Source organism: Anomaloglossus baeobatrachus, chromosome 1, assembly GCF_048569485.1.
Source record: "Anomaloglossus baeobatrachus isolate aAnoBae1 chromosome 1, aAnoBae1.hap1, whole genome shotgun sequence".
NCBI lineage: Eukaryota > Metazoa > Chordata > Amphibia > Anura > Aromobatidae > Anomaloglossus > Anomaloglossus baeobatrachus.
Window position 1 is genome coordinate 37863496 of NC_134353.1, and position 144179 is coordinate 38007674.

Below are 144179 nucleotides of genomic sequence, written 5' to 3' on the forward strand. Positions count from 1 at the left end.
TAACTTTCTGCACATCAAGTTCCTCAGGAATATCTGGGAGATCAAAACTTTCGATTGCTTGGAGGAGACATGAAAAAAATGGGCTTTAGGGTAGGTGCAGATGGATTTTCAGGAACAACAGCCACATCTGTAATATTTGGTCACTTCACATGAGCCTTAAGAGTTGCCTCTTATCTCACGGCGTCTGCTGGTCTTCTTTTGATTAGCTGGCTTGGCACAGTTATATTGTATAAGGCCAGATAATCAAAAGAAGAGCTGTGGATGCCGTCAAGAAAGAAGCGATTCTTTTTATATATATTCTTTATTTAGGATATTTCTTAATGATGCAGAAATAAGATAACATGAAGTCAACAATCATAAACATGTGTTTTACAGAAAAATGTTGGGGTGGGAGGGGGAACAATGAAGGGAATTTAGGAAAGGTCCAATCACGGGGGATGGAGGGGGAGAAGGAAAATAGAGGAAGGGAGAAGGAGAGGTTCCTGTCCGTTGTTATGTCCTGGTGGTGGATACTCTGGGCCATGCATCGGACTCCTCCAGTGAGGCAACCCGGAGCTAACCCCTGTACAGGGACTGTCCGATCACCCCACCAGAGGGCCTAGATGCATGGTAGCCAGAGCACTAATGGTACAGGAACTGAGTCCTTCAAGAGACTGGGAAGAAGATGTCTCTGGGACCATGCAGCTCCTGGAGGTAGTCCAGATGACGAGGCTCAGGTTCAGGTGCCGGGTAGAGACGTCAGGCGGGATCCAGGTCCAGCTGAACTAGAGGGCAGAGCTCAGCGGGTAAAGCCGAGGATCGGAGACGGGTTCAGGCTGAAGAAGATGGTGGGGTCACAGCCAACAGTCACCGAAAGACTTCCTGGGCGAACCATGGTCAGGACTGGGTTAGAGTGGCAGGACGGGCTCTGCGAAAGACACAGGGTTAATAGGAGACAAGGCAAGAGGGGACCTGAACACCTAGCTTAGGGAAACACATTGAACAGGCACCGCCCACATGGAAGGAAAGTCCTAATATACCCTGTACTTGAATTTGGTAATATCCTGTTTCTGGAACTCTGGCCCTTTAAGAGGAGGTCAATGACCACGTGCGCACCGTAATGCTCATGCGCGAATCCCGAGTGCCGGAGACCAGAGCAGGAAGTGGTGCAGAGGATGCAGGAGAGCCCGACAGTGTGTCCTGGGTCACAAGGGAACGTCGGGAGCGGGGGACAGGAAGCATGGAGAACGCAGAGGGGGAAGAGTGAGCTGTGTGGCCGTGGGCAGGAGGACTGGGGACCGGAGAGGTGAGTGAGGGACGGCGTCGGGACCCGGGGAACGTGACACCCGTCTGTTTGAACTTGTGTCTTGGTGCAGTTGTTTGCATTTTTGAGTATGTAAAAGGATTATTGAAACTTAAATGTCCATGAACAGTATGATATTTACGTATATGTACCTATTTGTTTTTGAAACCAAGTTGAGATCGTTGAGTATGTAGAGGTGTCAAGTGATACTTGTTGACTTTTGATATCGGTCCCAGTTTTCCCAAAATTCTAGGATTTTTGGCATTTTTTTTGGAATGATGTAGTCGGGATTTCTCATGTATACTTATGAGATTCATTTCATTAAACCATTCCGTTATGTTTGGTGCATCCTCATCTTTGCAATGTCTGGCTATAAGGAGTTTTGCTGCGTTTATAAGTTGAGGTATAATCGATAGTTCATTTAAATGTTTTTTTTGTGTGTATCAAGATTGATAATAATGAAATTTGGGCTGAAATTGAGTTTGGTGTTGAGAGCGTTTTCTATATGCTGTTGAAAGCCTGCTTTACACGTTGCAATTTCGCATACGATATCGTATGCGATTTGCAACACCCCCATCGTATGTGTGGCATGTTCAATTTGTTGAACGTGCCACACAAACGATTCACCCCCGTCACACGTACTTACCCGTCCATATGACCTCGATGTGGGCGGCGAACGTCCACTTCCTGGAGTGGGAGGGACGTTCGGCGTCACAGCGACGTCACGCGGCAGCCGGCCAATAGAAGCGGAGGGGCGGAGATGAGCGGGACGTAAACATCCCGCCCACCTCCTTCCTTCCGCATTGTCGGCGGGAGCCGTGGACGGAGGTAAGCTGTCGTTCAATGTTCCCGGGGTGTCACACACTGCGATGTGTGCTGCCTCGGGAACATTGCACAACCACACGTTCAATCTTTGAGGAATGAACGACGTGCATGCGATGAACGGATTTTCGTTCAATCGCAATTGCACAGAGGTTTTACACGCTACAATTATACTTACGATGCCGGATGTGCGTCACTTACGACGTGACCCCGCCGACACATCGTAAGATTTATTGTAGCATGTAAAGCGGCCTTAATAGATGTCCAGAATTGTACAATTTTTGGACATTGGTACCAGATGTGTAGAGGAGTACCAATCGCTTGGTTACATCTCTAGCATTGTGGTGAGAGAGATTTATCGATTTTATGTAAAATATCTGGGGTTTTGTACCAACGTGAGATTATTTTGTAGTTGAGTTCTTGGTACCTAAATGATATTGAGAGATTGTGAGCATTATTAAAAATTATTTGGATATCACAGGGGTTGAGTGTAGTATTTAGTTCGGTTTCCCATTTATTGATGTAGGATGGTTTTTCTGTATTGTTATATAAGTACTTGTATATTTTTTATATTAATCCGCTCTTCCCATGAGCACTTAGTAGAAATTCATGTTGGGGGGTCGGAGTCGAAGCTGAAATATCCAGAATATGATGTGAGGCTATGTCGTGTATGATTAACAGGTCTTTGACGCTTAAATCTATTGGATTGAAAACGAGTTTTAGTTCCTTTGCGTTTTAATGGTTTATGATTCTGGATTTTATCTCCTAGTGTTATATCGCTAAGATTTTTCAGTGACCTGATTTTGTTCTTTAGTGATCTGAATTTGTGAGGGATTAAGTATAAGATGGGGGTTGCTTTGCAGATGTTAGGTAGTAGGTCTAATTTTTTGTTGAATTTATGCCAAAGCCTGAGAGTTACTTTTGTAAAAGGGTTCAGCATATTTTTATATTTAAATTTGTTGAGAGGTGTCGGCCAAAGAAAATGGGGTAAACTCCAGAAAGAAGCGATTCTAAAGCGGGCTTTACACGCTACGAGATCGCTACAGCGATCTCGTTGGGGGTCACGGATTTTGTGACGCTCATCCGGCCGCTGTAGCAATCTCGTTGTGTGTGACTCCTAGGAGCGATTTTGGATCATTGCAAAAACGTCCAAAATCGCTCCTCTCCCAATTATCGCTGCTGTCGCTTGGGCGAAGTTGATCCTCGTCCCTGTGGCAGCACACATCGCTACGTGTGACGCTGCAGGAACGAGGAACCTCACCTTACCTGCCACACGCCAGCAATGAGGAAGGAAGAAGGTGGGCAGGATGTTCGTCCCGCTCATCTCCGCCCCTCCGCTTTGATTGGGCGGCCGCTTAGTGATGTCGCTGTGACGCCGAGCGAACCGCCTTCTTAGAAAGGAGGCGGTTCGCCGGTCACAGCGACGTCGCCGAGCAGGTAAGTACGTGTGACGCTGCCGTAGCGATAATGTTCGCTATAGCAGCGATCTTCACATATCGGCATAACGATAGGGGCGGGTTCTATCACGCTCGCCATCACTCGCATCGACTATCGATCTCGTAGCATGTAAAGCCACCCTTAGGGCTCCTGCCAGCAGCCATAGATTACTGCAGTGGCAAATCAAATTACACTAACTCTAGAGGCCTTCTTCCATGTCTCCTCCAAGTGATCTTATGGAAATGTTGCTTGAAAGTATCACTTTAAAAAATAATCAGTATTGCAGTACTTCTCACCCAGGGGGCATTGTCTAAAGGTTGTCAAATGTGCATATAGCAAAACTAATAGAGGGCAACATTTAAATTAGTAGAGATGGTGTTATTGACAAAAGCCAAAAGGAGCCTGAAAAATATGTTTTGTGGAAGTCGCAGGTCAATGTATGTGGGAAAGAAGACAGCATTGGTGTAATTTTTAGCATATGGGTCACGGGTAACTTGTGGACACAGGGCAACCTATGCTGGCCCTAAGACTGGGACCCCTGCGCTCACCCTCACCCCGGAGGTATCCTTAATGGTAGGGAGGCCCGGGTCCCTAACCTGGCCCTGTCTTCTGTCGGACCCTGACCTAGTACTCCCGCATCCCAAACCCAGGGTTGGGCAGGACACAAAGTAATAGTCCTCCCACAAGACAAAGACAAGGGGATAAAACTGAAACTCACACCGCAAATATTCACAGAGGGGAAACAAGAAGACACCAGGGAAATAAAAGGGGAGGGAGAAAATCACACCAATGAACTTTCATACAGCGTAGACAAAAAAAAAAATGGCTGGTCACCAAACGGAGGATCACCATGAACACCGCGATGTCACAATTGCAAGCAGGAACTATCTTTGGCGGTGTCCTACTACACTCCACAGCCTTAAATAGAAGGCGACCAGCTGTGGAAGGAAACCATCAACCTTCCTTTCAGCACACTGCTCCAAAACTGATTAACTCCTACACAGCCGGGAACAGTAAAACAACAAAAACGACGCCCAGCCAAGCTGTGCACTTAAGCGAGACCAAGTTGCCATGTGAACAGAGTCCCACGCCGTAGAAGTAATCCGCGTGTGGGGATACAGACAGCGCATGACAAAATGTCTCTGCAGGTGAAAAATCAAAAAATTCCCTCCAAGTTTTCAAAGTTTTCACCAAAAGTAATGAGTGGAATCAAAAATAAAGGACAGAAGAAAGAGGATCTGAAACAACATAATTATTGGGTAATATATTTCACAGTAGGTTGTATTATAATAAGGGCAATATGAACCCACAGCCTGACGGCCCCTTTTATAATCTTCTGCTCAGCGTAACAAGGCGTAGTGTCCGGCATGGCTTCCTGCAGCTCCACTGCCTGCCATATATACTTGTAATTATAGAAGACATATAACAATGGATAATGGATGTAAGGTTGAAAGGAGGAGAGTGCATAATGAATTGGGGGTACAGGAGAACCCAAGTTGTGAATTGGGGATTGGGTATAGAATTGAGAATGGGAGCCAAGCAAAGTAAGTTATTAATTAAGGTAGGACTGTGAGTAATTAATTTATATTTTCAGTATGTGAAGTTGCTAATTACGTTGGTAAGCATTATTAATTTAGCTATGAGCACATGAATTTATATTCTAATAATGTGCTCATATTTGCATGCATGGATACAGCAGGGGAATTCATTTTTTTCAGAGGTTCAGTAAAAGGGTTAAAGCAGTATAAAAGCAGGGTAAAAGGTAAACTAAAGGTAAGCTAAAGGTAAAAGGGTCAAAAAGGGTAAAAGGTAAGGTAATGGTAAAAGGTTAAATCACAGTAAAAGGTAAGGTAAAGGTAAAAGTAAGAGGGTAAAGCGTATAAAAGCAGGGTAAAAGGTAAAGTAAAGGTAAAAGCAGGGTAAAAGTAAAAAGCTAAAAGCAGGGTTAAAGGTAAGGTAAAAGGGTAAGAGCAGTATAAAAACAGGGTAAACTCAGGGTAAAAGGTAAAGTAAAGGTAAAAGGGCAAAAGCAATATAAAAGCAGGGTAAAAGGTAAGGTAAAGGTAAAAGGGTAAAAGCAGTATAAAAGCAAGGTAAAAGGTAAGGTAAAGGCTAAAAACAAGGTAAAAGGTAAAGATTTGTTTAGGAATCTGCAGAATCGAGGCATGCCTGGAAGAAGTCACCTTGAAGGTCTGGAGCAGGTGAAGGAGAAACAAAAGGAAGGAACTCAGATGAGACATCTCTGGGAATTGCTATTGTAAAGTAAGTCAATTTCTATAGCTAGAGCAATGCATAAGGAAAAATGATTCTTGCCCTAATGTATATTTTAGCACTTGCCTAGTAATATGACATTTCCTTTTTCCTATAGGTGAAAAATAATGGGAAGGCAGAGGAGTTTTTGCCAGCATTTGATTCTGTGTGAAATCAGCGCACATTACTAGTGATGTGTGGACCCGGACTGTAAATGTCCAGATCCGCGTGGTTTCAAATGTACCCGAGTGCCGGACTAAAAATTCTGGCTATTGATCTGGATTCGGCAACTCGGGAAATAAAAAATAAAATGGAAAAATAAAGAAAATAAGAGTTGCTGGCACGTTTGTAACTGCTCCCACGGCTGCTCATTCATTTACACTCACTCATTACCTTTGTTTTCCCCGCCCATTGGCATCCGTGATTGGTTGCTGTCAGTCTTTTTCTCAGATTACAAGGTTGTGCCTTCTGATTGAGCACTCCTGCTCTTCAGCTTCATGAAATATTAATTCTCCATTTGCAGGTTTCTATCCATCCATAAATTGCAGGTGTTGCGATCCCTCGGTGCAGAGCATGTTGCACAAAGGTGATGCTCTGCCACGCCTTCCTGAACTACAAAGCCAGCAGTGACATGTTTCCTTTGTGCAGAGCATGTTGCATTTGGAGATGCTCTGCTGTGCTTCTTTGAGCACTAGCTGACAGGTTGTTTGACAGCGCAGGATTCAGGCAGGTTTTGGGAGGTGTTCCACCTTCCTGGTAATTGCTTTGTTTGACACTGAGCATGCTCTCCCAGAACCGCGCCAGTCGTACTCTCTGGTTCTGCAGCTGTGCTCTTGGCTTGTGTTCTGATCTAGGTTTCTTGACCCCAGACTTCTCTCTGTCCTCTTGTAACGACTGAATGCCGGTCATTATTATTATTAAGATACCCTGGCACTATGGAAAACCCAGGGACACAAAGATGGTGAATAACAGTTTTTTTCTTTATAAAAAAAACCAGTTCTCTTACACTTTATGGGCCACAACAGCCCGGAATAAACAATAACAGTTTATACTACTTGGAGGACTTCAAGTGTCGGTCTGTAGGGATGAACTGGACTATATTTCTTCCCACTATACTGCTCCCTCCCTTATCTATTGATGGGGCTTACCTGGGTACACTACTACAGATAATGGCACGTGATCCCTCTAAGGAAATAATCTTATGCTGGTGTCACACGGTACGATATATCGGGCGATATGTCGTCGGGGTCACGTCGTTAGTGACGTACATCTGGCATTGTGTGACATATCGTACCGTGTGATACCTCCGAACGACTGTGAATGAGCAAAAATGCTCGTTGCTCGTTGACACGTCGTTCTTTTTCAAAATGTCGGTCCTCCTTCTGTGCTCCGATTGTTCATCGTTCCCGAGGCAGCACACATCGCTCCGTGTGACACCCCGGGAACGACGAACACAGCTTACCTGCGTCCCGTCGGCAATGCGGAAGGAAGAGGTTGGGTGGGATGTTACGTCCCGCTCATCTCCGCCCCTCCGCTTCTATTGGGCGACCGCTGTGGGACGTTGCTGTGACGCCGAACGTCCCTCCCCCTTCAGGAAGAGGCTTTTCACTGCCCACAGTGAGGTTGTGCAGGAGTTAAGTACGTGTGACGGCGGTTACCGACTTTGTGCGCCACGGGCAATGAATTGCCCGTGACGCACAAACGACAGGGGCAGGTGCGATCGCTCACGCAATCGCACAATAAATTGTCCCATGTGATGCCGGCATTACAACCACCTTCCCTTATGTTTACAATTCAATCAGGGTACCCAGCCACCTTCCCATATACAGCTAGAAACAAGTAAATATATGAACATGCACCTTTACACCTGTACCTCTACCTCTAGCTCAACATGTACCTCCATTCAATATTCTGTACTTCACTCCCCCAGACAGTGTGATGAAACAAAGGCAGAATAGTCTGCTATTATCAGCACAACACAGCTTAACCTCTAATAACTTCCGGATCAGAGCAAACGCCTCAGGAAAAACAAGCAAACACAGCTCCTTCTCAGTGAATAATCTGTTGAAGAATAATCTTCCTTCTTCTTTATCCTATATATCTGTCCCTGGCTGACTATTATACACCGATCGGTCTCAGGTCAATTGTTACTCACAGAGGTCTTTCACCCAAGATGGCGTCCGTCTCCCTCAGACTGCATCTAATTCACTCTTAGATGATTTTATCCAAACAGTTTCTGGAGAAAAATTCACTCAGATGAAATCCCCTCGTCAGGGGCAGTAGGAGCTCCAAGGAAAGAAAAAACGAGTAAGCAATCCACAAAAGGAAAAAAAAAAACAAAACAAAACAGGCAATCCTATGAACCCAAACACGGGGAAACAACAGCCGTCTTTCTCTTGCGCAGTTTGAGTGAAATTTTCAACTGTCTCTCTCAGACTACCAAGGAAACCTAATATAACCCCTTACTGTCTAGCAGTGTGCCTGCCCTCTAGTGACACCTAGTAGCCATTTAAGTTATGGCATAAATATGTATAATACATTAACAAACATGCAAATTTATCTTATGTACATTTTCCCCCTGTTACACCCTCCCTGTTCTTGTTGTTACCTTCTGACTTCTGATCTCAGACCATTACCTGACTATGTTTCTGTCTGCTTCCTGTATCTAATAGGTATTCTCCTGGAATTCTGACCCTCAGCCTGTGACTTGACTGCATTTCTGTTTATTCCCTGTGTCCTATCATGTACTCCTGTTTCCTGACCCTGGCTTGCCTGACTAGCCTTCTGTCTATACTATCCATACTATACTATCTGTAAGTAGTGACTAGCATTACAGTAGTTTTTTTTTTAACAAAAAGAGAGACATTAGTTTGATAGGTACCCAACAAAAATTGGGTCACCTTGACTTTGGCTGTTGGGCTCATAAAAAATCTGGCCAATTTTGTTTGCTAAGTATCTCAATTGCTACATGTTTTTCGTAGCAGTAATGCATGTCTATGTTCCCATATTCATTATTCCACATATCTTAGCCCAACAGAGTGCAACTGTCTTCTTTTTGTTACTATGTTTCATATTTAGTTCACAACTGTTCACATTAGAACGCTAAGATGTGCCATCAGGCTTTTTCTTAAATTAAAGGGTTATGCCTTTTGAGTGAGCACTCCCGCTCTTCAGCCTCAGGCCATTTTAATTCTCCATTTGCAAGTTCCTATCTGTCCATAAATTGTAGAGGTTTGTTTTACCCCAAACAGAGGCATTAGTTTGATAGGGACCCAACAAAAATGAGGTCGCCTTGCTGCTGGCTTTATGGCTCACATAAAATGTGGCCAATTTTGAGTGCTAGCGATCTAAATATCTAATATTTTTTTTCAAAGCAGTAATGCATGTCTGTAATTCCATATTTATTGTTTCACATAGCTTAGCATTGCAGTGTGCAACTGTCTCCTTTGTTGTGAATGTTAGTTATGTTTTGGCTGCTGGGAGGCTCCCTCTGGTGACCAGGAATGGTTTGGACTTGGACCAGGTGTGTTGTGCAGTGGGTGTTTCCTTTGCTAACTCTCTGCTTATTTAAGTCCTGGTCTAATTGCAGGCTGTGGCCGGATGTCAGTTGTTCTTTGTATCTCTAGCCTGCTTAATCCTGCTCTACACCACATCTTCCCCAGATAAGTGCTTGCTCTTTATTTATTGTCTGTTTCTTTTGTTTATCTGGGTGTGTCATTTGTTGTGGTTGGTTTCAGTTTATTTGCTTGCAGGGATTTTCCCCCTTAGTGGATTGTTGAGGAACTCCCTGCAGTTCTGTGTGGAGTATAGCTCCTTTGGGTCCATGTGTTTGTGGCTTGTTGACTTTGTTATGATTCTTGTTTTCTGTTCATTGGTATGACAAGGGCACCTGGTATAGGACGGAGTTCAGATTGTGCGATTTGAGGGCCTTTTTGTACTATCTGGAAGTTGGTATTTTGCAGGGTTTTAGCAGAGAGTTAGCAAAGGAAACACCCACTGCACAACACACCTGGTCCAAGTCCAAACCATTCCTGGCCACCAGAGGGAGCCTCCCAGCAGCCAAAACATAACTAACATTCACAACACTCATTGTTGTTATTGTGATTGGTTGCAGTCAGATGCACCCCTATCCTGTATGACAGTGTCTGACTGCAGACAATCACAGGCACGGTCTACGATTCTATTGTTGTAACACCTGCCTGGATAAACAGACTCAGGTAGGATGTAATGGACAGACGAGAGGGAAGCCCCTCACCAAGCAGGACCCCAGAACCCTGAAACCCTTTAACCCCTATACAGGGATTTGGAATTACACAGGGAACTGGAGATCTCTACCCGTGGAAGGCTGCAGTCCGATGAGAGTGGTCGTCAGGCAGGGTCAAACCATGAACAGCAGAACAGGGACAGAATCGGCAGGCAAAAGCGTAAACAGAAAACGTAGCAGTGGTCAGATCCGGGGCGGGCAGCGAGGTAAAAAACAGCAGGCAGAAGGGTAGTCAACAACAAACAAGTCAGCGCACAGGAATCACAAAACAAACAGCACATGAGCCAGAATCAGAACTGTCTCTGGTAGAGGCCAGCAGACAGGAGGGGGAATAAGAAGGGTGTGGTGTCTTCCCATTATCTGTAGCTGAATGATGGTACTTCAGCTGGGAGACACCCTCCACCTACAGTCAGCCAGCGGTACTGCAGATTCCAAGATAACCCAGCCCAGTGGATGATCGGAGCCTGCGCCCACTGGTGCTGCTGGCATCGACTCCTCTCCCATCACCAGCACCATCCACGGCAGGAACACTGCGTCGCCTGGCGATCGGAGCAGAAGTCGCTGGAGCAGACTCCGGCGGTGACGTAACAATTGTACAATAATAAATAAATAAATAAAATATTTGGCATAAGGCACCCCCATATTATAATACCCAGCACAGATAAAGCATACGGTTGCAGGCTGCAGCCCCCAGTCATGCACTTATCTTGGCTGTGTATCAAAATAGGAGGAACCACATGCGACTTTTTTCTAAAAAATATATAAATAAATAATTTTAAAAAAGAGCATGCAATCCCTCTCAATTTTGATAACCAGCATTGATATAGCCCGATATCTGGGAACTGATATCTCAGGCTGGGGAGACACATGCTTATTGGACTCCCCAGCCTAAAAATTGAGGCCTGTAGCTGCCCAGAATTGTCACATCATTTGACACCTGGCTCTTTCCGATTGATCTGGTGCATTGGCAAATCAGGGTAATAAGGGGTTAATTCCAGCTCACAGCTATCACTAAGCCCTAGATTAGTAATGGGACGCATTTATGAGACTCCCCCATTACTAATCGTAAGTGAAAAAAAGCCTTTATTTGAAATAACCCCCAAAACATTCCTGCAGACCCGCCAAAATCCCCATGAGGTCCCATGACGATTCCAGCTCTGCTACATGTCTGAAGTCACAGACCATGATCATGGAACATGGATCATGAAATTTAGGTCTTGTTGACTTATATGAAGTCTGGGGTCAAGTCTAGGTCCAGAACCAAACTTTTAACTAAAGTCCAGCTGAACGCAGTGAACTCGAACTTCCACGATTTCACTCATCCCTATCCCCAAGAAATGTGAAACATCATCTAGCTCATTGATAGCAGTTTTCCAGCCAAGAAAAATGCCAAACTGCAACTTGTGAGCACCATGATAGTTGGAAGAATACGAAATTAAGTCTGTCCATCCATTCAAAAGCAAAGAGATAGATGACCAGTCAACAAGTCTACCAGTTCTGGGGTGACAAACACGGCAGTGGAGGCAGCTCATATACCTCATAATAGTCAGATCACAGACGTCCTTGTAATGCATGTTACACACAATTGGAATGATGGCCTGAAAAAAGGTGAAGAAACCTTGACTTCAATATCATCATAAGATACGTCTGCTCGAGTTTGAAAAAAAAGTACGAAAAGTGGAAGACTAGAAACAAGTGATTTGGAGAAATGAGACGAAAGTCAATAGACTAGGCTCTCATGGGTGCAAAAGAGTCTGTTAAGAAACAAAGGAAAAAGGGGCCAACGGATCAAGAAATTGAAGGAACTGTCAATTTTGATGAAGGAAGACTGACGATATGGGGGTGTTTCATAGCCAAATGCGTTAAATACATGTCCAGGGTTTACGATGGTCTCAATGCTGAGTTATATGTGAGTATCTTACAAAATGAGCTATTTCGTACACTCGAGTACTATGGGTATGAAAAGGACAATATTATGTTCCAGCAGGACAGCAACCCGGAATATACCTCAGGCTTAGCAAATAAATGGTTCTATGACAATGAAGTAGAGTTTTTGGATTGACCCTCACAGTCCCCAGACCTCAACCCAATTGAACGCTTGTGGATAGTTGTAGAAAAAGCTGTATACATACCCAAATGAGCCAAAAAGTATATACCTACATTGGGAACATGTAGAAGGGATCTGGGATCTGGTTTTGGCTGAGATATGCTTGAATCTGAACAGAGCCAAGAAGGATTCAGGCAGTGTTGAAAATTAAAGGTGGATTTACAAATTACTAACAAAATAATTGAACTTAAAATTTTGATTTTTAGAAGCAAAACAGTAACAATGCATGACATGACAACAATCTGCATAATTAATAATACGCTAAATAGTTGCAAGTCAAATTTATGTATGAGATAGCCAAGATTGTTTATAAAATGAAGGTCGTCTCATGCTGAAATCTGTAGTGGATGGTGAGATATGGAGCCTGAAAGTTAGAAGCTCAAAACATTTTTACCCTTTTGCTCATCAGTGAAAATCTCTCGCTCTCATTCTGTTAAATCCAGAAACCCTCCTTTCTGTCTTTATAGGAAATTGCCTTCTTTGCCTATCCTTTAGCCCGACCCTGCTCTGAAGCATCAGCTAAAAGAAAAGTTTGTGTTCCTCGGTTAGTTTAGAAGTGTGATGATGAAATTAACAAAACCTTTACTCATCAACCTTGGAGTGACAAGGATGCCATAAGTCACAGAAAATCTACTCTTCTTTTAATGCAAAGACTATAAGCACATAAGGCCAGAAAGTAATTACCTTCACTTTATTGAAATAACTGAATCAGAAATAATTAACTTCTAACAAATGCTTTACTTTTTATTTAACCTCAACCTCAATTAAGCTGCCGCTCGGCATTTTCTTCCAAATAGGGGAACAAGGTTGTAACCCATTGAGCAACCCCTCGGGCTTAGCCTTGCGGTAATCAGAGAGAAATCCTATAGTATGGATCACAATAGCTGTACATGTTTTACCTATCAGAGAACAATCCACTAATGAAAAGAATAACACAAACTCATGGACCTTTAATAGGGGATAGAAAAATAGAAAATAGAACAAATATAAAAAATAAAAGCATATACAGAATTATATGTGTACATACATCTCCCAATAAAGTAGAAAAGTATTATTTTATGGATCACATACTGTAACGCAGTGGCTTACATTAACTAAAAAAAAATATATCCGTCATGACCGTTTTTTACAGTTGCTATTAGAGAAGAGCGGATAGATCTGCAAAGGATTGAACTTGAGTTAAATTTCATGAAATTCATGGTTTCACACGAATTCAAACATTTTGTGATTTGATTTGTGTTTTACACAAAGAATGGCACCATTTCCCACACAGCTGAAGCATCAGTAAGCAGGCTGACGTCATTTTTCATTGAAGAACAGGCTTTCCCATAATGCCCTGTAGTCGTGACTTCTAGCGGAGTATCACACCTTGTACAGTGGTGGTCAATTCCAAGGCAAACTTCCAAAAGAAGGACCTAAAGAAACAGAGGGCCATGAAACCAAAAGAGCCATAGCCATCTGCAGTCAAGAAGCAATAAAGATATAAAGCAAAAAAGAATTGTCTTGTGAGAAGAAACCAAAGGCATTAGTTGTGCCACCCAGAAAGTGAGGACTTTGGAAACAGTGCATCTGAAGTAAAGAGAGACTGTTCAATCCCAGGTGAAGATTTGCTGAATTGCATAATCTGAGAAATATGTGTATACGTGGACAGTGAAGAGTTTACCACCAAGATAGTGGTGTGTATGTGGACAGTGAAGAGTTTGGCACCAAGATAGTGTGTACAATGAACAGTGAAGAGTTTAGCACCAAGATAGTGTGTACATGAACAGTGAAGAGTTTACCACCAAGATAGTGTGTACATGAACAGTGAAGAGTTTACCACCAACATAGTGTGTACATGAACAGTGAAGAGTTTACCACCAATATAGTGTGTACAATGAACAGTGAAGAGTTTGCCACCAACATAGTGTGTACATGAACAGTGAAGAGTTTAGCACCAAGATAGTGTGTACATGAACGGTGAAGAGTTTAGCACCAAGATAGTGTGTACATGAACAGTGAAGAGTTTAGCACCAAGATAGTGTGTACATGAACAGTGAAGAGTTTGCCACCAAGATAGTGTGTACATGAACAGTGAAGAGTTTGCCACCAAGATAGCGTTTACATGAACAGTGAAGAGTTTAGCACCAAGATAGTGTGTACATGAACAGTGAAGAGTTTACCACCAAGATAGTGTGTACATGAACAGTGAAGAGTTTACCACCAAGATAGTGTGTACATGAACAGTGAAGAGTTTACCACCAAGATAGTGTGTACATGAACAGTGAAGAGTTTACCACCAAGATAGTGTGTACATGAACAGTGAAGAGTTTGCCACCAAGATAGCGTGTACATGAACAGTGAAGAGTTTAGCACCAAGATAGTGTGTACATGAACAGTGAAGAGTTTACCACCAAGATAGTGTGTACATGAACAGTGAAGAGTTTACCACCAAGATAGTGTGTACATGAACAGTGAAGAGTTTACCACCAAGATAGTGTGTACATGAACGGTGAAGGGTTTACCACCTAGATAGTGTGTACATGAACGGTGAAGGGTTTACCACCAAGATAGTGTGTACATGAACAGTGAAGAGTTTACCACCAAGATAGTGTGTACATGAACGGTGAAGAGTTTACCACCAAGATAGTGTGTACATGAACAGTGAAGAGTTTACCACCAAGATAGTGTGTACATGAACGGTGAAGAGTTTACCACCAAGATAGTGTGTACATGAACGGTGAAGAGTTTACCACCAAGATAGTGTGTACATGAACAGTGAAGAGTTTACCACCAAGATAGTGTGTACATGAACAGTGAAGAGTTTACCACCAAGATAGTGTGTACATGAACGGTGAAGAGTTTACCACCAAGATAGTGTGTACATGAACGGTGAAGAGTTTACCACCAAGATAGTGTGTACATGAACAGTGAAGAGTTTAGCACCAAGATAGTGTGTACATGAACGGTGAAGAGTTTGCCAGCAAGATCATGATAGCAATTAAGTGTGTGTGTGTGACCTTCCAAAGAAGTGTGTGTGAAGTCTCACTGCGAGCTCTGCAACCATTGTGGTGTGACAGAGTTACCAAGCAGTGGACAAATGAAGAATCGTGTCCTGTTATTGTTTGGCTAAGAAAAGTTATGAATTTTAATGGATAAATGCAAAGATTATAAATAAGTAAACAGTTTCTCTGAAGGGGTTATCCAGTTTATTTTGCCTATACTTTTTTATTTAACCATTGGGCTACATAGGGGCATGTAGATACCAACTACCTACCTGACCTGCTGTCACCCCCTCTCTACCGGCTCATGTGACCATTCCTGCTGGAATTTTGCTGCTTCCTGTGATGTCATGTTGACAGGGGCAGAACCTTGTTCCCGGGCATCACAGCCGACACCATGTTGCCGCCCTTCTGCCAAACAGGTACATAGAAACGCAGCCTCTGCCCCCTCTCATTCTCCCCAGCCCCACCCCACAATCCGTACTCTCCCCCACCCCCTGTGTGCTGCTATCAGTGCATGCACTGTCTTTTCCAGTGCGCTGTATGTGCCTGGGCCCTGGACGAGCAGGCTGACTCACATGCTGTTGGGGACTATGTCGGGGACATGGTCAGCACTGTTTGCCCGACAACGTTGCTAGCCCATTGTATGTATGAGGCCTGGGTAACTGTCTCCCCCTCCTCTGTGCACTGTTTTCCTGCACTATGTAATGAGCACAGTGTCCTGAGCTCCTGGATTTTGAATACTGCCAGTAGCAGAGACCAGAGACGTCACCTGACACCTCCGGTAAGCAGCACTGACCTACTGCATCGCTGGGACACTGCTCAGCTGTAAGGACACTGCGCTCATCACAGGGCAAAGAAGAGAGACCGCAGGGGAAGCAAAGAGTGCACGAGGGGGGACTGTATTATTTAACATTATATAATTCAAGGTGTGTGTGTGTGTGTGTGTGTGTGTGTGTATATATAGGAGTATGTGTATATATATATACACAATATATACACATACCGTATTTTTCGCTTTATAAGACGCACTTTTGTTCCCCCAAATTTTGGGGGAAAGTAGGGGGTGCGTCTTATAATCCGAATATACGGGAGGGGGGGTGTATATATATATCTATATATATATATATATATATATATATATATATATACAGAGTCCAGTGGAGGTGCGGGCAGCTCTGGAGCGGTGCTGGGGACTGCTTGGGGCTGGGAGCGGCAGCGTTTGATCTCCTGCTCCCGCTCATACAGTTAGGTCTAGAAATATTTGGACAGTGACACAATTTTCACGAGTTGGGCTCTGCATGCCACCACATTGGATTTGAAATGAAACCTCTACAACAGAATTCAAGTGCAGATTGTAACGTTTAATTTGAAGGTTTGAACAAAAATATCTGATAGAAATTGTAGGAATTGTACACATTTCTTTACAAACACTCCACATTTTAGGAGGTCAAAAGTAATTGGACAAATAAACCAAACCCAAACAAAATATTTTTATTTTCAATATTTTGTTGCGAATCCTTTGGAGGAAATCACTGCCTTAAGTCTGGAACCCATGGACATCACCAAACGCTGGGTTTCCTCCTTCTTAATGCTTTGCAAGGCCTTTAGAGCCACAGCCTTCAGGTCTTGCTTGTTTGTGGGTCTTTCCGTCTTAAGTCTGGATTTGAGCAAGTGAAATGCATGCTCAATTGGGTTAAGATCTGGTGATTGACTTGGCCATTGCAGAATGTTCCACTTTTTTGCACTCATGAACTCCTGGGTAGCTTTGGCTGTATGCTTGGGGTCATTGTCCATCTGTACTATGAAGCACCGTCCGATCAACTTTGCGGCATTTGGCTGAATCTGGGCTGAAAGTATATCCCGGTACACTTCAGAATTCATCCGGCTACTCTTGTCTGCTGTTATGTCATCAATAAACACAAGTGACCCAGTGCCATTGAAAGCCATGCATGCCCATGCCATCACGTTGCCTCCACCATGTTTTACAGAGGATGTGGTGTGCCTTGGATCATGTGCCGTTCCCTTTCTTCTCCAAACTTTTTTCTTCCCATCATTCTGGTACAGGTTGATCTTTGTCTCATCTGTCCATAGAATACTTTTCCAGAACTGAGCTGGCTTCATGAGGTGTTTTTCAGCAAATTTAACTCTGGCCTGTCTATTTTTGCAATTGATGGTTTGCATCTAGATGTGAACCCTTTGTATTTACTTTCATGGAGTCTTCTCTTTACTGTTGACTTAGAGACAGATACACCTACTTCACTGAGAGTGTTCTGGACTTCAGTTGATGTTGTGAACGGGTTCTTCTTCACCAAAGAAAGTATGCGGCGATCATCCACCACTGTTGTCATCCATGGACGCCCAGGCCTTTTTGAGTTCCCAAGCTCACCAGTCAATTCCTTTTTTCTCAGAATGTACCCGACTGTTGATTTTGCTACTCCAAGCATGTCTGCTATCTCTCTGATGGATTTTTTCTTTTTTTTCAGCCTCAGGATGTTCTGCTTCACCTCAATTGAGAGTTCCTTAGACCGCATGTTGTCTGGTCACAGCAACAGCTTCCAAATGCAAAACCACACACCTGTAATCAACCCCAGACCTTTTAACTACTTCATTGATTACAGGTTAACGAGGGAGACGCCTTCAGAGTTAATTGCAGCCCTTAGAGTCCCTTGTCCAATTACTTTTGGTCCCTTGAAAAAGAGGAGGCTATGCATTACAGAGCTATGATTCCTAAACCCTTTCTCCGATTTGGATGTGAAAACTCTCATATTGCAGCTGGGAGTGTGCACTTTCAGCCCATATTATATATTTAATTGTATTTCTGAACATGTTTTTGTAAACAGCTAAAATAACAAAACTTGTGTTACTGTCCAAATATTTCTGGACCTAACTGTATAATATGCACAGCCGCTGTCCATCAGAAGCGTGGTGCTGAAACTGCATCACGCTGATGGGCTGCGGGAGCTGTGCATATTTGCTTACCTTTGATTGCACAGGATCCCCCCTCCCCCTGTGTTAGATATGGCCTCCCGTGCTGCCCATAGTAAAATAATAAACTCTTTACTCACCTCCTCCAGCGTCTGCCCGGTCTCCCTCCTGCTGGCTGTGATTAGGCATGCAGAGATATCTCTCGATCACATGACCTCCACTAGAACTAGGAAGTAGGAAGTGCAGGAGACAGGAGGAGTTCAACCCCGAGGAGGGACACACGAGACAGGACTGTGCTGCAGAAGGTAAAGAGTTTATTATACTAAAAGCAGCAACATGGGGGCGATATGTAACAGAGGGTGATGTGTGCCTGCCACAGTGGCCCTGTCTGCCTGCCACAGTGGCCCTGTCTGCCTGCCACAATGGGCCTGTCTGCCTGCCACAGTGGCCGTGTCTGCCTGCCACAGTGGCCCTGTCTGCCTGCCACAGTGGCCCTGTCTGCCTGCCACAGTGGCCCTGTCTGCCTGCCACAGTGGCCCTGTCTGCCTGCCACAATGGGCCTGTCTGCCTGCCACAGTGGCCGTGTCTGCCTGCCACAGTGGCCCTGTCTGCCTGCCACAATGGGCCTGTCTGCCTGCCACAGTGGCCCTGTCTGCCTGCCACAGTGGCACTGTCTGCCTGCCACAGTGGCCCTGTCTGCCTGCCACAGTGGCCCTGTCTGCCTGCTACAGTGGCCCTGTCTGCCTGCCACAGTGGGCCTGTCTGCTTGCCACAGTGGCCCTGTCTGCCTGCCACAGTGGCCCTGTCTGCCTGCCACAGTGGCCCTGTCTGCCTGCCACAGTGGCCCTGTCTGCCTGCTACAGTGGCCCTGTCTGCCTGCCACAGTGGGCCTGTCTGCTTGCCACAGTGGCCCTGTCTGCCTGCCACAGTGGCCGTGTCTGCCTGCCACAGTGGCCCTGTCTGCCTGCCACAGTGGCCCTGTCTGCCTGCCACAGTGGCCCTGTCTGCCTGCCACAGTGGGCCTGTCTGCTTGCCACAGTGGCCCTGTCTGCCTGCCACAGTGGCCCTGTCTGACTGCCACAGTGGGCCTGTCTGCCTGCCACAGTGGCCCTGTCTGCCTGCCACAGTGGCCCTGTCTGACTGCCACAGTGGCCCTGTCTGCCTGCCATAGAGGATGTGTGCCAGCCATAGGGGAAATGTGGCATCACTGGGGGACGTGTTCAATATAAGGTGGCCATATCCAGATTAAGGGGGTTAATTTTAGGATGAGGGGGCTATGAGGGACATATACCCTATATTATTTGTTAGACGGACACTGGCATTATAAGACGGACCCCATTTATTAAAAAATTCTCTATTCCTTCACCAAATTTGGGGGTGCGTCTTATAATCAGGTGCGTCTTATAAAGTGAAAAATACGGTATATACACAATATACAGTAACACTGTATATATATATATATATATATATATATATATATATACAGTACAGACCAAGAGTTTGGACACACCTTCTCATTCAAAGAGTTTTCTTTATTTTCATGACTCTGAAAATTGTAGATTCACATTGAAGACATCAAAACTATGAATTAACACATGTGGAATGAAATGAATGAAAATATGTCTTATATTCTAGGTTCTTCAGAGTAGCCGCCTTTTGCTTTGATTACTGCTTTGCACACTCTTGGCATTCTCTTGATGAGCGTCAAGAGGTAGTCACCGGAAATGGTCTTCACTTCACAGGTGTGCCCTTTCAGGTTTAATAAGTGGGATTTCTTGCCTCACACCTGCAAGTAGGGATCTACAGTGTGTGTAAGTTCTACCGACTAAAAAGGGGTAAAGAGACCTGGAAGTGTACAGTTCTGGAGAATATGATGTCACTATATAAATAAAATTGTTATTAATAATATTATTATTACTACTACTAACTAGAGATGAGCGAACCGGTCGCGGTTCGGCTCGAGGGCGGCTCGCCGAACGGAGCTCCCGTTCGAGTTCGGTTCGTCGAACGTTCGACGAACCGAACTCGAACCAATAGGCTATAATGGGAGGCAATCACAAACACATAAAAATGCATTATAAATGTACACATACAGTAAATAAACATTGCCATAACACTTACCGGTCCCCGCGATCCCTCCTGCACTCTGTCTCCTGCCGCTATTCCATCCGATGATCGCTGAATCCTCCCGCTGACCGGCACTGCCAGCAGAGAAGCAGGACCTATCGTGACGTCAAAATAGCCATGTGACCAGTCACGTGGCTATTATCTCATTGGCTACAGACTGGTCACATGACTATGACGCGTCATGTAGGACCTGCGAGTGCATCTCTCCGGTACACGGTGCACATTTGTGTATCGCCGTGTACCGGCGATATGCTCTAGCACACGGTCGACTCCCCGTTCCGTTAGGGACCGGCTGACACAGCCGGTCATTAACGGAGATCACCGTTGCCATAGCAACGCAGTTAGCGGTGACGTCACCGCTAACCGCGGCTCCGGGAGCACCGTTGCTATGGTAACACGTCTGTCAGCGTTACCGCTGTTACCGCTAGCAGCACTGATCACTCACGGAGTGAAGGCTGCACGCTGCTTCCCGATTGTAGTGAGGATTGTAGTGAGGATGAGGTGCCCCAGCTAATCAAGTAATGGGCTGGGGCACCTCATCCTCACTACAATCCTCACTACAATCCTGAAGTGCAGTTTCTTCAAATTCATTTAAAGGCACTTGGAACGCTGAAATTGCTGCTTATAATTTAAGCCTCTATTAAAAACCTCTTATCAGCGCTGGTTTATTGGGGATTTATTGGGCTGACAGGGGGTAATAAAGATGGAGTCTCTAATGTGTCTGTGTATTTATTTCTATTAAAGTATTTTTTCTCTGTGTGGTGTCTTTTTTTTAACCCTTTATTGGAGATTCTTAATGGCCGGGTCAAACGTGCCTGACATTAAGAATCTCTGGCTTAATACTGGCTAGTAAAACAAAGCCAGTATTAACTCATGATTACCCAACAAGCCACCCGGCTCCAGGGCTGTTGGAAGAGTTGGATACAGCGCCAGATGATGGCGCTTCTATGAGAGCGCCATTTTCTGGGACGGCTGCGGACTGAAATTCGCAGCAGAGGCGCCCAGAAACCTCGGGCTAACCTGTGCTGCAGATTCCAATCCCCAGCTGCCTAGTTGTACCTGGCTGGACACAAAAATGGGGCGAAGCCCACGTCATTTGTTTTTTAATTATTTCATGAAATAAGTGAAATAATTAAAAAAAACGGGCTTCCCAATATTTTTGGTTCCCAGCCGGGTACAAATAGGCAACTGGGGGTTGGAGGCAGCCCGTGGCTGACTGCTGTACCTGGCTAGCATACAAAAATATGGCGAAGCCCACGTCATTTTTTTGGTGGGCAAAAAACTTCTGCATACAGTCCTGAATGGAGTATGCTGAGCCTTGTAGTTCTGCAGCTGCTGTCTGCTCTTCTCCATACAGACAGACAGCAGCTGCAGAACTACAAGGCTCAGCATACTCCATCCAGGACTGTATGCAGAAGTTTTTTGCCCCCTGAAAAAATTATGTGGGCTTCGCCATATTTTTGTATGCTGGCCAGGTACAGCAGGCAGGTACGGCTGCCCCCAACCCCCAGTTGCCTATTTGTACCCGGCTGGAAACCAAAAATAAAGGGAAGCCCTTTTTTATTATTTCATGAATTTCATGAAATAATTAGAAAACAAATGACGTAGGCTTCGCCCCATTTTTGTGTCCAGCCAGGTACAACTAGGCAGCTGGGGATTGGAATCCGCAGCACAGGTTGGCCTGAGCTTTCTGGGCCCCACTGCTGCGAATTGCAGTCTGCAGCCGCCTCAGAAAATGGCATTTTCATAGAAGCACCATCTTCTGGCGCTGTATCCAACTCTTCCAGCACCTGCCTGCTATACCTGGCTAGCATACAAAAATATGGCGAAGCTCACGTCCTTTTTTTGTAGTTTTTTGGCAAAAAAAATAAAAAATGCTTCCCTGGATTTTCCATTGCCAGTGAAGGTAACACCAAGCAGTGGGGGTTAGCAGCCAGTAGCTGCTTGGATTACCCTTAGCTAGCAATAAAAAAAATGCAGCGGGAGCCCATATATATTTTTTTTAATTATTTATTTAAATAACTAAAAACAAAATGGGCTTCCCTGTATTTTGATTGCTGGACATCACAGTGCTGTAAAAATAAATCTTTAAAAAAAATGACGTAGCGCTCCGCGGTATTTTTGATTCTCAGCGCAGATAAAGCAGACAGCTATGGGTTGCCACCCCCATCTGCCTGCCGTTACCTTGGTTGGCAATCAAAATACAGGGAAGCCCATTAATTTTTTCTATTTAAAAAATAGTTAAAAAAAAAAAAATGACGTTGGGTCCCCCCATTTTTGATAGCCAGCTAGGGTAAAGCAGATGGCTGTAGCCTGAAAACCACAGCTGGCAGCTTTACCGTGGTTGGGGATCCAATGTGGAGGTCCCCCCAGGCTCTTTTTTTATAATTATTTTATAAATATTAATAATTACACAAAAAAAAGTAGGGTCCCCCCCAAATTGGATCACCAGCCAAGGTAAAGCGGACAGCTGTGGTCTGGTATTCTCAGGGTGGGAAGGTCCATAGTTATTGGGCCTTCACAGTCTAAAAATAGCAGGCCGCAGGCACCCCAGACGTGGCGCATCCACTAGATGCGCCAATCCTGGCGCTTCACCCCAGCTCATCCCGTGCCCTGGTGCAGTGGCAAACGGGGTAATAAATCGGGTTGATACTAGCTGTAAAGTCACCTGAGATCAAGCCCAGCAGTTTGTGATGTCATGGCGTCTATTAGATACCCAACATCATAAACTGTCAGTACTAACAAAAAAAAAATCGACAAAAGAAATTTATTTGAAAAAACAGTCTCCAAAACATTTCCTCTTTCACCAATTTATTGTAAGAAAAAAAATAAAGGGGTCCCACGACAACTCTGGACCGTCTAGAATATGGGGGGGAGACACTCAGGGAACGTATCCCCCATTTTCTAGGAGTGCGGACCCTTCATGTGAGGAGTGTGGGTGCAATGAATCTGCACTCACTCTCCCCGGGTCCACAGCAGCAGGGTCCATGTCGTAATGGTTGCTACCAAAGCTGCAATGCCCTGCTCATGAGGTAAGGGCATGCCTAATCAGGAGAACTACTGTAGAGGAAGCTCTGCTCACTGGTATATAGGTGCTCAGAGGTAATAATAGATAAAATTAGTGAGTAACTTCGGCACTCTAAATCTCCCAGACTAAGTCAGTAAGTCACAACGGATAGTAATGCAAAATCACTCTTTATTGGTTTGTATTAAGAAATTTTTTTTTTTCATAAGCATATATGTTTTTGTCTAAAACAAGTTACAAATGACGTTTCGGCCTGAGCCTTCGTCAGATTGGACTTATCTGCATGTAATCCTGAAAAATGACAATAATCAGTATCACATAAGAGTGAGAGAACAATAGCATAAACTCGAACAATGTAGAGGTACAATTGGGATGCAGCAAAAAAATTGCAACACAGCAAGAAATGAAACACATGATACAAATGTCATAATACAGTACAAGGACAATATAGTAATGACAAATATGGGGTCAGAGTAGGCTTAGACAGCTCTGGTACGAAAGAGATGTCAATCATAAAGTAACATGTGCAGTAGGTGTAGAGCTACACTATGCATGGCAGAGCTAATGGGTAGACCGACCATAGAAAAAGAACGGAGAAAAAGTGGAGAAAAAGTGGAGAAAAAATGGAGAAAAAGTGGAGAACAAGTGGAGAAAAACTGGAGAAAAAGTGGAGAAAAAAGTGGAGAAAAAGTGGAGAAAAAATGGAGAAAAAGTGGAGAAAAAGTGGAGAAAAAGTGGAGAAAAAGTGGAGAACAAGTGGAGAAAAACTGGAGAAAAAGGGGAGAACAAAATGGAGAAAAAGTGGAGAAAAAGTGGAGAAAAAGTAGAGAAAAAATGTAGAAAAAGTGGAGAAAAAATGGAGAAGAAGTGGAGAAAAAATGGAGAAAAAGTGGAGAAAAAATGGAGAAAAAATGGAGAAGAAGTGGAGAAAAAGTGGAGAAAAAGTGGAGAAAAAGTGGAGAAAAAGTGGAGAAAAAGTGGAGAAAAAATGTAGAAAAAGTGGAGAAAAAATGGAGAAGAAGTGGAGAAAAAGTGGAGAAAAAGTGGAGAAAAAGTGGAGAAAAAGTGGAGAAAAAGCGGAGAAAAAGTGGAGAAAAAGTGGAGAAAAAATGGAGAAAAAGTGGAGAACAAGTGGAGAAAAACTGGAGAAAAAGTGGAGAAAAAGTGGAGAAAAAAAATGGAGAAAAAGTGGAGAAAAAGTGGAGAAAAAGTGGAGAAAAAATGGAGAAGAAGTGGAGAAGAAGTGGAGAAAAAGTGGAGAAAAAGTGGAGAAAAAGTGGAGAAAAAGTGGAGAAAAAGTGGAGAAGAAGTGGAGAAGTGTTTGTTCATGCCAGATGGGAGATAAATAATTTTTTACCGGCGCTGTCATTTACTGTAACGTGATCATCGGTGTACGGTGTATACCTGTGATCACGTGAGCGGGGACCGGAAAAACCGTCCTGAATCATGATCTCCAGGGTCTCAGCTAGCCCTGAAACCCCGGAGATTTTCTGACGCCGGGGGGCGTTATTCACTTATTTCTGCCTGCTGTTTATAAACGGCAGATCAGAATAAGGCTACATTCACACGACCGATCCATTTTTGCGGTCTGCAAAAAACAGTCCATTTTTTTTCACGGGTGCCTCCGTGTGACATCCGTTTTCGTTCCGTAGACGGTCCGTATGTCATCTGTTTGTCATCCGTGTGCCTTACGTTTTTTTTGTGTACTGCAAAAAAACTGAAGGAGGGTAAATGCATAAATTTACCCAGGATCCATAGCTTCATCCTACATGAGGAGGTCACATGTTTCCTCCAGTGCCATTTTCTACTGCTTTTCACAGCGTAGAGCACTCTGGTGATTTTCTTGTGCTTGTGCACTTCATATCAGTCTTTTCTGTCATTATAATGGCAGAAAGACACATAATGTCCCACTCTCCTGCATTTTGTAATTTTGCACCCTTTGGTGCCTTTCATGTGGCACTAAGGGGTGCTTAGCTTTGTATTTAGCCAAAAAATGAAAAAAAAAAAAAATGACGTAGGGTTCCCCCTAGTTTTGTAGCCAGCTAGGGTAAAGCAGACGGCTGCAGCCTGCAGACCACAGCTAGCAACCTCACCTTGGCTGGTAATCCAAAACTGAGGGCACCCCACGCTGTTATTTTAAATTAAATAAATAATTAAAAAAAAAAAACACGTAGAGGTCCTACCAAAATTGGATCACCAGCCAAGGTAAAGCAGACAGCTGGGGTCTGATATTCTCAGACTAGGGAGGTCCATGGTTATTGGACTCTCCCCAGCCTAAAAATAGCAGGCCGCAGCCGCCCCAGAAGTGGCGCATCCATTAGATGCGCCAATCCTGGTGCTTCACCCCAGCTCATCCCGCGCCCTGGTGCGGTGGCAAACGGGGTAATATATGGGGTTAATACCAGATGTGTAATGTCACCTGGCATCAAGCCCTGGGGTTGGTGAGGTCAGGCGTCTATCAGACACCCGACATCACCAACCCAGTCAGTAATAAAAAAAAATAGACGACAAACACATTTTTATTTGAAAAAACACTCCCCAAAACATTCCCTCTTTAACCAATTTATTAGAAAGAAAAACAAATCCAGGTCTGGTGTAATCCAAGGGGTTGCCATGACGATCCACACTGTCCCAGTCAATGAAGAGCAGAATGTTCCCCATTGGCTGGGAGAGCAGTGCAGTGACCTGAGCTAACATCAATGGGTCAGCCCAGGTCACTGCAGGGGATGACAAGTGCTGCTGTCAGCGAGGTACATTACCTGCGCTGATCTCCAGCACACTGACAGCACCTGTCACTGAGTTCAATGACCGCCGCCTTCACAGCCAAGCATCGCGAGAGGCCCGTGACATCACCGCTAGTCAGTCTCGGGTCGGAAGCGAGAGGTGATGTGACAAGCGGCGGCCATGGAGGACAGTGACAGCGCTGAGGTCGGGATGGCGGGACTTCATCACCGCAGGTAAGCCGAGCGGGGTGTGTGTGTGTGTGTGTGTGTGTGTGTGTATGTATGTGTACATGCCGCGGGCAGGAAGGGGCGGAGCGAGCTGAGCGGGGAAGTGTGGGCTTCCTGCACGTAGCTAGGATAAACATCGGGTTACTAACCAAAGCGCTTTGCTTGGATACCCGATGTTTATCTTGGTTACCAGCTTGTGGCAGGCTGCCAGCGATGGCTCCTGCACACTGTAGCTGTAAAAAGCCCTGCTTTTTGCTGCTAGAACCGTTCTCGAACGTATCTAGAACTATCGAGCTTTTGCAAAAAGCTCGAGTTCTAGTTCGATCTAGAACAGGCCCCAAAATCACTCGAGCCTAGAACTGGAGAACCTCGAACCGCGAACCGCGCTCAACTCTACTACTAACGCGACTGACACATTGGTCAGACTAGGTTAAACTATGGCGCAGCAAAGAAATATTACAAACTCTCCAGTCTTGAAATAAGAAGTTTCTGTTATTCCTGCCTAGAGACATATACAGTATTTCCTTAGTCCTCAGTTTGAAAGCTAGATCTTGAATTCTAGGGATGAGATGCCTGTAAACCTTATGTTTGTACCACGCAACTCCCAGTAAAAGCTTTATTCACATGGTGTCTCTATATTGTGCTTTATTTTTACTCAATTTTGATGAATTTTTCCAATAATTATATCTGAAACCACAAGACGCGTTAAAAAAACAACCTTAAATCTAAGTGTTTGCATTAATGTAATTTGGCATGTAATAACATTCGTCACCTTATAATTGGTGCTGTGCTTAACATCCATTAAACAATGTTTGAAAATGTTTCCCTTTCAAGCTTCCATTAACATTTACAGAGCATATCTCATGCTGAAACCTGTAAAAATAAATTACTCATTTCATATAAGTTATTCTGTATTATACTTTGGGTAGCATTGAAGATAATTGCTACTTGATTTGTTTTATTTTTATTTTTTTCCAGATCCGGAACAAAGAGCAAAATATATAATTAAGTGCAATAAAAAGTGGTGTCAGTCCCAGTAATGTCCATCCTAGTGATTAGTGATCGGCGAACCCCCTGATGTTCGGGATCGGAAGCCTCGCCCAAACATTTTGTACATTTCAAGTTCGGGTTCTGAGATAACGCAAACTTGCGTCCGAACGCCAAACTTGGATTTTACAGTTATGGGATGGGGCGGGGGCTGTAAAATAAAGAATATAGTTAATAATAAGCATTGTCATTATACTTACAGGTCCCGCAACCTGTCCTGCAGACTCTGTCTCCCGGCCGCTTCTACTTCCGGGTCCTATCATTGCTGTGCCCCTGAGTAACCACTATTGACTTACAGAACCTTCCATGACGTCATAGCCATGTGACCAGTCTGGTGTGAATGTTGTGCAGACATTGGGTTACAGACTGGTCACACGGCTATGACATCACAGAAGGTCTTGTAACTCATGAGGTAACAACATTTATACCAGACTGGTCACATGGCTATGACGTCATGGAAGGTCCTGTAGTTGTCAAGTTGTCTAATAGAGTCTTTGTTCAGGGCAAATCCAAAAGACGGGTCCAAATGAGCTATCTGCACAGATATAATAAATAACTCAGAAGCAATGACCACAGAAACTGTGTTCACCCTTTTGAGCCAGCATAGGTGTCTGGCTTGTGTATTAACCCCTTCACGACCGGCCGATTTTTCGCTTTCCGTTTTTTTTTTTCGCCATTCTTTTTCTGAGAGACGTAACTTTTTTATTTTTCAGTCAATATGGTCATGTGAGGGCTCATTTTTTGCGGAACGAGCTGTACTTTTAAATGAAACCATCAGTTTTCCCATATAGTGTACTAGAAAATGGCAAAAAAATTCCAAATGCTGAAAAATTGCAAAAAAAGTGCGATAGCACTATGGTTTTTGAGATATTTTATTCACTGTGTTCACTATATGGTAAAACTGATGTGTGGGTGTGATGCCTCAGGTCAGTGCGAGTTCGTAGACACCAAACATGTATAGGTTTACTTTTATATAAGGGGTTAAAAAAAAATCGGAAGTTTGTCCGAAAAAAGTGGCGCACGTTTTACGCCATATTCCGTGACCCGTAGCGTTCTCATTTTTCGGGATCTTAGGCTCAATGACGGCTTATTTTTTGCGTCTCGAGCTGACGTTTTTAACGGTACCATTTTTTGCGCAGATGCTACGTTTTGATCGCCTCTTATTGCATTTTGCGCAAAAGTTGTCGCGACAAAAAAACGTCGTTTTGGCGTTTGGAATTTTTTTGCCGCTACGCCGTTTACTGATCAGATTAATTGATTTTATATTTTGATAGATTGGGCGTTTCTGAACGCGGCGATACCAAATGTGTGTATATTTTTTATTTTTTTAACCCTTTAATTTTCAATGGGGCGAATGGGGGGTGATTTGAACTTTTAGGTTTTTTTGGTTTTTTTTTAATTTTTTAAAACTTATTTTTTAACTTTTTTTTTTTATTTTACTAGTCCCCCTAGGGGGCTATTGCGATCAGCATTCCGATCGCTCTGCAGTATCTGCTGATCACAGCTGCAAGGCTGTAAACAGCAGATACGCTCTCTTTCTCTTTTGCTGTGCCCCGGGCACAGCGAAAGTGAAACTAAGTCAGGTGTAGTACAGGAGTCATCACATGACCCTGTGCTACCATGACAACTATCGGGAGTCACGTGATCGCGTCACGTGACTTCCGGTTTCGGCGGTAAGCAAAAACTTTACCGCGATCGCGCTTATAATGGCGCTGTCATGTATTGACAGCGCCATATAAGGGGTTAATCGGCACGAGCAGATAACGATTCTGCTCGTGCCTAGCAGGCACACATCTCAGCTGTGAAAATCAGCTGAGATGTGTGCCGATCGCGGCATGCTGCCGCCGGAGGACCGCGGGCAGTAAGATTATGTCATTTAGGACGTAATTTTACGGCCCGCGGTCGTTAAGGGGTTAAAAAGACACGTGATATACAATACAACATTCGTCTTCGACCTTGGAGCAAGAACAGGGAGTGATCATCCCACATATTACAGCCCTTATTTAAACTTTGAGAAAACCATAATTATAAAATTCTCTCATTATTCTGGCCTAATTATCTAATTACCACATTCTTTCTTGTGTGATATCACTGATAAGACTTTCACTTAAGGCCCCGTCACACTAAGCAACATCGCTAGCAACATCGCTGGTAACGAACAACTTTTGTGACGTTGCTAGCGATGTCGCTGTGTGTGACATCCAGCAACAACCTGGCCCCTGCTGTGAGGTCGTTGGTTGTTGCTGAATGTCCTGGGCCATTTTTTAGTTGTTGCTGTCCTGCTGTGAAGCACAGATCGCTGTGTGTGACAGCGAGACAGCAACAACTAATGTGCAGTGAGCAGGAGCCGGCTTCTGCTGAGGCTGGTAACTAATGTAAACATCGGGTAACCAAGAAGCCCTGTCCTTGGTTACCCGATATTTACCTTTGATACCAGCCTCCTCCGCTCTCACTGCCTGTGCTGCCGGCTCCTGCTCTGTGCACATGTAGCTGCAGCACACATCAGGTAATTAACCCGATGTGTGCTGTAACTAGGAGAGCAAGGAGCCAGCACTAAGCAGTGTGCGCTGCTCCCTGCTCTGTGCACATTTAGCTGCAGCACACATCGGGTTAATTAACCTGATGTGTGCTGTAACTAGGAGACTGGGGGCTGGTCACTGGTTGCTGGTGAGCTCACCAGCAACTCGTGTAGCGACGCTCCAGCGATCCCTGCCAGGTCAGGTTGCTGGTGGGATCGCTGGAGCGTCGCAGTGTGACATCTCACCAGCAACCTCCTAGCAACTTACCAGCGATCCCTATCGTTGTTGGGATCGCTGGTAAGTTGCTTAGTGTGACTGGACCTTAAGGGCTTCACTGTTCAGTGTTTAAACATCTGTTCACTTGTCCTTGGTTAACCCTTTCTTAAACATACAGCTTAGAATCATATCATGGCGTCTGTGCGATTGTCATATAGACACACAGATAATTATGCAATGACAACTATATTTTGGTTATTTACAAACACAGATAATCTTATTACGTTTGAACAAACAACCTATAGCCCAGGCTACCTTCACATAGTCAGTGCTAATTACCTGGGGGCACAGCTTCAGCTATGCACTCGGGTGAAATCTCTGACATCTCTCAGCTAAGTCTGTGTGAGCAGACCTGTGTTTGTCTCCTCGCACAGATGTAGCAGAGCTGAAGATCCTCGCCCGCCTTTGGACTACGTCGGATGTTTTTTATTTTTTGAGTAATAAAGATGGAGTCCTAAATGTCTTCTGTTTTATTTCTAATAAAATATTTTTTCTCTGTGTTGTTTTATTTTACTGTTAAAATAACAGACAATCACAGAAGCTGTCACAGATTGGGCATCTGTGATTGGATGCTGGAGTAACCTAAAGCCAGCCCATAAATTCTAGCATCTAGAATGTATGGGCAGATTCCAGGTTACTCCAACAGCCAATCACAGACGCCCATTCTGCATGACAGCATCTGTGATTGTCTGTTGGGTCCTTCACACATATAGTAGTGTAAAAATAAATAAATAATAAAAAAAAAATATGTAGCGCTCCGCAGTATTTTTGATTCTCAGCGCAGAAAAAGCGGACGGCTACGGGCTGCCATCCCCATCTGCCTGGCTTTACCTTGGCTGTCAATCAAAATACGGAAAGTCCATTAATTGTTTTTTTTAAATTATTTAAAAAATAATTTAAAAAAAAAATGCGTGAGCTCCTGCTGTATTTTGATCGCCAGTCAGGTAAAACCAGGCAGCTGGGGGCTGGGATTCCTCGTAGCCCACAGCCGACCCTGGAAATGGTGCATTGTTTCTTAGCGCCATTTTCAGGCGCTTTACCCGGCTCATCCAGCGGCCCTGATGGTGGTGGCACGGTTGGTAATAAAGGGGTTAATACCAGCTTTGTATTATCAACTGGTACTAAGCCCAAAATGCTTGGTGTCACGCCAAATTAGACATAGCCACCATGAATTTCTAGTAAACAGTAAAAAAACACAACACATAGAAAAAAAAAAAATTATTAGAAATATTTAGTCTGACGTAGTCTATAATCTATACTCTATCTCCTTCATACATCTTTAACGTAGAAGGAATCTGTCAGTAAGGCTTTCACTAAGCAACCAGAGGTAGAGCAAGAGAGGATAAGGTGAAACATTTCCAACAATACTTATTTCATGGCCCCCCCAGGGCTGTGTTGCACCAAAATCCATCTCTAATTCATATGCAAATATAGCTTTGCAAATGCATTAGTGGACATATCTGAACCCTTGCGGTCCTCCTCTATAATACGCTTATTCCAGTCAATGCAGCTCCTGTTCTCTGATTGGCAGTGGAGAACAAATGTGGCATTGTGCAACAGAGCATATGTCTCCACTTTTAATCAAGGCGCAAGGGCAGGTATTAGCAAGGAGAAGCTTAGAGTAGACCAAAAGTGCACTGATTTGTCTGTTGGTGTTCTTCCAAAACAACTTTTACATAGTAATAAAAGATTAACTTTAGAGTGACGGAGCAGTGGAGGGCTACAAAATAGGTATCATTGCAGATATGTCACTATTCCCCTGGCCTGGTTTTACTGAAACATTCCCTTTTTGCCACCTCGTCAACATAATCTCCAGTCTATAATCTGTCTGTTCATACATTTATGACCTAATTTCTGAAAACAGCCCACATGTAATCTTAAGTCCACGACCTGTTTCTCCAAACTATCTGAAGAGGAAATTCCAGGCCAGTCAGCCTTACTTTTATACCAGGAAAGATTTTTGAATAAATTATTAAACAGCATGTATCAAAGTACTTTGATAACAATAGAGTAGTTAACAAGGACCAGCATGGGTTTGTGGCAAACAAGTCATGCCAGACTAATCTAATTTATTTCTGACTGACTGGGTTGATCAGGGAAATGTAGTAGATATGGAATAACTCAAATCCTGCAAAGTATCTCATTCTATCCTTATTAAAAAAAATAGTATGGAATTGAGAAGGCTCCAATTAGATTGATTCATAACTGGCTCAGTAATTGTACTCAAAAGAGTGGTAATAAATGATTACACAGCCAATTGGAAGAGTGTATCATGTGGCAACTTGGCCCCAGAGTTGTTCAACTTTTATCTTTCATGATCTAGATAAGGGAACTGTAGGTAAATTAATCAAATTTGCAGATGATGCAAAGCAAGGAAAGATAGCTAACAGGAGAGAAAACAGAGGAAGGATTCAGAAGTCTCTAGATAAGCTGGAACAATGGGCAGCGACTAATAGAATAGTATTTGACAGGAAGAAATGCAAAATTCTACATCTGAGGAAGAAAATCAAAAATAATCTTTACAGAATGGGAGGAACAGAACTAAGCAACAGCACATGTGAAATAGACTTGAGTATACTAATAGATCACAGACTACACAAGAGTCATTAGTGTGATGCAGCAGCAAAAAAGACAAACACAGTTCTATTAAGAGAAGCAAACAGTGTAGATCATGTGAAGTAATTATTCCCTTTCTCCTCAGACCTCATCTGGAATACTGTATCAAGGTCTGCACACCACACTTTAAAAAAAGACATTGAAACACTGGAGCAAGTTCAGAGAAGAGCTACCAGGATGGTGAGCGAACTGCAAATATGTCGTATGAGAAACGGTTAAAGGATCTGGGAATGTTTAGCTTGCAAAAAAGAAGGCTAAAAGGAGACTTAATACCTCTCTACAAATATCTAAAAGGATGTCATAGTGTAGAAGGATTATCCTTATTCTCTTTTGCACATGGAAACATAAGAAAGGAATGGAATGCAACAAAAAAGGAGGAGATCTATATTAGATATTGGAAAAAAACGTTTTGACCGTGAAGGTGATCAATTAGTGGATCAGGCGGCTGACATGAGAGGAGATGAGTTCTTCTTCAATGGAAATCTTCAAACAGAAGCAGGATAGACATCTGTCTGAGAAGGTTTAGTGAATCTTGCATTGAGCAGGGGGTTGGTCATGATGACTCCCTCCAACTCAAACATTCTTTGATTTCGCTATGGTTCTATGACCTTCGTCCCACCACAGCCTCCATTCCATGACCTCTGCTCTCCATACAACTCTTACCTAATCTTCTGAAACCTGCCCAAATATATTGTTCAGTCCACGATTGTCCCCACCAAAACGTCCCCATTGTAATCTCCAGGCCATGACTTGTGCTCTCCATACATCTCTGACCTAATCTCCTGAAACCTGACCTGTCCCCAATCCTTTGCATTTTCTTTACAATCACCTCTAAATTAAATTATTAATATTGTCCATCCAGTAATTTGTGTTCCTCAACCTATACTCTCCATTCACGTCTTACTTAGTCTCTCGATAATTCTCTTACTTTTTTACAGTTCAAAACTACTCCATCCATCTTTGGCCTAATCTCTTGTTCCAGATGTCACCACACATACTATACCAGCCTTATCATCTGTGTAGCTCTGCGTTCCTGAACTCCTTGCTCTCCCCAATTGCAGGGACCCGATGTCACTCACGGCCGCGGCCAGTTTTCTCTATGCTGCTCAGCGTCCCTGCGCTCCTCCACATGTGTGCCTCCTCCCTCCTCGAATCTGTGAAAGTCACAAGACATCTGGTAGTGTCTCACTGAAAGGGCCAGTGCGCCACTGCTAGGAAGAGCCTCTAAGCCTATTGGTTAGAGGTACTGGGTATTTAAGGCACACTGCCACTAGGGGAGGTGCCTGTTCAAAACTATCAGTTCCTAGTCAGTTGTACTCCATCTAGCTAGTTTTCAGGTCATCCGTCCTATCTTGTCTTGTTTATCCTGTCCTGTTCAGTCCTATTCCTGTCTGTACCTGGTCCCAGCCCATCCTGCCTGTTGGCACCTGGTTTCAGTCCTGTTCCTGCTTGTACCTGGTCACTGGCCATCCTGACTATTGGCATCTGGTTCTAGTCCTGTTCCTGCCTTTACTTAGTCCAAGCCTGTCCTGCCTATTGACACCTGGTCCCAGTCCTGTCCTTCCCATATCTGGCTACCACCCCGTCCTTCCCTGTTGGCACCTGTATCCAGTCCAGCCCCTGCCTGTACCTGCTACCAGTCCGTACTGCCTGGCTGGTGCTAGAGACTCTGCCTGTCTGTCCTGGCCATGCCATCTGCCTTGCTAGTGACTCTACCTTTCAGTCCTGGCCACGTCATCTGCTTTACTAGTGATATTGCCTGTCCGTCCTGCCCTGCTGGTGCTAGAGACTCCACCTGTCCGTCCTCCGTGTGCTGTCAGCCTTGAGCCACCCTGGTGGTCCCTGTCTGCACTTGAGACTCAGTCCTGTCTGCTTCTGTGTCTGCCCCTGTCCTGGGGGTCAGCTGCCACAGTCATGATCCTCTACCCCACCTTAGGGTAGGCCCGGGGTCTTCGTGTTGTCCAGTCGGTCCACTCTTGCTCACCGCAGTACCATCCCCGGCTGTGAACGTTGCAATCTGCTACATTACACACCAGCCTCCAAGCTTTCTCTTGTGCTTTCTATATATTCTGTAGCTCAATAACCCAACTGATCAAAATGTTATTTTATTTTACAAACTATCAAAGCATCTCATGTTTCCTGCCATCATCTAGTGTCTTATTCCTCCTTCTGTGTAGATTACAAACCTTTTGTGGTTAGTTTTCTTTCTTCCTTTCTACTAGTTTGTCAATCAGTCGTGTTCATTATTTTTTCCCACACTTATTTTATCTTGTGTTATATATTACGCTACAGTTATTTCGTTGTGCCCTGAAACTCCCTTTGCCCCTTCTTCACATCTACAAAGTCTGGGAATTCATGGCATACGAAAATATATACAATAATGATTGATAACTCCTGCATATGATCCTAACTAGATGATTCACACAATTTCGATATAACTATAGTAGATCTGGGAGAAGATTTGAGTTATCAGTCTCCAGACCTATGTGTAATGATAACGTTTCCTCTGATCTTATTCGTAGCATCAAGGTCACGACAAACAAGTCATTACAACCATACTGTGATTTCCCATCTGCAAACCATGTCTGTGAAGGAACGTATCAGCCTCTTAAGTCCTCCTGAACAGTGTTGATTTGTAAGGTTATCAGGGCAGAACGGCACCAAACACTGAATCTCGAATAACCAAGCGATGCCTTGTCAAGTAACGAAGAAGGAAGCCAAATAGTAAATCCCGCATTTCATGTGAACACCACAGAAATAATTGGTGGAATAGTTTTCCTTAGAGATGACCCCCATTTCCATATTTTAGAATTTCAATCCGAAGCTTAGAATACTAATGTATTCACTGTGGGAGAGGCCATACCTTGTGATGGCTCCAACGATACCTTCACTCTTACTGTAAAAGAGAATCAAAGAAAACAATGTGTATACAAGTGAATAAATAAATTATGTATATATATATATATATATATATATATATATATATATATATGATTTCAACCTAGTAAAAAAGAAAAAGAGTCTAATGTATATAGCATTCCCCGGTGGAGTGCTACTTGTTCCTCTTTTTACAGCGTGCATTCTTTAAGAAATGCAAATAGGGAAATATTACAGCGGCATCCCCCTCCTCCCCCTCCTCCCTGTCTGCTCCCTTCTGTTTTACCAGAAGGGGTCGGCAACCTTTCTTGTATAGCATGCCGATTTAAAGAAAATATCAAAGATGGAGTATTCAGTGTGCCATGAAATTTGAAAGTCATAGAACAGAAGCTGTTATGGGACTTGCGTATTGCAATATTGGGCCAGATGTCTACTTGTTGTGGGATTATGTTGGCTGTTCATTTTGAAGATTGTGTAGTTGCCGGTCTTTATATTTTTGGGGTCTTTGTCTCCTTTGATCTACATAATGTAATTTTTTTAATGGAATTTGACACCATTGAAAGATAATTATAATTGAAGGGTAGTTACTTAGTACAATATCACTCGGTGCCAGCCTTGGTGCCAGGCACAGTATTCCATCATGCATGTGACATGCCCGCACCGGAGCCTGGGGGTTACTCGTCACCGGGCCGCGGTTCTAGTCAAGTGGATGCCGCGGTGGCCAGGCCTGGTTCTGTGACCCCGGTGGTGTCGTTCAATAAAGATGATGGTTGTGTTGGTAATATTTACATGGGAGATTTCATGAAGCCACCTGTGGTATGCGGCAAGATAGGTGCCACCGCTGTTGTTCGGTTCTCCCTGGAGTCGGTGGTGATGCAGCAGAGTTGGAATCGCTCTCTACAGGTAGAGCTGAACCCCAGGGCTGTTGGGAGCAGTAGTCTGTAATGGCGGGGCACAGGACCGAAGGTGTAGGCAATAATCGGACGACACAAGATGCAGTCATTATCTTTACTCACAGTTCAGAGTTCCAAGTTAGCACGTCCAGACAAATGCTGCCTTTGGAGTGCCAGGTCCTGCTGTGATGGGCTCCAGTCAATCCCGGATAGTTCAGAGGCACAACTCTGTACACTATTCTGTGTCCCTTTCCTGGTCATCTTACTGTGCTGACCTCTCCCGCCTGTACCGCGCCTGCACATACAGAGCCCTGAGGCGGTGTCCGCGAGCCCTCTTGGGTGGCTTCAAGCTCTATCCCTTTCACCTTATGTGGTCACTTTTTCACTGGATGTGTGTAGATTTGGCATCGGCACTTGAAGTAACCTCAGCCTCAGGTTAGGTAGCTGAGTCCTAAAGTTCTCCACTAGTTGAGAGGCCGGTCCCCTACTGCGGCCAAGTCTCTCCACTCTGGTATGTTGTATGTGGAATGAGGCCATGAGAGTATGCTCACTCCCATGGGCTCTAGGACCCTTTCTGTCATGCGCCTGGGCCGAGCTGCAGCAGCACCAAACCACAGGTCTTCTCTCCTCCACAGGTCCTTCTGACTGGCCCACTTTCTACAGGCTGCTCCCACTAACTAGACTACACCCCCCCCCCAGCCTGGCCTTGGACTGTGCATTCCTATAGCGACAGCAAAGGTGCAACTTGCCCTTACCATTGTCTGATGGGTTGCTGCTGAGTGAGAGTGTCTGTGTTTTGTATATACCGGTTTCTGACCCCCCTCCTTACCTGGGAATGGGATACTACACCTCTGGCTGAGATGCAGTACCTCTGTGGCGACTGAAGCCTTAGGGGTGCCACACATGAGCATTGACACCTTTCCAGCCCAACTTAATCTACACTTCTTCAATACAATCCTTGGTAGTCAACTATTTACTCTTTTTTTGTATTAGCAACTTACCAGCCGGTTATTAAACACATCTAGTTATCCTACTGATAATAGCTGCCACCATGCTACATGTGTTCTGTCTTCTGCATTCAATCCATGTTTTTCATTGTTTGCTTTGCTATAGACTGATGTTTCCTTTACTGGGTTTTACTTTAGCTCCCTCTAGTGACCAAACGTTAGTAGCTCCAGCCTTGTGTTTCATTTCCCCTTTGCATTCTGGGTAGGAAGCCTCCATTTCCTGCTGACTCACAAACCAAAGACATTCTCCATTTTATCTCCTGTGTGATAGCATCGCTGGTAAGGAAATATATGTGTTTTGTTGCCATCTGCAACTCACCATGTTACATAGCTGCATGTATTATGTTAGTTTTAAGCTGCCTTTACGTATATTGTCAGGCTCTGCATATATGTTCCCTGTTATATTATACATGTACTGATTGTACATATCTTATTGCTCCAGTTTCACCTAACAAACATCTACAAATGTTCAATAAATACAGACTTCCTTCAAGCAATAGTCTCCTTATTGCTATAGTGGATAAAGGTTTAGCTGCCTGTCAATCTTCATACGCTCCAGGGCCCGTGAAGGGAGAACAGAACAACATGGTTTGACTATAGCTATGAAAAAAACCTTACCACCTCAACGACCTAACGGCTGGAAATGAAAACTTCAAATCATGTGGGTATTGGCCAACCATAGTCAGGACTGATTTTGTTTTTAAAAGCACCATCCCAGCGTTTCTTTTACCAGTACTGGAGTTATGCTCTAAATGTAAAGTCTCCTTCTCACTACCATAGACTTACCCTCCGGTAAGCGTTTTCAAGCTTTTTCGGTGCTACTTGGGTCCCACGGCATCATCTTCTGACTGTAACTTCTGACTGAAGCCAGAAATTATGTCACAAGCTCTCAATACAAGTGTATGAGAGCCAGAACGAGGCTCTCATGGACTTATATTGATCTGTGATCTCCAGCTCTCTACTTGAAATACTGGAACTGTGGGCAGGTCACAAATCTCCAAAGCATGGTGGTGATAGAAGATGAAGTCGCCAGCGGGTGAATATAAGATGGGGCAGTGAATATAAATTTAAAGCACCAATCAAGGGTTTCAATAAAAAATAAATGCTGCAGTAGAGCTTTCAAAATCAAAACTCTGCCCATCTGCACTTGATTTTTTTTGGACACTATAAAATGTTTCAGACAAAAATGAACCCAGTGCCAACTGTGATAATTATTGATGAACGAACCTGAAGATATTTGGATTCACCAAACCAACTCGAGAAAAAAAAAATAAAGATTGGCAATCAAACATGACTCTGAACTTAACCGCGAACAACGTACTCCATACAAGTCAAAGAGGACGAGATGTTTGTGGCTATAAAATGACTGTCAAATGGCCGTAGTAAGCGCCTAGGGGCTGTAGTGGAAGTTATATGGTAAAAGCTTTCACAGTATTTCCCGGAGAAGCATTGTGGAGTCCAACTGTCTTCCGGGCCCGCTAACTAAGATTCATGAATTTTCCCTGCTTCCCCGACCCATCTTCTGTGCCAGTGTCTGTGATTGGTTGCAGACTGCTATATACGCCCCATATTCTGGGTCCACATCTTTGATTGGTTGCAGTCAGTTTTCTGTATGGTAGTGTAAAAAGAAATAAAAAAAATTACATAGGCTTCAACCATATTTTGATAACCAGTGGCAGACTGCAGCCCCCACCTGTGAGCTTTACCATGGCTGAATATCAAAATAGAGGGTAACAAAAGAGGTTAAAAAAAAGATGAAGGGTCGGTCCCCCCATTTTTTATATCCAGCCACGGTAAAGCAGACAGGTGGGAACTGGTATTATCAGGATGGGATGCACCATGCATATCGGTCCCCCCAGTCTAAAAATATCAGCCATCAACTGCCCAGAATTGTTAGATCAACTAGCCGGGAGGAGCCACTTTAACGAGCTCATCCCATTTGCTCTGGTGCGGTTGCAATCGGGGTAATGTAAGGGGTTAATAACAGCTCTGATTTGTCAGCTGTCATCAAGCCCAAGATTAGTACTGGGAGGCAATTTTGAGACCCCCCCATTAGTAATCTTGTAAGTGAAAAGAAATAAAATACAAACAGTGAAAAAATTCTTTATTTGAAATAAAATACACTCACCCTATTTCACAGCTTTATTAACCCCCCAAAACCCTTGAAGATCCAACGCAATCCATCTGAAGTCCTACAACGATCCTCAGCTCTTCTACATCCAGAACCTGGAAAGAGGGGAAACACATCCGCTGTCTTCAGGCTCCAGAAATTACTGAAAGCAGTGGGGGAGCCTGGCTATGAGCAGTGACATCACTCCATTCACCAGAGGTCATAGCCAGGTTCCCACAGTTTGACCTCCAGTGACCTGACTGTCAGACTGCTATACATAGCTGTAAGCCACAATCCGACTTTGGCTTCAAAGTGAAAGTGAAAGTTCTGCCAGTCCGACAATCTGGTAGCACTTTCACATTCACTTTGAAACTGGACTGTCAGATTGTAGGTCATCTCCTGGCAGAAAACCAAATTTTTTTTTTTGCAAAGAGATGCAGATTTGGTGCTGAAATTTATACACCACCTTCCTGTAGCAAATATGCATCTCCTGCCAAAAAAATTGCATCAAAACTGCATCAATACCGCATTACGTTTAGATGCTTTTTTGACAGAACATTTGGTGCAGGAATTTAGTAAAAAAATTTCAGCACCAAATCTGAATCTCTTGGGAAAAGAACACACAAACATGGTTTTGACACCGTTTCGAAGCGTTTTTTTGCCAGGAAATGCAAATTTGGTGCAAAAATCTGGTACGGACATTTTAGCATAAAATTTGCATTTCCTAGCAAAAACTGTTTTTGTGCCCTTTATTGCTAAGAAATGCAGATTTGGTGCTGGAATTTAAACACCAAATTCCTGCCCCAAATCTGCATTTCCTAGCAAAATGTTGCATCAATATTGCATCAATAGCGCATCGTGTTTTGATGCCTTTTTTGCCGGAAGATGAAGATTTGGTGAAAGAAATTTGGTGTATAAATTTCAACACAGGTTACCTTGGGAAGCTCCAACTGTGACTGCACATAAACTCAGTCTCTACCTGGGGCCGCAGCGGGAGGTCATGTTCTGTGCCCTCGCACTGCGACCACAGGGTGTAAAAGAGCCGGGATTGTCATGGGACTTCATGTGGATTACGTTGTACTTAGATGTCTGTGGGGTAAATAAATTGCAGAAAGAGGGTGGGTTTTTTATGTATTTTATTTCAAATAAAAGATTTTTTGGTGTTTCTATTTATTTATTTTCACTTACAGGATTAGTAATGGGGGGGTCTCATAGACCCATACCAACTACTAATCTAGGGCTTAATGACAGCTGTGAGCTGTCATTAACCCCTTATATTACCCCGATTGCCACCACACCAGCTGGGTAAATTGCTGGGATTGTCATATCTAATGGATGTGACAATTCTGGGTAAGGTTTCCGGCTGCTATTTTTAGACTGGCTGAGGCGCAATAACCATGAGCCTCCACAGCCTAAGAATATCAGCCCCCAGCTGTCACCTTTTTCTTGGCTGGTTATTGGAGAGGACCGCATGCCATTTTTTAAATGATTTATTTAAATAATTAAAAAAAGCCAAATGGAGTCCCTCATATTTTGATACTGAACATAAACAAATAGCCATCTCACCGTAATCCAGGTCTGGAGTGTACCACGTAGTCCTCACGGAAATCCCAGGTAGTGAATAAGCACAATTCAAGACAAGAATTAAATCCAGCGGATCTCAAGCAGGCAGGAATGGGTTAAAAAATCCTTTTTATTCTTACTTTAAAAATTCATGACATATGGCATCCGACAGAAACAAGACATATGATCCAACGCGTTTCAACAGAAAAAATATCGCTAAGTGTTATCCATGAATAAGACTTAGCGATGTTTTTTTCTGACGAAACGCGTTGGATCATATGTCTTGTTTGTGTCGGATGCCATCTGTATTACTTACAACAAAGAAAGGGCTGCAGTTGTAAAGCGCCCAGGCTAAAAAATAGCACTCTAGCAGGATACAGCTAAGCCCCCACTAAAGTGGAAGCATCACAGGTGCAGGAGGAGCAAATCACACACACACTTCCAAAAAATGGAGGGGGCAATTGCTGGATGATAAAACTGCACTCTGATGGCTTGCGTAGAGTGCTGTTCACACATGCGGATGCACAGTCACAAACCCGCAGCCTATTAGGTGACACCCTTACTATTAGATCAGGCGGGCTGCCAAGCCGTACCCCACCTGTGTATCATGCAGGGAGAGGAACTCTTATATGCAACGCCTATCAGAAAGGGGCCTGGCTGTATCCTGTACAAAAATATGAGGTTTTAGTTGGTATTATGGCCAGAATATGGAAGCCTAAAACCCTCATCACGGGATCCTCATGCTTGTAGGTCCCTACACTAGGTATAAAAATAGCAACAAAAAGAGGAATAAATATCCTCCAAAAATTAAGCACCCTGGCCTGGGAGCTTTACAACTGCAGCTCTATCTTTGCTGTAAAGGCCCCGTTACACACAACGACGGATCCAACGATATATCACCGGGGTCACGGATTCCGTGACGTACATCCGGCATCATTAGCAACGTCATTGTGTGTGACACCAACGAGCGACCGTTAACGATGGAAAAAAAACTCACCAAATCATCCATCATTGACAAGTCGTTCATTTTCAAAAAATCGTTGATTGTTGAGGACGCAGGTTGTTCGTCGTTCACGAGGCAGCACACATCACTACATGTGACACCTTGGGAACGACAAATCACAGCTTACCTGCGGCTGCCGGCAATGAGGAAAGAAGGAGGTGGGCGGGATATTACAGCTGTTCATCTCCGCCCCTCCGCTGCTATTGGGCGGCCGTTTAGTGACACCGCTGTGACGCCACATGGACCACCCCCTTAGAAAGGAGGCGGTTCGCCGGCAACAGCGACGTCGCTAGGCAGGTAAGTACGTGTGACGGCAATCCTAACGATTTTGTGTGCCACGGGCAGCGATTTGCCGTGACGCACAAACGACTGAGGCGGGTGCTTTCACCAGCGATATCGCTATTGGTATCGCTGCGTGTAACACTCCCTTTAGCGATATTTTTTCTGTCGAAACGCGTTGGCTCATGTCTTGTTTCTGTCTGATGTCATCTATCATGAATTTTTAAAGTAAGAATAAAAATGATTTTTTAACCCATTCCTGCCTGCCTGAGATCCGCTGAATTTAATTCTTAGCTTTCATGAATAAACTCCGTCATTTGCTCCAAAACAATAACAAGCCACTTCATCCAGAAATGAACATCTTGTCATCAGAATCTCTCAGTAGTTGAGACTGCGTCTTTGGATCTGTATCTTCCACTTATTATTAATGCATACTACTGGGACTTTTATAAATGTAGGTCTCCTTCACTAAATTACAAAAAAAAAAGCTCATCTCTTTGCTAGACATATGCGGCAAGCCCCCATCTCTTGCAGCAAACCTCCACCGTTTGTGCGCGAAAACTCCTAAAAAACAACTTGACAAAAAGCTTTTAATCTCAGCATGGTGCAGAGTTTATGAAAAATTAACACTGGGAACATGGTTCTATTGCTTTGTGAATGTCAAGGGAATGTTATCTATCCTACTGCACAAAGCCACGCGCTCACGCCTTGTAATGTGCAATAACCGAACAGCTAATGCAAAATCATTTGCTTGTGGCATTTAATAAAATATGCAAATGTATGAAACTGTTTGAAATTGTCAAATGAAAAAGCCAGTCATGTTAGGAATTTTTATTCAATTTACTCCCACAAAACACTGTCTCCTTTTAATTAAGTAACATAATATGATGTTTCTTCCACTATGCATCATAGACTCATTTTGTTTTTAAAGAGTTTTGATGATTGCGCTGTGAACAGAGAGAGAGCGCATCCTAATGAGGCCAAAAACTACAAAATATTTCATTTTCAATTTTTACATTTTAGTTTTATTTTTCTTTTTATTTATTTATTTGCTATTTTGTTTTTATGTATTAATTTTTCTGGATAATTGAATTGAATTCTTCTTTGGGTGAATATTCATTAACCTTTTTCACAGTTCAAAATTTCACATTCTTGAACTTTGCGTTCTTTAATTGATTTCTTTTTTTTTTTTTAAAGTATTAACTAAACTTTTGATAAAATTATTTATTATCAATCACCACCGTGCGTAGCTGCCACCCCACCACCGTGCGGAGCTGCCGCCCAACCTACACCCCACCTACTGTCTCCTCCCCAAAATCCTATAGAATGTAAGCCCGCAAGGGCAGGGCCCTCTTCTCTCTGTACTAGTCTGTCTATTGTAACTGATATATGTATTCTGTAGGTAACCCCCTTCTCATGTACAGCACCATGGAATCAATGGTGCTCTATAAATAAATAATAATAATAATCAAATCTAGGTGGTTTTATAGTTCTTTAGGAGTACGCATGTGAGAATAGAAAATATTTTTCTATATGCTTTTTACTGTGAGAATACAAAGTATTTTTCTATATGCTTCTTATTGTGAGACTATATGCTTTTTATTATGAGACTATACATATATATGACACACCCAACTCCACGGCCGGGGGTACTCGGAACCGGGCTGGACTAGTCCGGGGATGTCATCAGTGGCGGGGTCCGGCTCCGTGACCCTGGCGGTGTCTTTTAATAAATAAAAGGGACGATGATGGTAGTTATACTAACAATAAAATAAAGTTTGTGACGCCACCTGTGGTTTTGTGGCTATGTGGGCCGCCGCTGTGCTGCGTGTTCCCCAAGGCAGGTGGTGAGGGTGCAGCTGAGGTAATCTTGCTCCCCACAGGTGGAGCGGGACTCCAGGGTGATCGTTGGAAATGTGAAGAGACTGTGAGGGCAGGTTGTGATGAAGGAGGAATGGAGACAAAACCGTGGCTTTGCAATAACAGTCTTTTACTAACTGTACCGGTTCTCCAGGTTGACCGCCAGCTTATTCCACCCATTCTATGTTGGGATCCCCAGTAATGTGCATCCGCTGATCCAGAGCAAGTCCAAAGCCAGTACCGCTTCTCCTTGTTTTCCTTTCCTGGTCGTCTCATCTGCGCTGACTCACTCCCGCCGGTCCTGTGCCTCCATACACAGTGCCCTGAGCCAGGGGTCGCAGATCTCTAAAGGGACTTCTGCCTGTTTGGCTCCCTGATCCTCTGTAACCCCCTTCCAGCTGATTTGTGTGCTGCTTGTGGCCCAAAGGTGTGTACAGCCACCCTGGCCTCCGGTGTTACTAGAAAGTCCTAAAGTTTTTTTCTAGCCTAGGGATCGGGACTCCGATTGCGACCAAATCCCTCCACTTTGGGATGATGCCCGTGGGACGAGACTATAGGGGAGTCTGACACCTCTCCCCCAAATCTTTGGGATTCTCTCCTCTGCGTCACCAAGGTCGAGCAAGACCCCCAGGATCCAGACTCCTAGTCGGTCTCCCCCTCGCTCCTGACTGACTGTCAGCTATCAACTGTCAACTTTTTAAACTTAGCTCCACCCATTTTACCTCAGCCACCTCACCCACTAAGCTCCACCCCCAGGCTGGTTTCTAGAGACAGTGCACGGGGCTTAAGTACCATAACCAGATTACTGGTTGCAAAGCATTAATGGGACCTGCCCCAGACCTGATCTAGTGTGTGAGGTAACAATTGGGTGTCTGCAGGTTTTTGGAATGTGAACCGGTAGGTGGCCTCATTTTTACCCAGGATGGGGCACCATATTTTACTATATGCTTTTCTATAACCAAACTCTCTTTTTTATATGAGTAAGAACGAGGAGCTGCTGCTGCTATTGCTGGTATCAGGAAAGCAAGTATGTGTATTCCAAGGTCAGCAGCTGAAGACTGATACAAAGGAACAGAATGCAGATGTGGATAACAAAGACTGGCTATTTGCGCAAGTCCAAATTTATGGCCTGAGGTGCTACATGCCAAAAACTCTGCAAGATATGGCGTTGGAGACACAGGAGGGGCTGGCGGAGAAGTCCCAAAAAAATGTATAAACGTGACAGGTTTTCTGCATATGCTTTAATATAGCCAATGGCATACATAGGAATTTTACTTAAAGATTAACCCATTCCTGCTCTATAAAAGGCTTGTGTAATAAAAATATAAAGCACTTTTGTCATGATTCGCCTCCGTATCCACATGGCTAGGGGGCGGAGCCTTCTCTCGGGCCTCACTTCCGGCCCCTGGATGCCTTAAAAGCTGACATTTCAGTGAACCAGCGCCGGCTATAAGCTTAGCTCTGCTTTGCCTGTGATTGCTGGTCCTGTGAGTGATATCCTGATCTGTCTGTTCCTGTGCCCCCGTGCCCTTGTCTGTGTTCTGTCCCCTGGTCGTCCCTTCTGTCCTGTGTCCCCCTCCTATTCCCCACTCGGTTGCTTCCTCCGGTACTGACCTTAGCCTGACTTTGACTTCGCTTCTGCTTGCTCCTCTTCTGCTTGCTCCTTGGTCCTGCTTCTGCCCGTACGGTGTTTGACCCAGCCTGTCTGACTATTCCTCACATACCCTGCAGTTCTGCCTTTCAGCTGTGTTGATTAGGCAGTGCATGAGAAAGCTGTGCATTTCCTTCCTGGTTCTCATTGCTCTGTGTAGTGTCGTCTGCTGCAGAGCTCTGGCTCCCCCTGGTGGCAGCATTACAACTTTGGTGTGCACCTCCTCATATTACTGAACGAGGAGCTCATGCTAACTACATTTTGTGTGGTCTAATTTCCTCCTTGCTAGCATTCAGTAATGTTTGATTTGAGATTTCAGCAGACATTTGCTGTTAAGAAGGAGATTTTCAAAACTATGGAATTTCTCCTTGACATGCACAGCTCCTACCTAAGCGCACACACAGAGTGGAGTATGGAACCAACAGACTTCTATGTGTGTGCTCCACTGTGCACTCCTGTTTCTCAACTGCAACTGGATAATGTGGATAATGTTGCATGTTTGCTCCTGTACACCTGAGTTTGCGCACTTCTTGGAAACTTTTTGAGTGATCAATATGGGTCTAAGGACCTGAACACCCTTTGCTTTGCTTGCAATTAAAAGTGATTTTTTTTTTATTAAATATGTTAAGGTTTGGTTACTCTTTAATTTCCTAACGTACCTCCATTTGTTAGGCAACTAATTAATTTTGTAAAGAAAAGTGGTTGACAACTCAGGAGAATACATTTTAACTGGACATACCAATTTTATTTATTTTCTCTTTAATCATATATTTTTTCCATTTCTTTCTGATACTGACAAACAAAACCCATTTTAGTTTTTAATGTATGCCCTCTCAACTGTAGTCGCATCCTTTGTCTATTGGTAAACTCACTGGACCAAAGACATTTTTTCATAAAAAGGCAAAAGCATATAGGACGAGAGCAGAAATCACTAATATTGGAGGCAGGGGACACATATTGTTAGTTTTCCTTCCTCTGACGGAAAGTTAAAGTCCAATCTAATAAAGAACATTAAAATAGTGGTAATGACAAGGTGACATGCCTTTGATGTAGGTTTTGGAAAGTACTAGTTCTACTGGTGGAGATCCAGTGAGCAAATTTGTTTTGGAAACAAGAAAACTGTTAACTCTAGTTAGCTGATACATTATCTGACACTCGAAACACAGATTTTTCCATCCTATTTTGAAACTTTTCCCAGGGAGCTTTGTTTATAACCTCGACAAAAAGAACCCTCATATGATACTATATAGATCACTCCTTGGTAGTGATGGACGGACTCGTAGATAACCAGGACCGGCAGATCTAACCGAAAAAATCCGGTTTTGGGCAGAAATTGATCTCAGACATCTGGCCGGACGCCGGTCCCTATATAAATTTATGGGGACTAGAATCCGGCTATTAAAAATGGTGGTAGAAGTGATAGGGGATAGGAGCAGGCGCGCTATATTTACTGAAGATCCGGCAAGGCAGTAACCGCTTATGCGGCTGCCCATTCACTGACAGGGCCCCTCATTAGGCTCATGCATATGCACTTCTTTCCCCGCCCATCGGCATCTGTGATTGGTTGCAGACAGACGCGTTCCTCCCTGAGTGTCAGCTTCCAATCACAGATGCTTCGTGCGTCTATTGTGGTATAAAATCTAATATATAAAGCTGAAGGTGTGTATGTGTCTGTGTGTGTATGTGTGTGTATATGTCCTGGATTGGCATCCACACCGTCGCAACTACAGCCACAACATTTTGCACACTCACACTTCTGGACCCCGAGAGCGTCATAGGCTATGTGTTGAGGGAAAATTTAAACCCCGCTCTTTACAGTTATTCACCAAAAAACCTGCCTCCATTAAAGCGAATGGAGCTAGGAGCCACAGTGCAGCCAGAACTTCAGAAGAATGCGCAACCACGCCCTTAAATGGAACGTTGGCGTGTCACAATGCAGCCAGGAAAAGAGACAGACACACAGGGAAAGAGGCAGACACAGACAGGGTAAGAAACAGACATAAACAGGGTAAGAGTCAGACACAGACAAAAAGACAGACTGACAGGGAAAGAGACAGACAGGGAAAGAGAGGGAAAGAGAAAGACAGGTTAAGAGACAGACACAGACAGGTAAAGAGACAGACACAGACAAATAGACGCAGGGAAAGAAACAGACAGAGAAAGAGAGGGAAAGAGACAGACAGGGAAAGTGACAGAGATAGATAGACAGACAAGGAAAGAGATAGATAGACAGACAGACAGACAGGGAAAGAGATTGAGACAGACGGAGAAAGGGACAGAGACAGACAGGGAAAGAGACAGACAGACAAAGATAGAGAGAGAGACAGAGAGATATATACAGAGAGGGAGACAGACAGAGAATAGGAGAGAAACAGAGAGACAGTTACAGTTACTATTCCGGGCGTTAATATATTCTATTTATACATTCTATCCCGGGAATGTTAATACATTCTATTTTGTTAACAGCAGTTATTAACCCGGGTGAAGTCGGGTAGTACAGCTAGTAAATAAATAAATGAAAAAATTGGCATAGAATCCCCCAATATTATGATACCAGCACAGATAAAGCATATGGCTACAGGCTGAAGCCCCCAACCGTGTGCTTATCTTGGCTGTGCATCAACATAAAAGGAACTGCATATTAAACAAATAATTAAAAAATGACTTGCGGTTCCGCCAATTTGGATGGCCAGCAATGATAAAGCCTGACAGCTGGGAGCTGGCATTCTCAGGCTGAGGAGACTTATGGTTATTGGGAGCCCCACAGCCTAAATATAGCAGCCTGCAGCTGCTCAGGATTGTTGCAACCATTAGATGCGACAATCCCAGCACTTTACCTGGCTCATCCCGATTGCACTGGTGTGATGGCAATCGGGATAATAAGGGGTTCACAGCTGCCGCTAAACTGTAGATTAGTTGTGGGGAAGATCTCTGAGATCCCCCTATTACTAATCTGTAAGTGAAAGTGAAATTAATAAACACAAACACTGAAAAAATCCTTTATTTGAAATAAAAGACAAAAAATCCCCATCTTTCACCACTTTATTAACCCCCAAACACTCCTGCAGTCTGACGTAATCCACACGAGGTCCCACAATGATTATAGCTCTCTATTACATTACTGAAGGCACAGCATGCGATCATGGAACATGATTGAATGCTGTGAGGTTCAGGTAGAGACTGAGCCGCGATGAGCGGTGACATCACTCAGTTTAGTTGCTGTCACAACAAGAGGTTCCCACGGTCCTCCACCTATGATTACAGATAACCTACCTGACCCAGGGTGACCTCAATGAGCCTGCATCTCGTGGCAGAAAACTGTGTTTTTTTAGTCAAGAAATGAAGATTTGGTGCTGAAATTTTTACACCATATTCCTGCACCTAATCTACAACTCCTGACAAAAAAAAAAATGCATGCAGTATGATGCGGGTGCGTTCCTTTTCTTTTGCTCGGAGGTGTAGATTAGTTACAGAAAATTTCAGCACCAACTTTGCTTCTCTTGGCAAAAAATACACAAAAACGGTTTTCATGTAGTTTGGGTGCAGTTTTCTGCCAGGACATGCAAATTTGGTGCTGAAATCTGGTGCATGTCAATGATGTTTATGAAGTGTGTCATGTTTCATTCACATTATGCAAGTCTTATCCATAAACTACATTCCTAACACCTAGTCGATGTCAATGTGAATGAACCACAGTAGTCAGTGTAAAAAAAACAGATGGAAAAGGGAAAAAGACTAAAGGGTGCTTTACACGAGACGATCGTGCGATGCGTTGTCGGGGTCACAGTTTTCATGGCGCACATCCGGCATCATTCACGACGTGGTCTCGTGTAACACCTCTGAGCGACACAGTATCGCTCACAAGTCATGAGTCATGTACTCGTCGCTCAGTTTCAAAATATTGTTTATTTAAAATGGCGCCGGTTGTTCATCGTTTCCGTGTCAGCACACATTGCTCCGTGTGACACCCCGGGAACGATGAATTCAGCGCACCTGCGTCCCGCGGCACCCGCCGGCTATGCGGAAGGAAGGTGGTGGGCGGGATGTTTACTTCCCACTCATCTCCGCCCCTCCATTTCTATTGGCCGGCCGCTGTGTGACGTTGCTGTGACACCGAACATCCCTCCCACTTCAGGAAGTGGACATTCGTCGGCCACAGCGAGGTCATCCGGAAGGTAAGTGACGGGAGTTAAACGAGTTTGTGTGCCACGGGTAGCAATTTGCCTGTGACGCAAAAACGACGGGGGCGAGTACGATCGCTCGTGCTATCGCACGATAGATCGACTCGTGTAAAGCAGGTATAAGCCGTGGTTGCAGTGGCAGGATGGGTAATATATAGAGCAGGATGAGTGTAATATTTATTTTTTTAAAAGCTTTCTGCCTCTCAGAAGAAAGATTCCAGCAGATTTTGGGAATTGATTCCCTCATCTCTACTAACAATATATCAACGTAACAATAAAAAAAATTTCCTACACTAGTCTTAATCAAAATGACAATGGAACAAGACGTTAACAATTAATTTAGTGGCGCCCACCTCAAAATCGATTTGGCACATCTTAGGCAGCCTAAATCTGTGAGATAAACTGTGGCCAAAACAAGCACAATGGGGTCTTAGGCTGGAAACACATCTATGCGAGTAAAATCGGTCCGAGTTAGCTGAAAAAAACTCGGCTGATTTTAGTTCACGTTAGGTCAGAGTGCAATGCAACTGCACTGCGATCCTGAGATTTTTCTCTTGATTCCAGTGCGTGTGCAATGCGTGTGTGATCCGTGTGTGATCCTTTTTTTCTCAGCAGCTGTCATCTGCCATTCAGCTCTGCTACATGGCCGCTGACAGTAGCCACAGACAGCCATGTAGCAGAGCTGAATGGCAGATAACAGCAGACACAGACAGAGCCGCACGATCAGAATGAACTTGGGTGAACTTCACCCGACTTCATTGTCATGCCGCGGCTCTGTCTGTGTCGCGTCCTGATTAGCGGTCACCCGTGAAGGACTCGGTCACCGGTGACCGCTAATCCCCTGAGTGACTGAATTGAGCAGCGCGATTAGCGCTGCCATCACTCAGGTTACCCGCGGCCAGCAGGATCCTCCCCCTATAACCGCAACTCACGAGTGACTTCATCGCTGTCACTCGGGTGACTTGCTGTCACTGTTGGAGGATCCAGCGGTGGCCACGAGTTACCTGACTGACATCAGCTGATCGCGCTTCTCACCTCAGTTGCTGCGTGGAGGTGACAGGAGCGGCGGTGTCTTCTGCAGCTCCTGTCACCTTCATGTAGCAGAGCTGGAAGCGACGCGGGACCTCCGTGGATTACGTTGGACAAGGATGGGTTTTTTGCGTACTTAATAAAGTGGTGAACGAGGGTCTTTGTTATTGTTTATTATTTCAAATAAAGGATTTTTTCACTGTGTGTGTTTATTAACTTTAATTTACAGGTTAATCATTGGGGGTGTCTCATAGATGCCTGCAATGATTAATCTAGGATTTAGTGGCAGCTATGGGCTGCCATTAACTCCTTATTACCCCAATTGCCAATGCACCAGGGCAAATCGGGAAGAGCCGGGTACAGTCCCAGAACTGTCCCAGAACTGTCGCATATAATGTATGCGGCAATTCTGGGCGGATGCTGACTGATATTGTTAGACTGGGGGGCTCCCAATAATGTGGAGCTCCCCATCCTGAGAATACCAGCCTTCAGCCATATGGCTTTATCTGGCTGGTATTAAAATTGGGGGGGACCGCACGCCGTTTTTTTAATTTATTTATTTTACTTCTCAGCATAGACACGCCCACCGGCTGCTGTGATTAGTTGCAGTGAGACAGCTGTCACTCAGCGTGGGGGTGTGTCTGACTGCAACCAATTATAGGTGCCGGTGGGCGGGTAAAGCAGGGAATACGAGATTGAATAATGAGCAGCCGGCTTTTTCAAACGAGAAACCGCCGGAGCAGTGTGAACACTGTGCAGCGCCGCGCTGGTGATCGGGGATCGGTGAGTATGAGACAGACCGACCGACAGAGAGAGAATAGAGACCGAGAGGGAGAGACCGACTGACAGAGAATAGTGATTGACAGACATTGTGAGACATCACTCGTTTCCAGTGTTTTAGGAAACAGAAACATGCGAGAAATGTATTTAGAAAATCGGATGTCACTAGGATGGTGTGAGTGCCGTCCCGTGACATCCGATTTTTTACACGCTCCCATAGACTTGCATTGGAGAGACTCGCAGTAGAAACTCGCAAAAAAGCAGCATGCTGCGATTTTTTTCTCAGTCCGATTTGGACTGAGAAAAAAAATTGCAAATGCGAGCTGAATCATTCACTAACATGTGTCCGATTCCAATGCGAGATTTTCTCGCATTGCTCTACTGCGAGAAACTCGCAAGTGAGAAGCAGCCCTTAGGGTCTTGTCCTTGTGCTTTAACTTTTGCTAATTACTGTCATAATTAAATCACAGATGATACATATGTTTGTGCTGTAGATGAATGAATCAAATTTACCTCAAATGTTACATAAAATTTAAAATTTGAAAGAATCTTAATTATTTGTTATTAGCTTAATGTGAAGTCGTTATTTCAGACACCATTTTTTTTTACATTTTAGAGACCTAAGAAAGGGTTGAAAAAGATTGGATACTAAAGGCCGCTTTACACGCTACGATTTATCTGACGATATATCGTCGGGTTCATGGTTTTCATGACGCACTTCCGTCGTTAGCAACGTTGTTGCGTGTGACACCTACGTGCGACTCTGAATGATCGCAAATAGGGTAAAAAAATCGTTGATCGTTGACACGTTGGTCAGTTTCAAAATATTGTTCATCGTTTGGAACGCAGCAGACATATTGCTACGTTTGACACCCTGCCAACGACGAACAACATCCACTCGACCGCCTTGGTCAAACAATATATCGCTGAACGATGCAGCGTCGTTTGTGAGATGTGTACGTGTGACCGCTACAAAACAACCTATGAGCGATCTCGGCAAATCGTAACAATGATCTGGGCGTGTCATATCGCTAACGAGATCGTTGTGTGTAAAGCAGCCTTTAAGCGGCCTTTACACGCGACAACATATCTAACGATGTGTCGGCGGGGTCACGTCGTAAGTGATGCACATCCGGCATCGTTAGTGGTGTTGTAGCGTGTGACAGCTACGTGCGACTGCGATTGAACGTAAAACCGTTCATCGCATACACGTCGTTCATTTCCTAAAAATTGCACATCGGGTAGTTCAATGTTCCCGAGGCAGCACACATCGCAGTGTGTGACACCCCGGGAACGATGAACAGATCTTACCTGCGTCCCGCCAGCAATGCGGAAGGAAGGAGGTGGGCGGGATGTTTATGTTCTGCTCATCTCTGCCCCTCTGCTTCTATTGGCTGGCTGCCGCGTGACGTCGGTGTGACGCCAAACGTCCCTCCCACTCCAGGAAGTGGATGTTCACTGCCCACAGCGAGGTCGTATGGAAGGGTAAGTACGTGTGACAGCTTTTAATCGATTGTGCGACACGGTCAACAAATTGAACGTGCCGCACATACGATAATGGCGTGTCACATCGCATACGATATCATATGCTTAATTGAAAGGTGTAAAGCAGGCTTTACTCTTCTCTCCTCGGCCTTCCCCATACCGTCTCCTTTGCCAACCATGCTCCAATTGGAAATTCTGTCTTCTGTCTCGATGCATGTTGTTATTATTTTCTGTCATCGACTCCGAGAAAAAAAATCAATCATTTGTACTGCCCCATAGAACAACATTGGAGTGACCATGATCAGATGACAAAAAATACATCTGCCTGCCAAGGCTCATGCTTAAATGTGTAATGTAACATACAGTTGTGCTTTTTTTAGAGAATATGAATGATAACACAAAACTTTTTCCCACTCATGGTTAGTGGTTGGGTGAAGCCATTCATTGTCAAACTACTGTGTTTTCTCTTTTTAAATCATAATGACAACCAAAACCATCCAAATGACCCTAATCACATACCCTGGTGATTTTGGCCTGATAACATGCACAGGAGTTGACACAAATGGCTTTCAATGGCTAATAAAGGTAACATCCTCACCTGTGACCTGTTTGCTTGTAATCAGTGTGTGTGCATAAAAGCTGAGTGAGTTTCTGGGATCCAGACAGACTCTTGCATCTTTCATCCAGCCACTGACATTTCTGGATTGTGAGTCATGGGGAAAGCAAAAGAATTGTCAATGGATCTACAGGAAAAGATAGTTGAACTGTATAAAACAGGAAAGGGATACAAAAAGATACCCAAGGAATTGATAATGCCAGTCAGCAGTGTTCAAACTGTGATTAACAAATGGAAAACCAAACCATGATCAGGTAGACCAACATTAATTTCGGCCACAACTACCAGGAAAATTGTTCAGGATTGCAAAGAAAAAAGCACCAATAACATCACCTGAAATACAGGACTCACTGAAAACTAGCGGTGTGGCTGTTTCAAGATGCACAAAAAGGAGGCACCTGAAGAAAAATGGGCTGCATGGTCGAGTCACTAGAAGTAAGCCATTACTGTGCAAATGTCACAAAGTATCTCACCTACAATATGCCAAACAGCACAGAGACAAGCCTCCAAACTTTGAGAACAAGGTAGTTTGGAGTGATGAGACCAAAATCTAATTTTTTGGCCACAACCATAAAAATTACATTTGGAGAGGTGTCAATAATGCCTATGATAAAAAAAACACCATTCCTACTGTAAAGCACGGAGGTGGATCGTTGATGATCTGGGAATGTGTGAGCTACAAAGGCACAGGAAATTTGGTCAAAGTTGAAGGAAAGATGAATGCAGCATGTTATCAGCAAAATACTGGAGGCAAATTTGTACTCTTCAGCTCAGAAGCTGCACATGGGACGTACCTGGACATTCCAAAATGACAACGATCCAAAACACAAGGCAAACTCAACCTGTAATTGCATACAGGAAAACAAAGTGAAGGTTCTGGAGTGGCCATCTCAGTCTCCTGACCTCAATATCATTGAGCCACTCTGGGGAGATCTCAAACATGCAGTTAATGCAAGAAAACCTGGGCATTTACAGGAACTGGAGGCTTTTTGCCGTAAAGAATGGGCGGCTTAACCATCTGAGAAAATAAAGATCCTCATCCACAGCTCCCACAAAAGACTTCAAGCTGTCATTGATGTTAGAGGGGGCAATACACGGTATTAAGAACTGGGGTGTGTGATCAGGGTAATTTGGATGTCTTTGGTTGTCATTATGAATTAAAAAGAGACAATTCAGTAGTTTGACAATAAATGGCTTCACCCAACTACTGCCCATGAGTGGAAAAAAAGATTATCATATTCTCTGAAAAAAGGCCAAGACAGGAAATAAGCTGGTGGGGTATGTAAACTTTAGAGCACAATTGTATATTAATCTTGTGCATTTCACCCGAAATTACTTACTGGTAGTTCAGGCACTGCCCCAGAGAACCGTTCTCCGCCACGATGGCCTCGAGACAATCCCGGATAGTCAGCGGTCACCGCCGGTGCCCGTGAAAGTCTTTCTAGTGGATTGTCCCCCGTTTGCTATCTGGAACCCGGGCCGAGCCTCCAGCTCCAAGCCATGGGTCCCAAGATGGAAGAGCAACACCCTACTCCTGCTATCCGTCTGAGGTGTTATCCCAAGCTGTGCCCAAGAAGGTCTGTCTTGGTGAGATGGTTGCGCCTACTTCTACCCCAAGTGGTGCCGCCCCCAGTGGTTGTCCTAGCGACTGGGGAAGTCCCATGCTTCGTGATGGCTCATTACCCTGTCTGCCCTAGTCCACCCCCCTGTGGGAAAGTACCTTATTGTTGTGTGTGGTTTTGTAAAGGCACTGGCAGTTAAACTCCTCCTTACCCAGGATGGATATTACCCCTTAAAGGAGGCGTACCCTGTGGCGCCTGAAGTCTCAGGGGTGCCACAGATCCATCTAAATGGAAGACCCCATCACAAGTCTCTGGAACAACGAGCAAAAAAAGAACAAAGAAAAAAATACGAGAATCAGCGGTGGGACAGGTTTGTGAAGGGCTAAGGAGAAGGTTGTGTTGGAGGAATGTTTGTAAGCCCATCACAGCTAATTAATTAATTCAAAGCACATGTATTTACCCCCTGAATTGAGTAAATCTGTCCAAATTCAATTTTGTCAGATTTGCTGAGAATAGTCCTGCCAGAAAATAGGAAAATACAACTAGTAGAAGGGTGACAAGAGTCCCCCACCCTCTTACTAGTCTGTGTTTTAGTCTGCAGGTAATCATAGGTTCTAGACTAGAAAAGAAAATAATCTGCTTCTTAAGGAGCAGAAAAACTGGAAATTTTTGTTCTCAGTCAGACAGAATGACACTTATTACACAGAAAATGCAATGAATCTTAACACGGAAAATAAGTACGCCTAAATAGCTGCGCTAGATTTAACTGTCAGCTTTTACAGCATGACTATTGCTATATTCATGCTATGTTATTATGTAGAATTGGAGATCTCCTGCTGGGTGATGGAAGTTCGGCACAAAATAAAATGCTCTATACATGTATTGCTCAGATGTTGTTTGTTTCTTCTACATCATCTCACTTACTAATGCAATGGATGGCCGGGGTAAGACATGGGGGTGACTTCTAGGATACTACTTGATTTGATCAAATTATTGAACTTATCTAATAGAGAGAAGATGATCCTGTTAAAAACTGGAGTTTGACTTTATCTATGAATATTATTCCACATGGTGTTAGGATGAAGTTTATTTCTTCTTTGTACAGTTATATACATGATAGGGCACAAAGATGTCCAGAATTTTTGAATTGTTGTTACTAGAATTTAAAGGTTGGACACTGAGCTTTTGGAAGTTAGGAATAATGGCGGTGGTGCAGTGACGACTCAGCATCTGGCCACTTGTGTGGGGGTGGACTGTTCTTAATTAGGCCAGACATATTGTGCTTTTGTTTGATAAACCAGGAAAAGTTAGCCATTGTTTCATGTCAGGCTGACTGGAGCAATATTGTCTGTTAAGTGTGGATTGCCTCAGCCCTTTTGACTACATCTATCAGAGGAAAATTATGCAGTTGGATTGAATTAGTGACCAATGAGAGAACAGATATCTCCCACCAATCCTGTAAGACACAATCCTCTGAAATGAGAACTGAGGGGTAACACTGGGCCTCCCCAGTCTGAGAATTCCAGCCCCCAGCTGTCGGGCTTTATCTTGGCTGGGCGTCAAAATAGGGGGGACCACATGCCATTCTTTAAATTTTTTATTTAAATCATTTAAAAGATGCCACTGTTAAGGTTCGGGGTTCTGTTGTGCCTCAAACCGGTCTAGTCCCGTCATTGATTACCACATTTGGTCTGTTAACTCTGCAGCGCCACCTGGCCATCGCTTGAGGCATCAGGTGGCTAGAGTTTGGTACCATCCTGAGCCTAAGTGCTCATGCAGCCACACTGAGCATGTGCGTGATATCATTGATGACAAGGCGGCCACTGATTGGTCATCAGTGACATCAGCGATGAAGTGTCAGCCGCTGATTGGTCATCATGACTTCAGAAATGACGTGGCAGCCCCTGTATGGCTGCAGCCAACGCCATTACCACATGCCATGTGGCCTGGGCCAGGGTGGCGGCTATAAAAGGTCTGTAGCTCCGCCCATTGGGGCACGAGCTTCATTCTACATGCTGACAGCAAAGGCTGCTTTCCCGGCTGTCAGAGTGAGTGGGTTCCAGCGCCATTTTAGTCTGGAGTGCCTGTGGCAGACTTGTGTATATGTGCCAGTGTGAATCTGATTTTAGGGCAGTCGCCGGTACCAGGTAATCGTATCTCGGTACAAGCTGTATCTCGGCACGGTGAGGGATTAGGGTCCTTATGCACTGACGTGCTCCTACGCACGTGACCAGTCTGCAGTGTCTATGGCAGACTTGTATGTGTGTATATGCCAGTCCTGGGTACCCAGTGACGCTAACTGGGTGGCCTTCACAGTCTGACGTGCCCCTGTACGCACGTGACCGGCTCAGTGGTTACGTTATAGGTTTCCCAGTGACGCTAACTGGGTAGCCTTCACGGTCTGAAGTGCCCCGTACACATGTGACCGGCTTAGTGGTTATGCTCCAGGTTTCCCAGTGATGCTAACTGGGTTACCTTTCGGTTTGTCATGTCCCTACACACTTGACCATTATCTGTTGCGTTTCCTTTGGTTTTGACGTGTCCCTACACACCTGACCATTACCTGTGCACCTGTGAGGTTAACAGGGACACTCTATACGTAGGAGTGTGCCCTTACAACACCTCCTTCATTTCCTTTGTGATCTCCTGAGTTGCTGTATTTCGTTCTCCTGTCCTTAGTGGCGCTAATACCTGCCCGGCGGACTTGGGGCGATGATTGATATCACATTATTTTATATTTAATCGTCCCCTACGTAACAGCCACATGCAATTCCTACAATTTTGATGCACAGCTGGGGGTTACAGCCTGTAGCTGTGGGCTTTATCTGTGCTGGTATCAATAGATGGGGGAGCCTACGCAAAATTTATTTATTCATTTATTTTATACATGATAGACCTGCAGAGAGGGCCTGTAATTCCAACCAATCACAGACGCTGTCTGGTGGCGGGTTCTGACTGCAGCCAATCAGAGATGCCAGTGGGCAGGAAAGATGAGGGATGATCGTTGGCTCTGGAAGTACAACCGCAAGAGCAGTTACAGCCACAGGACTCGGTATTTATGTGCTGCTTTATTTTCTTTCTTTTACTGTCCTTACACCATTTTACAGCACAAAAGTTTGGCCTCCCATCGAATTCAATGGGCTTGGTATGTTTGCCGAACAGTTCGGTGAAGACCGGGAGGCTCGGTAAAGATTGGTCGAACTTTGAAAGGTTCGCTCATCTCTAGTCTTGGTGGTGGATCCTTAAGCGGGCTTTACATGCTACAATATATCTTACGATGTGTTGGCGGGGTCATGTCGTAAGTGACGCACATCCGGCATCGTAAGTTATATTGTAGGGTGTGACAGCTACGTGTGATTGCGATTAAACGTTAAAACGTTCATCGCATGCACGTCGTTCAATTGCTAAAAATTGCACGTCCGGTTGTTCAATGTTCCCGAGGTAGCACACATCGCAGTGTGTGACACCCCGGGAACGATGAACAGATCTTACCTGCGTCCCGCAGCTCCTGCCGGCAATGCGGAAGGAAGGAGGTGGGCGGGATGTTTACGTCCCGCTCATCTCCGCCCCTCCGCTTCTATTGGCCGGCTGCCGCGTGACGTCGATGTGACGCCGAACGTCCCTCCCACTCCAGGAAGTGGACATTCGCCGCCCACATCGAGGTCGTATGGACGGGTAAGTATGTGTGACAGCAAATAATCGTTTGTGCGACACGTTTAACAAATTGAACGTGCCACACATATGATGGGGGCGTTGCAAATCGCATACGATATCGTATGCTTAATCGTAACGTGTAAAGCAGGCTTTAGCGTTGGCAATTTTACCAATTAAGATGTTGGTAAGTATGAATTAATGATATCCTCTAATTGATACCATGACAGCCATAAAGTATCTAATGACCGGCGCAATATTTCCTATAAAAGTGGCATTCCTATTTCACACCACAATTTGCCCAAAATTATGACCACAATGCTTCCATAACATGAACTGCCAATAAAACATGGTCACCTCTATCTGGCTATATTGTCAAACAAATACCACAAATCCATGCCTGACCACAAGGTTTAAAAAAGAACGTATTTCTGCCCAGATGGGACATGATAGGGTGAGTACGCTACGAGGCACAATCCAAAATGATGTTATAATATCTCTGATACAGTGTACTGCGGCTTTGCAATCCGGTATCTCAGAATGGGCTTGTCGTGTCACCGGCATTTCTAATATAACATTATATTGGATTATATAAAGTCTGACCCTTCTCTTCAGGATAAGCCATGGCCGGACATATTTCAAGATATCATCTCTCTATTAAAACATGAAAGTATACTCAGCCAAGTGTCCTTCCTTTCGGTGAAAATTAGGGCAATAGCTATTTTATGTTTAACCAGCGCACTAAACACAACATCGGTACAGGTCCTCAACAGGCTGACTGTTATCAATATGAAGCAGATCCGTCATCCACAGTCTCCAGCCTGCATCGTGCTGGGGCTTACCTTCTAATATAAACCCAGGGGATGATATTAAGCTTTAGCACACTACCATTCGAGGCTTGTCTCAACTTTGACCTTTGCATTCCCTATATATACTACTACTCTACGAATACAGAAGTCCTTATATTTTTTGGGAAGTGATTAGATCCGTTGGGGAATAAAGCCAAAAATGAAAAAGTGCAATAAATAAGGTATTAATAATAATAATAATAATAATAATAATAATAATAATAATAAATCATATCCACAAATACATATCACATACATCGGGGGAAATAAGTATTTGATTCCTTCCTGATTTTGCAAGTTTGCCCACTGATAAAAACATGAACTGTCTATAATGTTAAAAGTAAGTTAATTTTAACAGTGAGAGATAGAATATCCAAAATTATTATTATTATTATTATTTATTATAGCACCAACTATCCCATAGCGCTTTACATGTGAAAGGGGTATACACAATAGGGACAAATACAATAATCATAAACAATACAAGGCACAGACAGGTACAGGAGGATAAAGACCCTGCCTGTGAGGGCTCACAGTCTACAAGGGATAGGTTAGGATACAGTAGGTTAGGGCAAAATCCAGAAAATCACATTGTATAAATTATATAAATTTATTTGCATTTTGAAGAGACAAAAAAATATTTGATCCCTTTGGCAAACAAGACTTAATACTTGGTGGCAAAACCCTTGTTGGCAGCACAGCAGTCAGATGTTTTTTCCTAGTTGATGAGGTTTGCGTACAGCAGTCAGATGTTTTTCCTAGTTGATGATGAGGTTTGCGTACAGCAGTCAGATGCTTTTTGTAGTTGATGATGAGGTTTGCGCACAGCAGTCAGACGTTTTTTCCTAGTTGATGAGGTTTGCGTACAGCAGTCAGATGTTTTTCCTAGTTGATGATGAGGTTTGTGCACAGAAGTCAGACATTTTTCCTAGTTGATGATGAGGTTTACGTACAGCAGTCAGATGTTTTTTCCTAGTTGATGATGAGGTTTGCGTACAGCAATCAGACATTTTTTGTAGTTGATGATGAGGTTTGCACACAGCAGTCAGATGTTCTTTGTAGTTGATGATGAGGTTTGCACACAGCAGTCAGAAGTTCTTTGTAGTTGATGATGAGGTTTGCGCACAGCAGTCAGATGTTCTTTGTAGTTGATGATGAGGTTTGCGCACAGCAGTCAGATGTTCTTTGTAGTTGATGATGAGGTTTGTGCACAGCAGTAAGATGTTCTTTGTAGTTGATGATGAGGTTTGCGCACAGCAGTCAGATGTTCTTTGTAGTTGATGATGAGGTTTGCACACATCAGGAGGAATTTTGCTCCTCTCCTCTATGCAGATCATCTCTAAATCATTAAGATTTTGAGGCTCTCGCTTGGCAACGCAGAGTTTCAGCTCCTCCATACGTTTTCTATGGAATTAAGGTCTAGAGACTGGCTAGGCCACTCCATGACCTTAATATGCTTCTTTTTGAGCCACTCCTTTGTTGCCTTGGCTGTATGTTTTGGGTCATTGTCGTGCTGGATGACCCAGCCACAACCCTCAGTGATTCTTACTTTTGAGTAATCACATTTTTTTAGACTGTTCCCTAGAAAATAAGTTATTGCTAAGACCCCCAGAAATGAGCTGTAATTGCTTGTGGAACCTGAAAGAAAATGTTGAATTTTTCTACAGCTACACCACAAGCAAAATTAGGCATTGCACAGATTTCCTTCACAGCAATCAGTTGTCCATATATTTTGTAGGACAGATAATCCAGCATTTATTTGCTCTTTATATCGGCTGCTTCAAAGTGTCAAAGAGATGCAAATCTGACAAAGAAGACCCCTTTAAACCCTTCACCACCTGTGTTTTTTTTCCCATTTTTTTGTCTGTTTTTTCCTGCCTTCTTTCAAGAGCCATAACTTTTTTGTTTTTCTGGCAATATAGCTATAAGAGGACTTCTTTATTGATGATGTCACCATTCATTCTGCCCCAAATGTTACTGGAAAACAGGAAAAAATTCCAAGTGCAATGAAATTGCAAAAATAGAGCAATTTGACAATTGTTTTATGGGGTTTTATTTACTATGTTCCCTGTATGGTATAACTGACTTGGCAATATGATTCTCCACATCAGTACAAGTTTGTAGATACTGAATATATATAGTGTTTTTTTTCTATTTAAGAGGTGCAAAAAAGTTTAGAAATTTGTCAAAAAAGAATTACGTTTTTGTCGCCATTTTCCGAGACCTGTAAAGTTTTAATTTTTTCGGGATTTTGGGCTTAGTGACAGTTTATTTTTTTGCGCCCTGAGCTGATAATTTTATTTATACCATTTTGGGTAGATGAGATGATTTTATCGTCTCTTAAGGCCGCTTTACACGCTACAACATCGCTCAAGTGATCTCGTTGGGGTCGCGGAATTTGTGACGCACATCCGGCCACGTTAGCGATGTCGTTGTGTGTGACACCTATTAGCGATTTTGAATCGTTGCAAAAACGTTCAAAATCGCTAATCGGTGACATGACCCCCTAATCTCGACTATCGTTGCTGCTGCAGTAACGATGTAGTTCGTCCTTTCTGCGGCAGCACACATCTCTACGTGTGACACCGCAGGAACAGGGAACCTCTCCTTACCTGCGTCCCGCCCGCAATGAGGAAGGAAGGAGGTGGGCGGGATGTTCGTCCCGCTCATCTCCGCCCCTCCGCTTCTATTGGGCGGCCGCTTAGTGACGTCGCTGTGACGCTGAACGAACCGCCCCCTTAGAAAGGAGGCGGTTCGCCGGACACAGCGACGTCGCTAGGCAGGTAAGTAGTGTGACGGGTCTGAGCGATGATGTGCACCACGGGCAGCGATTTGCCCGTGTCGCACAACTGACGGGGGTGGGTACACACGCTAGCGATATCGGTAACGATATTGCAGCGTGTAAAGTGGCCTTTATTAAATTTTATTGCAATATTGTAGAGACCCAACAAGTACAGTATTTCTTTTAATATAAAACGCTCTTTTCCTCCCAAAAATTTTGGAGGAAAATGAGGGGTGCGTCTTATAATACGAAAGTAGCTTACCGGGGGGCTGGTGGAGAATGGTCACAGAAGGCAGAGGCAATGCTGCGGGCACTGCTCTGTGCTGCGGTCAGTGATGCAGGGCCATCCTGAATATGTTTGTGGTTTTGGGCTTTAAATAATGGCTATGGAGTTGGCGCGTGCACATATGAAATTCTAGGCTGAAGATCTCATCTGCGCACGCGCTGCTTCCAGCTTCTTGATGACCCAGCAGCGGAATTAAGCAATCTGTTCTGCTGTTCCGAGCATTGCTTCAGCACTGCTCCGTACAGCACAAATGCTGATCTCCTGTGAATGCCGCTCGGCCGGCATTCACAGTAACTTCACCATGGCAGTAATAAGGGTCATCAGCTGATCCCCGCTGTCATGAAAGACCATTGGCACCCCGTGATTACATTAAGAGGTCACCAATGGGTGCGGGAAATGATGGACTCCCAGTTGGTGCACTTTAATTCCCACTATCAGAGATTGACAGTGCAATTTAACTGGTTAACAATCTGGTTAACCTCTCCCCGCTGCTGCACTCTGGGCTGTGGGATGACGCACCTGTGCCCTGCTCTGCTACATTGACTTTGCTTCCGGCCACATGGCTAATTTGCATGCGATGCCCTAGAAGGGTTTCGCATGCAATTTAGCCGTGTGCCGGAGTTTCATAAAGTTAAGTAATTACCCCAGGCCTGGCCGGTCACCCATCTTCATCAGGCCCCATACACTAATCATGGTTGTAATGCTGTGACGTGAGCCCTTTAGGGAGGCACACAACTTTGGACGTACCAATATGTCCAGGGTTTTAAGGGTCATTCAATGGTAACTTACGTTACATTCATATGCCAAAAACTGAGTTAATAATGGCTACAGACTGTTCTTTGAAGGCAGCACAAAAATGAGTGAATGTATATTGTACATTGAACTATTCTCAATGGAGTTCAACACAGGTTGATTTTTAAACAATACAAATTAAATACAAAAAACTATGTTATTACTTGGTAACTTACGTTACACAAAAAGTAACGTAAGTTACCAAGTAATAACATTGTATTTTGTATTTCATTTGTATTGTTGAGAAATCAAACTGTGTTGAAATCCATTGAGAATAGTTCAATCTATAATATACATTCACTTATATTTGTGCTGCTGTAATGGGATCAACAATTCAGACTGCATCATTAATGTAGAAATGGATTTGAATATTGCTTCAGCAATTGCCCACAAGGGGGCAGTGTCAGACTGTGCAATCACAAACACAGAGGTGGGAAATCCCCTACTGCAGCTTGTGTGTAAAAACCAGGAAGAAAAAGTGCGGGAAGGTTGTTCAGCTCCAGAGCTCAGCCAGAGGAGAGCTGCGTGTGGTCTTCCTGAACAGAGGGCTCTTTTGCCACCGGAGTCTTGGAGAAATCACCCTGTGGAAGTGGTTCCTGCCATTACCGGTCTGCAGGACTTTGTTTTTACCAAGGATCTAACCGGACTGCAGAGCATCGCACCCTGAGTGCAAGTGCAGGGGCTGTGACCTCCCTTCTTCTGCTCGGCGTGCCCCGGGACTAAAAGACTGACTAGAATCCGTTACCAGCGGGGGAAGATCAAAGGAAAAGACCGAGGAGCTGCATCCCTTCAGCGCTGCACCGGGACCCATCATCGTGAGACTCCAGGCCTGCGACGTGGGAGCGGCATCTTCTTCCGGGATAGACTGGTACGTGATTGTAGGGAAAGTTAGGGAAAGTTGCCGCCATTTCTTTGTTGTTTTTTTTTCCTTTCTTCTTGCTGCGTACCCGGAAGGAGTGAAAATCCGGGGACTCCACTATACTCATGTGCGCAGATAGTTCGGTTGATTGTATTATAAATATGTTTCCTAGTAAAGAAATGTTACTACCGGTAAAATCTGAGTATGGGGATTTTGTTGGAATAGAGCATACACACACACCCGCGGCCCTACCACCGGCCGCTTCATGTGGCGTAGTCGGCAGGATGTGTGACCAACAAAATCAACATCAATTAACCCTTCTATATCAAGAGCATACATACACACCCGCGGCCCTACCACCGGCCGCTTCACTGCCTTCAAAGAACAGTCTGTAGCCATTATTAACTCAGTTTTTGGCTTGTGAATGTAACGTAAGTTACCATGGATTGATCCTTAAAGAGACCCTGTCAGCATGATGTTGTAGTGTAAACTAAAGACATGGCTGTAATGGTGGTGTAATACTGATTTATTTGGTACTTTTGGTAAAGAAATCCACTTAGTTGTTCTTGTTTAATTAGTATTTGAAACTTTCTACACAATAGATTTTGGTGTACAAGGGCCGGACTGTACACTGAGTCTTCTCCTCCCTGTCTGTGATTCCCTGGCCCCTCCACCTTCCTCTGGTTTGTGGATGACCTGTCTTCAAAGTTCAAAATCTCAGCCTTGACTTGTCATTCAAGGACAGAAGGCAGACGGAGGGGCAGAGGAATCACAGACAAGGTAGGGAAGACCCAGTGTACAGTCCAGCCCCTGTACACCAAAATCTAAATTGCAGAAAATTTCAAATGCTAATTAAATAAGAATAACTAAGTGTATTTCTTCACCAAATGTATCAAATGACTCAGTATTACAGCCCCATTACAGCTATGTCTTTACTTCACACTATGAAATGATGCTGACACGTTCTCTTTAACTCAGAATAATGTGAAAACCTATATGAACATATTATTCTCAACCAGACATCCTCTAAAGCTATGCCCGTATCTCTCTGCTGTACACAGCCGGGAACACGGGGAAAGATTTCCACACACTTTTATTATAATACAGTAATTTTGTCTTTTATGTGACATGGAAATTGAAAATGTTGAAAATGATCGAAGAGAACATGGCTTTCTTTTTACGTGAATCTGTAATAGATTTTGTATTTCATGTAAAAGTCAAATGGTTAAAAGAATATATATTTTACATATTTATCTTATCCGTCTTAAAAAAGACAAAAGACTTGTTGTGGGGATCTCATATGTAGCCTTAAACATAGTATTCAAATTACTCCAAGTTATAGCAATTCTCATGAAGACAACCCTTATCTATTCAGACGTCTCAGCGAAGATACCTCTATATAAGCCAGAATATCCTTCAAGCCACACATCCAAGCCCTCTTCATCTCATGCAGACTACAATTCAAAAATATCTCCCGGATCCGGGCTTTACTTAACCAAGAATCAGCAAAAACACTAGTGCATGCCCTCATCATCTCCCGCCTGGACTACTGCAACCTCCTGCTCTCTGGCCACCCTTCCAGCACTCTTGCACCCCTCCAATCTATCCTGAACTCTGCGGCCCGCTTAATCCACCTCTCCCCCCGCTATTCCCCAGTCTTGCCACTCTGTCAATCCCTTCACTGGTTTCCCATCGCCCAACGACTCCAGTTCAAAACATTAACCATGACATACAAAGCCACCCACAACCTGTCTCCCCCCTACATCTGTGACCTAGTCTCCCGGTACCTACCCGCACGCAACCTCAGATCCTCACAAGATCTCCTTCTCTACTCCTATCTTATCTCCTCTTCCCACAATCGCATACAAGATTTCTCCCGTGCCTCCCCCATACTCTGGAACGCTCTACCTCAGCATATCAGACTCTCCCCAACAGTGGAAAGCTTCAAGAGGAACCTCAAGACCATCTCTTTCAACAAGCCTACAACCTACAATAACCCTCAGTCTAGTACACCACTGCACAACCAGCTCTGTCCTCACCTATTGTACCCTCACCCATTCCCTGTAGACTGTGAGCCCTCGCGGGCAGGGTCCTCTCCTCCTGTAGACTGTGAGCCCTCACGGGCAGGGTCCTCTCTCCTCCTATACCAGTCTATTTTGTACTGTTAATGATTGTTGTACGTATACCCTCTTTCACTGTAAAGCACCATGGAATAAATGGAGCTATAATAATAAATAATAATAATAATAATAATAATAATGATAATATAGCTTGAACCAAGGACCGGCACTCAAAATCTTCTGGAATTTATGAGAACTTATTCCATATAAGCATACAGGCTTATATGTAATACATTCTCATAAATTGCAGAAGATTTGGCGTGCCAGACCTTTGTTCAGGTTGTATATTGTGCATGCCTTCCTCGGACACGTGCATCTTGGATTGTGTGTCGCCTGGAACCCTTGTTTCTATATGAGCCAGAGTATAAGTTGTCTATGTATTCCATGGACAGTCATATTCCCAGCCACCATGTAACTCCACATTTGCTCTGTAGTAGTTGCGTCGTTTTGAAAAATACATATGAAGTACCTGAGCATTTTTCAGGAAGATTTCCTTGAAAAATTGTCGCGTTTCCCATTGAATTCCATTATATTCGGGTACCAATACAGCATGTAACTGCTCCTTATGAGTACCGAGCACCTGAACATGGTAGTGCCCGCTCATCACTAGTTATGAGTACTGAGCACCTGAGCATGGTAGTGCCCGCTCATCACTACTTACGAGTACAGAGCACCCGAGCATGGTAGTGCCCGTGTGGCGCCCCTGAGGCTTCCGTCGCCACAGGTCATTGCACCCCATCAGCGGTGTGATGCCCCATTCTGGGTGAGGAAGGGAGTGAACACCGGTCCCCTGGTAAATCCACACTACACCCATTGCTAGGAACACAATGGGACCAGGGAAAGTGGCAGGCAACCCTCCCATGCTGCATGCTGAGAGGAGACATAAGACCCATCCCTGCTCCCATAGGGTGGTAGCTTAGCAACCGGGGGGTGGGGAGAGCCAGCCGAGTGTAGAGCAGAGAGGAAGGTCAGAGTTTCAGTTTACCTCAGAGAGTGAGAGAGTGAGGAGCCAGCATGTAGCTGTGAAAGAGAAAGGAGCTCTGTGAGCTCAGAGCGTCCGCACAGAGAAAGCAACAGAAGTCTGAGAGAGAGTGCGGAAAGAGGAAGAGGTCTGCAGGAGGCAGGCAAGGAGGAGAAGAGAAAGGAAAGAGAGCTCCAAGTCAGTCAGGAGCTGAAAGGAAAGAAAGATACGCCTCCTGGTGAAGATCCTGGGACTCAGAAGGTCCAGGTGACACCACGTAGAGAATAGAAGGAGTCGCAGGGCCACGGGTAGTCTGTAGAGCTGTCCAGGGCAGTTTAGAGCTACGGTGGCCTGTTCCACAAGAACACCGGTGGAGGGACCAAGCTGCAACAGGGGACGGTCCCTAGAGACTGGAGGAGTGCAAAGATCATCTCCAAACAGTAAAAACCGAGGCCCAGGGAATGTTGTAAACTCCCCGGGCCAGAACCCATAGCAGACCTTCCAGAAAAGGGGTAATCAGCCGACAGGTGACCCCCCAGCCTGGAGGCTGTAGTGGAGGCCAAGCCAGGTTTATCCTATCAAAGGCAAGGCTTAGGAAGACAGCAGAAGGAAGAGACACTTAAGAGAAGGGCACCGGGTTTTGCTCCAAGAATCACCCAGAAACGGCGGAGGTCCCTGACAGTGGTCCCAGCAGTCCAAGGGTTCCTGCCGGCCTTGACAAGAATTGTGAGTAAAGAACTTGAACTGCACCCTTGGAGTGGTCTCTGTTATTTTTGCTGCTTAGACTTCCACTACACCATAGACTCTCACGAGCACCAGCAGTGCCCCGGGCATTGCTCAACCTGTGGGGAGCAGTACCATCATTGCTGCCACATCATCACCCCGGAGGCCTTACATAGCAGCGGCGGCTTCATAGCCGAGTACCACAGGTGGCGTCACGAACACAAACTTTATTCATCAAGCCACATATTCTACTGACACCCACCAGGGCCACGGAGCCGGGCCCAGCCACCACTGACTACCACCGGACTAGTCCGGCCCAGCACCGGGTGTCCCATAGCCCTGGGGTGGGCGAGTCACCCGCTCATCATTAGTTATGAGTACTGAGCACCCGAGCATGGTAGTGCCCGCTCATCACTAGTTACGAGTACAGAGCACCTGAGCATGGTAGTGCCCGCTCATCACTAGTTACGAGTACTGAGCACCTGAGCATGGTAGTGCTCGCTCATCCCTAGTTACGAGTACTGAGCACCCGAGCATGGTAGTGCTCGCTCATCACTAGTTGCGAGTACTGAACACCCTAGCATGGTAGTGCCCGCTCATCACTAGTTACAAGTACTGAGCACCAGAGCATGGTAGTGCTCACTCATCACAAATTGCAAGTACTGAGCACCCGAGTATGGTAGTGCTCGTGTACCGCCCCTGTGCCAGCGGACGACCCGCTCGGATCCCGAGCCGCGGTGGCTCGAGGGGTCTCCGGACCGGGGGGGGGGGTCCGCGCGGACACTCGAATTAAAAGAAGAGGGGGAGTATGTACAGGGGATTAGAAAGTTTGTGACGCCACCCACGGTGTGTGGTAATGTAGGAGACCACCGCTGCTGTTGGGGAGCCCGGTGGCGATGGTGTAGCAGCAGGATGTTTAACTCCATCGTGGTTAGGGGTTTTGTGCCCCGAGGCCCGTTGGGTGTTGGTGATTGGGGTGCCGCTGGGTAGAGGAAAAGGGGCTTTTCAGTGTACTCACTCAGTCCAGGAATAATAACATCGACAGCTTGTAAACCAGAATTCTGAGCACCACTGCAGCCTGGAAGGAGCACGCTGGGATCCGTGCCCTTGGTGTTGCTGTTAGCCTGTGGCCTTTTCCATGACACCTTCTTACTAGTTGGACCCTCAAGCTTGATACTTTTTGGGTCCCGCTCACCCGTATGGCTAACGGAGTGAGCTTGCTCTCAGGGTTCACGCGTAGGATTTCTTTGGACTGTATTTGGGAAAGTCTTATTCCATCGGTGCGTTAGTACCCTGATTTTGGAGCGGGTTGAGGATGAATCTTGAAGTCTTTACCCCCGTCGGGTAAATTACCAAGATGCGTGACGCTACTTCCCGGCCTAGGGTCCACGTACCCCGTCGTGCCCTGGCCCCTGCCCGGTGATGGCTCAAGGCCGCCAGCTTCCCTCCTCAGCAGTCCGTGTCCTTGACGCGATCCCCTGCGACCGGGATTCCAGCTCCTACCAGGCCCAGACCAACGTCTGTTACCTAGTAAACTCCAGGAGCCCTGCTCCAGACCGGTGACCTCTCTCTCCCAGAGAGTCACTTTCCACCTCCTACTCCTTTCACTCCTGTTTCAGTTCTCTGTCACTTTCTCACTTTCCCCTACCAACCCCCCATGTAGGCGTCCCTATTCCCTTCAGGCCCCCCAATGGTGTGCCTTGTGGGTTTGGTGTAAAGTGTTCCTAGGATTTTGACTGGCTAACACCAAAGGACCAGGATCCGTAACCAAGGAGGAGTGGATACTGTGCAGAAAGGCAGATTGCACAATACCCTGTGACGTCCTGATAGGCCAGGGCGTCACACTCGCTCATCACTAGCTATGAGTAACAAACCCTAGTTACGAGGTGGAGTAATGACAGGGGAAAGTTTTCTTCACACACTCTAGCTCCTGAGATACCTGTAGACAGATGACTCCTTCCTGTTAATGGAAGTGGAGTAATGACAGGTGAAGGTTTTCTCGGCATACCCTGGCTCCTCAGATATCTTTGGATGAAGAACTCCTTCCTACTGGAGGAGTAATTACAGGGGAAGGTTTTCTTGGTAAACCCTTACTCCTTTGTTACCTGTATTTCGATGACCCTTTCCTATCAGTCTGGTGTAGGTCTTGTAATGGTGGGCACCTGATTTCTTGGCACACCCTAGCTTCTATGATACCTGTGGATGGAAGACCTCTTCTTTCTGGCTAGTGGAGTAATGGTGTGGTGAATGTTTCTTGGTTTACTCTTACTCCTTTGACCCCTGTGGAGATTCATGTGGATGGTAGAGCTTACCATTATAACCTACCGAGTTTATCCTTTCAAGATGGGCAGTGAGCCCCATAGGGGTGAATGGGCCCCATGACGATCGGGAGGGTTCAGGGTAGGAAAGGGTTAAGGTATATGGCTAGAGGGCTGTATATGGGGCTATTGGATTGGTGGGAGTAACGGCAAGGGGGATTGGGGGATAGACAGGAAGGGGTGAGGTGTTGCAGTGGGTATAAAGGGGGCTGTGCATAGGTCACTGCCGCTTTTGTACTACAACCAGTGTGTCCCACCCACCCGCCCTGCAATCTAATATATAAAGCTGAATGTGTGTGTGTGTGTGTGTATGTGTGTATGTCCAGGATTGGCATCTGCACCGTCGCAGCTACAGCCACAAAATTTTGCACACTCACACTTCTGGACCCGGAGAGCGTCATAGGCTATGTTTTGAGGGGAAATTTTAACCCCGCGCTTTACAGTTATTCGCCAAAAAACCTGCCTCTGTGACGCCCTGGGCAAGCCAGGGGTCACAGGTCATTACACCACCACACCCTACACCCCAGTTAGGCACATCAGCTAACCCAAAATCCTTGTTGCCTTCCTCCAGGAGCTGGTGTTCACACCAGGGGGTGGGCCTGGCGGTTGGCTCCGCCCACCAAGGAGTTCACAGCTCTGGAGCCGGGAAGTACCAGGCAGTTCAGTTTAGGAGGTGAAAGTGAAAGGAAGGAAGTGAAGTAGTAGTGGAGCTAAGGAGAAAAGCTGAAGTGACAGAAAAGTGAGAGTAGTAAAGCCTGAAGTTGGTCCGGGTGTGTGCCCCGGACTGTGACAGCAAGGTCAGCAGACGGCGGTGATTGTCCGCAGGGGTGACTGCTCGGAGGTCACTGGAAGGACCGCGAACGGGTGGTGACCCGGCGGTTTGGAGCAGTGTACAAGGAGCAGTCAGCACCAGGGCAGGGGCCTCTCGGATCCCGGCAAGGCTAGGAGTCGCCATAATTTGCCAAATCCGTCAGTGAAGGGGACGACCGTCTCCAAACAACCAAGTCCCGATTGAAGGCAACAGTCCAACCAGTAATGGAGAGACACCGCCACCGCCAGGGCACCAGTTTCTCAGGGCCAGCGCCTGCGGGCAAAGAGTAGGGCTCCTCCGGCCTATATCCAAGCCGGGGAGCGGGTTACCGGTGGGAACCCATTGCAACCACAACCATCATAGGTGCAGGACAAAGGGACCGTCACCGTCAACTACTGGGGAAAAGCAAGTGCAGCCGTCCGTGGGAACCGTCTTTCCAGCCGTGTGTTTTACCGAGAACTGTGTCATCGTCTCAGGCTGAGTGAGTACCACAGTGCCGCAAGGCACAGCGCTGCCCCCGCGTCCCTGCGCCCACCAGGCCCTGCATCTCCCATCTCATCCCTGGGCCCCGGGATCACCAACCCCTACCCACGGAGGGGCAACACAACAACTTGCTGCTCCACACCATCACTACCGGGATCCCCATACAGAGCAGCGGTGGTGTCAACAAATCACCACAACCGTGGGTGGCGTCACGGACAATAAACTATATCCCAAAACCCAATCCCCTTTCACTCACGGGCGAGGAGTGCCGCTCGAGAACCCCCGGGATCCGGCCCACCGCTCGAGCCACCACTGAGCAGCAGCAGCCGGACCCGAGCAGAGGGGTGAGCGCAGTGCTGACACCCTCCTCCCCGCCCGCGACACCTCCATTAAAGTGTATGGAGCTGGGAGCCACAGTGCAGCCAGAACTTCAGAAGAATGCGCAGCCATGCCCTTATATGGAATGTTGCCATGTCACAATGCAGCCAGGGAAAGAGACAGACACAGACAGGTTAAGAAACAGACATAGACAGGGTAAGAGACAGACACAAAGAGACAGACACAAACAAAGAGACAGACTGACAGGGAAAGAGACAGGGAAAGAAAGGGAAAGAGACAGATAGGGTAAGAGACAGACAAAGACAGGTAAAGAGACAGAGAAAGAGACAGACACAGGGAAAGAGACAGAGGGAAAGAGGGAAAGAGACAGACAGGGAAAGAGACAGACAGGGAAAGTGACAGAGATAGATAGACAGACAGGGATAGAGATAGATAGACATGGAGAAAGAGACAGAGACAGACAGGGAAAGAGACAGACAGACAAAGAGATAGAGAGAGAGAGAAAGAGAGACATAGAGATATATACAGAGGGGGAGACAGATAGAGAATGGGAGAGAAACAGAGAGACAGTTACTATTTTGTTAACAACAGTTATTAACCCGGGCGAAGCCGGGTAGTACAGCTAGTAATGTATATAAATAAAAAAAAACCAAAACATAACTTATACGGGGGTAGACGTATAATATAAAAGAAAAAAAAAAAAAGAGTTTTTGTTGTCACAGCAGGGTGATAGGTCCGTTCAGAGAGGTTGGGAGTACCGACATTCGGTTTGTTGGTATGAAACCACTCAGGGGGAGTGGCTTCGGTTTGGATGGGGACTTGTGGGTGGAGGTCCTGCAGGTTCTGGGGAGGGGTAATTAACGATGGAACGTTATTACCCCACACCTCGGGTCAGTTGGTCATGGCCGAGGTGGTCCTCTGGGCCGGTTGGAGGTTACGGCCGGGGAATAGGAATGATGGTTGGCCTCTCGGACTGATCTATCAGGTGTGGTTTGTGGAGAATAAGTATATATGTACAGGTTATGTGTTATCAATGGGTGGCATGTTGAGCCACGAGTTTAGGTACATATATACTGTTAAACAAAGCTGTGGCCATTCGTGCAATAAAGTCGTAGTCTGTGTCGTTATTGTAGGTATAGTGGTAAGGGGAAGGTTACATTGTAGACCTGCTTATCCTTATATATATGTCATGTCAGCTATTTCCCCGGTGGCAGAAAGATATTGACACAAGGGTTATATGGTCAAGAAGATTGGTTCCAGAACCATGATTTTGAGTTTTCCTCACATCCCTACTTTTTTTTTGCTGGGCCGGTGCCTAAATACCATCACAAATGTTTCAATTGATTCTATATCAACTGAACACGTATAACATTAATGGTTATTACAGGATATTATGGTTCTTTTCTTTGCTACGTAGAATGATTGACAATTTCTTTGACATTTAAATATAAAGCCATAGAGAGAACATAATCTAAGAAGGATTTCAGATAACACCACAGCCTTGAAAATCAATAAAATCCTAAACTGTGTATTTTATAAGTTCAGTATTAATGAAATGCCACCAAAAAATTACTTTTCATCTTACGACTGTAGAATACTTTTCAAACCCTGAAACTGAGAAGACGTAAATCCTGCGTGAAGGAAGGAGCGAGGACAATGCTGATGATAGCTACTGCTCTTGTCTCGAAGAACGTCTTTTCATCCACGGGCGTTGTTGCCCTAGACTCCTTTTTAAAATTAAGACGTAATGGCCGCTGTTGGCTTAGTGATCAATTAAGCATACCCAGGGATTAATCATACATGCCATGTCCCAGGGTGATTAAGAACTGATGATCTGGAGCCAGTTGTTGCTACGCTAAAGGCAATTCCTGCAGCTTTCTAATCACGGGAACGCCACATGGCCTGATTGCTTTCATGGCCGGTTTACCAGAGGTTCTTCTCAGAATTATGAATGGTTATTATACATTTTCTGGCTCAGATAGCCTCAGCTCATTCATATCTTTATGACACAGGATTACAATGGAACAACCATAAAACTGAGATATTGCATCTCCTGAGCACTAGGTAATAGACTGGTGTAATGGCTTGGAGTTCAAGGAGCTGTCTGCTTTTAACAAACCTCATATAAAATATACTATTAACCCCTTTCTAACATCCTCCATACATGTACAGTGGATGTTGGGTGCTGAGCTCACACCATTGCTGGGATATCCTGGAAGATGCCAGTTGAGCTCAGATCGCTGATGTTGAAGAGCATGTCCACTACTTGGACAAACCTCTACTCATTCCTACTCTTGCTCCATCCCGTAAAAATAAATAAGCCTATACTCAAATCTGGTGTGGTCATGGTTCTAGTGTTGTGCTCCTGAGAACCATGTGACATTGTCATGACATGCGGGCCCAGCGATCAATCAGTGCTAGCTTCTTTCACCCAGTCTTTGGACATTTGAGCAGGACGTCAGCCCAGCCCTCACACCCTGCTTACATGTCTTAAACTGGGGAGCTGATTGGTTACAATGTCACATGGGCCAACTTTAAGGCAACTTTAGACACCGCTGATACCGCTGGAACCACAGCCACACCGGACGTGAGTATAGACTTATTTATTTTTACGGGGGCGTACAAGGGGAATGAGTACAGGTTGTCCAAGTAGTGGACATCCTCATCCGATTGTCTACGTCTGGTGCTTGGTGTGGGAATATGGCATTATGGGCCCCCACTGGCCCCCCCTTCAAAGCTACAGCAGCATGGTAATGGTATTCAGCCAGGTATGTGGAAAATGGGCTGTTGCCATTGTGTCGCCCAGGGATAGGGGGTCACTTTTGTAGGTGTACGGTGGCGTGACCCGGTCTGTGATCCCAGGCACCACAACAAAAGGGTGATTATATACAGGGGAGATTTGGTAGTCTATGTTCCGTGACGCCACCCGTGGTGTGCAGTGAGGTAATGGAGCACCGCCGTTGCCGGTCACAGGATCCCGGGGATGGTAATGGACAGCAAGGTGGTGATTTTCCCTCCACGGGTAGGGTGTTGATGTCCCGGGACCCCGGTGTGATGGATTGGGGAGTAACGGGTGCAGTCCACGGCTTGGACCGGGTGGTGCAGGAGTACTCACAGTATAAGGCAATAACTGACACGAGTCCAAGAATTAACCAAGTGGCTGGTAACAGGTGCCCACGGCTGCTGTGAGGACGGGTCCCACACCTGTGTGTGTAATTTGGGTGTTTTTCTCCTGCCTGGTGTCTGTGTCTGCTCCGTACACAGGAAGCAGCTGGCCTATTCCTGAGGCCCTCACTGCCACTTCTCCTAGCCCCACACAGGGGCTGCTTCCAGACCTCTCTCCTCCTGCAGACTGACTGAAACTACACTCTGCTCTCTCCAAGCTCCTCTCTCCCCCTCCCGTTTTCCTGAGGAGGGGGCGAGTGGGGCCTGATTGGCTGGTGTGTATTGGTGTGGGAAACTCCCCAAGGGAGAGTGAGCTCTGCACCATAAAGATGTATGCAGACCTCTGTGACACCCTGGTTTTGCCAGGGCGGCACACCATGTTATACTTCTATGAATCCCAGAGGCTCATACCACATTGAATTTAGCTATATTCAGAAGAGTACAAGCAAAATTTCACTGTGGGACCCAAAAAAAGGAAAAAGAAAGGTTAAATAACATAAAAGGTTGAATCATTCTGTTTTCTCAATTAAAAAGAAAGAGATTAAAAAAAATTGGCATATTCAATATTGCAGTGGCAAAAATAATGGAAAGGCTATACATGCCAGATTATTTGTTGCACCCCCTCCCCCTCATGAAACAGAAATAAAAAAAAATAAATAAAAGAAATAAAGAAATAAAAACTACGCCCTCATTACAAAAAAACCCAATCAGCTCCATTAATGGAAGAGTAAAAAAGTTGGCACAACGAACGGGCAAAATAGCTAACAAAGTTTTTTCTTGAATATTTTAGAATAGTTTTCATCACTAAAATTAAGGGGTTATCTGTGACTTAGAGATTTTTTTCTCTATTGGGCTAAGAACTTGTAGGCAGATATTTGTTAACCTGCCATTTTTTCTCTTTAGAGACCTCTTATGGTCAAGCAGTGACTCTTGAGCTCTTCCAATATGCTCAGTCAATGGAGCGTCACAGCTGATTGACAGGTGGCTCTCCACATTGAGCCAGTGAAGAACTGGCGATCAATAAGAATGACACTGGCAGAGACATCCCAAAAAAAGAGCAGAGCAGATGAAAAACTGCTCAGTCAACATGGCATCTTAACAAGAGAAGAGTCACTGGCAGGAGTGGTCCATGACTGCTCTGAACCGGAACAGTTCATCGCAGGGAAGAATAGGTCAGTAGTTACCACCAACTAGTGATGAGCGGGCACTACCATGCTCGGGTGCTCAGTACTCGTAACTAGTGATGAGCGGGCACTACCATGCTCGGGTGCTCAGTACTCGTAACTAGTGATGAGCGGGCACTACCATGCTCGGATGCTCAGTACTCGTAACTAGTGATGATCGGGCACTACCATGCTTGGGTGCTCAGTACTCGTAACTAGTGATGAGCGAGCACTACCATGCTCAGGTGCTCAATACTCATAACTAGTGATGAGCGGGCACTACCATGCTCGGGTGCTCAATACTCGTAACTAGTGATGAGCGGGCACTACTGTGCTCGGGTGCTCAATACTCGTAACTAGTGATGAGCGGGCACTACCATGCTCGGGTGCTTGGTACTCATTAAGAGCAGTTGGATGCTCGGATGGGTGCAACACGAGCAAACAGGGCAAACACGGGCAAACAGGGCTCTCCCGACACCCAGCAAGACGGGGAGCGGACTACCGTTGCTTAGGCATAGGAGTCAAAACATTCACACAAAGAGGTGCAGGAGAAAGGCGGAAACCACCAACCTGTTCAGGGAGAAGCTGCAGCCGGCTGCGGGCCCCGTTCGTCATCCCGTTTGGTTTATCAGAGACTCCAGTGTATTGTGTCATAGTAAGTACACCAGTGCCTTCGGGCCACGCACCGTGCCGCACAGCATCAGCACCCAGCACGCACCCGTCCCCATGCCTCAGCACCTCCCTCGGGCCCGCGGGACAATCACTCCCCTACCCACGGAGGGGTCAACACCAAGCTGCGCAACACCGTCCCCGGGAGCCTAGTCAACGGCAGCGGTGGTGTCCATCCATTCACCACAACCCGTGGGTGGCATCACGAACTTACATCCCTTACAAACCACCGCGGCCCCAGCCGTGGAACTCCCTACCAAAGTCCCTGCGTGTAGCGCCAACCCCCTTGCAGAGCGACATGACCCCTGAGTCCGTGAGGAGCTCAAGCCACCCACCGTACGAGCACGGATCCGAGCGGCTCGGCGGCCGTAGCCGAGCCCGTGGGGCGGTACACATCGACTCTTCTGGCGTCACGAACAGGATAGAACAGTCCACTTACCTGTGGAAGTGCGGTTATCGTTAGCGGCGTCCCACTGAAGAATTGCAGAATCTGCCATTTTATCACTATCCAGTGGCGCAAAGTTTCCCGCCCAAGCCGTCTTCTCCAAGCAGAAAGGGCGCGAAAAGTGAAGACCCGCCCCCTGAGAGCAGAGTGGTGCAAAAAGCAAGCAGAGTGCCCGGAAAAGACCACGGGGGAATGGATGGAAAGATGTCGGCATTCCCGGACGGGAGCGGAGAGGCGCCCTCTGCTAGAGCGGCAGGACCCAGAAGGAGCAGAGGTGGAGTAGCCTTTGAGGACTGCGGCTCGGGCGAGCTTCCCGCAGGAACCGCTGCTTGGTTGGAGCGGGAGCTGGGTCGGTTCTGTATGAAGGTGAGGGCACAGAGTCTGCAGCAGCTACTCGATTGGAAGGTGGAGTTCCGCAGGATGGTTGCCGTGGTGTGGGCCCGTAAGCAGGGGGCCGCCGCAGCCGTGCAGCGCCGAGATCAAGCCATGCAGACCCCCATGTCGTCCCTCATCAGCTGGGAGCTGGAGCCCGCCAGTACCGTAACCAGCGCGCCCGAGGTAGCACGACTCCTGGTGGAAGAAGTACCAAGTACGCTATCCCCGCTGCCGTTCCCGGTAGCAGCCTACAGCCCCGGAACCTACTGCACCTGGATGGGGAGTCCGATTGATCATCAGACCGTCGGCCAGTACGGTCCCCTGCGGTGGTAGCCGCATCCCAAATCAATCCCTGAAGTTTACAGTTCATCGTTTTAAAGTTAATGTTTTAAAGGATCCGCTCCTGCAGTACCCGTGTTCCTTTGTTAAACATCCTAGGGGGACGCCATCCGGTACGCCAGGTAGAAGGAGCCGGACCCTGCCAGACTTGTTGAACGCCGCCAGAGTCGGAGCCTCGGTGGACGCTGTCATGATGTGTTTTGCCTTCTCACTGTATTTGCTGTAATACTATGTCTTGGGATGTAAGTGACCATACCTTCCCCCAGCCTGTATCATATTGCAATCAGGCTTCAGCAGAAGCTATTGTCATTGATTTGGTGTGGGTTGCATATATATATTGTTCTTCTCAGCATGGGACTTCTCCAATCTACAACTTGGTAAACAGAACAGAGCCAGCAGTCTAAAGTCCATTCATGCATCAAATGGCCAGGGGGAGGTGTGCCCACCTAAGGGGCTGATCCCAGGAGAGAAGAACATGTTAGAGCAGTTAGTTGGGAGCTGAGTTTTGAAGAGGAAGGGAGCGAGATCTGATTCTGCAGACAGATCTCGCCATCCAGTGGATTGTGTGGGATTTCTGGGACTCTGAAAAGGACTATTACGTCGTGATCTGGCACTTTGGATTATCGGGAGGTGCCCCCGAATCTGTTTTATTTGGACTTGTCGTGTGCTGTTCCTGTATTCCTGTTAGTAAACCTGTTGGATCATCCTCGGCCTGTTGTCTCTCCTTGCTCTGCTGTACACCCCGTCACAAACTGGTGGCAGCGGCGGGATCAGAGCAGAAGAAATGGAGGACAATGGCCAATCAACGTCTGAAATCAGAACCTCAGGATACAGGAACTGGACTGTGGTGAGCCTACAAACAAAGGCCCGTGAATTAGGTGTCGGCTACAAAGGACTCTCTAAGGAGCAACTAATTGAGGCATTGGAAAACGCTTGCCTGCAAGATGGCACCGAGGAACAATTTCCACAGCAAGGGGAGCAAAGACGGCAGCCGGAGGTAAATACCCAAAAAAGTCAATGGGTTGTGTGGTACAACTAGGAGATGGCCTTGCTGGGAGAGGAGACCACCATAGAATATAAGATGGAGGTCATGCGTGGAGCTAAAGAGAAGGAGCGCAGGATGGAGGAGATGGCATTGTTGGATAAGCAGCTCGCTGTGGAAGCCGCGAGAGGTTCCAGACAGACTGTAACCCCAGCACCCATCATGAGGGAACTTCCCAGGGTGTCCCGCAAAGACTTCAAGCAGTTTAATGAGGCTGCTGGTGACATTGAGGGCTTCTTCCAGGACTTTGAGCATCAGTGTCGATTAATGGAAGTCCCAGAAAGGGAGCGCGTCCGGCATCTGGTTGGGCTCTTAGAGGGTGGAGCTGCTGCAGCCTATAGAGCTATGGACCCTCGGTGGAACTGTGAGTATGCGGATATTAAACAGACTATTCTAGAACATTATGCTGTAACGCGAGACACTTACAGGACTCAGTTCCGTACTTTAGCATGTGATGAGGAAGTGTCCTTCAAGATGTATGCCCACAAACTCAAACATCTGTGGCATTGTTGGTTGGAGGCAGAGGAGGCCTTAACCTTGGAGACCGTCCTCCAGGTCCTCCTAAAAGAGCAGTTTTACTTCAAGTGCCCCGCTGAGATCCGGGAATGGGTGCGTGAAAGGAGACCAGCCATTGTGGAGGAAGCTGCAGCTCTAGCTGATGAGGCTCTCACCATCAAGCCTCAGTGGAAAAAACTACTACCCAGTGAAAAGAAAACCACCAAACCCCCAACGCTGGCGGCCCCTGGTCCTTCTGGCCCCAATGTTCACCATCACCCTAGACCGTCAACTCATGGGGACCTTCGTGTGACTGTGCCTCGCATTACTCATGCTCCACCTTTGGGGATACGACGTGGAGGAAGAATCCCAGAGCGCAGATGTTATGGGTGTGGACAGCCTGGGCACATGCAATTCCAATGTCCAGGAGTTCGGAGACAGAACAGCTACAGACCGCCTTTGCCTGTTCATTATCTACAGACACCTTCACCAGGAGAAGAGCTGGATTCTGTGCCTGATTACTTGCCAAGTGACTCAGATATCCTGGCTCCCCTACCCGGAGTCTATGGGGTGCGAGCTCCAGCCACCTGTTCTTCTGATCTTCAGGACAAACATCTACAGGAGGTCGTGCTGGATGGCCAAAAAGTTGTTGGCTTCCGTGACACTGGGGCTTTCCTCACCATAGCCGATCCCCGAGTAATTCAACCACAAGCAATTCAAAAGGGACCAGGAATTGCCATTGAACTGGCAGGAGGTACCCAGAGATATATTCCAAGAGCGAGTGTGACCCTGGATTATGGCTTTGGGGCAAAACATGTGTGGTCGGTGTGATGAGCGGCCTCCCTGCAGACGTTCTTCTAGGAAATGATGTGGGGAATCTTCATTGCCACTTTGTCGGTGCGGTAACCAGAAGTCAAGCCAAGAGAGCAGCCCATGTGGACGTGTACAACCCATCCATGGAAATGAGGCCACCAGAACTGCCATTACAGCCGGTGAGTAATTCTTCTTGTGGGGATAATATGAATGTGGATTATCGGGAGGTGCCCCCGAATCTGTTTTATTTGGACTTGTCGTGTGCTGTTCCTGTATTCCTGTTAGTAAACCTGTTGGATCATCCTCGGCCTGTTGGATCATCCTCGGCCTGTTGTCTCTCCTTGCTCTGCTGTACACCCCGTTAGAGGCGCCATCAGGGGTCGGAGCCCCTGATGGAGGACGGCAGGGAGTTAGAGGAGTGAGGACACTTCCCGTTGCAGGGCCCGGTTTACCATACCCGCACCACAGGCAGTGGAGATGGGGTCTTTTCTGGACAGTGCCACCGTGAGTAGATGTGGCATTGGGGACCGTGCTGCCCTGTCGTGGACAGGGGAAAGTTGCTGGAGGAGGCTGCGCTGGCAGCGGAGTTTTACCTAGGAAAATGAAGATACAAAGTTAAAGGCAGCGGAACCCGGCTGCCCAAAGTGGAACAGTCCCCATTGGGACCATACTGCCCGTCCCCGTTGGGACTTTGTTTTTGCCCCGTTTTCATAGAGACAAGGCCGGGAACTTGCAGGCCACCAAAAAACTATTGGGCTTGTAAATAACACCTCCCTTTTGACTGGCCTTCCCGGTTTCACAGCCTCCGGACAGGCAGACTGGAGGATGGGCCTGCGGGAAATAGATGCCCAGGGCCCGCCACCACTGCAACCGGTGGCCATCCTCCAGGTCAGGGGTCCCCTGGACATGGGGCCTCTGAAAGACGAGCAGATGTGAAACCCTGCACCCGTCCCGTTGGATAACGCCTGGGCCCATTCCTGGACTGGGGAAAAGGGGTGCTGCCCACTTCTTAGGGGCAGCATCAAGGTTCAGGTTGTTTGGGTGGGTGACTGAAGGACCCGGTCCCGTTTCCCGTATTAATAAAAAAATGTTACCGTTTGCAACGTTTAAGTATGTACCTCCCGTAGGGGAAGATTTTAAAAGCCAATGTTTGAAGTTTATACAACTGTTAGTATACTTGTATCGTGTTCCCATTTTTTATCTTTCAGAAACAAAATAAACCGGTGATGGACGGGCAGCCCGCGGACGGTCTGCATTAAACCAAGGGAAAATGTGACGCCCTGGACTAGTCAGGTCGTCCCAGGTAGTCCCAGGTAGTCCCATGCACACACACCCCCTCCCCTAAAAAGGTGACAGCAGCCAAACTTCAAAACCTTGTCACCACCCTCCAGGTATGATGTCCACACCAGGGGGGCGGAGCCAGGTGGTTGGCTCCGCCCACCGAGGAGTTCACAGGCCTGGAGGCGGGAAAAGACACAAGTTCTAGAGGAGACGAGTCTTGACAGTGAAGGAGAGAGGTCGAGTTCAAGGGCAGACCTGTGACCAGGCCTGCCAATAGACTACTCCGGTGTCTGGGTTGGAGCCCAGTCACCTCTGGCAAGGAGGCAGATGGTGGTGGCCGCCTGCAGGAGCTGGGATTACAGCCGTGGAACCGTAGGGACCGGATTCGGGCGGTGGCCCGCCGGTACCGAACCGGGGAACCGATTGGAAACCGGAGCACCAGGAGGGGTACTCAGACCCAGTATGAAGCCCCGAACCGACAGGGCCAAGTCAAATCAACTGATTGAGGACTGGACTTAAGGACCTTTCCCACACAAGACCCATGAGAAGACAACAGCCCAACCATACAGGGTAAAGCCACCGCCAAGGCATAGAGACCCAAAGGGCCAGCGTCTGTGGGCAAACAGGGCTCTCCCGACACCCAACAAGACGGGGAGCGGACTACCGTTGCTTAGGCATAGGAGTCAAAACATTCACACAAAGAGGTGCAGGAGAAAGGCGGAACCCACCAACCTGTTCAGGGAGAAGCTGCAGCCGGCTGCGGGCCCCGTTCATCATCCCGTTTGGTTTACCAGAGACTCCAGTGTATTGTGTCATAGTGAGTACACCAGTGCCTTTGGGCCATGCACCGTGCCGCACAGCATCAGCACCCAGCACGCACCCGTCCCCATGTCTCAGCACCTCCCTCGGGCCCCCGGGACAATCACTCCCCTACCCACGGAGGGGTCAACACCAAGCTGCGCAACACCGTCCCCGGGAGGCCTAGTCAATGGCAGCGGTGGTGTCCATCCATTCACCACAACCCGTGGGTGGCGTCACGAACTTACATCCCTTACAAACCACCATGGCCTCGGCCGTGGAACTCCCCACCGAAGTCCCTGCGTGTAGCGCCAACCCCATTGCTGAGAGAGTCCGTGAGGAGCTCGAGCCACCCACCATACGAGAACGGATCCGAGCGCCTCGGCGGCCGCAGCCGAGCCCGCGGGGCGGTACACCCGCTCATCACTAGTTACGAGCACTGAGCACCCGAGCATGGAAGTGCCCACTCATCACTAGTTACCAGTACAGAGCACCTGAGCATGGTAGTGCCCGCTCATCACTAGTTATGAGTACTGAACACTCGAGCATGGTAGTGCCCGCTCATCACTAGTTACCAGTACTGAGCACCCGAGCATGGTAGTGCTCGCTCATCACTAGTTACCAGTACTGAGCACCCGAGCATGGTAGTGCCCGCTCATCACTAGTTACCAGTACTGAGCACCCGAGCATGGTAGTGCCCGCTCATCACTAGTTACGAGTACTGAGCACCCGAGCATGGTAGTGCCCACTCATCACTAGTTACGAGTACAGAGCACCCGAGCATGGTAGTGCCCGCTCATCACTAGTTACCAGTACAGAGCACCCAAGCATGGTAGTGCCCGCTCATCACTAGTTACGAGTACTGAGCACCCGAGCATGGTAGTGCCCACTCATCACTAGTTACAAGTACAGAGCACCCGAGCATGGTAGTGCCCGCTCATCACTAGTTATGAGTACTGAACACTCGAGCATGTTAGTGCCCGCTCATCACTAGTTACGAGTACTGAGCACCCGAGCATGGTAGTGCCCACTCATCACTAGTTACGAGTACAGAGCACCCGAGCATGGTAGTGCCCGCTCATCACTAGTTATGAGTACTGAACACTCGAGCATGTTAGTGCCCGCTCATCACTAGTTACGAGTACTGAGCACCCGAGCATGGTAGTGCCCACTCATCACTAGTTACGAGTACAGAGCACCCGAGCATGGTAGTGCCCGCTCATCACTAGTTATGAGTACTGAACACTCGAGCATGTTAGTGCCCGCTCATCACTAGTTACGAGTACAGAGCACCTGAGCATGGTAGTGCTCGCTCATCACTAGTTACGAGTACTGAGCACCCGAGCATGGTAGTGCTCACTCATCACTAGTTACGAGTACTGAGCACCCGAGCATGGTAGTGCTCGCTCATCACTAGTTACCAGTACTGAGCACCGGAGCATGGTAGTGCCCACTCATCACTAGTTACCAGTACTGAGCACCCGAGCATGGTAGTGCCCGCTCATCACTAGTTACCAGTACTGAGCACCCGAGCATGGTAGTGCCCGCTCATCACTAGTTACCAGTACTGAGCACCTGAGCATGGTAGTGCCCGCTCATCACTAGTTACCAGTACTGAGCACCCGAGCATGGTAGTGCCCGCTCATTACTAGTTACGAGTACAGAGCACCTGAGCATGGTAGTGCTCGCTCATCACTAGTTACGAGTACTGAGCATGGTAGTGCCCGCTCATCACTAGTTACGAGTACTGAGCACCTGAGCATGGTAGTGCTCGCTCATCACTAGTTACGAGTACTGAGCATGGTAGTGCTCGCTCATCACTAGTTACGAGTACTGAGCATGGTAGTGCTCGCTCATCACTAGTTACCAGTACTGAGCACCCGAGCATGGTAGTGCCCGCTTATCACTAGTTACGAGTACTGGGCACCCGAGCATGGTAGTGCCCGCTCATCACTAGTTACCAGTACTGAGCACCCGAGCATGGTAGTGCCCGCTCATCACTAGTTACCAGTACTGAGCACCCGAGCATGGTAGTGTCCTTTTAACACAATCAATGACCTTAACCATCTACCTGATGGTAAGTTATTAACCACATGGGAAAAACAACCTTAAGTCCCAGATAACACCTCTAAAAACTGTACAAATTTGATGTTTCTGTAATTGCATTGATCTGAAGAACCCAATGCTAGGTCATTTTTATCCCTCAATGAGCACTGAAAAACGAAAGCCAAAAATAGTGGCAAAATTGCACCTTTTTTGAGATATTCCATGCAATTGCAATTCTGTTCTAATTTTTCCAATAAAATAAATAAGTTAATTGAAAACTCCAATGTGTCCCACAATCAAAAAAAGCATACGGCTATGTCGAGAGAAAGCTAAAGCGGTTATAGCTCTTAGAAGAAGTAAAAAGAAAAAAAAGAGTAAAAAACAAAAATCAGCCATTGTGGGAAGGACTAAAGGACCTAAATTATTTAGATATGTCTCATCTGTAAAAACAAACTAAAAAGGGGAGGAGTAGCATATCAAAGAATGGCCTAGACAGGGTGTTCATTCTTTTTGTCTGAGATATACGGTAATGCTTTTTTTATCCTGAGGTGTCACTGAAGAGACACTGGGCAAAAAATAGCGTTACCCCGCAGGTTCAGCAACTGATTGCCGCTGGTCGCACGAGTCCTGGCCACAAAATATTCTGTTGTCTGAGAATTGTCCAAAGTGAACAAGATGCTTGAAGCCAGTTTTCAGTGTTTATTGTTTTCAACAATGCCGCCATTCGATGCTGATTGTTGTCTTAAAGGGAACCCTTCATTTGATTATTGCTGCCCAAACCATGCCAAAACTAAAGCCTGCTTACATGATTGTAGCTAGGTGCAAACGTATCTAAAAAATTAAAATATCATCAAAAAGTTAATTTATTTCAGTAATTAAATACAAAAAGAGAAACACAAATATTATATAAAGTCATTACACACAGAGGGATCTATTCCTATATATTATATAGAGTCATTACACACAGAGGGATCTATTCCTATATACTATATAGAGTCATTACACACAGAGGAATCTATTCCTATATATTATATAGAGTCATTACACACAGAGGGATCTATTCCTATATATTATATAGAGTCATTACACACAGAGGGATCTACTCATATATATTATATAGAGACATTATACACAGAGGGATCTATTCCTGTATATTATATAGAGTCATTACACACAGAGTGATTTATTCCTATATATTATGTAGAGTCATTACACACAGAGGGATCTATTCATATATATTTTATAGAGGCATTAAACACAGAAGGATCTATTCATATATATTATATAGAGTCATAACACACAGACTGAGCTATCTCTATATATTATATAGAGTCATTACACACAGAGGAATCAATTCCTATATATTATATAGAGTCATTACACACAGAGGGAACTATTCCTAAATATTATATAGAGTAATTACACACAGACGGATCCCTTTCTATATTTTATGTAGAGTCATTACACACAGAGGGATCTATTCATATATATTTTATAGAGGCATTACACACAGAAGGATCTATTCCTATATGTTATATAGAGTCATAACACACAAACTGATCTAACTCTATATATTATATACAGTCATTACACACAGAAGGATCCATTCCTATATATTATGTAAAGTCATTACACACAGAGGGATCTATTCCTATATATTATATAGAGTCATTACACACAGTCAGATCCCTTTCTATATATTATATAGAGTCATTACACACAGAGGGATCTATTCCAATATATTATATAGAATGATTAGACAGTGATCTATTCCTATATATTATAAAGAGTCATTACACACAGAGAGATCTATTCCTATATATTATATAGAGTCAGTACACACAGAGAGATCTATTCTTATGTATTATATAGTCATTACACTACACACAGAGGATCTATTCCAATATATTATATAGAGTCATTACACACAGAGGGATCTATTCCTATATATTATATAGAGTCAGTACACACAAAGGGATCTATTTCTATATATTATATAGAGTCATTACACACAGAGGGATCTATTTCTTTATATTATATAGTCATTACACACAGAGGGATCTATTTCTATATATTATATAGAGTCATTACACACAGAGGGATCTGTACCGCCCCGCGCTCGACTGCAGCCGAACCGCTCGGATCAGGGCTCGTTGGTGGGTGGCTCGAGTGTCTCCGGACCCGGGGTCACTTTGCTCTGAAAGGGTGCTGGCGCTACTTAGGCTACTTTCACACATCCGGTTTGAGCCCTGCGGCTCAATCCGGCTGTGAAAACTATGCAACGGATGCGGCGAAAACACCGCATCCTTTGCATAAGTTTTTACATGCGGCCGGTCCGTTTTTTTCCGGTTGCGGCATGCTACTGAGCATGCGCAGTGGAAAAAACCGCATGCGACGACCGGATGCGTTTTTTTCCGCATCGCGCCGCATCCGGCCTCCATAGGGATGCATTGAAAAATGCACCGCAGCGGCCGGATGCGGCACGATGCGGTGTTTTTTGCCGGAGCAAAAAACGTTGCAGGGAACGTTCGATCCGGCCGCCGCATCGGCTAAATCTGCCGCATGCGGCAAAAACCGGACCGAACGCAAGCCCCTGCGGCACAATACGGCACTAATGTAAGTCTATGCAAAAAAAAAACGCAATCGGCGTTATAAAAGCCGGTTGCGGTTTTTCTGCAGAACGCCGTATTGTGCCGCAGAGCAAAAATCCGGATGTGTGAAAGCAGCCTTAGGGGGGTGGCAGGTTGGTGTACGGCCGGAGCCGTGTTTAAGTTCGTGACGCCACCCCCGGGCTGTGGTGAAGGTGGACACCACCGCTGCCGTTACTGGGCACCCGGGGCAGATGGTGATGCAGCAAGGTGTTACCCCCTCCGTGGGCAGGGGTGGTGGCCCCGGGACCCGTTGGGGAGAGCTGGGCGGTGAGCGGCCGGATGACACTGTTGTACTCACTCTTATTGAGACACACAATTCTCTGGTAAACAAAGTTGATGGCGGTCGGTGCCCGCAGCCGGCTGCATCTGGTCCCCCACCCGGTTCGGTGGTCTTTGCCTTTCTCCTGCACCGTTTAATGTATGTGTAGACTGCCTGCGCTTCAGCGATGAGAGTCCGCTCGCCGGTTGTGTGTATGTCGGGAGAGCCCGTTTTCCCGCAGACGCTGGCCCGTGGGATCTCTCTGCCTGTGCGGTGGCTTTCTATCCCCCTCGGTGGGCTGTTGTCTTCAGTTGGGACTTGGGTGGGAAAGGACCTATAGTCCAGACCGCAATCAGTCGATTAACTCAGTCCAGTGGATTCTGGATCTCGTTTTAGGGTCTGAGTACCTCCCTGTGTGCTCCGGTTTCCGAGTCAGCTCCCCGGGTTGGTACCGGCGGGCCACTACCCTTCCCCGGTCCACCACAGTTCCACCGAGCCGTCTTCCCGACTCCTGCAGGTTAGGCCACTGTATGCCTCCTGGCAAAAGGTGCCCGGGCACCAACCCCGGCACCTGTCAGTCTCCTTCACTCCTCACTCAACGACTGATCTGACTGAACTGACAACTAAACTTGTTTGTTTCCTGCCTCAGGCCCTCTGAACTCCTCGGTGGGCGTGGCCAACTGCCTGGCTCTGCCCCCTGGTGTGTTCATCAAGTACTGAGGGAGGTGACTAGGTTTTATGGTTTGGCTTGTGTTATCTTATTGGGGGGCAGGTGTAATGCGGGGGTTTACCTGTGACTACCTGGCTAGTGCAGGGCGTCACAGATCTATTCCTATATATTATATAGGGTCATTAGACACAAAGGGATCTATTCCTATATTTTATATAGAGTCATTACACACAGAGTGATCTATTCCTACATATTATATAGAGTCATTACACACAGAGGATTTATTCCTAAATATTATATAGTCATTACACACAGAGGGATCTATTCTTATATATTATATAGTCATTACACACAGAGGGATCTACTCATATATATTATATAGAGACATTATACACAGAGGGATCTATTCCTGTATATTATATAGAGTCATTACACACAGAGTGATCTATTCCTATATATTATATAGAGTCATTACACACAGAGTGATCTATTCCTATATATTATAAAAAGTCATTACACACAGACAGATCCCTTTCTATATATTATGTAGAGTCATTACACACAGAGGGATCTATTCATATATATTTTATAGAGGCATTACACACAGAAGGATCTATTCTTTTATATTATATAGAGTCATAACACACAGACTGATCTATCCCTATATATTATATAGAGTCATTACACACAGAGGAATCAATTCCTATATATTATATAGAGTCGTTACACACAGAAGGATCCATTCCTATATATTATGTAAAGTCATTACACAAAGAGGGATATATTCCTATATATTATATAGAGTGATTAGACAGAGTGATCTATTCCTATATATTATAAAGAGTCATTACACACAGAGGAATCTATTCCTATATATTATATAGTCATTACACACAGAGGGATCTATTCCTATATATTATATAGTCATTTCCCACAGAGGGATCTATTCCTATATATTATATAGAGTCATTATACACAGAGAGATTTATTCCTATATATTATATAGAGTCATTACACACGAAGGGATCTATTCCTATATATTATATAGAGTCATTACAAACAGAGGAATCAATTCCTATATATTATGTAAAGTCATTACACATAGAGGGATCTATTCCTATATATTATATAGAGTCATTACACACAGAGAGATCTATTCCTATATATTAAATAGTCATTACACACAGAGGAATCTATTCCTATATATTATATAGAGTCATTACACACAGAGGGATCTATTCCTATATATTATATAGAGCCATTACACACAAAGGGATCTATTCCTATATATTATATAGAGTCATTACACACAGAGGGATCTATTCCTATATATTATATAGAGTCATTACACACAGAGGGATCTATTCCTATATATTATATAGTCATTACACACAAAGGGATCTATTCCTATATTCCCGTCTGTGTGTAATGACTCTATATAATATATGTGTTTCCCTTTTTGTATTGAAGTACTGAAATAAATAAATAATAACTTTTTGATAATATTCTAATTTATTGAGATGCACTTGTATGTTTTTCCCGTAAATGCTTTGGCTTGTCCGAAAAAATATAGAGAGCCTTCCAGGTCCAATGTGTAGGATTCTCTTTGCCCCTCTTCAAATGATTGACGGGCAGGGGCGGAACTACCACAGTCGCAAAGGTCGCCATTGCGACTGGGCCCCGGGAGGTTAGGGGCCCACGGCCGCACGGCAGATCAGCAGCCAGCTCCTTTCTGTGAGAGGAGCTGCGCTGTTCTGCCGTAGACCGCATGGCACGGCGGTCGCTATATGACCCGGTTGCCGCCGCTGACAGCGGGCCCCTCTGACTGGTGTCAGCGGTGGCGTTACCGCGCTCCCGTCACCACGCACTGCTTTGATATTGCATAGAGCGGCCGGCGCCACTCTATGCATCATCAGTCTTCCCCCGTGCCTGAGCAGTGACGTCACTCCTGTGCAACTGCTGTGTGTGGTGAGAGCACAGATCGCAGAAGGACGCCGACCAGAGCCACGGGGGAACAAGGACATAAGTGAGGAGGAGCAGCAGTGAACAAGTAAGGTGAGGACAGAGCTGCGGTGGAAGAAGAGAGGTGAGTACTTGTTTGGTTTTTTTTTTATAAATCATTGAGTACATGGGGAGGCTGGCTGCAGGACACATGGAGTCCTTGGGGGGCCCTGGCTGCATGACACATGGAGGCCCTGGGGGGCTGGCTGCATGACACATGGAGGTCCGGTGGGGCTGGCTGCATGATGCATGGAGGCCCTGGGAGAGCTGGCTGCATGACACATGGAGGCCCTGGGGGGGCTGGCTGCAGGACACATAGAGGCCTGGAGGAGCTCTCTGCATGACACATGGAGGCCCTGGGGGGGGCTGGCTGTAGGACACATGGAGTCCTTGGGGTGGGCTGTCTGCAAGACACATGGAGTTCTTGGGGGGGCCTGCTGCGTGACACATGGAGGCCTGGAGGGGCTGACTGCATGACACATGGAGGCCCTGGGGGGCTGGCTGTATGACACATGAAGGCCCTAGGGGGGCTGGCTGCATGACACATAGAGGCCCTGGGGGGGCTGGCTGCATGACACATGGAGGCCCTGGCGGGGGCTGGCTGCATGGCACATGGAGGCCCTGGGGGTAGATGGCTGCATGATACATGGAGGCCCTGGGGGGGCTGGCTGCAGGACACGTGAAGGCCTGTAGGAGCTGGCTGCATGACACATGGAGGCCCTGTGGGGGGCTGGCTGCATGACACATGGAGGCCCTGGGGGGGCTGGCTGCATGACACATGGAGGCCCTAGGGGGGCTGGCTGCATGACACACAGAGGCCCTGGGGGGGCTGGCTGCATGACACATGGAGGCCCTGGGGGGGCTGCATGATACATGGAGGTCTTGGGGGGGCTGGCTGAATGATACATGGAGGCCTTGGGGGGGGCTGGCTGCATGATACACGAAGGCCCTGGGGGGCTGGCTGCATGACACATGGAGGCCTTGGGGGCCTGCATGACACATGGAGGCCTTGGGGGGGGAGCTGGCTGCATGACTCATGGAGGCCTTGGGGGGAGAGCTGGCTGCATGACTCATGGAGGCCTTTGGGGGGAGAGGCTGGCTGCATGACTCATGGAGGCCTGGGAAGGGGCTGGCTGCATGACACATGGAGACCCTTGGGGGCTTGCTGCATGATACATGGAGGTCTATGGGGCTGCATGATACATGGAGGTCTATGGGGCTGTATGATATATGGAGGTCTATGGGGCTGTATGATATATGGAGGTCTATGGGGCTGCATTATACATGGAGGTCTATGGGGCTGCATAATAAACATGAAGGACACCTTATACATGGACTATATGGATGCATTATACATGGAGGAGTATGGGGCTGCATAATACAATATGAAGGTTTATGGGGTTGCATTGTAATACATATAGGACTATGGGGGCTACATTATAATACATGGAGGACTATGAGGGTGCGTTATAAAACATGGAGGACTGTGGTGCAGTATAATATATGGAGAACTATGGGGTGACTATGGGAAATGGATTATAATACATGGAGGACTATGGATGTGCATTCTAATATATGAAGGGTTATGTGGGACCCTTTATACTATTTGGAAGGCTATGTGGGGGCCATTATAGTATTTAGAGAACTATATATGAGGGAGGACAAAGATACAAACAGGGGATGGGAATGTTTTGTGCTGAGGGAAAAAGGCTCTTTTCCCTCAGCACCCAGCTTTCCCATGCTCTGCTATACATCTCTCAGCACCCAGCTTCTCAATGCTTTGTTATGGGAAAGCTGGGTGCCGAGGGAATGATGTATAGCAGAGCATGGGGAAGCAGTGTGCCGAGGACAAGATGGATCTCAAAACATGGGAAAGCTGTGTGCTGATAGAGGGATTTCAGATCATGGGAAACCTGGGTGCTGAGGGTTAGAGCCAAGTGTCAGCATCATTATCCCGTACTCGAGTGTCAGTGTCATTATCCCGTACCCTAAGTTTCGGTGTACGTGGAGGGGGGCCCCGGTTCAAATTTTGCACCAGGGCCCATCAAACTCTAGTGAGAGACCTGTCAATCAGCTAAAGCTGTGCAGTTAGACGCTGGCCATCTAGCAGCAAAGGACAAGTCTCAACTCTTCCAATGGTGTTGACTCTTTAAGCCATTTCTTCTCACTGGAGAGTTTGTGTATAGAATATACTGTCAGGATGTGACTGCAGGTGTCACGCCAGGTTTTAGAGGACACTCGTCGAGCAGTGCAACACAGTGTGAACACCAGGGTAGCAATACAATAAGAGTGCCTGGTGCTAATGTGAAGCCCCACAGGTGTTGTATCGGTGCATACCTTCAGGGACTCCACGTAGCTGGTGCTGGTCACAGGTAGGGAATCTTCGGTTTTGATCGTGACGCCACTCTCAGTATTGCGGTCAGTGGGGACCGCCACTGCAGGTTAGGGGACGCCTGGGGCTGATGGTGGGTGCAGTCGGATGTAGTAGCCTCCTGAGAGTGAGGCAAGCCCCAGGGCCCGGTGTAGATGCGTAGTACTACAAGTCGCAGAATGACCACACAGGCAGAGTGTCTTTCAGGGTTTTTACTCACATCAGGTGGCAGGGTGAGTAACCCGGGCGTAGCTGGGATCAACCAGGTGAAACCAGGTATCCTTCAGGCTGACTTTATGAGGGTGACTACTGACTCGCCTTCCTTAGCCCTTGGTGGTTTGGGGTAACCCCGACTTTGAGTCCCTATGGGGGTCACCCAGGGAAGATGCTCCAAGCCTCTCTCCCCTTCTTGTTTTGCCGTGTGCTTGTTCCCCGGACCAGGCCACTCCAGCCTCTTGCCTCCTATGACCTATGGGCCCTAACTTGTGGTTACGTGGCTGCGGCTTTTGGTTGTTGTGGTGTGGGCTGTAAGAGCCCCACACCGGCAGGTTTAGCAGAAGAAAGTTGAATCTATCCCCGCTTCGGGATCTGCCGCCCGGTTGGGCCTGGTGCTCTCTAGCAGTCTCCTTACTTCCCACTCCGTGCACTCTCTAGCTGAAGCTGGCTTTCAGGCAGCACTCCTAGTTGACCGTTCTCCCCCGTCAATAGCCACTGCGCGGACGCTGTTAGACAGCATCATCCCCACAGGTCTGCTCCTCACTGAGCCCTATGGAGTTCTGCTCTAACTGACTCACTGCTCCTCCTCTCCTGTTCTTGCCTACGCCACCTAGCAACCAGACTCTCCACCACACCCCTTGAGAGGAGATGGAGGCTCTACCCCCTCCACTATTCCAGTGAAGGTGAAGGCTTGCCCCCTCCTGGGATCCCCAGGGGTCCTCTCAAAGGTACATGTGTGAGACCTGGTCACTATGCGCCTGTGTTCCACACCCCTGTCAGCCATCTGGATTACCTGCATTGTACTGTCCCCAGCATGGGTGCAGTACTCAGTGGTGCCTGACCAGGTCAGGGGCGCCACATTCCCCCTTAGTTATCACCAGCACGTCCTCGGGCTGCAAGACAACATTTTAAAATGCATAAAACATTAAAACATGTAAAACATTTAAAGATCACCAGTTATCATACATCACCACCCTCCACCCACAAGTCCGTTAACCCACCCAAAACCCTCTCAGGAGGCAGGTCACCGGTCCTGTTGGTAACCAGGTCTGGGCCATCCGTTTCCCCAGACCTTTCCCCCAATCTTCCTCTCCCGTTGGCCGCGGCTTCAGCCACTTCTGGCAGGACGTAGAGGCGGCTTTCATGGGCTGGTGGTTTTCAGGGTATACCTGGCCTGGTGGATCCGCGCCTTCAGCCTCTTCTGGCAGGATGCAGAGGCGGCCTCCACAGTTGGTGCTGACCAGGTACCCTCTTTGCGGTGGTGAGCCAAGGCCCCATAAACAGGCGTGCTCTCTGGTCGCAGGTGAGCCAAGGCCCTTTTCTACGGACGGGCCCCCCTGGTTGCAGACGAGCCAAGCCCCTAAACAGGCTGGCCCTGGTGGTGGTGCCACTGGTGTAACTATTTACACTGCGAGAGTTTGTGGCTATAGCAAGTTCATAGCCTTAAAGTTTATTTCTCACAATAGTTTTTGTGGGCACATGCTTAAACTTGAGAACGTTGCAAAACAAAACTGGTCAAAACAGTAACTTCTCTTCTTACTTTTCTTTTACTCTTTACTCCTCATTTTCACCAGGGCGTGGGCACGTAGGGCACTGGCACCTGTGACTTTCTTGCTCCTTGTCATCCTCTGAGGTAGTTTCATCTGTAGGCTCTTTGTCTTTTCTTTCTAGATCTTCATCTGTTTCCTTTTCTGCATCTGTTTCTTTATCTCTGTCTTTTCTTTCTTGTCTTTCTTGTCTTTCTTGTCTTTCTTGTCTGGGACATGGTGCTACATCAAGCGCATACAATCCTCTTTCGCCTTCATGCATGGTGAACTGTACTAAGTCCCCAACTCTCAAATTTCTGCCTGAATGTCCTCTGGGCAGGTGGGCTTGAACATCTCTTCGATTTACAAATATGCTCTCTTTTATTCCTTTTACTACAATGAAGCCGTATCCGCTTTTCAGGTTGAAGTCCTCTACTATTCCTCTGTAAAGGGGTCCTCTGGACTGGGCTTCAGACCTTCTTAGGCACCTTTTCTCCTCCAGGTCTCTGGCTGTGACCTCTCTCTGCTCTGGAGACTGTGGTGTTGGAGGATACTTTGCTCTGCTGCGCCGTGTCTTGCGGGCTGGGTTCATGCCTGTGGGCTCCCAGGTGAGGTCTTTGGGTTGATCTTCATCAGCAGATGGGGTTAGGTCTTCCTCATCCCAGCGAGAATAGGGCAGCATCTCTGGCTCTGGGTATGGGTCCACTGCTGGTGGCACTGGAGTCAGCTCCTCAGCTTCCTGGCCTCCTCTCCCCCTTAGTTCTTCTTGGCACTCCTTTGGTGGCAGTGCTGGGGATGGGCTTTCTTCAGCTGGCCCAGGCGGTGGACTCTCTGGCGCGGCTGCAGGGGTTGCCTTAGGGGTGTGCGGAGGGAGCATGTATCTGTCCACCATCTCCTGTGGGAACTTGGCCTCCAGGTCAGCCTTCAGCTGCCAGTATGCGGAGTCTTCACCTATCAGGGATTTCCTAGCAGGGACCTCTCTGGACTGGGGAGCGGTGTCTGCTCTGGCCTTGCAGGCCGGGGAAAATAGTGATGCAATCTCTTGGCGGGCCGCGCCTGGCATGGCGGCGGCCTGGTCTTGGCGGGCCGCGCCTGGCATGGCGGCGGCCTGGTCTTGGCGGGCCGCGCCTGGCATGGCGGCGACCTGGATCAGTGTCGCTGTTGCAGGGGGCTCTGTGCAGGCTGGGCTGGACGTCGCTGCTGCGATCGGAGCTTGGCGGGCCGCGCCTGGCGGGGCTGCGGCCTGGTTCAGCATCTCACTTGCGGCGCGGACGAGCGTCGCTGCTGCGGTGGGGTCTCGGCGGGCCGGGCCTAGCAGGGCGGCGGCCTGGGTCAGCGTCACACCTGCGGCGCGGATGAGGGTCGCGGTGGCAGCCGGTTCTTTGCGGGCCGGACTGGGCGTTGCTGCAGGGACCGGGTCTCGGTGGGCCGAGCAGGGCATCGCTGCGGCCGCTGGGGCTTGGAGGGCCGCACCTGGCGTGGCTGCGGCCTGCTTCAGCGTCGCCGCACCGGACGCCTCTTCGGGGACCGCGGACGTGGCAGCAGGGGTCGGGGCACTTGCGCTGGCCGGGGCATCACTCGACTCACCCATCTGCGGCAGCATCGGGGTCTGCGTCGTCGCCGTCCTGTCTGGCACTCGGCGCGCGGCTCTCCTTTCATAGGCCCGAACCGCCGCGGTCATCTCCAGCAGTTCCATTCGTTCTTCTCTGATCTGCTCCACGACCCGGGTCTCCAGTCGGTCGCAGAACTGGGCCAGCTCCCGATACCACCAGGCAGCGGAGCCCGGTTCTGGATTTCTGCGGTCAGACGCCATTTCTTCTGCGCCCTCTTCTGCACGACTCTCCAGCTGTGGACTCGCCGTTGCCTCTAATAGCAAGCTGTTCAGTTTCTGCTCTGCCTCTTTCAGCAGCTCCTCTCCCAGCAGCAGGCTTGTGGCTCCCTTTCTGTTCCGCCGTTTCTCGACGCTTCCACTCTCATAGCTGGCAAGGTCAGAACTCTGCAGGGGATCTCTGGGTAGCCACACCTCTTCGTGGGCGGTAACTTCTTCCAGCGCGGGCTGCTGTTGTTTTTCAGCGCGCTTTTCATGGTGGCAATATGGCGGCGCTTCCAATTTTTCAAGCGGACCGCCCAGGCACATGGTCACCTGTCTGAACAGGTCTAGTCCTTATCCTGTTCGTGACGCCAGATGTGAAGCCCCACAGGTGTTGTATCGGTGCATACCTTCAGGGACTCCACGTAGCTGGTGCTGGTCACAGGTAGGGAATCTTCGGTTTTGATCGTGACGCCACTCTCAGTATTGCGGTCAGTGGGGACCGCCACTGCAGGTTAGGGGACGCCTGGGGCTGATGGTGGGTGCAGTCGGATGTAGTAGCCTCCTGAGAGTGAGGCAAGCCCCAGGGCCCGGTGTAGATGCGTAGTACTACAAGTCGCAGAATGACCACACAGGCAGAGTGTCTTTCAGGGTTTTTACTCACATCAGGTGGCAGGGTGAGTAACCCGGGCGTAGCTGGGATCAACCAGGTGAAACCAGGTATCCTTCAGGCTGACTTTATGAGGGTGACTACTGACTCGCCTTCCTTAGCCCTTGGTGGTTTGGGGTAACCCCGACTTTGAGTCCCTATGGGGGTCACCCAGGGAAGATGCTCCAAGCCTCTCTCCCCTTCTTGTTTTGCCGTGTGCTTGTTCCCCGGACCAGGCCACTCCAGCCTCTTGCCTCCTATGACCTATGGGCCCTAACTTGTGGTTACGTGGCTGCGGCTTTTGGTTGTTGTGGTGTGGGCTGTAAGAGCCCCACACCGGCAGGTTTAGCAGAAGAAAGTTGAATCTATCCCCGCTTCGGGATCTGCCGCCCGGTTGGGCCTGGTGCTCTCTAGCAGTCTCCTTACTTCCCACTCCGTGCACTCTCTAGCTGAAGCTGGCTTTCAGGCAGCACTCCTAGTTGACCGTTCTCCCCCGTCAATAGCCACTGCGCGGACGCTGTTAGACAGCATCATCCCCACAGGTCTGCTCCTCACTGAGCCCTATGGAGTTCTGCTCTAACTGACTCACTGCTCCTCCTCTCCTGTTCTTGCCTACGCCACCTAGCAACCAGACTCTCCACCACACCCCTTGAGAGGAGATGGAGGCTCTACCCCCTCCACTATTCCAGTGAAGGTGAAGGCTTGCCCCCTCCTGGGATCCCCAGGGGTCCTCTCAAAGGTACATGTGTGAGACCTGGTCACTATGCGCCTGTGTTCCACACCCCTGTCAGCCATCTGGATTACCTGCATTGTACTGTCCCCAGCATGGGTGCAGTACTCAGTGGTGCCTGACCAGGTCAGGGGCGCCACACTAATGAGAGGGGGCAGGGTCACCTGCTAACACTCACCTGAGGCTGATCCCTGCACTCCATAACATCCCCAGACAGGTCCTCCCCCATGTGCCGTCACATGCTTAGGCTTCGGTAAAATGAAACAAGTGAAAGGTTCATGTCATGATTATTTCTAGTGGATCTGCTTTATTGCAGAGCCAATATGTTTTGAGTGTTGTATTTTCTGATTGGGAGGAGCCTATTTGGTAGTGCCTCATTCTGGGTGATCGCTCTGCCTTCTCTGGAAGCCTTTTTACTCGAAACGCAGCCAGCTATAGTTCCTGCCTCAGAGTATACATTTTAGCTCCCATAAGTGGTTCTGATCTTGTCCTACTGCCTTAGTTTCGTTCCCCATTCCCTCTTTTCCTCTGCTCTGACTGAACTCCCTCCTTCCCTGACCTTCGGCTTTCTGTTACTCCTCATGTCCTCTTGGCCTCTGACTCCGGCTCGCATCCTGACCTTGTCTTCGTTCCCCTTTGGTTATTGATGCTCCTTCCCGGCTACTGACCCTTGGCTCACACGTGACCTCGGCTTCTCTCGCTCCCTCTGTATTGACATTACCTCCTGGCTACTGACCCTTGGCTCACACATGACCTCGACTTCTCTCGCTCCTTCTGTATTGATGTTACCTCCTGGCTTCTGACTCGGTTTGATCGACTACTCTGCAGACCTCTCCCACTAGGCTACTTGCGGCCTCAAACAGTCATGCACCTCATTACACCTAGGTGCTTGACATGCTTCTTGCACACTTGTGCCCCCTAGTGGTTTAATGTCACAGTTCCTTTAATATAAAGCTCCATTTTTTTTAAAAATAATTCTTATATAAAAACCCTTTGGTTATTGACGTTACCTCCTGGCTACTTACCCTTGGCTCACACGTGACCTCGGCTTCTCTTGCTCCTTCTGTATTGACGTTACCTCCTGGCTACTGACCCTTGGCTCACACGTGACCTCGGCTTCTCTTGCTCCTTCTGTATTGATGTTACCTCCTGGCATCTGACTCGATTTGATTGACTCTGCAGACCTCTCCCACTAGGGTACTTGTGGCCTCTAACAGTCGTGCACCTCATTACATCTAGGTGCCTGACATGCTTCTTGCACACTTGCTACCCTTAGTGGTTTAATGTAACAGTTCATTTTAATATAAAGCTCAATTTTTTTAAAATAATTCTTACATAAAAGCCCTTTGGTTATTGATGTTCCTTCTCGACTACTGACCCTTGGCTCAAACGTGACTTCGGCTTCTCTCGCTCCTTCTGTATTGATGTTACCTCCTGGCTTCTGACTCGGTTTGATCGATCTCTCTGCAGACCTCTCCCACTAGGCTACTTGCAGCCTCTAGCAGTCGTGCACCTCATTACACCTAGGTGCCTGACATGCTTCTTGCACACTTGTGCCCCCTAGTGGTTTAATGTCACAGTTCCTTTTAATATAAAGCTCCATTTTTTTTTTTTTTAAATAATTGTTACATAAAAGCCCTTTGGTTACTGATGCTCCTTCTCGGCTACTGACCATTGGCTCACATGTGACCTCGGCTTCTCTCGCTCCTTCTGTATTGATGTTACCTCCTGGCATCTGACCCTTGGCTCACACGTGACCTTGGCTTCTCTCGCTCCTTCTGTATTGATGTTACCTCCTGGCATCTGACTCGATTTGATTGACTCTGCAGACCTCTCCCACTAGGGTACTTGTGGCCTCTAACAGTTGTGCACCTTACTGATGCTCCTTCTCGGCTACTGACCCTTGGTTCACATGTGACCTTGGCTTCTCTCGCTTCCTCTGTATTGACGTTACCTCCTGGCTACTGACCCTTGGCTCACACGTGACCTTGGCTTCTCTTGCTGCCTCTGTATTGACATTACCTCCTGGCTACTGACCCTTGGCTCACATGTGACCTTGGCTTCTCTCGCTTCCTCTGTATTGACATTACCTCCTGGCTACTGACCCTTGGCTCACACGTGACCTTGGCTTCTCTCGCTTCCTCTGTATTGACATTACCTCCTGGCTACTGACCCTTGGCTCACACGTGACCTTGGCTTCTCTCGCTTCCTCTGTATTGACATTACCTCCTGGCTACTGACCCTTGGCTCACACGTGACCTCGGCTTCTCTCGCTCCCTCTGTATTGACATTACCTCCTGGCTACTGACCCTTGGCTCACACGTGACCTTGGCTTCTCTCGCTCCCTCTGTATTGACATTACCTCCTGGCTTCTGACTCGGTTTGATCAACTACTCTGCAGACCTCTCCCACTAGGGTACTTGCGGCCTCAAACGGCCGTGCACCTCATTACACCTAGGTGCCTGACATGCTTCTTGCACACATGTGCCCCCTAGTGGTTTAAGGTCACAGTTCCATTTTTTTTTTTAAATAATTCTTACATAAAAGCCGTCTTTTTTTTCTGATGAAGAATCTTCTCTTTAGACAATCTTTTATGCTTTGGATAACCGCTAAAAAATTGTCGCCCATACTGGAAACCCTAGTGATCAACTGTAATCTGAAGTAATTGTTTAATTTCCCAACAGCACCTCTAGAGGGCAAACTAAGCATTACACAGCTCTTATTTAAAACAATGATATATCTTTGTGGTAGAGGACAAGAAAGGTCCTCCAGAGTGATTGACAGACACTTGGTAACAGACAACCCCTAGACTAAGGTATAAGATTACTAACATTCCGAATAGTCTATGAAAATAAATGTCCTAATCTGGACGGGACTTCTTCATTACCCCGTCAGATATTTGCCCATACTGCCACAACTGGTAATTTCATAGCATTTAAAGCTATTCAGTATTTTCTGACTATCCTGGGCCACGTGGAGAGGCTCATTACGGGGTAGGACATTTATACCTTCAAAAAATGGCAAATAAGAAGCAGTTTTCCTCCTCCTGGGAAAAGCTAATTTGCTTTGATTATTTGAGTAATTATGCTTTAATTACTTCACAAACTAACGACACAAAGTCAGCCTTACCGTGTGTGATCTGGAAACGATGAGTTATTTAATGCAGTTTTTCATGTTAGATTTATTTTATAAATTTTTAATGTTTTCTATTTTTCATTTTCCATATCAGTGTTACATTAATAATCTTGAAATCTTGCAACTTACTATAGAAGTATTTTCTGAGAACGCTCCGATCTGTTTTCAGTCATTGTACAGGAGGAGGAGGAGGTGAGCTGTGACATCACCTATTGTGAATAGTGGGTGCTACATTTTCTAGTGTATACAGAGGTGTTATCAGTCATTAAACAGGAGGGGGAGGAGGTGAGCTGTGACATCACCTATTGTGAATAGTGGGTGCTACATTTTCTAGTGTATATAGAGGTGTTAGTCATTAAACAGGAGGGGGAGGAGGTGAGCTGTGACATCACCTATTGTGAATAGTGGGTGCTACATTTTCTAGTGTATATAGAGGTGTTAGTCATTAAACAGGAGGGGGAGGAGGTGAGCTGTGACATCACCTATTGTGAATAGTGGGTGCTACATTTTCTAGTGTATATAGAGGTGTTATCAGTCATTAAACAGGAGGGGGAGGAGGTGAGCTGTGACATCACCTATTGTGAATAGTGGGTGCTACATTTTCTAGTGTATATAGAGGTGTTATCAGTCATTAAACAGGAGGGGGAGGAGGTGAGCTGTGACATCACCTATTGTGAATAGTGGGTGCTACATTTTCTAGTGTATATAGAGGTGTTATCAGTCATTAAACAGGAGGGGGAGGAGGTGAGCTGTGACATCACCTATTGTGAATAGTGGGTGCTACATTTTCTAGTGTATACAGAGGTGTTACCAGTCATTAAACAGGAGGGGGAGGAGGTGAGCTGTGACATCACCTATTGTGAATATTGGGTGCTACATTTTCTAGTGTATATAGAGGTGTTATCAGTCATTAAACAGGAGGGGGAGGAGGTGAGTTGTGACATCACCTATTGTGAATAGTGGGTGCTACATTTTCTAGTGTATATAGAGGTGTTATCAGTCATTAAACAGGAGGGGGAGGAGGTGAGCTGTGACATCACCTATTGTGAATAGTGGGTGCTACATTTTCTAGTGTATATAGAGGTGTTATCAGTCATTAAACAGGAAGGGGAGGAGGTGAGCTGTGACATCACCTATTGTGAATAGTGTGTGCTACATTTTCTAGTGTATATAGAGGTGTTATCAGTCATTAAACAGGAGGGGGAGGAGGTGAACTGTGACATCACCTATTGTGAATAGTGGGTGCTACATTTTCTAGTGTATACAGAGGTGTTATCAGTCATTAAACAGGAGGGGGAGGAGGTGAGCTGTGACATCATCTATTGTGAATAGTGGGTGCTACATTTTCTAGTGTATATAGAGGTGTTATCAGTCATTACACAGGAGGGGGAGGAGGTGAGCTGTGACATCACCTATTGTGAATAGTGGGTGCTACATTTTCTAGTGTATATAGAGGTGTTATCAGTCATTAAACAGGAGGGGGAGGAGGTGAGCTGTGACATCACCTATTGTGAATAGTGGGTGCTACATTTTCTAGTGTATATAGAGGTGTTATCAGTCATTAAACAGGAGGAGGAGGAGGTGAACTGTGACATCACCTATTGTGAATAGTGGGTGCTACATTTTCTAGTGTATACAGAGGTGTTATCAGTCATTAAACAGGAGGGGGAGGAGGTGAGCTGTGACATCACCTATTGTGAATAGTGGGTGCTACATTTTCTAGTGTATATAGAGGTGTTATCAGTCATTACACAGGAGGGGGAGGAGGTGAGCTGTGACATCACCTATTGTGAATAGTGGTTGCTACATTTTCTAGTGTATATAGAGGTGTTATCAGTCATTAAACAGGAGGGGGAGGAGGTGAACTGTGACATCACCTATTGTGAATAGTGGGTGCTACATTTTCTAGTGTATACAGAGGTGTTATCAGTCATTAAACAGGAGGGGGAGGAGGTGAGCTGTGACATCACCTATTGTGAATAGTGGGTGCTACATTTTCTAGTGTATATAGAGGTGTTATCAGTCATTACACAGGAGGGGGAGGAGGTGAGCTGTGACATCACCTATTGTGAATAGTGGGTGCTACATTTTCTAGTGTATATAGAGGTGTTATCAGTCATTAAACAGGAGGGGGAGGAGGTGAGCTGTGACATCACCTATTGTGAATAGTGGGTGCTACATTTTCTAGTGTATATAGAGGTGTTATCAGTCATTAAACAGGAGGAGGAGGAGGTGAACTGTGACATCACCTATTGTGAATAGTGGGTGCTACATTTTCTAGTGTATACAGAGGTGTTATCAGTCATTAAACAGGAGGGGGAGGAGGTGAGCTGTGACATCACCTATTGTGAATAGTGGGTGCTACATTTTCTAGTGTATATAGAGGTGTTATCAGTCATTACACAGGAGGGGGAGGAGGTGAGCTGTGACATCACCTATTGTGAATAGTGGTTGCTAAATTTTCTAGTGTATATAGAGGTGTTATCAGTCATTAAACAGGAGGGGGAGGAGGTGAGCTGTGACATCACCTATTGTGAATAGTGGGTGCTACATTTTCTAGTGTATATAGAGGTGTTATCAGTCATTACACAGGAGGGGGAGGAGGTGAGCTGTGACATCACCTATTGTGAATAGTGGGTGCTACATTTTCTAGTGTATATAGAGGTGTTATCAGTCATTAAACAGGAGGGGGAGGAGGTGAGCTGTGACATCACCTATTGTGAATAGTGGGTGCTACATTTTCTAGTGTATATAGAGGTGTTATCAGTCATTAAACAGGAGGGGGAGGAGGTGAGCTGTGACATCACCTATTGTGAATAGTGGGTGCTACATTTTCTAGTGTATATAGAGGTGTTATCAGTCATTAAACAGGAGGGGGAGGAGGTGAACTGTGACATCACCTATTGTGAATAGTGGGTGCTACATTTTCTAGTGTATACAGAGGTGTTATCAGTCATTAAACAGGAGGGGGAGGAGGTGAGCTGTGACATCACCTATTGTGAATAGTGAGTGCTACATTTTCTAGTGTATATAGAGGTGTTATCAGTCATTAAACAGGAGGGGGAGGAGGTGAACTGTGACATCACCTATTGTGAATAGTGGGTGCTACATTTTCTAGTGTATATAGAGGTGTTATCAGTCATTAAACAGGAGGGGGAGGAGGTGAGCTGTGACATCACCTATTGTGAATAGTGTGTGCTACATTTTCTAGTGTATATAGATGTGTTATCAGTCATTAAACAGGAGGGGGAGGAGGTGAACTGTGACATCACCTATTGTGAATAGTGGGTGCTACATTTTCTAGTGTATATAGAGGTGTTATCAGTCATTAAACAGGAGGGGGAGGAGGTGAGCTGTGACATCACCTATTGTGAATAGTGGGTGCTACATTTTCTAGTGTATATAGAGGTGTTATCAGTCATTAAACAGGAGGGGGAGGAGGTGAACTGTGACATCACCTATTGTGAATAGTGGGTGCTACATTTTCTAGTGTATATAGAGGTGTTATCAGTCATTAAACAGGAGGGGGAGGAGGTGAGCTGTGACATCACCTATTGTGAATAGTGGGTGCTACATTTTCTAGTGTATATAGAGATGTTATCAGTCATTAAACAGGAGGGGGAGGAGGTGAGCTGTGCTATCACCTATTGTGAATGGAGGATCCTGTGTTATCTACTGTATACAGAGGTGTTATCAGTCATTGTACAGGAGAGGAGGGGATGTGCTGTGATAGCACCTATAGGAGCCTGTGTTATTTACTGTATATAAAGGTGTTATCAGTCATTGTACAGGAGGAGGTGAGCTGTAATATCACCTATTGTGAAAGGTGGATGCTGTGTTATCTACTGTATATAAAGGGGTTATCAGTCATTGTACAGGAGGTGGAGAAGGTGAACTGTGACAACACCTATTGTGAATGGTGTATCCTAAGTTTTCTACTTTATGCAGAGGTGTTCTACTGTTTACAGAGCCGCTCGGATCCGGTCTCGTCGATTGGTGGCTCGAGCTCCTCCCGGACCCGGGGGTCACGTCGCTCTGAAGGGATGCTGGCGCTAATTGTGGGGTGGTGTTCGGTGGGGAGGTCCATGGCGGAGGCCGCGGTTGTTTGTTGGGGGTTAAATTCGTGACGCCACCCATGGGTTGTGGTGAATGGATGGACACCACCGCTGCCCTTGACTAGGCTCCCGGGGATGGTGTTGCGCAGCTTGGTGTTGACCCCTCCGTGGGTAGGGGGTGGTGGTCCCGGGGGCCCGAGAGTGTTGAGGAGGGGGGATGCGTGCTGGCTTGTTGGTGCGATGCGGTGCGCGGCCCGAGGGAACTGTTGTACTCACTATTACAGACACACTGGAGTCTCTGGTAAACCAAGCAAGATGGTGGACGGTGCCCGCAGCCGGCTGCGCTTCTCCACTTTTTCAGGTTGGTGGTTTCCACCTTTCTCCTGCACCTCACTTTTAGAAGAAAGGTGACTCCTATGCCTGAGCAACGGTAGTCCGCTCCCCGGCTTTGTGTGTGTTGGCAGAGCCCATTGGCCCGTGGGATCTCGATGCCTGGGCGGTGGCTTTCTATCCCTATGGTTGGGCTGTTGTCTTCAGTCAGGTCTTAGGTAGGAAAGGACCTAAAGTCTAGACCCCAATCAGTGAATTTGACTCAGTCCAGTGGCTTCTGGGCCTCGTACTGGGTCTTAGTACCCCTCCTGGTGCTCCGGTTTCCAATCGGTTCCCCAGTTCGGTACCGGCGGGCCACTACCCGGTCCCGGTCCCTTACGGTTCCACCGGCTGTAATCCCAGCTCCTGCAGGCAGTCACCACCGTCTGCCTCCTGGCCACAGGATATCCGGGCTCCAACCCAGATCCCTGACAGACATCTCCTCTGTGCTACTACTCTCCTCTACTCCTGTCACTGAACTCTCTGTTTTTCCCACCTTAGGCTCTCCGAACTCCTCGGTGGGTGTGGCCAACCACCTGGCTCCGCCCCCCCGGGTGTGAACGTCAAGTCCTGAGAGGGGTGACTCAGGGTTTTAAGGTGGGCTGCTGTTACCTTTTTAGGGGAAGGTGTTTGTGTAAGGGACTACCTGTGACTACCTGGCTAGTCCAGGGCGTCACATTTGCATGTACTCCTTATGTTTGTATGACTTTCCTCCCACACTCTAAAATCATACTGATAGGGGATTGTGAGCCCCAAGGAAGACAGCAATGATAATCACTGTAAAGCGCTGTGGAATATGATGGCGCAATATACAGTATGCAAAGCTAAGTACGGTAAATAAATAAGATAGAAAAAGATTGTTGATTTTACAACTCGTTTCTCGGTTTAATGCACCTCTTCCTCATGGAAACCCCAATAATGATACAGACGGAGTCAGTATTGTGGCTGAAATAAAACAATAATAATATTGATGGGTGAACAAAGGCTGTAAAAGTCCGGATCGCCGCGGGTTCAAAAGTACCAAAGCACCGACCATGGGCCCGGAGTTCTCAGGGAACTCCGAGTAATGGTCCGGGTCCGGCAACTTGGGTAATAAATAAAAAGAAAGAAAAGGGAACGCATGCACGCTATACTTACTGAGCCTCTCGCGCGGCTGTACACTGCTTCTGGATTGCTCATTACCCTCATGCATATGCACTGCTTCCTCCACCCACCGGCAGTCCAGGCATCTTTGATTAGTTGCTGTCAGACGGCGCCCCATCCTGTATCTGCCTGCTTTCAATCAGAGATGCTGTCTGTGTGTCTATGTTTGTGTAAAATTATATAAATAAAAAAACTTGGCATAGGGTCCTTCCATATTACGATACACAGCTCAGATAAAGCATACGGCTACAGGCAGCAGCCCCCAGCCAGGTGCTTATCTTGGCTGTGTATCAAAATAAGAGAGACCACATGCGGCTTTGTTAAAAAATAATTTAAATAAATAATTTTAAAAAAATTGACACGCTGTCCCCCTCAATTTTGATACCCAGCCATGATAAAACTGATAGCTGGGGCCCGGTATTCTCAGGTTGGGGAGACTCATGCTTATTGGGCCTCCCCAGCCTAAAAATAACAGCCTCCAGATGTCCAGGATTGTTGCATCCATTAGATGTGATAGGGCTGGCTCCAAGTTTTTCTGGGCCCCAGGCGAAAGAGTCTCAGTGGGCCCCATCCACACTTGATGTGACAATGATGGAACTTTACCCAGCTCATCCCTGTTGTCCTAGTGCGGTAGCAATTGGGGTAATAAGGGGTTAATCGCAGCTCACAGCCACCACTAATCCCTAGATTAGTAATTGGAGGCATCTATGAGATCCCTCTCATTACTAAACTGTAAGTGAAAAGAAATAAACTAAAACACCAAAAAAATCCTTTATTTGAGATAAAACACAAAACCCCACAACCCTCTTTCACCATTTTTATTAACCCACAAAACATCCAGTTCTGATGCAATCCACACAAGGCCCCACGTTGATTCCAGCTCTGCTACATTACTGGAGGCACAGCACGCAGGTAAAGAATGTGACCACCTGCTGTGGACTTTAGGCAGACACTGAGGTGCAGTGATGAGCGGTGATGTCACTCAGGTTATTTGAAGTGACAACTGGAAGCTTCCATGGTCCTCCACCTGTGACCACAGGTAAGCTGACGTCAGGTGACCTCATTGAACTGAGTGACCTCACCGCATTTTTGTTTCCAAGAGATACAGCTTTGGTGCTGAAATTTCTACACCATATTCCTGCACCCAATCTACACCTCCTCCTGACCAAAAAAAAAAATGCATCAAAGCACGATGGTTTTTTTTAACCCGGTTGGACCCGACGATCCCGGATATCTATAATAATATATCCTTTTCGACGCTCTCGTTTTGATTTTTTTCCATGGAAACTCCCTCCACACAACTTTCTACAAGTTCAAAGAGTGGATTCCTCTTCACACAGTGAAAGGCCAATCTTGGGGGGGAAAAATGCACTTTAATTTTTTATGCATTTTCTTTCTTTACCTTTTCTCTGTTCCTTTTATATCGAAACTTAAACTTCAACAACCATTTTAACTTTTAATATTTGATCTAATTTTGTTTGTATACTACTGTATCTGTATTTATGTTATTTGTTTTTTTCACTTTATATAAGTTGACAAAGAAACGCTGCTCACACCCACAATGACCATGCCAGTCTTTGAAAATCTGTATCCTTATTGTGGTTTCCTGAGGAAGAGGTCCTGGAAACACATTGGGATTATACAGTTGTGATCAAAAGTTTACATACCCTGGCAGATTTTTTGCTTTCTTGACCTTTTTTCAGAGAATATGAATGATAACACACAATCTTTTTTTTCTACTCCTGGTTAGTGGTTGGGTGAAGCCATTTATTCTCAAACTACTGTGTTTTCTCTTTTTAAATCATAATGACAACGAAAAAACATCCAAATGACCCTGATCAAAAGTTCACACACCCTGGTAAATTTGGCCTGATAACATTCACAGAAGTTGACACAAATGGCTTTCAATGGCTAATAAAGGTAAAATCCTCACCTGTGACCTGTTTGCTTGTAATCACTGTGTGTGCATAAAAGCTGAGTGAGTTTCTGGGATCCGGACAGACACTTCCATCTTTCATCCAGCCACTGATGTTTCTGGATTATGAGTCATGGGGAAAGCAAAAGAATTGTCAACGGATCTATGAGAAAAGATAGTTGAACTGTATAAAACAGGAAAGGGATACAAAAAAATATGCAAGGAATTGATAATGCCAGTCAGCAGTGTTCAACTTGTGATTAACAAATGGAAAATCGGGGGTGCTCTAAAAACCAAGCCACGATCAGGTCGACCAGCAAAAATTTCAGCCGCAACTGCCAGGAAAATTGTTCAGGATACAAAGAAAAACCCACAAATAACATCAGCTGAAATACAGGACTCACTGAAAAGATGCACAATAAAGAGGCACTTAAAGAAAAATAGGCTGCATGTTCGAAAAAGAAGTAATAAAAAATCTTTTTAAAAATAAATTAAAAATTGATTTAAATTCTAGGTTATTTTCTACTCACATATTCCTTTTTAAGTAGCATCCAAAAGGCTGCCATTATCCAAAATTCATAGAAACATCAGGGGAGGTATAAATTAAAACATATTCACTGTAACTAATAAAACATTATGAGACTCAATAAAATCGCTGATATTTCATTAACATTATCAGAAATGTCACAGTGTATCACAATCGGACGCTGACACCATGATTTACCACCCGAGAACTTACAAACTGACACCAGTGACCCGGAATGGTCCCATCAGTGATAAATCAGATCTGTTTTACTGGTACGAATAGGAACAGCATTATAATGGCTTCTGCTTGTGACGGGTGGTAATGAATAGCAGTGATTTTATTGTGTCCCATAATGTTTTATTAGATACAGGGAATAAACAGAAAATTCTAATTCATGTAGAACAGACGGTTACTTTTTATCTACTTCCCACAAAGCGATATACATGGATATTTTCAGTGAGATGTGGTTTCTGCACGTATTCTCTACTGAAAGCCCCTGTTGCCTCCACCTATATATTCCTTATACAATGTCATTAAGCCCTTGATGACCTACGACGTGACGGATCGTTCAAGGTTGTGTCTGTCCCTTTAATGCGGGCTTGTACACTGATATGATCAGCCGACATGTGCATCTAACAGGCAATCCACCAATGTCAGTTAACCAGTTTAATCCTGCTTTCAATGTAGGATAGCAGGGGTTAATGTGCACTATCGGGAAGTGGGTCATTCCCTGCCCGCATTTGCGGCCCCATGAGATGATCACGAGGTGTCGATAGGTTCATATTACAAACAGGGGTCAGCTAATGACCCCTGTTACTGTCATGACGTAGTGCATGTAAACGCTGGCTGAGTACCGGTATTCACAGGAGATCAGCATTTCTGCTGTACAGAGTGGTGCTAATGCTGATGCTGATGCTTTTGTTGATGTTGACACTGATGCTGATGCTTTTGCTGATGTTGACACTGATGCTGCTGCTGATGCTGACACTGATGCTGATGCTTTTGCTGATGTTGACACTGATGCTGATGCTGATGCTGACACTGATGCTGATGCTTTTGCTGATGTTGACACTGATGCTGATGCTGATGCTTTTGCTGATGTTGACACTGATGCTGCTGCTGATGCTGACACTGATGCTGATGCTTTTGCTGATGTTGACACTGATGCTGATGCTTTTGCTGAGGCTAATGCTGCTGCTGATACTGATGCTGATGCTTTTGCTGATGTTAATCATGATGCTGATACTGATGCTGCTGCTGATGCTTTTGCTGATGTTGACACTGATGCTGATGCTGCTGCTGATGCTTTTGCTGATGTTGACACTGATGCTGATGCTTTTGCTGATGTTGACACTGATGCTGATGCTTTTGCTGAGGCTAATGCTAATGCTGTTGCTGATACTGATGCTGATGTAGACTCTGATGCTAATTCTAATGCTGTTGCTTGTGCAGATGCTGATGTACTGCTTTATATAGCACAAGCAATCGCAATATGTCAGCTTCAAGTCCCCTAAAGAGACTAGAAAAAACAATAAAAAGTGTAAAAAAAGGTTGCCGTTGCTGATGCTTTTGCTGATGTTGTTGCTTATGTTGATGCTAATGCTGATGCTGATGATTTTGCTAGTGCTAATGCTGATGCTGCTGCTGATACTGATGCTGATGTTGACACTGATGCTGATGCTTTTGCTGATGTTGACACTGATGCTGATGCTACTGCTGATGTGTTTGCTGATGTTGACACTGATGCTTTTGCTGATGTTGATGCTGATGCTTTTGCTGATGTTGACACTGATGCTGATGCTTTTGCTGATGTTGACACTGATGCTGATGCTGCTGCTGATGCTTTTGCTGATGTTGACACTGATGCTGATGCTACTGCTGATGCTTTTGCTGATGTTGACACTGATGCTGCTGCTGATGCTGACACTGATGCTGACACTGATGCTGATGCTTTTGCTGATGTTGACACTGATGCTGATGCTTTTGCTGAGGCTAATGCTGCTGCTGATACTGATGCTGATGCTTTTGCTGATGTTAATCATGATGCTGATACTGATGCTGCTGCTGATGCTTTTGCTGATGTTGACACTGATGCTGATGCTGCTGCTGATGCTTTTTCTGATGTTGACACTGATGCTGATGCTTTTTCTGATGTTGACACTGATGCTGATGCTTTTGCTGATGTTGACACTGATGCTGATGCTTTTGCTGATGTTGACACTGATGCTGATGATTTTGCTGAGGCTGATGCTGCTGCTGATACTGATACTGATGCTGATGCTATTGCTGATGCTGATGTAGACGCTGATGCTAATTCTAATGCTGTTGCTTATGCAGATGCTGATGTACTGCTTTATATAGCACAAGTGATCGCAGTATGTCAGCTTCAAGTCACCTAAAGAGACTTGTAAAAACAATAAAAAGTGTAAAAAAATGTTTTAAATATTATGAAAAAGTAAAAAAAGACGCAAAATTTCAACTCACCCCCATTTGCCCCATTGAAAATGAAACAATTTAACAAAAACAACAACACGTATTTAGTATCGGCAGGTTCAGAAATGCCCGATCTATCAAAATACAGTATACAATAAATTAATCTAATTAGCAAAGGTTTGTAATGAGAGAAAAATGCCAGATTTCGTGCTTTTTTGGTTTTCACAACATTGCAATAAAATTCTATAACAGGTGATCAAAAAAATCGCTTCTACTCAGAAATGGTATAATTGAAAATGTCAGCTCAGGACGCAAAAAATAAGTCTGCATTGAGCCTTAGATTCCAAAAAGTAAGAACACTATGGGACTCGGAAAATGGCTACAAAAGGGCAATTCTTTTTTTGACAAATTTCAGAATTTATTTTCACCTTTTAAGTAAAAAAAAAAAACTATACATGTTCGGAATCTTTGAACTTGCACTGACCTGGAGAATAATAATGCCAGGTCAGTTTTATCATATAGCGACCATGGTATTAAAAAAAAATAAATTGTGGAATTGCACTTTTTTTTTGCAATTTTGCCGCAGTTGGAATTTTTTTCCCATTTTCTAGTTCAATATGTGGTAGAATGATTGGTGTCATTCAAAAGTAGAACTCTTTCCACAAAAATAAACCTTCATATGGCTATATTGATGGAATACTATAAAGGTTGTGGCTCATGGAAGACAGGGAAGAAAAAAAAGAAAATGAAAAAGGGAAAAATTGCCGGGTGGTGAAGCGAAAGGGATTTCCTGGAATAACTTTCTTTTTGTGTAATAAATAGAAATGACAGGGAAAAAGTATTGAACACGCTTTCTGAAATGTATTACTTTGTCCAAAAGCCTTTGTTGATGATGAAGCTTCCAGACGCCTCCTGTATGGAGACACTAGTCGCCTGCATTGCTCAGGTGGGATTTTGGCCCATTCTTCCACACAAACACTCTTCACATTCTGCAGGTCCCGCCTCCTTCTATGAATTCTTATGAGCTTCAGTTCCTTCTATACATTTTTTTGATGCGTTCAAGTTAGCTGATTGGCTAGGACATTCTAGCAGATTTATTTTCTTTCTCTGAAGCCAATTGAGAGTTTCCTTGGCCGTGTGTTTGAGATCTTTGTTTTGCTGAAATGTCCACCCTCGTTTCATCTTCATAATCCTGGTTGATGGCAACAGATTTTATCAGGAATGTCTCGGTACATTTGTCCATTCCTCCTTCCTTCAATCATATGAAGTTTGCCAGTGTCGTCTGCTGAAAAAAAGCCCCACACCATGATGTTCCCACCTCCACACTTCACTGGTGTTGATGTTTTTGGTGGTGAGTTGCCTTTTGACCTCCAAACATGGTGTGTATTATGGCCTCCAAAGAGTTCAATTTTGGCCTCACCTGACCAGACTATATTTTCCCAGTATTTCACAGGCCTGTCTAAATGTTTCTGAGTAAACTTTAACACCCTTGAACCTTCTTTTTCTTCAGAAGTGGAGTCTTGCATGGTGAGCGTGCATGCAGGCCATTACTTATTGTTGTCTTTGAAACAATTGTACCTGCTGATTCCAGATCTTGGCTCTTAGACAACTCTTCTGATAATTATTTTCCCTCCTTTGTCTGAAATATTGCAATAATCACCTGGTTATGGCCACTTTATGGGGAAATTATGTTCTTTCCACTTCCGGATTATGCCTTCAGCAGGGCTCACTGGAAGCTTCAGTAGTTTAGAAATTTTTCTGTAACAAACGCTATCAGTATATTTTGCAACAATAAGGTTGCAAAGATCTTTTGACAGCTCACTGGTAATAGGTTAAACAGCAAAAGATATTGAAATAAACCTTCAACAATAGTTCCAGGAGCATACTCAAGGGATGAGTTAACCTGTTGAAATGATGAAGAGTAATTCGAAGTCTAAGGGGTACTTTGCACGCTGCGACATCGCAAGCCGATGGTAACGATGCCGAGCGCGATAGTCCCCGCCCCCGTCGCAGCTGCGATATCTTGTGATCGCTGCCGTAGCGAACATTATCGCTACGGCAGCTTGACATGCACTCACCTGCCCTGTGACGTCGCTCTGGCCCGGCGACCTGCCTCCTTCCTAAGGGGGTGTGTCATGCGGCGTCACAGCGACGGCCAATAGAAGCGGAGGGACGGAGATGAGCGGGACGTAAACATCCCGCCCACCTCCGTCCTTCCGCATAGCCGGCGTGAGCTGCGGTAATGCAGATAAGCTGATGTTCTCGCTCCTGCGGCTTAACACACAGCGATGTGTGCTGCCGCAGGAACGAGGAACAACATTGTACCGTCTTTGCAGCGAAATTATGAAAATGTCAGACGCTACACCGATGATACGATTACGACGCTTTTGCACTCGTTAATCGTATCATAAACGATTTACACACTCCGATATCGACTGTGATGGCAGATGTGCGTCACTTTCGATTTGACCCCACCGACATCGCAGCTGCGATATCTTAGTGTGCAAAGTACCCCTTAGGAATCAACGAAAACCGAGGACTTGGATAAAAACAGATGGCTGTACAACACAGTTCTGGTTTGAGAATTCCAACACTATCGGTACTCCACTATAGATAGCGGTGGTGAACGAGGTGGGTAAATGGTGCAAAATCAGAGACGTCCCAGCACTCACAGAGGGTAAAATCTTTTATGTTTAAAAAATATTCTTTATTACATCACACTGATCAAACTGGGTATTTCAGCCCTTCCTGAGATATCCACAGCAGCTTGGGATGAGCTGGAACATTCAGTTGGGTCAGTGTCATGTAACTGTAGGAGGTGGCCGAGTCCCTGTAATGTCAAATGATGTTTATGTTTTATGTGCTATGTTTTATGATGTAAGGTAATGTGAATTAATATAGAAATCGAATGTAGCAGCTTGATAGGTTTTAACATTTGAATAACAGAGTGCAGAAGATTTTTATTATAGGAATATTGCCAACTAGTGGTCAGTTAAGTTACAATGGAAGGATAGTTTAGGCATGTGAGGGTTAAAAATGAGTTATAGGGAGGAGAATAGGAATGTAGAGTGGCTATATTAGGAAATAGGAAGAGAGAGGGTTTCGGACCAGAAAGAAGGAAGGACATGGGGCTAGGTGCGAGACCTTTTCCTAAACCCCAAGACCAACTCCGGCTCATCAAGGCGGGCTTTGTGAAGCTGCAGAGTCAAACATAAACAAGGAGCTGGCTTGAGGGAAGAAGGGACAACCCCGAAGTACCATAGACCAGGGTCAGGAGGACTGAGGGTATTCACGGAGAAAAGTGAAGTTGCCGCAACAGCCATTATGGGGATCTTGGAGAAAAGAGAGTACTCCAGTCAGCAAGGATAGGATGGCGAATACCCTGACTGTCAAGAAACTATTGAATACAAGAAAAGAAAGTTACATTGAGAAAGTCCTGGTGCTGTGTGATTCCTGCATGATATCTCCTGCGGATGAGGACAGGAAGATGGACACCAACTCAGAGAAGCAAGTGAGTGCTGTGGCGGCCAGAGGGTCCGGGGCTGCTGCTGCTCGGTGGCTCGAGCGGTGGGCCGGACCCGGGGACTCGAGCAGCCCTCCTCGCCCCTGAGTGAAAAGGGGTGTTGGGTGGTTTTTGGGGAGATAGTTCGTGATGCCACCCATGGGTCGTGGTGATAGTGAACACCTCCGCTGCTCATGACGGGATTCCCGGGAACGATGGCGGGGAGCAGCTAGGTGTTAGGTTCCCCCTCCGTGGGTAGGGGTTTGTGATCCCGGGGCCCGGTGGTGGTACGGGGAGGCAGGGTAGCTGGGGTGCAGGTTGGCTGAGGCAGCGCGGCGCGGTGCCGGATGGCACTGTTGTACTCACTCAGGCACAGATTCACAGAGTCTCTGGTAAACCAAACGGCTGGATGGACGGGTCCCGCAGCCGGCTGCAGTGTCTTTGCTCTCCCAGGACAGGTTGATGGTGGCTGTCTTTCCCTGCACCGCTGTGTATGTATTGACTCCGATGGTTTCCCACTGGTAGTCCGCTCCCCGGCGTGTATGTACCGAAGGAGCCCCTTTTGCCCGCAGGCACTGGCCTTTGGATCTCTAGCCTATGGCGGTGGCTTTTTATCCTAACTGTGTGGACTGTTGCCTTCTGTCAGGTCTTGGGTGTGAGGGAACCCCTGGTTTCTCGGTCACTATCGTATTTGACCGTTTTCGGCGGCTCCTAGCCTGGTGAGGGTCTGATGGCCCTGCCTTTGTGCTTGGTACAGATCTGCTCCCCGGCTCGGTACCAGCGGGCTACCACCCGTCCTCGGTCCTACGGTTCCGCTGACCTGCATCCACTCCTGCAGACAGCCACCACCGTCTGCTGACCTTGCTGTATGTGCCTGGGCTCCTACCCAGACACCAACAGTTTTTCTCCTGTCACTTTCAACTCCAAACTTCAACTGACTACTTTTCCCGCCTCCAGGCCTCTGAACTCCTCGGTGGGTGGGGCCAACCGCCTGGCTCCGCCCCACCTGGTGTGGACATCAGACCCTGGAGGAGGCAACAAGGATTGACTGTTGTTGCCTAACCAGGGGAGGGGGTGTGTGTGATGTTGTGTTTGTGACGACCTGGCTAGTCCAGGGTGTTACAGTGTCACACACTCCACACAGGTTTCCACACACCCAGGGTCCCCTCTGAAGAGTAGGGTGCCCTGCTTCATAATATAGATATAAAGTTATAAGTACTGGGACTTGTCTGAATTTGCAGAGTTTAGGTTTATGTTCACAAACAAGGACCATGGGCCTTATTACAGTCCAGAACTTACTTGATTTCATACTCCTTGTCTGGATCAGAGGCAGAAGAAGAAACTGTTTTGACTGTTGGAAAGAATTTGATGAGGTACAGAAGATGGCCCTTAGGGCTTGCTCACACGAGTGCTTCTGCACCTTTGGAATCCATGGTCTGAGCGTTCTATCAAGCTATCTTCGCTCTATTAAGAGTTTAGAATGTTTACAGAAGGTAGTGGGTTAAACGGCTGAAGTTATTGCACACAGACTTCAATAATAGTTCCAGAAACAAGTGATGGGTTAACCTGTTGGAATAATGAAGAGTTCACAGAAGACTGATGAACAACAGGAATTGAGGACTTGGATGGAAGTCAAAATCATCACACATGTCTGAAGGACACACATCTAGCTTAATGTTCAGATACAGGGGTGTGTCCAAATGGGCCCTCAAAGGCCTATGGAAATGATGTCATGGAGGCACACCAGGCTACATGTAAATCCCAACACGGAGCACAGCATAAAATAGCGGCCATAGGGAAAGAATATCACAATTAGTGGCTTCAACTATAAGATTATTAATTAAGTTTTTCCATCATGCGACAAAAGTCTACAGTTCATGGCAGCGTGCAGTGAACATATTATCCCGATTCCCCTATATTGCAGGATCGAGTGAGCGGTCATGTGCTGACTAGACATGATTGGGTTTTCTCAATGGAAGTGAATTGGGAGAAGCCAGGTAAGACTAGTTGGCACCTAAATTTAAGAAGCCTGTGGCCACCAGATTTTCAAAAAAACTGTAGAAGGTTGCATGCAGGCAGTCAACTATAGGAGGCAAGTTGGCATCCTAATGAATCTTCTCCAGTGGGTGGCAGGTGGCAGCGATGAAAATTACGAGAAAATAAATCAGACAGTCGCTCTAAACCATCTAAGGACAGTACAAAGACCAGGAGGCCACCCAACAATGGCTGACCGCTCAGAGTGTGCAGAAGAGTTGGTGATAACTGCAGAAAACCAGCCCAGCTGGTAAGAAGATCATTCTGCTCGTTCAAGGCTGAATAGGACACTGAAATAGGATACAGAGCTAGTGTAGCACCCACAGGGCAGGGGTTGACACACTCATCGCCGGGCCAGTGATGTCAGGTCTGGGATGTCAGGGGTGGCCATGCCCGGCTTTGTGGCCCCGAGGTGTACACCAAAAAGGGATGAGGATGGATGGGATAAAGGATATTGTGAGTAGTAGTTGTCTCCTGGTGTCACCTACAGTATGCGGCCAGGGATTAGCCACCGCTGCGGTTGCTGTCTTCTGGGGCGGGTGGTGTCACAGCTAGGATAGTTCAGCTTCCCGCAGGTGAGGCTAGGTCCAAGGGAGGATGATGGAGGTAGTAGTGGCCATTGGCGCTGAAGCGCGGGGCGATGCACCAGCAATGAAGTGGCGGACACAGTAGTCGTGGTTGCAGGTCTTTACTTACTGTCTGTGGGTTGCCCGGGAGGTGCCGGTCACAACCGTGATGGGCTCCAGCCAATTTTGGATAAGTTAGAGGTAACCACCAATGTTTGAAAGTGACCTTTCCCAAGGGATGCCCCTTCAGAAGTGAGGAACCCGGGCTGAGCCTCTCGATCCAAGCCTCGGGTATTGTGAAGAAAGAAGAAGAAAGTAGTGTCATGTAGCCAGAACTGTAGTCCCGACTTGACTGGAGATTGTGTCCAGGTTGCTCCTACTTCTACCCCAAGTGGTGCCCGCCCCCAGGTGGTTGTCCTAGTGATCGTGAAATCCCCATGCCTTGTAATGGCTACCCCCAGCCTACCCTAGTCCAGTCCCCAGTGAGAAGGCACCTAAGCTGTATGTAAGGTTAAATTTGGAACACCGGTGAGTAACCCCCTCCTTATCTGAAATGAATACTGCACCTTAAGTGAGGGGCAGTACCCTGTGGTGGCTGAAGCCGCAGGGGCGCCACACTAGTCAGGGAGGGGAGAAAATGTGACATCCTGGCCTATCAGGTCGTCACAAGGGTGCCGTGCAATCTGCCCTTCTGCATGGTACCTGCTCCTCCTTGGTTACGGGTCCTTTCAATTTGGTGTTGCTACCAACAGGTAAATTTAAATCCTGAGGACCACTCTGCACCACACTCACCAATCACCCATTGGGCAGCCTGAGGGGAAATAGGCCCACCCAGATGGGGGATGGAAGAGAGAGGGCAGAGATGTCAGAGTAGTAGAGTGGAGTAGAGTTCAGCAGGCAGCGGCGACAGTGCAGGTAACGCTGTGGAGCTGGACTCCCGTACCCGTGCCAGGTACCAGACATTGGCCTGGCCAGAAGGAGCTAGAACCCCGGTCACAGGGGGTAGTGACAGGGAGTACGGTGCTGCTACAGAGAGCGGGCCGGCTGCCTTGTGCTACAACCGGGCAGGGGCCAGGGCACAATGGGGTACGCGGACACTAGGCTGGGAAGTAGCTTCACACAGCCCAGTAATTCACCCGACGGGAATGGAGTCTTCAGGAACCTTTCCCCACCCGCTCCAGAATTGGGGTACTAGCACAACGAGGTTGGAAAGAAGTTCCCAAAACCGTCCATAAAATCCAAAGCGTGAACCCTGAGAGCAGGCTCACCTTGCTAGCCACGCAGGTGAGTGGGACCCGAGTAGTCTTAGGTGAAAGGGATCCACCAAGTTACACACAGTGCCAAGGGTCAAGACTTCAGACCAACCAGCAACACCAAACTGGCACGGACTCAGCGTGCTCAGCCAAGAAAAACAGAGCATCCAAGAGTTTGGTTTACCTTCTGTCAGCGTCAGTGACTTTGGACTGTGTGAGTACCCAATACACTCCGACGGGTTCCCCAATCCATCTGCCATCGGGCCCCGGGACACCAAGCCCCTACCCATGAAGTGGTTAAACATCCTGTTGCTTCAACATTGTCACCGGGCTCCCCAACTGCAGTGGTGGTCTGTTACATTACCACGCACCGTGGGTGGCGTCACGAATATTATCCAATTCACCACCCAAAACACAAACCCCCCCTTTTTATTTCTGAGGTGATCGCGTGACCCCGCCTCGGATCCGGAGGCCCCTCGAGCCACTGTGGATCCGGGTCCGAGCAGCCCGTCGGCTGTCGCGAGGTGCACACAAACATTTTGCTGTCCATAGTCAGACACCTCAAACTGCTGCCTGAGGTGAGATTCTCATTTCCCCTAATTACATAAGAGGCCATGATTCAACACCACAGACCTGAAAGGAAGGCCATAGCAGGAAGGTAAAGTAAAAGTATCATTTGGTGAGATAGCCTAATCCTGTAGTACCCAAGAATGTTTCAGGGCATCTGAGAATGGTCCCCAGGACCATGCTATGGCCCTGTAAATTTTTGAGCAGACCACCACCAGCAACAGTTGACCCACTTACAACAGAAAGGCTAGTAGCAGATGAAGACTGGTGGGTACCAACTGGATCAAGTGCTGAACCATTGGAAAGAAGAGGTTCCTGTTCCAACAGGTTTAAAATTAAAGACAATCCAACCAAGCACAGACACTCCTCCCAGCTACATCATTATGAGCATTCCAACTTTGGCAGATTGCCCCATTGACTTCAGGACTATGTCATCAACACACAGGTTTCCCGTAATGTTACCACCAGGGGGCGCAGGTACACAGGAGAAATGTAGAGTTCCTAGATGTAATGCTGTGTCTGCCCACTAGATGTCGCCAGTATCTAGATGGAGAGGTAGTAGAATGGTTGTACAGAGCCAGAGCCGGGAGGTCCTGTCAGTGCAAAGCATGAAGAGGAGCCGAAGTCATGTGGAAGCCTAAGGTCGGTAGCTGGGAGGTAATGTCAGATACAGATGGGGAGCAGAACCATAGTCAGAGAGCAAGCCAGGGTCAGAAGCTGAAGGGGACCGTCAGTACAAAAGGGGGGAAGTGTATGTGAGGGAACAAGACAAGTGGAGGGTCAGGAAGTCAGGGAACACAGACAAGACTACCAAAGTGGTGGACAGGGAGAGGAGTCAAGGTAGCAGGACGAGGATCAAAATGAACTTAGGGGTACCAGAAGCTCACAGTGTAGAGCAGTAACTATCACTGGTGAAGATCCGGTGGAAACAGCCCATAAATAAAGTAAGGTGATTACTGGAACGAGGCACCAAACAAGCCCCACCCACCGGTAAGGACACAGGGAATACAAACAACCAAGCAATAGACAAAACCCAATGGCTCTGCGAGGAACAGAGCCAAAGGTGAAACGTGACATTTCTGAGATGAGGAACCAAAATATGGAGGGGAGAAGGTGTAACACATGTATCCACTGTATTCACCACCACCAGTACTTTCCCGATTAAGTGAGCACGTGGTAGCTCCACTAGCACACAAGTGGGACCATTTCCACAAGACCTAGAGCCCCATCATTTGTGACTGCAAGTACTCAGACACTGATGCCTGCTTTACACGAGATGATCTATCGTGCGATAGATCGTCGGGGTCACAGTGTTTGTGACGCACATCCGGCATCGCTTGCGATGTCGGCCTGTGTGACACCTCCTAGTGATGTAGTATTGCTCACAAATCATGAGTCGTGTACTCGTCGCTAGGTTTCATAAAATTATTTATTAAATATGGCGTCGGTTGTTCATCATTCCAGTGGCAGCACACGTCGCTCCGTGTGACACCACGGGAACGATGAACATCACTTACTTGCGTCCCGTGGCTCCCACCGGCTATTTGGAAGGAAGGAGGTGGGCGGGATGTTTACGCCTCTATTGGCCGGCCGCTGTGTGACGTCGCTGTGACGCAGAACATTCCTCCCACTTAAGGAAGTGGATGTTCGCTGCCCTCAGCGACATCGCACGGGAGGTAAGTACGTGTGACAGGGGGTTCACGACTTTGTGCGCTACGGGCTACCAATTGCCCGTGACGCACAAATGACGTGGGCAGTTTCGATCGCTCGTGCAAACGCACGATAGATCGTAACGTGTAAAGCCCGCATGACTTATTGAGTTTTGTCATTGTGGGTCCTTTGCCCATGTTCAGAGTCCATCCAATTAAAAAGACCTTTAATTAATCTTTTATATTTTCCATATTGTTTGTGATTACTCTACACATCTAAGAGTAAATCTTTGTTAAAAACAGATGAGTTCCAGTGTCATTGTCACCGATCCCCCTACATCTTACAATCCCATCAGATTCAGGTTCTTTTTTGGCCCATAGATGATATTCTATGCATCTGTATCAGCAAAAAATAATTATTTCTATCCCCTTTTATTTTTTGCTACTATCGTTTTCCTCTACTTTTCTAAATGTTCTTTCTTAGCAGTGCATATCTAACCTTTGAAGACTTATTTGTTTTTTAGTCTACTTTTTTGTAGGAATTCTTTATTTCCCCAAGGAACTACTTCCGTTTAATGGACATTTTTGGGTCAGTAGGTTCTGCTGAGGCTTCTCTTTTCATTTAATTAAAGTACCTGTGGATAAAACATACACTCAACAAATGATAGTAGAGTCAATGGAATTTCTTTTTTTGTGTATTTTGTTATTTTTTTTTATCATATTGCTTAAAAAGACTTAAAAAGTCTTTGTGATGTTTTCACTGGTTATTTTCGCTTTATGTCGAGCGAAAACTTAGATCAAAATACATTATTTTTCTACTGTAAGGACTAATGAAAGTCAGTCTTAATTGCGTGTTCTACTGCCCTTTCTTCATGCAAAACCTAATTAATTCTAAACTTGCGAATAAAATAATAATAACAATTATTTTCAACGCTTAATGTAAAACATATATAAAAAATGCATAATTTTTGGTTTTCTTTTCCTATAACTTTATTGATATCCAAGGATCAGAATTAATTAGTCTTAGAGCATTGGAGGGAACATTTTCTAGTGAATATGCATCTTTATAATTAAGGAGGGTGTCCCCTTTCATAAAATCTTTGTTCTTGGCTGCAGTTTGTTATAAGATAACAAACCACTCTTGGTGCAGTAGACAATCAATGAGATCAGTGGCTCAGAAGGGTCATTCCACCTTCACAGACAAAGCCACTGTAATGCCCACACTGGTGTCCCCACATTGTCCTGCCTCGCTCGCCTGGTGGGGACGTCGGCACTCTCACCCATCTGACCCTTCTGCTCTGTTCTCGTCCCATGCTGCTGTCTCCCGGAGGCTGTGTACTCATCGCAGGCTTCCTGCTTCTGCCTTAGGGACTTGCACACGGTCACGTCCCCTTTCTTAAAGGGCCATCCTACCCTTGACCCGGAAGTGCCTCTCAGGTCAGCTGAGAGGCTGCAGCTATTTAAGTTACTTTCTCCCTTGAGAAAGTACCTGGGCAATGAGCCATATATGTTGCTAGTTCTCAGGTCCCCTAGCACCTTGCTGCTGTCTCTGCCGCTGCTGTATTGTGCTAGTTTTCGCTGATGATATATGTTGTGTTTCAGAGCACTGCTGCTGATATCTCTAATCTGCCGTTGCTGCTACAAGCTGCCACCTCCTTGATAACCACGATACCAGCAGCCGCAAAATATCCACACCAGCTGCTGCTGCCACATCCATCCATCCCGGTCGAAACCTTGACACCTGCTCCTGTTATCTATCTTCAGAGACTGTTGCTGCCATACCACTGAGGCCAGCCGTCGCAGCACCAGTCTTCCCAAGTGGCACCCAGTCTCACACTTGCAGCATAACACAGTCACCATCAGAGGCTCTGGTGAAAACTCTCTCTGGGTTTTCTGTGTACTGTGGCCCACTGCGCATCTACCTGCTCTGTTATGTCATCATGGAGCATTGAAGAGGATCCAGCGGCTCCTGTGAAGCTCTAGTGAACTCCATGCCCAAGAGAGTTAAGGCACTGCTGCATCCCTCGGCTCTATAATCCAAGTATATGATCACCGCTATCTGCATTCCGGTTGATGCAAAGAGTGGTGACATCAGGACGTGTGTGGTGAATGGCGGAGGGCATGGTGTGGCCAGTGGGAAATTTTTTTCAACCCTTTTGCTATCTCAATCCACAGGTCAAATTGAAACATCCAGAGGGCCAGATGTGGTCCCCAGTGGCCCAGATGCCCAGTATAGCAGGCACTAAGCTCGCTGATTGGCTGGCGCACTGTTAACATGACAGCGCTACAAGCAATACTGGACCCCAGGAACAGCACCTATGACTTAGCACTGGGCTCAGGAACGGTGAGTAAAGATTAGTTTGTTTGGTTTTCATAGCAAACTGCGGCCAGAGACAAAGATTTTCTGAAAGTTTACAACACCTTCAACCTCTGTTTTCATGTTCCTGACTAAAGTGGGCTTTACACGCTACGATATATCTAACGAAATGTCGGCGGGGTCACGTCGTAAGTGATGCACATCCGGCATCGTTAGTGATATCGTACCGTGTGACCGCTACGTGCGACGGTGAATGAGCAGAAATACTCACCGTCTTGTTCATCGTTGACACGTCGCTCATTTTCTAAAAATCGAACGTCCGGTTGTTCATTGTTCCCGAGGCAGCACACATCGCTCCGTGTGACACCCCGGGAACGATGAACTGCAGCTTACCTGCATCCCGCCGGCAATGCGGAAGGAAGGAGGTGGGCGGGATGTTTACGTCCTGCTCATCTCCGCCCCTCCGCTTCTATTGGCCGGCCGCTGTGTGACGTCGCAGTGACGACGGACATCCCTCCCCCTTCAGGAAGAGGATGTTCGCCGCCCACAGCGAGGTCATTTGGAAGGTAAGTACGTGTGACGGGGGGTTACGACTTTTTGCGACACGGCAACAAATTGCCTGTGCCGCACAAATGATGGGGGCGGGTGCGATCACAAATGCGAATGCACGATAAATCATCCCGTGTAAAGCAGCCTTAAGCCAATTTGTTAAATTCTGACCAGTGTAAATTTATAAAGTAATAATTCTGTAACACTTCAATATATTTTAGTGATTCCGTGACTCTTATTTTCATGACACAATGTACTTCAATGTAGTCATAAAGTTTGGTTGATATCATTTGTGTTTATGAAAATATCAAAAATTTGTCCCAAAAATTTAAAATGTTGCAATTTTCAAAATTTTATTTTTTTTGCTCTTAAACCACATATATTAGATACAATGCTAATTTTGAAAGTTTGCCACCTACAAAGAATGGAGAGGTCTGAAATTTTTATCATAGATAATTTCAACTGTAACAGACAGAATAAAAATAAATAAATCAGAAAATCCCATTGTATGATTTGTGAACAATTAATTTGCATTTTATTGTATGAAATAAGTATTTGATCACCAACCAACCAGCAAGACGTCTGGTTGTCACAGACCTGTTTTTTTTCTTTAAGAAGCTCCTACTCTGCACTCATTACCTGTATTAATTGCTCCTATTTGAACTCTACCTGCATAAAAGACACCTGTCCACACACTCAATCATTCACACTCCAACCTCTCCACCATGGCCAAGACCAAAGAGCTGTCTGAGGACACCAGGGAAAAAATTGTAGTCCTGCACAAGGTTGGGATGGGCTGCAGGACAATCGGCAAGCAGCTTGGTGAGAAGGCAACAACGGTAGCTGAAACCCAGAGATTTTCCGATGCTGGGGGGCGCTATACACTTTATTCTTACCGCCGTTTTAAAACGGCGATACCGTCAATTAAATCCTTACGGCCGTCGTAAAGGGGTTAAAAAATACAACTAATATAAAATAATATCATTAATATTAATATTGAGCAAAATGAATTTGAGCCTATTGGTTTGGGTCTCCAAAACGGTTATGGCCTCTTTTGTGGTTGCTCGTGAAAATTAATTTCTCACCCCTGCATTAAGGTATCATCCTTCTACACTGTTTTTTTTTTGTCTGTATTAAAAAGTGCTGTCATATCCATTATTTGCTAAATACATATTGGGCAAAAAGTGTCAATTCAGAGGCGTATGTCACTGTTCACCTAACTAGGTACCTGATTTCCAATATTTCAGATTTTTGAATGGTCGTCCTTTTTAGAAAATCTACTAACTTGTAGTAACCAATCACCTCTCACAATATTTGACTAATCCTAATGTGACATTTATAAATGTCACCTTTCACTGTCAATAGATGAGGATCCTCGCCGCGGTGTTCCCAAGCAGGAATTTATGTCAAATCCTTTTCTGCGAGTGTCAGGATGATGTGACGTGTGACAACGATGTTGACTAAAGAAGTTGAACAACCGGTCTCCACCTTCTCTCCAGATATAACTGTGATTACAAACTGCAAGATGCTGACAAGTGCACTTCAATACAACGATGACGGAACATTTCAAAGAATTCACACATTTTCTTTTTTTGCTTCGGTTTAGTCTTGGCTAGCAGTTTTATTAATATCCTGCTCTACATTGACGAGGTTTTTGTCATGGATTGAAGGAAAGTCTTTAAAGTGCTAGAGCCAAATATTTCCTACTATGTTCACTATTTCATAGAAATATCTTTAATGCAGCATCAATGTGACTGTTTGTGCCAAATTTTGAAACCTTCGAGAGTATTAGAAGGTTGTGGAAAAGTATAATGAATGTACTTAGTAGAGTGGAAGACTCATATGTACCTCAACCGGTTGCGAACATCAGCATTGTAGGTGCCAGATTTCGAAACACTAAAGAGTACTGGAAGGTCATAGAAAAATATAGGAAATGTACCTAATAGAGTGGAAAACTCATATGCACCTCAAGTGGTTGTGAACATCAGTTGTGTAGGTGCCAGATTTCAAAATATTCAAGCGTATTGGAAGGTCATTGAAAAGTATAGAAAATGTACCTAGCAGAGTGAAAAACTCATATATATCTCAACCAGTTGCGAACATCAGCATTGTAGGTGCCAGATTTCGAAACATTAAAGAGTACTGGAAGGTCGTAGAAAAATATAGGAAATGTACCTAATAGAGTGGAAAACTCATATGTATCCCAACCGGTTGTGAACATCAGCATTGGCTTCAAGCTTGTGCCCATAGTATGCTTTGTTCTTTTCAATCTTGGTCTTGACTCAAAGCTTTTTCTCCCAAGAACAGCTCTGACTCTTGGCTACATGTTTGCTTTTGCAGTAAGTCTATTACTACAGCACTCCTGTTGCCAACTTGTGAAACATTCAAGTGTATTGGAAGGTCGTAGAAAAGTATAGAAAATGTACTGTACCTAGTAGAGTAGAAAACTCATATGTACCTCAACTGGTTGTGAACATCAGCATGGCCTTCAAGCTTGTGCCCATAGTATGCTTTGTTCTGCTCAATCTTGGTCTTGACTCACAGCTTTTTCTCCCAAGAACAGCTCTGACTCTTGGCTACATGCTTGATTTTGCAGCAAGTCTATTACTACAGCAATCCTGTTCCAAACTTGTGAAACATTCAACTGTATTGGAAGGTCGTAGAAAAGTATAAAAAAATGTACTGTACCTAGTAAAGTGGGAAAACTCATATGTACCTCAACTGGTTGTGAACATCAGCATTGTTTCAAGCTTGTGCCCATAGTATGCTTTGTTCTTCTCAATCTTGGTCTTGACTCACAGCTTTTTCTCCCAAGAACAGCTCTGAATCTTGGCTACATGTTTGCTTTTGCAGCAAGTCTATTACTACAGCACTCCTGTTGCCAACTTGTGAAACATTCAAGTGTATTGGAAGGTCGTAGAAAAGTATAGAAAATGTACCTAGTAGAGTGAAAAATGTATCTCAACCGATTGAGAACATCAGCAATGTAGATGCTAGATTTCAAAACATTGAAGAGTATTGGTACGTCATAGACAAATATTGAAAATGTTCCTAGTAGGCTGGAAAACTCATATGTATCTCAACCGGTTGTGAACATCATTATTGTAGGTGCCAGATTTCTAAACATTCAAGAGTATTGAAAGGTTATAGAAAAGTATAGAAAATCTACCTAGTAGAGTGGAAAACTCATAGGTATCCCAACCTGTTACGAACATCAGCCATTGGCCTCAAGCTTGTTCCCATATTACGCTTTGTTCTGCTCAATCTTGGTCTTGACTCGCAGCTTTTTCTCCCAAGAACAGCTCTGACTTTTGGCTACATGCTTGGTTTTGCAGCAAGTCTATTACTACAGCACTCCTGATGCCAACTTGTGAAACATTCAAGTGTATTGGAAGGTCGTAGAAAAGTATAAAAAATGTACCTAGTAGAGTGGAAAATGTATATGTATCTCAACCGGTTGCGAACATCAGCATTGTAGAAGCCAGATTTCAAAACATTCAGGAGTATTGGAAGGTCATAAACAAATATTGAAAGTGTACCTAGTAGGCTGGAAAACTCATATGTATCTCAACTGCTTGCGTACATCAGTATTCTAGGTGCCAGATTTCTAAGCATTCAAGAATACTGGAAGGACATAGGAAAGTATAGAAAATGTACTGTACCTAGTAGAGTGGAAAACTCATACGTACCTCAACTGGTTGCGAACATCAGCATTGGCCTCAAGCTTGTGCCCATATTATGCTTTGTTCTGCTCAATCTTGGTCTTGACTCACAGCTTTGTCTCCCAAGAATAGCTCTGACTCTTGGCTACATTCTTGGTTTTGCTGCAAGTCTATTACTACAGCACTCCTGGTGCCAAGTGGTAACTATTCTAAGGACCACAACCTGGAACACAAAAGAGGAAAAATCATAATTGCCTTCTTCCGTTAAGAGTCAAGAATGGGGAGATTGCTTCAGATAAAATGCCTCGCTCTACGTAGCCAATGCCAAACCAAGTGTGGCTTAGAAGATCCACCACTTTGCTTGGTAAGAAATGGAACAAAAATATCCTACATAAAATACTAGAACAAAACATTTTAGCTTCTAATCCAAGAAATTTGACAGCTTAATTATGAATTTTCAGTCTGATTTGACGCCAAATTAAGAAATCTTGCTGCATTCTTCTTTTTGTGGAAGGAAGGATAAAAAGATTCTTAAAGGGCATTTCAATGTTTTCGCATTACCCCTTTTTTTCGATGGTTTATGTAATTGTCAAACGTCTGTAAAGAGGGACAAGTTTGGTACAAGGTACAAGTTCTAAAATATTAATCACATAAAGAAAATATACTAATCTATAATGGGGATAGCTACAATTATTGCCACTAAGAGCAACTGTAGAGTCCCAAACATTCTAGATCTCCAAGATCCAGCCTTGGAAATTTGTTGACTGATCTATATCTAGTCCATAACTGCTTGTTGCTTGCTACAAGTAGCAAATATCTAAGAATCAAAACCATATCCCCCGATAATCAAAGCTTGAAGACATCATAAAGGTGACTCAACAAGTCGTTACTCATGGATGCCAGATATAGCAACCAGGGTGGTTTCTTTCACAGCAGGACACTTTCCTCAGGTGTGAGATGGTGAAATGAGGACACAAAATATTTCAAAAAGAGGAAACAAAGCCTAAGTTGTGTTTGGAAGAGTAAACCTGATGACAAAGTTCTTTTAAGTCCTATTGTATCCTACTGGGATATATGGACCGGAGTTGTAATAATTAAGGTCTTCCTCCAATCAAAGGTGCAGCTCAACGGGGGGCATAACACGTCAGTGGGCTCATAACCAGTTAACCCTGATTACAGCTATGGTGGTGCAGACTAAGCATAAGTATAGAAAACTCAGCAGATGACCACGGTGTTACTGAAAATCACTATACACCAATTAACACCAATATTTCTGCCATATAAGGACCATATAGTAGTAGATACCAGACTTTACAGTGCAGTTACAGATAGTGGCTTACAGATTACGTTCTTTCTGTTGGCATTGTTCATAATTTCCTGTCTTTTCTATCTGGCCCAGACCAACATGACAACTTCTCCCAGCCACAACTCGTCTACAGAGATTACTACAAAGACATCTTTGATTTCTCACATTTCCAGACTCGTCCCCATCTATACCTAACCTGTACAAACTCCTCATCCTCCTGTCACTCCACTACTTAGCCGGTGCCCCTATTACTGCACCTATTGTATGGTACAAAACAGCCCTCCTCTTACCGCTCAACATAGTAATGCCACCACTGTGCCACTTATATGATAAAATGCCTCCTTTCTGCCCTCTAGATGGTAAAATTGTCCCTAATATATATTAATATCCTGTGCAAGGGCCCTAAAAAAGCATCCACATTTTCCCCTAGAAACCCTGGACCCCGACAGTGCAGCATGGCGACTCCCATCCAGCGTCCCGATACCCCAGAGCCTGCGCAAGGAACAGCGGCATGGGTGAAGGCCCGGACAGAGATGTGTCGCCGCCTCCAGCACCAGGTAAGCTTCCTGGTGGAGCACTGGGTGGCGGAGATGGGGGAGATAGTGGTTGCCGTGCGGGCCCGTGAAAGGATGATGGTGTTGGCAGGGTGGGAAGGCGACCCACGTCCCTATGCCCTTGAGGGGTCGGCCATCCCGGCTGAGGGGCTCGGTCTGCTGCTGCCCGCCATAACGCCTCCTCCATTGCCCGCAGTGGTTGTCGCTGCTCCTCCACCCGTATCCCCACCCCCGACACCGGTGGCGGAGTCCGTCCTGGGCGATCATGGGAAGCTGCTTGGGGAGGCTGGCCCGGACCTGCTGTGGAACCTGGCTGCACTGTGCCCGTTGCCCGAGGAGACCCATTACCGGCCAGCACCTGATCACGAGGCAATACCGGCTGTCCCGGAAGCGACCGCGCCCAAGAGTGCCCAGGCCCCAGCAGTCCGCCCGGCCAACAAGGCTCAGAAAGCAAGGCAAGCCGCTCCAGGGTCACGGGCCTCATCTGAGGTTCCACAGGGAGGCAGCTGCAAGGCAGCAGAGCCGGCCGCGACACAGCGGGGCTCCCTTTTGAGAGAGCCGATCGTGGTCGACACCGGGGAGCGCCGGCTGGGCCAAACCCCCACCGCAGTAGACCCCGGGTGTGTGAATGCCCCGTACTAGGAGAGGCAGCCTAGCCAACTAAGCCAGGAGATAGTGGCCAGAGAGAAAAGGAGAGAGGAGGTTCTTGCCCGCACCATCGAGGGGAAGGAGCACCTAAGGAGCGCTGGATATTGGGTGCGGGGCCCTACCTACCAGGGCCAGGTCAGGAGGTTCAACAAGGACAAGGGATGGGGATTTCTGTACGACCCCGACTTGAATGGAGAAGTTTTCTTTTCCCGGCGGGATGTAAATGCCCATCTCCCGTTTGGGCACCCGGACCGTTACCTCCTGCCCGGCGATCTAGTGCACTACACCCGGCACCGAGGAGAAAGGGGCTGGTTTGCCCTGGATGTCCGGAGCGGCAGACATCCCCCTCCACCACCGTACAGCCCCGATGTGGAGGTTGAAGAAGAGTCTCCCACTGCAGAGTAAGCTGGTAGCCCGTTGGCTATACCGTTGGCACTTGTGTTTGACCCCCTTTTAATCCCCTGTTGCGTGAGTGACTGCTCATGGACAAGGCCGTGGACTTGCTGGCCACCCAAAAACTATTGGGCTTGTAGATATTGCCCTATCTGCCCCCCTTATCATGCCTTCCCGTTCCGTTAGCCTCCGGAGAGGCAGATTGGAGGTAGGACCCGAGCAGAGGAGGCTGGGGTCCGGTCACCACCGGGACCGGTGACCATCCTCCGGGGAGCCCTTGAGCAACTGCCAGGTGCGCTGCACCGTACTCGTTCCCGCCTAGGTGATCTGGCCATGTTCCTGTTTCCAGACTGGGGAAAAGGGGTGCTGCCCACTTCTTAATGGCAGCATCAAGGCTCGGTTGTTTGGGCGGGAAAGGCGGAAGGACATGAACCCGTTCCGTTAAATAAAGTTATGCAACGTTAAAGCAAAATGCCTCCCGTTATGGGAAGACCTTCAGTAACCATAGTTTGTAAAAATGTAATTATAATTGTAAATGTTTCCCGTTTTTCCAGTTGAAAGAAAAAGAAAATAAACCGGAGTTGGTCGGGCAGCACGCGGATGGTCTGCATTAAACCAAGGGGGAATGTGACGCCCTGGACCCCAGGGGTCACAGGTAACAAGACCTACCACATTACACACACACCCCCATCCTTTGTGAGGACACACCCGTCACCCGAAAAGGAGACCTGATGCCTCCCTCAGGGCAAGTAGGGCACACCAGGTGGGCGGAGTCAGGCAGAAAGGCACGCCCACTTAGGAGACTACTGGCCTGAGGCAGGAAGTACAAACAGTCTAGTCGAGTTTAAGTTGTAGAGTGACAGTGACAGGAGGTGTAGAGGAGCAGAGCTGTCAGGGACCCGGGTTGGAGCCTGGGATCCCCATAACGTCAGGTAGGCAGACGGTGGTGGCCGCCTGCAGGAGTACCGGTACAGCAACCGGCGGAACCGTAGGGACCGGGCCAGGGTTGGAGCCTGCTGGCCCTGAACCGGGGAGTCAACCGTTTACCGGAGCACCAGAAACTGGGTACTCAGACATCGCACCGCAGCACGGCACCTTGCACCCCGAGATCATCGTTGCCCGTCCCGCCGGGCCCCGGGACACACCGCCCCTACCCAAGGAGGGGCTAACATCCAGGCTGTGCCTTCAACACCGATCCCGGGAGCCCCCCCTTCACTCCAGCCGCAGCGGTGGTGCATCCCGTCATCATGACCCATGGGTGGCGTCACGACCCGTACAAGGACAGCGCGGCCCCCGGCTGTGCACCTCGTCCCATACCACCAACCCACTGCCTCCCCTTAACAGAGCGACATGGCCCCCGATCCGGAGGCGCTCATGCCACCAACAACCTGAGCCCGGACCTCGAGCAGCTCGGCCCGAGCAGCGGAGCGGCCGTGCCCCTCTCAGGGCGGTACAATAGTAGCAATGTCTGAGCCCTCAGCCTCTCTGTTACGGGGGGACTGGCAGATTAGGATAAGGTGGTATGTTGACTCCACTGGGCTGCCCTAGTAGGACTGGACGGTAGGAGGTGGAAGCCCGATGCCTGACCCTAGCATGCTGAGCCACGGGTGTCTTGTCGTGACAAGCATCGGACGCCTAACCCTGCCTACCGCTTCCAATCTAAGGATTATGCCACAATGAGGCTCTAACATGGAGGTGTGCTCTGTCTGAGCATAGGTGAAGACAGAGCACACCTCCATGTTGTCTCCAGCCCCTTTTATAACCTAAGTCTGCCCCAAACCCAGTGTGGACCACAATGGCACCTCCAGTGGCCAATAGCGGAGTGCCACGTCATCAGTGACATCACCAGCTGTCTATCCAGCACCGCCACATCACTGATGACCTCATGGCAGCCACGCCCCAAACACCTCACTAGTTATCGTGTGACGACCAATGATGGGGTGCCAGGTCATAGGGGCGGGCCTCCGCGAGTCAGTCCGGAGTGGCCACGTCATCAGGACACCTGATGCCCTCTGGCCTATCAGTGCTTGCCACCTCACGGACATGCTCAGTGAAGTTCTTCTCAGACTTAGCCTCCAATGCACTAAGTACATGAGCATGCTCAGTAGCCTGAACAACAAACTTAAGCTCTGAAATGAGACTATCACCCTGAGCATGCTCAGTAGGCACAACACAGGACGTAGACACGGCATGATGTCCAAGTACCTTTGCAAAGAGGCTTTTCGCACTAAGTGTGTGAGCATGCTCAGTAGCCTGAACTGAGGACTTAGCCTCAGAAATGGCACCATCAGGCTGAGCATGCGCACTAGCCACTTCTCCACACTTAAACGTGGAGGAGAAAGCAGCCAGCTGGACAATCCGAAGCATGGCCAAAAATGGCGGCTGGTGCCTGGGCGTAACTGGAACCGCAGCAGGCTGCTTGAGGCTACGACGGCACTGATTTGTAACACTCTCCCTATCTCCTGTACTGACCCTAATGGTAATGTCCCCTCCATACCCACCACTCAAGGGGGCAGACCAGGATGGAGAACCCCAAAAAGCCTCAACTATACGAATAACAGACAGGGGGTAATAACTTACAAACCACATGGAAAACACATGTGGATGTACAGATACCAAGAGGGAAAAGGGAAAGTACCAACACCAGGGTAACACTTCCAAGCAACAAAGCACCAGACCGCAGCAGCAGCAAACAATTACATCCGTCCACCTCTGAGCCCAGCTCCAGAATGATTCTGAATAACCGGCACCTCCTGTAGGAAGCAGGGTTTTTTGTCCAGGCCAGAACTGGACATCAGCAGGAACAGCCGAGCTGCCTAGCAGAATCTGCTGCAGCAGCAAAGCAGATAGTAACCCCTTGTGTGCAAAAAGAAACAAAGCCAGTTCAATGTGTGTGTGGCCTGAGCTTGTCAAAACTCTCAAGCAGAGAGTATCGTGACAGTATGGGTCCCAGGACAACTTCCCCCTCTGTCCCTCCGGTAGCATCGCTACTGCCTCCAATCCAACAATACAGGATAACATCCGGTATTAACATTTCATGGAGCACCTTTGGAGTCTTTATGGAAGACTAGAGATGGGTATTTGCTTCAACATTTGCAAAAGAAGACTAAAAAATTCAGATTTTTTTTTTGCATTTCACTTCTGGTGAATAGAGCAAAATAGTGGAGGCATCTAAAAGAAGACCGGCAGGTGGGATTGGGAAATTTATAGAGGATAGTTGAGAGCTCTGGTGAGGTGAGTATAATTTTCATTTTTTAAACCTCACCTTCATTATGCTCTGGGGTGAGGATAGCATAGAAAGGCAAATTACATACTGATTGAATATATTATAGGCAAATCACATTTTCTGTCCAAAATTTGAGTGAATCTTCCAAACCGAAATGCTCTATGGACCTTTTTGATTTGCACACTTCCCAGGGGGCAATGCACCTAGGATTTCACTGTGTTGAGCGCCCTCGCTGCCTGCCGGCAGTGTTTTCTGGCTGGTCTCCCCGAGATCAGTGATTGTTTTGTCTTGTTGGTCTACTAGGCATTGCTCCCACCTGGCCAGAATCCTACTCCTCACTGATAAGGGGTAATACCCCAAAACTGCTGTCTGTGGATGGATACCTTGCCTTGGTATTTCCCTTGTCATATCTTTAAACTCGTCAAGAGCTGGATATTGACTTAAAGGGCCACTTAATATGGTGGTTATGGTGGTCTCTTAAAAAGAGCCGCTCCTTGGCTAGGTCCTTCCCGGAGGAATATCTGGCTATTTTTTGTGTTGAAACTCCTAACAGAGGCTCCACAGACTTTTTTGATTTGCATATTTCCCAGGGAACAATACACTTAGGATTTCACTGTGTTGAGCGCCTTCGCTGGCTGCCGGCTGTATTTTCTCAGGCTGGTCTCCCTGAGATCAGTGACTGTTTTGTCTTGTTGGTCTAAATCCAAGAGGAGCAGTAACATATAGGAAAAAACAGACCTAAAATATAACGTTTAATAAATATGCATAAAATAAGCGAGAGCTTACACAGGTGAGTAAAAAAGTAACAATAGCACTCAGCAGGTGATGGTGCTACACACAGGGCATATATCAAAACCCAAGTCAGAACACCCTTGGTAAAGAGTCACACTAGGTAACAACCTTCAAAACGGCTGAAAAGCCTCCTAAAATTTACCCAAAGGATGATAGACAAAAATAAAAACACATACCTCCTTAATGCCCAAAGGTGAGGGCCATAATGGAGAGCAATAGTGTCCAAAATATGCTTCTTATCGTGGATCAAGAAATCGTGGTATCACTAAATCCCCAAAGGGTAACGATCTTACCCGATCCTGAAGAGATGGTAGGGCGACTGTAGAAGATTATTCAAGGCTTCCAGGGGAGCTGTCAACCAGCTCATCAAATCCCACAGAAATGCCACAAAATGAGAAAAACTCCATATACATATCAAAAACACTCACTCCCAACGCGTTTCATGGGAATCAAGCATCAGGGGAGTATGGGTGAAGAACCCTGGGTACCGCTCAATTGTATCAGATAGTGCAGTAATATCACTCCCAAGATACTAAAAACAAAACAAATATACAATATTAGCCCAAATCAGCATACTAGAAAGGCCTATCTAGATGCCCCATAGAAAAGTAACTCACCGCACACAGCGTGTGTCATAGTGAACAAATTCAAAAGTGCTGCGCTGGCGTCCCGGAAATGTGCTCCATTTATATCCCGGCGCATGCGCAATGGCACAGTAACCCTCAGTGACGTGAATTCCAGAATGCATTGGAACCGGAAGTGCACGTCACCCGGCGCCGCGTCTCACAAAGACAACGCAGCCCTATCCAGTGACATCACATCCTGGAAACCCGCTCACTCTGAAAGAAAAGAGCGCGTTGCCAACGCAACAGAGAGACGCTATGACCGATTCAGAGCGGCGGATCAAAAGAAAAAAATATACATATGCTGGCGAACAATCGCCGCATAGTGGGCACAAAAAGATATGCATGGCAGTGTATCAATGATAAACCTGACACAGACACCCACATAGAGGGCAGAAGAGATATATATAGCAATAGGTACTAATCGGTTAAGAGGTTCAGGGGTAATCCTGGAGACAATATGTCAGAATAGAGTGCATCCAGGAGGGTCACATAGAGCTGTTATAACAGTAAAAACCGCTGTAAGACAGATAAAGGCATATATACCTATAAAGGCATAGATTTAGGTGAATAATATCCAATAGAATCGATGACTTAGGACTTATATCTATCAGTTATGACCAATCCACCCAAACTCGAAAAACATAGCCACAACATGAAATGCATGAAATGAGGATAGGCCAGCGAACACACAGGAAGCGAGGAGGGGACCAGAGCATGCATGGCAGGGGTGGAAACAGGGAGACTAAGGTGCACACTGAAAACACCCCTAAGAACAGTTCTCTCCCTGCCTGACATGTGGAGGTCGGCACCCTAATCAAACCCACGTAGATGGTGCCCCCACTCGGCCGTCGTCTCACCCTCCTATACTTACCCTATAAACTAAGGTGCTCCTACAGGAAGGGTGTGAAGGACAATGACTCATTCAGACCTGCCGGTGCCATTGTATTCAGGTTGTAGATCCAATAGCACTCTTTCTGGAGTACGTTTTTGTCCCAGTTCCCGCCTCTAGCTGGGGGGTAAATAAGGTCGATCCCCATAATTCTCAAGCTTCTCAGGTCGCCATTGTGAAAGTTGTTGATGTGTCGGGCGACCGGGGTGTCATTTTTCTTGAGAATGTCATTTTTATGTTCCCCCACTCGTCATCGTAGTTCCCTGATGGTCTTTCCAATGTAGAGTTTTCGCACACACATTTCATCCTATAGATGACCCCCTTTGATTTACAGGTGATCAATGACCTTATGGGGAAACTCTTGTTGTCATTGTAGTTCTTAAACTCCTTGTCAATAAACCTACAGTTCACACAGTCGTGGCATTTGAAACAGCCCCTGACTGCACTAACTGTCGTCGCTGGCCCATCCCCATCGAAGTGACTATGCACAAGTCTGTCACCCAGGGATCTTGCCTTCCTGTAGGTGACAGACGGTTGCATTAGCAGATGTTTTTCAATCAGTGGGTCCATCTGCAAGACATGCCAATGTTTGGAGAGGATTCCCCTGAGGTCCCCCGACCCATTGTTGTATGTCGTAATGAACCTCATGATATCCTCAGACTCTTTTTTCCTCTCATTTGGGTTAAAAAGCTTGGTACGGTCCATATTGCGTACAGAATTATATGCTCTATGGATAATGCCCTCCGGATAGCCTCTTTCCCTAAGACGTCCCATTAAGTCATGGGCCTGTTTCTTAAAGCCTGCTTCCTCAAAGCAGTTACGCCTCATTCTTACGAATTGCCCCTTCGGGATTCCTCTCTTTAGGGGGGCAGGGTGGGCACTGTCCCACATGAGTAGGGAATTAGAGGACGTCGCCTTCCTAAACGTGGTGGTCAGAAGGCGGCCATCTGTTCCTCTTTCCACCAGCACATCAAGGAAGGCCAGACTGTCCATGCCTACTTCGCTAGTAAATCTTAGGCCGATGTCATTGTCATTCAATTTGGTAATGAAATGGTGGAAACCATCAATCTGACCCTTCCAGACAACGAAGACGTCGTCAATGTACCTTAGCCACAGACGACGTCCTCGGTATCCAGAAGGCCACCAAAAACCACCGTTTCCTCCCACCGGCCACTTTCGCCAGCATATGTATATTTTTTTCTTTTGATCCGCCGCTCTGAATCGGTGAGAGCGTCTATCTGTTGCGTTGGCAACGCGCTCTTTTCTTTCAGAGTGAGCGGGTTTCCAGGATGTGCTGTCACTGGATAGGGCTGCGTTGTCTTTGTGAGACGCGGCGCCGAGTGACGTGCACTTCCGGTTCCAATGCATTCTGGAATGCACATCACTGAGGGTTACTGTGCCATTGCGCATGCGCCGGGATATAAATGGAGCACATTTCCGGGACGCCAGCGCGGCACTTTTGAATTTGTTCACTATGACACACGCTGTGTGCGGTGAGTTATTTTTCTATGGGGCATCTAGATAGGCCTTTCTAGTATGCTGATTTGGGTTAACATTGTATATTTGTTTTGTTTTTAGTATCTTGGGCATGATATTACTGCACTATCTGATACAATTGAGCGGTACCCAGGGTTCTTCACCCATACTCCCCTGATGATTGATTCCCATGAAACGCGTTGGGAGTGAGTGTTTTTGATATGTATATGGAGTTTTTCTCATTTCGTGGCATTTCTGTGGGATTTGATGAGCTGGTTGACAGCTCCCCTGGAAGCCTTGAATAATCTTCTACAGTCGCCCTACCATCTCTTCAGGATCGGGTAAGATCGTTCCCCTTTGGGGATTCAGTGATACCACGATTTCTTGATCCACGATAAGAAGCATATTTTGGACACTATTGCTCTCCATTATGGCCCTCACATTTGGGCATTAAGGAGGTATGTGTCTTTATTTTTGTCTATCATCCTTTGGGTAAATTTTAGGAGGCTGTTCAGCCGTTTTGAAGGTTGTTACCTAGTGTGACTCTTTACCAAGGGTGTTCTGACTTGGGTTTTGATATATGCCCTGTGTGTAGCACCATCACCTGCTGAGTGCTATTGTTACTTTTTTACTCACCTGTGTAAGCTCTCGCTTATTTTATGCATATTTATTAAACGTTATATTTTAGGTCTGTTTTTTCCTATATGTTACTGCTCCTCTTGGATTCAGCTATCAATCATTGTTGTTACTGTGGATCCCCAGGGCATTTTGCTAATTCTTGTATTTACAGTTAGGTCCAGAAATATTTGGACAGTGACACAAGTTTTGTTATTTTAGCTGTTTACAAAAACATGTTCAGAAATACAATTCTATATATAATATGGGCTGAAAGTGCACACTCCCAGCTGCAATATGAGAGTTTTCACATCCAAATCGGAGAAAGGGTTTAGGAATCATAGCTCTGTAATGCATAGCCTCCTCTTTTTCAAGGGACCAAAAGTAATTGGACAAGCGACTCTAAGGGCTGCAATTAACTCTGAAGGCGTCTCCCTTGTTAACCTGTAATCAATGAAGTAGTTAAAAGGTCTGGGGTTGATTACAGGTGTGTGGTTTTGCATTTGGAAGCTGTTGCTGTGACCAGACAACATGCGGTCTAAGGAACTCTCAATTGAGGTGAAGCAGAACATCCTGAGGCTGAAAAAAAAGAAAAAATCCATCAGAGAGATAGCAGACATGCTTGGTGTAGCAAAATCAACAGTCGGGTACATTCTGAGAAAAAAGGAATTGACTGGTGAGCTTGGGAACTCAAAAAGGCCTGGGCGTCCACGGATGACAACAGTGGTGGATGATCGCCGCATACTTTCTTTGGTGAAGAAGAACCCGTTCACAACATCAACTGAAGTCCAGAACACTCTCAGTGAAGTAGGTGTATCTGTCTCTAAGTCAACAGTAAAGAGAAGACTCCATGAAAGTAAATACAAAGGGTTCACATCTAGATGCAAACCATTCATCAATTCCAAAAATAGACAGGCCAGAGTTAAATTTGCTGAAAAACACCTCATGAAGCCAGCTCAGTTCTGGAAAAGTATTCTATGGACAGATGAGACAAAGATCAACCTGTACCAAAATGATGGGAAGAAAAAAGTTTGGAGAAGAAAGGGAACGGCACATGATCCAAGGCACACCACATCCTCTGTAAAACATGGTGGAGGCAACGTGATGGCATGGGCATGCATGGCTTTCAATGGCACTGGGTCACTTGTGTTTATTGATGACATAACAGCAGACAAGAGTAGCCGGATGAATTCTGAAGTGTACCGGGATATACTTTCAGCCCAGATTCAGCCAAATGCCGCAAAGTTGATCGGACGGCGCTTCATAGTACAGATGGACAATGACCCCAAGCATACAGCCAAAGCTACCCAGGAGTTCATGAGTGCAAAAAAGTGGAACATTCTGCAATGGCCAAGTCAATCACCAGATCTTAACCCAATTGAGAATGCATTTCACTTGCTCAAATCCAGACTTAAGACGGAAAGATCCACAAACAAGCAAGACCTGAAGGCTGCGGCTGTAAAGGCCTGGCAAAGCATTAAGAAGGAGGAAACCCAGCGTTTGGTGATGTCCATGGGTTCCAGACTTAAGGCAGTGATTGCCTCCAAAGGATTCGCAACAAAATATTGAAAATAAAAATATTTTGTTTGGGTTTGGTTTATTTGTCCAATTACTTTTGACCTCCTAAAATGTGGAGTGTTTGTAAAGAAATGTGTACAATTCCTACAATTTCTATCAGATATTTTTGTTCAAACCTTCAAATTAAACGTTACAATCTGCACTTGAATTCTGTTGTAGAGGTTTCATTTCAAATCCAATGTTGTGGCATGCAGAGCCCAACTCGCCAAAATTGTGTCACTGTCCAAATATTTCTGGACCTAACTGTATACTTCTGCTTAATGGCAGGTTTTTTGTCTACTGATCTGGACACTAGACAATGGGCCACAGAGGCTAGAGACGTATTTTCGGAAAAAATCTGGTATTAAAGAGATACACACCCACTCTGAGTGGGGCTTTTAAGAATCTCACTAGGGTTTATAAGAACCGTATAACATCCTGGTGGGAGGTCCAATCTCTGGAAAGTTATTTAAAGGATAGGATCGTCCCACGACACTTAAGGATTACGTTGCAGCCTGGCTTCCGACATAAAAACACGGATTTCATGAACCTCTGGGAAAAAGAGGCGACTGAAAGTTCCCTCAGGTTCATGAGACTGTTATTAGAGGAAGAAAAAAAGAATCTCACTAGTCTGGAGGATTCTCTTAAGGAACATATTTATATTACCCGTAAGTTCACAAACGAGGTTGAATTTGCAAACAAAGAGTTAGTTTTTCAGGGAGTGATTGAGAAGTTCCAATATAAATTAAAAGAAAAGAAACATAAATTCTATATAAGGGACCTCCAGGACTTCAAAGAAAATAGGGTATACTTTCCTCCCAACAATCGTAATATTAGACATAGTGAGACTGATATTTCCTCAACGGATGCCGAGTTCTCTGACTCAGACACCAGGAATAACTCCTTTAGACCCCCGCAACAATATAAAAAACAGAGAGGAAGTGGAAGATCCAATTATAGAGGGGCATCACAAAATTTTGGTAACAGGGGGGGGGGTTTAGACAACCAGTATCACCTGAGGAGCAAGGGACAGCTCAACCCGCTAGCATAAGCGGAGCTCCTCAGGTGATAAACTTGTCTTCCAGATCCCTCACTGAGATGGATTTATCCATTTTAAACAAAGGTCTGTCATTCGTACCGACAACAGACTTTGATGAATTTGAGGCTGCATCTTTTTGCAAGACGCCTCAAATGGAAGAAGTTTTTTGGTAGGCAAACAGAGAAAACTTCAGCTGAGCTGGGGATTCCAGGGGAGCTTCTTCAGGATGTAAGATTGCTTTTCCACCTTGGAGATACAAACCCGAATGATTTGGGCGAGGGCCCCTTCACGAATTTGAAGAGCAAAAGTGTGAAGATGCCCCCAGTCATGACTGAGATTGACGCGATTGATATATTCGTCAATCTGGTCACTGAGGACATTAGAAACAGCAGGGGGGGACATAGGGGTCACTACAATTTGACCAAAGCAGAGATACTCAGCCTAAAAAGCCTGGAGAACGATTCCAGTATCACCATAAAACCCTCTGACAAAGGGGGAATGTGGTGATACTGGACTCCAGTGACTACAAGGGTATCTGTTTGAATATCCTCAGGGATGAATCCTGTTATGCCATGTTGGACTCCAACCCGCTCCAGCGATATAGGGAGGAGTTAAAGATCCTTCTGGGGGAAGCTTTGGAATCCAATCTAATTGATAAGAATGAGTTCGAATATCTTTTGCCTGCTTTTCCAGTGGTGGCGACCTTCTATATTCTACCTAAAGTACACAAGGGCTTGAGCCCCTTGAAGGGTTGCCCCATCGTCTCAGGCATAGGTGGCCTAACGGAAAGGCTGAGTGTGTACGTTGATAAAATCTTGCGCCCCTTTGTGCTGTCCCTTAATTCGTATCTTAGGGATACAACCGACTTTTTACATAGGATTGAAGACATCTTTCTCGAGGAAGGGATGTTACTTTGTTCTATTGACGTGGAAGCTCTGTATTCGTCCATCCCGCATTCAGCGGGAGTGGAGGCAGTCAGATACTTCCTGGGATCAAGAGGTAGTCAGTTCCGCCAGCACAATGACTTCGTTGTTAAAGCCCTGGAGTTTTGCCTAACCAGGAACATCTTTACCTTTGGAGGGAGGTTCTTTCACCAGCTCAGGGGGACAGCGATGGGGAGTTGCTGTGCCCCATCGTATGCTAACCTCCTCCTGGGCTGCTGGGAGGAATCGGTGGTTTTTGGTGGCCTTCTGGACACCGAGGACGTCGTCTTGTGGCTAAGGTACATTGACGATGTCTTCGTTGTCTGGAAGGGTCAGATTGATGGTTTCCACCATTTCATTACCAAATTGAATGACAATGACATCGGCCTAAGATTTACTAGCGAAGTAGGCACGGACAGTCTGGCCTTCCTTGATGTGCTGGTGGAAAGAGGAACAGATGGCCGCCTTCTGACCACCACGTTTAGGAAGGCGACGTCCTCTAATTCCCTACTCATGTGGGAAAGCGCCCACCCTGCCCCCCTAAAGAGAGGAATCCCGAAGGGGCAATTCGTAAGAATGAGGCGTAACTGCTCTGAGGAAGCAGGCTTTAAGAAACAGGCCCATGACTTAATGGGACGTCTTAGGGAAATAGGCTATCCGGAGGGCATTATCCATAGAGCATATAATTCTGTACGCAATATGGACCGTACCAAGCTTTTGAACCCAAATGAGAGGAAAAAAGAGTCTGAGGATATCATGAGGTTCATTACGACATACAACAATGGGTCGGGGGACCTCAGGGGAATCCTCTCCAAACATTGGCATGTCTTGCAGATGGACCCACTGATTGAAAAACATCTGCTAATGCAACCGTCTGTCACCTACAGGAAGGCAAGATCCCTGGGTGACAGACTTGTGCATAGTCACTTCGATGGGGATGGGCCAGCGACGACAGTTAGTGCAGTCAGGGGCTGTTTCAAATGCCACGACTGTGTAAACTGTAGGTTTATTGAAGAAGGCAAGGAGTTTAAGAACTACAATGACAACAAGAGTTTCCCCATAAGGTCATTGATCACCTGTAAATCAAAGGGGGTCATCTATAGGATGAAATGTATGTGCGGAGAACTCTACATTGGAAAGACCATCAGGGAACTACGATGACGATTGGGGGAACATAAAAATGACATTCTCAAGAAAAATGACACCCCGGTCGCCCGACACATCAACAACTTTCACAATGGCGACCTGAGAAGCTTGAGAATTATGGGGATCGACCTTATTTACCCCCCAGCTAGAGGCGGGAACTGGGACAAAAAAGTACTCCAGAAAGAGTGCTATTGGATCTACAACCTGAATACAATGGCACCGGAAGGTCTGAATGAGTCATTGTCCTTCACACCCTTCCTGTAGGAGCACCTTAGTTTATAGGGTAAGTATAGGAGGGTGAGACGATGGCCGAGTGGGGGCACCATCTACGTGGGTTTGATTAGGGTGCCGACCTCCACATGTCAGGCAGGGAGAGAACTGTTCTTAGGGGTGTTTTCAGTGTGCACCTTAGTCTCCCTGTTTCCACCCCTGCCATGCATGCTCTGGTCCCCTCCTCGCTTCCTGTGTGTTCGCTGGCCTATCCTCATTTCATGCATTTCATGTTGTGGCTACAGTTAGGTCCAGAAATATTTGGACAGTGACACAAGTTTTGTTATTTTAGCTGTTTACAAAAACATGTTCAGAAATACAATTCTATATATAATATGGGCTGAAAGTGCACACTCCCAGCTGCAATATGAGAGTTTTCACATCCAAATCGGAGAAAGGGTCTAGGAATCATAGCTCTGTAATGCATAGCCTCCTCTTTTTCAAGGGACCAAAAGTAATTGGACAAGGGACTCTAAGGGCTGCAATTAACTCTGAAGGCATCTCCCTCGTTAACCTGTAATCAATCAAGTAGTTAAAAGGTCTGGGGTTGATTACAGGTGTGTGGTTTTGCATTTGGAAGCTGTTGCTGTGACCAGACAACATGCGGTCTAAGGAACTCTCAATTGAGGTGAAGCAGAACATCCTGAGGCTGAAAAAAAAAGAAAAAATCCATCAGAGAGATAGCAGACATGCTTGGAGTAGCAAAATCAACAGTCGGGTACATTCTGAGAAAAAAGGAATTGACTGGTGAGCTTGGGAACTCAAAAAGGCCTGGGCGTCCACGGATGACAACAGTGGTGGATGATTGCCGCATACTTTCTTTGGTGAAGAAGAACCCGTTCACAACATCAACTGAAGTCCAGAACACTCTCAGTGAAGTAGGTGTATCTGTCTCTAAGTCAACAGTAAAGAGAAGACTCCATGAAAGTAAATACAAAGGGTTCACATCTAGATGCAAACCATTCATCAATTCCAAAAATAGACAGGCCAGAGTTAAATTTGCTGAAAAACACCTCATGAAGCCAGCTC